Genomic DNA, 137,387 nt, shown 5'->3' on the forward strand with positions numbered 1-137,387 from the left:
ACTAAAAATAAATTATTTCTTTAGTTGCTTGAGCCGATTATATGCTTTTGAAAAAAACTAAAAATATGGCCATTGCACTAGCCATTGGTGCAAACTGGAACTTCAAGTTGTTGCTACGGCATTTTTTCTAATAGCTCTTACACCTGCTAGAATTTACTAATTATTTATGTCTTTTAATATTTTTCATTATTTACTAATACAAGTTGTGGATAAGCAGAAAGGGCATTTATGGAACACAAATATCATCTCACTCTTCAAAATACCTTTTTAATGCTCATGTTTCTGACATGGGCTGATCATGTTACTACAACTATAAGTTCAGGGGAGGTTTATGTCATTTTCAAAACCTTAGGAAAGATCAATGAAATTGTTAGAAACTTCAGGGGAGGTTTCTAAAATTATCCCTTTAACTATTGAAGAATTTATCAGTCACCTTTGTTGGAGAGCATGCGAGGCTTGCTAGGAAGAACAAATTGGATCAGTTATAAATTTATAAATCATAGTACCAACGAATAATTCTTTAGCTTGAGAATCAAGTTGTTTGTCCTCTCACTATAAAGATTTCACTTTTTCCAAAGCAATTAGCATTGTTAGGTCACTAGACGATCAAGCCAAAAAGAAAAAAAAAAAGAAGAAGAAGACAATTGATGATCACAAAAGTATTATTAGTTTTCCGTCTATATTTATTTTTAAGCACTTGTTGTTGGACAATCATAAACTTTTCACTATTTGAGAATATTTTAATTTTTCAAGTGTGCAGTTTAAGCACTTAGAATAGAACGGGTCAAAATTAGGGATTATCGTACATCTAAATTATCCGTACATCTAAATTATTAGCAAAATGGATCATAAAAATAAAAGTTGCGTAGCGTCCAAGTCCAACAATATCGTGCCAGCAGTGCAACAGAATCAACCACTTTGCTTTGTCCAGTTTGCTCTTTCTTTCTTCACGACATTACAGCGTGTTCGCTTCCGTGCCGCGAACCATGATGGATCTTTAAAGCACAAGATATTTGGATTGCAATCTTCTATTAAAAAAAAAATTCACATTTTTCGTAGACATATCTTTTAATTACTTTTTTTTATCTCATATATATATATATATATATCAAACTCTTACAATATATATATATTTTACAAAAACTTAAAAATTAACAATCCAAATTAAATCATTTTTCTAAAACAGCGAAATCTATTATTACACGCGTAAGAAATGTCTATGAAGATTCACACTGACTATTTAATGAAAGCGGTGCTTTGACCTTTAAGATAGTCTAATGTCAAATGGATCACTTGTGCAACTTGTGCAAGTTAAGTCAAATGGATCACTCTCAACTTGCGAATGTTCAAAGTTGAATTCAAGGATATCCATTATTGATTACTGTAATGTTTGGTCCAGCTTCACTGAATAATGCGACAAGAAGGAAAAATGTTTTAGACATCTTGTAACTAAAATCTTGGCTAATTTCTCAGAATATACGTATAAAAAAAAATTATCCACCGAATGAAGCTCTGACATAAGGGATTTCTCAAACTATACCGGCCGTGCTCACTGTGCACGGCCGCTACTGACATCTTCGCAGGCTCCGCAGAAGTTTGCACGGCTGAAATCTTCTCAAAAATTTGCAGCCGCTCCACCAATTCTTTCAATCATGATGGCATGAGCTGCAAGCCTGCAGCTGCACTATTACTAAGTCTACTGGCTTTCTCGGGCTCTTGGACCGTCTCAAAGCCACCAAAAATATTTGTTTAAAATTGATTGAAGTCTGGACATGGATGGAGGGAGGAAATGGAAGTCTGGAACCATGTCCTTTAAGCAGACAAAGTATATTGAACAAAATATATTTTAAACAAAATATTAATATTTATATATAAACATATATATTTATTTCAATTGATATAATATATATAATATACATACTAATATTAATATAATTTAAAAACGAGAATCGGATACAAACCAGTTATTAAGTTAGTTATACGCCTTAGTCAAGGTTGTTGGTGGAAAAAAATCCACTCAATTATATATTTATCTATATATATTTATATAAATTTATAAATATACTTATTTCAATTTTGTTTTATAATATGTATATTAATATATATTAATATGTATATTTTAATTATGTATATTATATTATATATATAAATTATAGTAATATTAATATGTATATTTCAATTATGTATATTATATATATTATATCAATTGAAATAAATATTATATATTTATATATAAATAATAATATTTTGTTCAAAATATATTTATATATATTTATATTTATATAAATATATTTATTTATAAATATCATACAAGTTTATATTAATTTAAATATATTTATATAAATATATAAATATATTTATTTTAATTTTGTTTTATAATATGTATATTAATATATATTAATATGTATATTTCAATTATGTATATTATATTATATATATCTAAATTATATTAATATTAATATGTATATTTAAATTATGTATATTATATATATTATATCAATTGAAATAAATATATATTTATATATAAATATAAATATTTTGTTTAAAATACTTTGTTTGCTTAAAGGACATCCAGACTTCCATTTCCTCCCTCCATCCATGTACAGACTTCAATCAATTTTAAACAAATGTTTTTGGTGGCTTTGAAACTGTCCAAGAGCCCGAGAAAGCTAGTAGACTCAGTAATAGTGCAGCTGCAGGCTTGTAGCTCATGGAAATCCTCAAAATGGTGGTTTATATATTACTGGTCGATAGCTCATAGAATGAGGCAAACAGAGTGATGGGATTTATTTTAGAAGGGTGGTTGCCCCTCTCTGTTTGAGCCTATGATTTCTTCATTAATTATCCAAAAATAAATCCTCCAGACACAACAGACCAGCACTGATTTTGTGTCTGTAGGGCAGCACTGATTTTCTGAGCACGTCCCTGTCTGACACATGCGCAGACTTGGAGTCAGTTTGAAGCAGCTTTTTCAGTCGCGGACGTGCCCAGTCAGCACGTCCGCGCTGACACCCTCTGCACCACTGAATTTTTTGTAGACAAGATTTCTGTGGAATATTTAATTATGCGGCCGTGCTGACTCAGCACGGCCGCTATAGAATGAGAAACACCCCATGTCAGAGGTGTATTTGGCGGTTGTTTTTTTTAAATACAAATATTCTAAGGAATTAGCCTAAAATCTTATGCCAGATAGCTGCCCTACCCTCTTCATCAGTGCTATTAGTCGAGCCGAATATTTGACTGTCGAACTCGTTTCGTGCTTAACTTGAGTCAGACTCGAGCTCACTCGACTAATCGGACGAGTCTTGAAATGTGCTTGAATTCGGCTCGTTAATAGGATATGTGACTCGAGCTCATGCAAATTGATCATAGTAAAAACCTGTAATTTTCAGTTTCTATTTTTTTGACTTGTTAAATGACATATATAACCTTTCTTATCGAACCCAAAACGAGCTACTTGAATAACAAATAATTCAAGTTTATTCGACTCGTTAATTAATCAGAAGGGTAGTTTAAAATTTTTAAAAATTTTGTTACACAAATAACAAAAATAAGGGAGGTAATTGATATTTTTAAAACCTCATAGAGCCAAGTGATATTAACTCAGAGGTTTCTGATATTATCCCTAATTTATATGCATTCTTTTATCTCTAAAAAGATCCTAGTACTAGTTGACTTGATTTATCATGGATTTTGATTTGAGGTGGGAGGCGGTCCGATGAGCTGCGCCCAACAAATTAGATATAAAACTCTCGCTCATAAATACGATAAATGGTCGCTGTCGATCACTTTGTCGTTCAAAGTTCAAACACCAATCACCATCACCCCCCCCCCCCCCGGCCCCCAAAACGATTTCCCAAATAGCAGGAGGAGGAGCCGCCCTGGACTGGGAGGAAGAAAAAGAGATTTTGTGGTAGGGCAAAGTGGGGGGACTTTCGTTTTCTAGTATCCTGTTCCCAAAGGCTAAGGGGAGAACCAGAGAAGAGGTCATGATCCGTCATCACAATGATCTTTCAATAATTAATAATGTTAGCTATTAGTACTATTCTGGAAGAACCGTGCTTTCTCATTCACCACCCTTTCTCTTCCCTGCCCTTCCGTTAAGACTCCAATGAATTCTGACAATTAATTAAATTAAACTATGATCATCAACAATACCATATCGGTTCATTGTCACAATAATTTATTCGAATGACCAGAGTTCGTTACAGCTGTCTCCCCATGCCTTTTGCTTCCTGCCTTCAAATCTCCTCCTCGCTTTAGGGTTTCTTCTGCTCCTTCTGGTAATCTATTGCTCTCCCTCTCCCCCCGACTCAGCTGAATTCGAGCGTACGTGGTTTTATCTGTCTGTGGAGTGGATTTTGTATTGTCGGACTTGTTTTTAGCTTTTATTCTGTTTTCTGTAGCTTTCACTAGCTGACAAACGGTATATTTTCCAAATGGACGTTTGAATTATTTACTTGGTCCGGTTCGCTGATTATCCGACCTTGTTTTACTCCTTTTCTTTGTCTTTTTTTGATATAGCAGCTCTACTTTTGATTAGCATGTGTTCTATTATTAGACACGGTGTTCAGTTATGCCAGTTTGCATGATTAAACATTAAGCAATCCTTGGGGTTCAGAGGGGTTAGTTAACGATGAAAGTCCATTTTTTCCTCTTAAAATCGATTGGTTTGGTTATGTCTTATTGGAATTTGGAAGAAGGCATGTCTATGCAGATTAGGCGTTTTTGAGTTTAGTTTAATGTGGGATTTTTTTTATTCTCAGCCTTTTCACCTGAATTGCTGCTCGTGAATTATCGCTTGAGGTTTTATGGTGATTGAGGGAATATTTACTACTGGTTGGGCAGGTTGTTGATGTTGTATAATCATGCCCGCGTTTACAGCTATAGCTTTGGATAGATTAATAGAAACAGGGGCTCCAGAAACTATGGCAGGAGGGAAGAATGGTCCTGATGTGAAAGTGGAAGGGAGGAACAGTACCTCGATTTCCACTTTTGATAAGGGAGTTACTGCTCCCAGAAGTAAGCTCGAAAAGGCAGTAAGTATTCCCACTGGGAAGTTGGACACGAGAAATGATACATCAAACGTGACCATAGATGGGAAACGTCACTGGGCTCAGATATCTCCAGCACTTTATGCTACTCCCGAACCAACCCCGCTTCCTGATTCTCCTTCTTCATTCCCACCATCACCTTATATCATCAATCACAAGCGGCGTGGTCCACGACTTCTAAAGAGCTTCTCTCAGGATGATGTTGGCACACGCCATCAAGCTTTAGATGAGAAAAAGTTGGATGACGAGGTAAAACATGCAGAGAGGGAGGTTGCTAGTTCTACACATGACAATAATACTCTTCCAGACAAGGTCATTGAATCTCCGGAGGTATATGATGGTGCATCAACTGTCCATAGCCCTGTGGAGGAAAAGAGTGTCAATGGTATTTCTAACAGGGAACTTGGAATTAATGATTTGGCTAATCATTCAGTGGTGGAAAATAGTATATCTAACTCTGCCATATTCAGTTTCCAACGAGATGGTGAGGGTGATGATTTCTTCGATCCCCAAGAATCAATGAGTGTCAAGAGCAACGCTGAAAGTGAGACTAATAGTGTGGTAGAGCGATCTCTGAATGTTGCAACTCCATTGGCAGAATTTTATGATGCTTGGGAAGGTATTGGATGTTTTCCCTCCGAATTTCTTTGCACTCTGCTATACTGACTTCTTTTATATGTAATTGAGCTTGGATTTCACGTGGTTCTTGTTATTACAACAGTGTATGAAGCTCTTTTCTTTTCTTTTTTTTTTTTGGTTTTGTTTTGGGGAAAAAAATGTTCAAGTGTCTTTGAGGATCAAATTTCAGATCTGAAAATTCTATGGAAACGAAAAGAACATGGACAGTTATGAACTGCTGCTTAGCTGATTGATTTTCAGCTGTATAAATTCATTTGTGGAATTATTGTCGTGCTGTTAATTGGGTCCATTAGTGCCTTACATGCATCTCCTTCTTCAGAACTATCTTCTGAGACTGGCCCACAGCCTTCTGTACCTGACTTTGAAGCTGAATTGCGTGAATTACAATTGAGTGTGTTGACGGAGTTAGAGAGGCGCAAGCAAGCAGAAGAATCATTGAGAAACACCAGAGCCCAGTGGCAGAAGATTCGAGAAGAATTATCTGTCATAGGTTTGACTCTACCTGTAGATCTTGTTGCCGCTTCGGAGGATATAAATCCTATTCGAGAGCTGTCCCTACAGTTTGACCTTGCTCGATTTGTGTCAAATTCTATTGGGAGAGGAACTGCCAAGGCTGAGGTTGAGATGGAGATGGAGGCTCTAATGGAGTTGAAAAACTTTGAGATTGCTCGGTTGTTGGACAGGCTACACTATTATGAAGCTGTTAATAGGGAGATGTCTCACAGGAATCAGGAAACAATAGGTGAGATTTCCTTTTTGGTCGGTTTTTGTAACTATCAGTTGCCTAATCACCTTAACTATTGGGCTAGTTGTCTACTTTGTAGTATTCATTTCTTCATCTCTCCTTTGAGCTTTAGAGATTATGCTTGTGATAATATGCTTTCATATGTGACTTGTGTGATTTTCCAGTTTCGCTTACTTTTTTAGGTTCCTCCCGGTTGTAATGAACCAAGGCATCACCGGAAGAAGAGAAAAGACAAATGGGGTTTGAAAAAAAAAAAGATGAAAAAAGAAAATTAATGGAACATCTAACCATTGTCAAGTCGATTCCTAATTCCTCTCCCCACTGTTTAATTGCCTTCTAAATTTTGAATTAGACCTGGTTTCCAATGTGCATACCTGTTCCTTTTCTTAATTATGAAAAACATGTCATTGAGATATTTGTTTAAAGGTAGTCTTTCATCAAGTTTAATAAGGAATCATGTTTACAGGAATTTTGGATACTTGGAAGGATGAGGAGATAGGAATAGTTGTCTGTAATGAAGAAAATGTAGTATATCATATTCCCGTTTGTTTTGGTGATTAGCTCTGCTTTTGATTGTATGTCCATGCCTAGTATTTTGACCCAGGTTAGCATTTAGCACTGGGTTTATGATTGACATGGCTGGTGTTTTGTTGACTAAATGAGCACTGAGTTTCTTTAGGTCAGCAATAAATGTTCATGTTTGATTTACTGGACAAGGGATTGCAACCCTGGATAAGCTCCGGGTATATTTATTGTTTGATCATCGTTTGCTAAATTGTACTGCACATTTGCTAAATTGTACTGCACACGTTGGTTGTGGTGATAATTTGAGTTCCAATTGAAGAGTAAAATTTTTACACCATAAACAGCAAAGAACAAGATACTAGCTACTTTGTTATGTTCAACTGTGCTGCATCCTAGATTAATACAATCCAAATTAATACTATCTACGTTGTTTGTTCTTCCTTTTGTATTTTCCCCTCTAGAGCTGCAAAACCACTAGGCAGAGAAAGAGCTCAAATTCTTAGACTTGGTTTAAGGAGCTTCTGGGTATCAAAACTGGTTCCCAAGGAGGCCAGCTTTTTGGGTTTTTCCATTTGATTATAATCACCATACCCCTTGCTTTACTCCTGTCAAGATTGCCGATGATGGATACTTTGACAACTTCCTCTGATTCTCTTTTCAGACACATAGTTATAAACTCTCTCTGTTGTTTGCCTTTGTTTAGAGATATCAAGGCGTCTTAGGCAAAGAAGGAAGAAAAGGCAGAGGTGGATTTGGGGATCAGTTGCTGCTGCTATAACAGTTGGTGCTGCTGTTTTAGCATGGTCTTGCTTCCCAACTGGAAAAGGGTCTTCTACAAATCTCTTGCCTTCTCCTGAGGGTGATCATACATCAGAGAAATGAGTTTCAATCCCTATGTTTATGCATGACATGTTGAGCAAGAGAGGTCACATATGTCATTTTGTGAATAGCAACATCTTTGTCCTTTAGTTTCACATATCATTCTCTTTAGCAGGAGATGTATAGGTCCTCCAAAATAATCTTTATGCTCAGCTATGGTTTTAGCTTGCAATATGAAATGGTTGAATATGAAAAAAATAATACAAGTCATTACAAATTTTGAAGTCTGCAATACAGCAGGGCAAGATAATCTCTTTTTCGTTCATTTGCATTGCACTTAAAATGCTTTGATGTGATATTTATTCCTCTGTCTTGCTATTATAACTATGAGAATATGTTCAAGAATTATACATTTTGTACAGCAGGGGGCCATCAGGTTGGATGGAAATACTTGCGTACTCATTGATCCGAGTCTTAAATGTTTCCTTCTGTTTTCCCTGCTACACTTGTTCTTTGGCAGTTGGAATCAATGCTTTTGAGGCGGGTGTTCGCCTTATGAAAGGTTTTCCGTGAGTGCCTGTGTAACTACATAACGTTGTTATGGATCTTAATGCAAACAACTTAGTAGTTGCTTTTGATAAAGATTTTCCAACATATTTGTTATTCACCTGCCAGGATTACAGAATGGGTGTAGCTATTTCAGGGTGTGTGTTTCAGCTTTATAGGAAATTGAATGTGGTTTTAGAATATGGTGAAAATTATGCTTTGTGATTACTTGGAAGAACAGCCAGCCTGAAGGTCAATTTTCCCCCTTTTCCTGCAACTATCTTCCTTTTTGGAATTCTTCCGTTGTATATTTGCTGTGAAAGAGGGATAAACACATTGATTGGTAGTACTAAAGATGGAAATTTGTTGTTCCATCCTAATTGCTAAACATAAAACATGGCATCATCCTCTGGTGGCTTCCGGGCTAAACAGTGCATCACTAGAGCAGGGGCTTCGGTCAAGAACGGTAACAAACAGAAACACTGGCGTGAGAAGCAGGTTTTACTTGGAATCAACCCGTCCTGAGATATATGGCAGTAGTCTGTGTTTTTGTGACAAAGTCTACATTGATATGGTGCTTGGCTAAATTGATTTTTGGATTTGGAATATTTTAAAAGAAATTATGCATTTTAGACTTGGAAAGCCTACATTTAAATGGTGCTTGGCCAAATTAATTTTTGGATTTGGAATATTTTAAAAGAAATTATGCATTTTAGACTTGGAAAAACAAACTGAAAAACCTAACTCTGTTTGAATAGAAAGAAAGTTGTATGGGAAAGTGAAATAAAAGAAAGTAACATAGAGGAAAATAAAAATAAGTTTTCCTGCACGTTTGGTTATTAAGAAAAATATTAGGAGAATATAAGAAGTTAATGACATTTAATTGCAGTTATTGAAATTTTTGTGAGTGATCAACTTCAACTATTTTGCTTTAAAATCTTGCAAATTTTGTACGACACTAGAACAGTCAAAAACGTACTTTTGAGCGCTACGGATAAAGGAAAGGAAAACGGATACAGAGAAGCACGGGCGACGGTGACGAATATAGCGTCAGCAAGGCAACGGCCCAGCTTCCTCCTCTGGTCCTCCCTCTTCTTCTTCCCTGTAGTAGGCGAAATTGAAAATGGTGGAGCTTTCTCTTACTCTGATAAAGCCCATTGCCTCGTTACAACAAAACAATTATCCTTCTCTTTCGAACAAAACCCAGTACAATCTTCTCTCCCTCCATCATCCTAGAGGAAGTTCAATCCCAAAATCTTTTAAGCCAGCCAAACCAAGAAAACCCAGTAACAAAATTGGAAATAGAGATGGACCCATGTTACAGAAGGACCAGCTTTCATATCGGGACATAGTAACTGAAAGTGAAGAAGCACAAGAGGAAGAAGAACAAGACGAAGTTGAGGAAGAAGATGACTATAGTCATGAAGCAGCAAGGACGAGGTCGGTTTCTTTATTAGGCGACGAAGAAGGAGAGGAAGAAGACAATGAGTCATCAACTTTCCTATCCTTGAGTGAAAAGCCTGACCGGAATACGGCTTGGCTCGACGATTATGAGACGGAGGAGCTTGATTTTGCTAGCGATACCACTGGCCATCGTAGTGGTAAGCTCACATTTCAACTGGCATAGCTTCATGACTGTTGCTTTATACTTATACATCACCCCCAAAAAAGATGTAGAAAATTAGGAACATGGAGGGGAAAGTTTAATGACAATGTCATAATCTATTCTAGGACAAGGACAAAGGCCCTTAGTGAATGGTTGTATCTGATTCTCGCATATTAGTAGCGTATTCCTTCGGTGATTTGAACATGTAAAAAGTTTTCTGCTTGAGCTGATGATTGAAATGACGGATTACATGCTTATACAGGATATGTGGCAGTGGTGGGGAAGCCAAATGTAGGAAAAAGTACTCTTTCGAATCAAATGGTTGGGCAGAAGCTGTCCATTGTTACGGATAAGCCTCAAACCACGCGTCATCGAATTCTTGGTATATGTTCTGGCGAAGACTATCAGGTTTCAAAAGCTTGTAATGTTTAGGATGATCGTTGTTCGCTTTTGGTTTCCTATTTGGTGTATTATCTTAGATTTCTGCATTTTAACTAGGCCTGTTGGAGTGATAATCTGCATTGCTGGCCTGTTTTCAAACTTTGAACTTTATGGGCTGAAAATTGGGGGAAATCGATATAGCTGAATAATGCCTGTGGTTCTGTTTGATGAATTTCATTACGTATGTGGATGAATTTCTGCTTTAGTCAAACTTCATACCATGTGGTGGAGCTTTGCAGATGTAAATCTCATTGAATGAATGCCACGATGATATTGTTGTTTTAGGATGATTTCTTCCAATATGAACTTCCCAATTTCACTATAAACTTTCTGTTCTTTTGGTAGTATGGTTCTATCCTGGTATTTATACCATATCCATCATATCTTACCTGGACAGACAAGGTTTTGGGATGTACTTTGAATATCTCTCTTGGGTATAAACCCGAACAGAGGATATTCTTCTGTATATCTGGCCAATTTTCATGCTCTAGTCAACATGGACCATCTGATAAATATATATGTTTTAGAATGTTGTTATAATTTTTTGTTTCCTGTGCATGTGCTAGGGGAAAAATTATATGTTGCTAATCAAGATTATACCTCCACTAACAGATGATACTTTATGACACGCCTGGTGTGATTGAAAAAAAAATGCATAAGTTAGACTCAATGATGATGAACAATGTGCGCAGTGCTGCCATAAACGCAGACTGTGTGCTGGTGGTTGTTGATGCATGTAAGGCGCCCCAAAAGGTACTCTTTATATTTCAAATTACTTGATAAGTTGTTTTTCCGTTTTTGACAATTTCCTTCTCTGCTTGCAGATTGATGAAATTTTAGACGAGGGTGTGGGAGAGCTGAAAGATAAAATACCCACTTTGTTAGTTATGAACAAGAAGGATCTGATCAAACCTGGTGAAATAGCAAAGAAACTTGAGGTCAGAATTTCTTATCATCTGCATTGTAATCCTTTTGGTGATTTTCATGCTTTGGCTTACTTAACAAGGTGAGGAAGAGTGAGCAATATATCAATCAGCATTTGCTTTAAAAGACAAGTATTTTGTTTCACATGTGTTGGATTCCATGAGCTGCATCGCATCCATCTTTGGTATAACTTTTGATAATTATGTGCCAAGGTTTTTTCGGATGATTGATAGTTGATACTAGAGTTGTAGTCCATACTGAAGTCAAATGACCCTTATCTTAAAATTGTGGCAAACAAATTTAAATGATCTTTTTGACTGCTTTTTCTTGTCAAACAAAGCAATATTATGATCTTGGAATGCTATTGCAAGTCTTTATAGTGGCCGGGAACCTTTAAAGGAAAACCTTTTGTCTTACCATTATATCTCTGAAATGTATGTTGGCTAACTTGCAGTGGTATGAGAAATTTACTGATGTTGATGAGGTCATTCCAGTTAGTGCCAAGTATGGTCATGGAGTGGATGATGTCAAGGATTGGATTTTATCAAAACTTCCTCTCGGTCCAGCTTTTTACCCTAAGGTTTGCATGATCTGTTCTCTTACTCTCTTTAGGGCATTAGTTAGATGCTTTCTTCTATCTTTTTTATCTCTTTAAAGTCTACTTTTTTTTAAGTTTTTGAAATTTGATCTTCCAATTCATGTAAGTGCAAAATCTGTTGTCATAAGCTGCTAGTATTATGGAAGGAAATTGGGAACACTTTTGATCCTTTAATCCGTTTTTCTTGTTCAAGATAATTAGAAAATTAAAAGTGGATATAAAAGCAAAAATGGGAGAAGAACTATTGGTTGAATTAGATCATACCTTTTGATATCAACACCATATTTTTGCGTTAAATGACCTTAATTACTGCCTATATTGGTAGTGCTTCATAAGAGTGACTTGAGCATCTGTGTCTAGGAGAGCTTGTGTGGATGGTGATGTTCTTCTCCTACCCTTGCTGTCAAATCTCCTGCTCTAGCTGTTATATGCGAAAAAAACTATTGATGGTGTGATTGGACTTTGAATTTGATTTTATGAATCTGTCACTGAGGCAAATCTTGAAGATGAGATGAACTTCAACTTGATTTCGACTTCTGTTGAATAATTCAACTTTTACATCTCTCAGCTTTTATGTAAATAAAGTTCTCAAGAGAGCATATAAGTGTCTTTCAAGGCATAAAGAAAAGCTTCTCTTAGAAGAGAATGCTCATAAACAGTTGTCAAGTTTCTTCATGTCCTTTCACAAGTTAAATTAGCACATTATTTTAGATGCGTAATGCTACAATTTGGAGGGTATGAATGTTTTATTGATATTCCGGGGCTTTGTCAAGGATCTTATTTGATAATATTAGTTGGAAGAATTGGCACTGCATATGCAAAACTTCAAAATTACTGTTTTTGTAATAGCTATCTCTGGAGAGTGAGCTGTATACATCTCCTATCTCTTTAGGATTTGTTCTCAAAACGACAAAATTTTGCGCCGTTCAATAACTTTCCTCCCATGGTTTTCAGGACATTGCTAGTGAGCACCCTGAAAGATTTTTTCTAGCTGAAATTGTTAGAGAAAAGATCTTTCTTCAATACCGAAATGAAGTCCCTTATGCATGCCAGGTGATGAAATACTGTTGAAAACCAGATTAATTTACTAGAAAACCTCTTTACCTATCTTGGTTTCTTTTTATGGTCTCTTCCTTTGGTTTTAGGAAACGCTTGGTTTCCAAAAAATATTTATGGCCAATGCTTTGCTAAATTCTACAGGTTAATGTTATTAGTTACAAAACAAGACCAAATGCAAAAGATTTCATTCAAGTTGAAGTTGTTGTGGAAAAAAACTCACAGAAAATTATCCTCATTGGAAAGGTAAAATATGCTTTTGTATTTCAGCTAGAATTTAGAGAATTTCACACGATTTGTCATAGGATGGAACAGATTGAAAAGATTTTGATGTTTTATCTCATCCGTTCTCAACCATTCTAGGAAGGGAAAGCTTTGAAGCTGCTTGCAACAGCTGCTCGGCTAGACATAGAAGATTTCTTGCAGAAGAAAGTTTTTCTAGAGGTAACAACATAACAGCATCCTTCTTGATAGTACTCAGCAGTGCTAGAATGTCAGTGATGAAGAAGAAAGTCCCATATCTTTTAGCTTTCATACAAGTAAGTTGAAACGAAAAGAAAGCCTACAGCACTGTTTCAAAATGGTCATGTAGGTGTAACATGGTACTGAGTTACAGAGGAACATATGATCAGCCATTATTATTATTATGAGTAGTATTATTATTATTTTGTTTAGTTTGAAAAATTGCTCAAGACGAATTCCAAATGAAACAGGTTCAAGTGAAGGTTAAAGAGGATTGGAGGCAAAATGAAGGGCTTTTGAAGTACTATGGCTATGGCGGGCAAATTAGAGCATTATGACATGTCAGACTCAAGTGCTTTTTTTATTCGCCATTGATGAATATCTCATGGTGCTGTTGAGGACGAAATCCTTGTGTGCATAGTCTCTCGGCAGCAGATCGTTTTTTTTTTTTTTTGAAGTAATCTGATGGTAGAGGAGCATGGCTGACGCCTTTGTATTTTACTACTACTGTTTTAATTTGCGACGATGCTGTCAGTCAGAGCAAGAATCCTCAGCCGGGGAGTGTAGAACCCAAAAGTGCCCCCATCGGTAAATGGTCAATGCTTTGTGGGTCCGACCAATACACTTTTTTCTGTTTTTGCATGCGTCTAATTGCGCCTTGGATTAATCATCTCGTCGCCTCTAACCTCTTCTGCTTTCTCCGCCCTGATTATAAAATTCTCATCTTAAATTGGATTGAATAGACGAATTTCTCATCTTTTGGTTGCGTAAGAATCAAAATTGGTAGTATAAAGAACACTTTTCCCTTTTTCTTTTTTTTTTTTTCTTTCTTTACATATCAATGTATGATGCAGGATGAGGAGGATGCAAGTTTTGATTTTGAAAGAGGATTTGACACACACACACACACACTAGTTTTCCTTTTCCTGCCTTGATAGATAAAATGCGGAGGGAACGGCGATGATGAAGCGCCAAATTTCAAGGGCTGCACTGCCGCAGGAGTCTCTCTTCGGATCCATTTGACCATTTTGGGAGTGAGTAGGCATCAATTGCGGAGGGTCTTCCAAGCTTTTTGCAATCACATATCCATATGATTAGGCGGAGTTTAGGCTGTTACTTTTGGCTCATATATTTTAGAACGGAAACTAGACCTAGTTTAAGAAGCCAAGCCCCATAAATCACGCATACGACTGTACAAGAAGTCGCACCAAGAGTAATCAGTAATGTGACCGTGGCAACCAAATCTATTGTGGTGACGCATCAGTGGTGATTTATCGGATTTCTTTCCATCTCTTTAAGTCCACTCTCCCCTGGTGTAAAGTAGGAGCAATCTATGTACAAAAAAAGAAAAAATAATCTTGTCAATAAAATAAAAAGAAAAGCAGCGTGACCATGCCCAAACGATTCACGCTTCTCCAGACACGATACGAAAGTCATTCATGCGCGAAAAGTAAAGTGAAAACGTATGTAGAGGACTTTGGTCCGGGCCTTGGAAGTATGACATAAAATTAGGACAAGTCCTCTGGAGATGAGCCACGATGCAGTATAACATAGTCTGCGGAAAATTCAACATGTGTTGAAAAATTGGATCGAATTGATCGGTTCGATTGATCGAATCACGAATCGATCATGCTTTCAATTCGGTTTAATGAGTGATAAAAAATTTATTGAATCATTCAAATTCGATCAAGAGTCAATAAAAATCAATAAAAATCGGAAGGTTCAGTCGATTATTATTAAGTTTTTATTCAAAATTTTTAATATTAAAATAAATAAAAAATTATTAATCTTTGAACTGGAGTTAAATCGGCCGAATCGATTAAATTGCAAACCAAAAAGTTTTCCGATTCGCTCTCTAATCCGAATTTAAAAACAACTGCAAAAAATCTTGCGTTTGTGCATAGGTGAGACAGCATGGGTCCATGTTTCATCACCGCGGTCAAATTTACCTTGGAATTCGTTGTTAGGTATCGAAAGAGACCCCTGAGATGGGACCCATTTGTAATTCAGGCAAGCTTTAATTGGCCCCGATTTGGGTGGGCCAGACACACCGGGCCACATGTCTTAAAAATGGTGGTTCCGCTCGTTGCGCCCATTTAAAACCGGGATTATGTCCTACACCTTACATTAAATAAGGGAGGCAAGGATACTTGCTTGCAGGTAGCAACCGTTTAAGAATAGTTGTGTTTAAAAAACGGGATTGTGTTTCTTTTTTCACACAGTTTAAGAAAAAGTAGTTAATTTTATTAGGAAAGTAAATTTAAATTGTTATTTTCTTAAAATACCCTTACATTAAATATGGTACAATTTTATAGAAATTTGAATTGATAGTAAAAAAAGAATTAACTCTCATTAAATGGAATATGTTTATAGTAACAACAACTTACATTGAATAAGGGTATTTTAGAAAAATTAAAATACAACTACATTCTTCAATTGAAAAGTGAATTATAATTTGGGACAAATGAAAAAGGAATACAGAATTATCAAAGTGGGAGGAGGGAGTAATATTCATAATTTGGACCCCCCCAAAAAAAAAACAAAGGCTAAAGTCTAGATTTATTTTACGTTTATATTGGGTTGAAAGTGATATGTATTATATGAATATACGAACTTTATATTTTGTCGAATGAAACAAAACTATGGGGTTCTGTGTTATCTGCCCATCACCATGATTGATCTTCACAAGTCAGAGCTGCAGATTTTGGGATTGGTCCATTGCAGAACCCGTAGTATTAGTTAAGCTTTTCGATAGTAGTATTAGGTTGTGTTTGGATTGCATTATATGAGGAAAAAAAGTAATAGAAAAATGTAATCACGGAAAACGATGTAATTTTCCGATGAAAAATCGCAATCCAAACAAGGCCAATTAATAGTTTTCATTGGCTCCTTTCTCTGGATTAAAATAGAGTAGATTATATAAATATTATCGTTATAATAATAATAAAAAAGAAGATAACATTAGTTATGTCAAGCCTGTGATCATTAATTGAAAGCTTTTTTTTTTCTCATCTCATTAGCCTGCGACACTCAAGCCAGTCGTCGATTTGGTCGCGTAGAACTTTTACCTACCAGAAACATACCAACTCGTAAGTTTTGTGCATCCATCACAATTCACAAATTACTAATTATTATGATAGAAAAACCCCGTTGCGTTAATTCCTCTATACATTTGTATTGTCAATGGTACGAAAAAATGCCAACCAATTGAGGATCACGAAAATGATGCCTATATATATATGGTAGCTAGAACAATAGCATATATTCATTCTTACTTACTGTGGAGGCCAATTGTGTATTTGTCATCTCGGCACCGTATGGGGGTTAAGACCCTAATGGTGTATCTTGGAGGGTCTCCCCAAGATTCGAACCCTTAACCCTTAGGGTCTTTAAGTTCGAATGCCTGGTACCACTTGAACTAAAACAATAGCATATATCCATTCTTGCTTACTGTGAAGGCCAATTGTGTATTTGTCAACTCAACACCGTCTTCGAGTTAAGACCCTGATGGTGTATCTTGGAGGGCCTCTCAGGATCCGAAACCTTGACCTTTAGGATCTTTAAGTTCGAATGCCTGGTATCACTTGAGCCCACACTTACCAAACAAACATTGCATGATCTCTGTCTCACATGCGGCTAATCCATTTCCAACCCCACAGCCCTTAGCCCTTTGCCATGTGCAGTTCTCGCTTGGCTTGTGGCAAAGCTCTCTCGACCGCCGATGGCAACTCCAAGAAACCTCTAACCATTTTGGCCTCATGATGGGGCTGAGCAGCCCGCGGCATTCAAGTTAAATATCCCGATTCAATTAACTTGGAGGATTTTACAGGACCCCCGTCCATCAATCACCATGGCCACCACAAGGCCCCACAACCATTACTTTAATTGCATTTGTCATTCATCCAGGCCGATTTACTGCTTTTTGTAACAAATGTCACCCGATGGTCACTGGAATCTCACTTTTCTCAACTTTTAAGCGGGGCGATTTGATTCCTAGTCCCCTACTCTACGGACCATTTTACCTTCCTGCCGCTCTCATCTAAAATCACGGTGCCGTGTTTGGTTAAATAGTACAGTTCTAGCATCATGATTCATGAATGTGGACGGCAGCCTATTAGTACTTCTTGGTACAAAATAGGATTTCAGGGATCCCGTGCTTAGGGAACTTATAAGCCTGTCGGTGTCTTAAAAAGACTGTAATGCTCATAGGATCCAGGCCACTTAGTGGAGCTCAAGCCAAAGAGATTCTCTTTACTTCATAGAGGAGTTTTGGGAGGGAAGGGGAACTTCCTTTAGATGCGCAACAATTTGCACCAGAAGCAAGCAAGTCAAGTATTATTCCCTTTGAATCAGTGTGAAATGTCCATCTAAGAATTTCTAGTTGACGGGTTAAGATATTGGATCGTTGAAACAATAAGAACGTCATTTTAAGGGAGAATTCTCTTTTCGGGCCTCTATGGATGAATATTAAACTACTGCGATCAAGACTCAATTGTTAATACACCTTATATCATTATGGATCAAATTTTCGGAGCAAATATTGGACCACAGTTTTAATAGTTAAAGAGTCATGAATTTGGCAAAAGTTGTTGTCTAATTTTAGTTTCTCTGTAATACAATTTATGCGAGAAGTTTATGCACAAGTAACGCAACCACGGTTAATCAGGTCCATCCAGCATAGTAATCTACAGCGTAAGGCGAGGTTAATTAAAAGATAGAAGTTCCACCTACAACATTCACTCACTTTCCCTCACAGTTATGATGGTCACTGCCTTTTCAGTTATATTTGTGCAAAAATCTCTTGTTCATCCAGAAAGACAAAACTCAGACACCCCACATTCTTTGGTTCTGCCTCTTCTAGATATCTGCTTCTTAAATATTCTCATTTCTCCTTGCATTTATCCATAGGAGGGAAAAAGAAAATTATTCCTGATCCTGCGTTGGGAGTTGTTAGCAAAAGATAGGGAGATGAAGCATTTTCTAGTGGTTCTACTTCTTTTTCTCTTGATGCAAGAAAAGGGCTTTCTTCTTCAAGTTAAGGCAGGGGATGGATTTGTCAGGACCAGAGGAATACATTTCATGTTGAATAATGGTCCTTACTATGCTAATGGCTTCAATGCCTACTGGTTAATGTACGTGGCTTCTGACCCTTCTCAGAGGTCCAAAGTTTCAGCTGCATTTAGGGAAGCTTCTAGTCATGGCCTTACAGTTGCAAGGACTTGGGCTTTCAACGATGGTGGTTATAGGGCCTTGCAGTATGCTCCTGGTGCCTACAACGAGCAAACGTTCAAGGTCTGTCTTCTCTTCGTCTTTGCTCAAGATTTCACTTTTTGGTGAACTTTTGTTGTAACTATTGTTATCTTCATGACCTTTTTTCTTGAAGGGGTTGGATTTTGTTGTAGCAGAGGCCAGAAGATATGGGATTAAGCTTATATTAAGCTTGGCAAATAACTATGAAAGCTTTGGAGGAAAGAAACAGTACGTGGACTGGGCTAGAAGTCGAGGGCAATACCTTAGTTCTGATGATGATTTCTTTAGAAATTCAGTTGTCAAGGGATACTACAAAAATCACATAAGAGTAAGTGCAAGGACACTACACTACTTCCATCTGATTGTTCTGTTATATGTTTTCTCTTCGTCCAATCTTGTCCCTTTATCTTTTCTAGCATGATGTATTTTTTCTTGGCTAAGGAGGTTGTTTATCTGTTCAAGATTAAGCTATTTGAAAGGCCTAGTTTTTTATTTTAGTATGAGATGTAACTTGGAACGATAGCAACTTGAACAACCTTGGTTCTTTGTGCAGACTGTTCTCAACAGATACAACACATTCACTGGGATTCTTTACATGAATGATCCCACTATCATGGCATGGGAGCTGATGAACGAGCCCCGTTGCACCTCAGATCCTTCGGGAAGGACCATTCAGGTTGTCATTCTTTAGTTGGCTCACAGCAGGACAAATTCCTCTAAACTTCTTGCATCAGCATTTCAACAGACACCCTTCACAGATTAAAACGTATTCTCCATGTTAAGTAACTTACTGAAATCAAATTGGGCCCTCTGACATGGACATGATTAGAAACTAAAGGGTGCAAAATCTGGATAGCTAGTACATGGGGACCTTAATGAATCCTGGCCCCTCCTAAAAATCAGTGCTTAAAACTCACCTGTTAACAAATGTTGGCTGACCTTTGCTTAGCTATGTATTTTGATACCACTCATCTGTTCATGTCCATGTAGTTTTGGATCTTTGCTTAGCTATGTATTTTGATACCACTCACTTGTTCATCTTCATCAAAAAATGTTGGCTGACCTTTATGGTTCTTACCGAATTTTGTTGCTGGTTCATGTCTGATAGGCCTGGATTATGGAAATGGCTTCTTATGTTAAGTCAATAGACAGAAATCATTTGTTGGAAGCTGGTCTGGAAGGATTTTATGGACAATCCACACCTCAGAGGACTCACCTCAATCCTGGATTGAATATAGGAACTGATTTCGTTGCAAACAACCGTGTACCTGGCATTGATTTTGCTACCGTACATTCCTATCCAGATATCTGGTAAATCTCATTACAATCCTCGGATAAATAATCATGGATATTAATTTGGTTTTCAAGCTAAATTGCAGCAAAGTCTGATGAATATCTTGACTGGAGTGTTCTTGCCATGTTGTTGTATGATTAGGCTATCCAGCTCAAATGATCAATCCCAAGTCTCTTTTATGAACCAATGGCTTGACGCCCACTTTCAAGATGCTCAGTATATGCTTGGAAAACCCGTAATGGTTGCAGAATTCGGAAAATCCTGGAAAGACAGTGGCTTCAGCAACTATGAAAGAGATGCTTTGTTCAACGACGTATATTTCAAGGTTTATTCCTCAGCAAAACATGGTGGTCCAGCAGCTGGAGCCTTGTTCTGGCAACTTCTAACTGAAGGCCTGGATTCCTTCCGGGACGGATATGAGATTGTGTTAAGCCAGAGCCCGTCTACGGCGAATGTGATTGCCCAACAGTCCTATAAGCTTCGCCTGATCCAGAAGATCTTCACCCGGATGCTAAACATTAAGAGGTGGAAGAGAGCAAGGGCTGCTAGGGGACAATGGATCGACAGAAACAAGGGGAGGCACATTGGAAACTGATGAATAGCAGCTTCCATACGATATAATAGTTGTGCAAGCCGCAAGGCAGACCGTGCATTGGTCAAGTGATAAATAACTATCTACGTTTCCATAAGGTCCAGAGTTCTGCAGCAAGCCTGTGTTTGAATCAAATGTTTGTCTTAATGGAAATATATGGTACGTTGAAAAATGTAGTGTGTGACGTTTTGCATAGAGTCTGAATCTCTCTTAGAGATGAATGAAAAGTTGTTCATCCAGGAGCAAGACTTGTTTAGGGTCATCGGAAGGAGGAATTATTACCCTTGATGAAGTGCTTTAATCTTACTATAGTATTGTCCTTGCATGCAGGCTTTGTTCTATTGGGTTCCTATTCTTTCTTTTTACTTTCTGTAAGAACTTGCAGCTACAATCCCAAAGAACGAATTCGCTGAATATCTCAAAATCTTCGAACAGAAAATAAAAGAAAAGTAGTTGGTTGGCTAGGATTTTTCTCAAGAAAGGGTCCATGACATGACACTCGTTTATTTGAGTTGAGTACTTTCCTGAATTAACTTTAGAAAGGGACTCATCAACTATATATTTAGGATTTGAGTCTTACCAATTCAAGGGGTGGTGTGGATTTCGAATCTCTTTATTTAATTCAGTCTCTACTTGGTGCTTATTATTTCTCTCCTCCTAAAAAAGCTTGCAGAAAATAAAAGGCGTAAATAAATTACTCTAATTCTTAAATTAGTCAACGTACCTTGTTATCTTATTTTTGGTAGAAGATTGAAAGGGATTAATTGGATGGTTTAGGAAACAGAGTACAAGTGAAAGACTCAAAAGTCTCGGTTCGAATCTTCTCGCTTACATTGAAAAAAAAAAAAGACAAAAAAAAAAAGTACAAAAGATTGAAAAATAAGTAGTTGTTTAATTAGAATTAAAAATACTACTAATTCATTAATTATTAAAATAAGAATAAAATGTCTAACTACAAGTTGATTTTTTGAATTGTAAATTCTAAAATAGTCTAACTTATGTAGAAATTTAGAATGGAGGAAATAGGTTAAAAAGAAATGAGTTATAAAAGAAATTTAATTAACTGAAACTTTCTTCTAACCCACTTTCCTATCAATTTCAATGGGAAAAATTTTACAAGAAAATGAGCGATTACGAAAAATTTTCCATTAAGTTTCATAACAAGCAAACGTTCAAAACTTGTAAGAAAGTTATTTTACTTCTCTTTTCCTTTGTAAACACTAAACAAACACTTTTACTATCTTTGTCTAACTTGGACCGAGAACCACGCCTGTCTATGCACTCATCAAAGTCGTTAAGTCTTAACGCCTCATGTGTAGCGCCTTCTTCCCTCGTTTGTCCCGCTACATGGTCTCGTGTACAGGCATGGAAAGCGTTACCGCGTTAAAAATTATAGTGAGATTATAGAATAACGACTTCAGTTGATTATCGTCTAAACAATTTCGAAGCAGGCAGCACAACGGAGCCCCAAAAGCACTGACCCCACTTGAATGATTGTGTCTTTGAGAAAAGAATTCTCCTTTCTGGATCTCTTTGATTCGTCATGCCAGCCTATACATCTAAACTTGAACTTTATGGATCCTGCGTTCGCAGATAATGCTCTCCCCATAAGTGTCATTATGTTTTTGGGTAGAGGGTTCTGCAATACGCCGAGCCAAAAAAGAATATTGTCATCATGAAGGAGGCGGGATTGTTGGATCACAGAACTATCAACTTCTGTGAGTAAGTCAAAACTATGGTCTCACCATTGAGGCCCTGTATCAGAAGATTATATGCAACCTCAAGTATTGCCTACGGTGCTGAACCCAGAAGTTGTTTGGCTTCTGGGACGAGCACAGATTACTTGACAAGAAAAGCCCACGAAGGTTCTCAAGTTGACATCTTGTTAATTAACTCAAGGCTGAAAGAGCTTGTGAAAATGGGGCATCTTTGTGACGCGCGGAGGATGTTTGATGAATTGCCGCAAAGGGATGAAATTTCGTGGACCAATATGATAGCAGGATATGTCAACGGATCTGATCCGTCAGAAGCATTGTCTTTGTTTTCTAGGATGTGGGTTGACCCTAATCTTCAAATGGACCCTTTTGTACTTAGTCTAGCATTGAAGGCTTCTGGGATTAGTATGAACAAGAAATTTGGAGATTCACTACATGGATACTCGGTGAAAACTGGCTTTGTGAATTCTGTTTTCGTCGGAAGTGCACTAGTTGATATGTATATGAAAATTGGGAAGGTTTGGGATGCTCGTATAGTTTTTAATGAGATGCCTTTGAGGAATGTAGTTTCTTGGACTGCCGTTATTACAGGACTTGTTCATGCTGGTTCTGATATGGACGGCTTAATGTCTTTTGCTGAAATGTGGAGAGAAGGCATTAATTACGATTCATATAGTTTGGCCATTGCATTGAAGGCATGTGCCAATTTGGGTGAATTGAATTATGGCAGAGAAATCCATACCCACACGATAAAAAAAGGGTTGGATGCAAGTTCATATGTTGCTAATAGTCTTGCAACAATGTACAATAAGTGCAATAAATTGAATTATGGCTTACAGTTGTTTAAGAAGATGCATGCCAAAGATGTGGTTTCATGGACAACCATGATTGCGACATATGTTCAGATGGGTCAAGAGCATCTTGGGATACAAACTTTCTTGCAAATGAGAGAATCTGATGTCAGTCCTAATGGGTTTACATTTTCAACTCTGATCTCGGGCTGTGCAAATATTTTGAAACTTGACTGGGGTGAACAGTTGCATGCACATGTTCTTCGTTTAGGTCTTGCTCATTATCTATCTGTGACAAATTCCCTTGTGACTTTATACTCAAAGTGTGGACAACTCGATTCAGCTACTAAAATGTTTCAGGAAATGAGCACGAGGGATATTGTTTCCTGGAGCACAATTATTGCTGGATATGCTCAAGGAGGTTATGGCGAGGAAGCCTTTGATTTTCTATCACAGATGAGAAGGTCAGGACCAAAGCCCACTGAATTTGCTCTTGCTAGTCTGTTAAGTCTTTGTGGAAGTATGGCAATTCTTGACCAAGGAAAGCAACTTCATGCCCATGTTTTCATTATTGGATTAGATCACACAGCTATGATTAGGAGTGCTTTAATAAATATGTATTCAAAATGTGGAAGTATAGGAGAAGCCTCGACTGTATTCTATAAGATGGAGAATGATGATGTCATATCATGGACTGCCATGATTAATGGATATGCTGAACACGGATACAGCCATGAAGCCATAAAGTTATTTGAAGAAATGGCAAAGGTTGGCCTGAGACCAGATCCTGTGACCTTCATTGGTGTTCTTAGTGCTTGCAGCCATGTTGGGCTCGTTGACCTTGGCTTTCACTACCTCAACTTGATGAGCAAGATGTATAAGATAACCCCTTCTAAAGAACATTATGGTTGCATGATTGATCTCCTATGCCGAGCTGGACGATTGCATGATGCAGAGAACATGATCAAGACTATGCCACTTGATCAGGATGATGTTGTGTGGTCGACTCTGCTCAGAGCGTCGAGGCTACATGGTGATGTTGAATGCGGAAGACGAGCTGCAGAACAGATTCTTAAGATGGATCCAAGTTGTGCAGGGACCCACATTACCCTAGCTAATATTTACTCTTCGGCTGGAAAGTGGAGAGAAGCAGCAAAAGTTAGGAAGCTCTTGAAATCAAAAGGTGTCATCAAGGAGCCAGGATGGTCTTGGATCAAAGTCAAGGATCAAATTTCTGCATTTGTCGCTGGTGATCGATCCCATTCTCAGTCTGAAGAGATATACTATATTCTGGATTTAGTCGCTTCCAAAACAGAAGTTGCAGTCTTCGAGCTAGATTGCCTGCTTCATGACCTAGAAGATTAGCAGAAGTTTAAGCAGATGCTTCAAATCTTTAACGAATGCTGAGAAACATCTTTGAGATTTTGATTCCCTTCAGAAATGACCTAGCAACATGTTCTGACAGGTCTATCTAAATTTTCACCATATATTGCTCTGTCAGAAGGTTGAAGGTGGTGTCTACTTGGAGACAACTACGGCTGAAATCAAGAAATAGCTACTCCTGTCCTCTAGTCCTGGAGTGAGCTTGTCTGAGTTTATTTAAGGAGCTATTTGCATGTTACATGGAGATGCTGACTGTGAAATTCATTTATCTTGTGGCTTCAGCGAAACGTCTGAAGGAGGAACGTAGGATGAGCCAGCTAACCTTAAGGCAGTCAGGCCAGACACGATATCTTCACACCTTTTAGCTAAACCTCTGCAATTAAATTGACCTAAGGACTGGGCTGAGAGGCGTGTGAAAGAAAGAAAACACACAATTGGACTCCTTTAATTGCATCAAAGGGAGGACGAAACTCATGTCCTAGTTTCTGGTGCAAACCACCGTGTATCCATTGGGAAGCCAAATTCTTTACGTGGATATCCTATTTGTGATCATTGCGGGTCAGGAGAAACTATAAACAGATTCTTGGTTAGAGTTTCTGGATAATTTCTTGTGAATGAAGGGTTCAGTAATAAGTGAGCTAATTTAAGTAGATTATGAAAGCTTTTGGTTCCACAGAAGTGCGGTCAGGATTTCCAGTTTAATGTACGATCAGAACGAAACTGTCTGTGGTTGGAAGCTTGGATGCAAATTTGCATGACCGTGAATAGTTGGTCTTAATTCATTATCGTATGCATCAAATTTGAGACAGATAAGTGCTTCATTGGTGGATACAAGGAAAAACAGCCGCCAGCAAAAGTGATTTGGCTTGGCTGCTTTTGTTTTGTTTTGGAAGATTTTGTAAAGCCATGAATATTTTTTCTTCTTTTGGGCATAAAGCCATGAAATTTGTTAATGGATGTTTATACTCTCAACAACCTACCTATTGTGGATGCAAGCTAAGATGGGGTTGCTTACTCTATCTATTTGGTTTATTTTTGTTTCTCGGTCCTGAACGCTAAGAGGAAATTATTTGCTTGAAATCTGGACTTTTGATATTTGGTTGGGGATATATGCCAGCAGAGACAACAGGTCAGCCGAGGATTCCCTGTGAGAAAGAAAACAAATGTTTGTGACTGAACTTGCCGAGTCACAAGTAATTCTCCAGAATGGCTACAAGCATCTCACCCAAACGGCTTGAACAGTCACATATTTTCTGTTCCAATAACAATTGGTGAACTGTATGTTGAATTTGGCAAAGATATAACCCATAGCGTGAAGGGCAGTAGACACGCACCCTCACAGCAGCATGTTTACCTCTTTCTTGTAGATTACTGAATGACCTTTTTTATTCTTGTGAGCTTAATACTCTCCCCAGCTCCAAAAAAAAAAAAAAAAAAAAAAAAAAAAAAAAATCTACGATGCAACATTTCAATTTAAAAAAGACCATTTGTTGAATAATCATAAACGAGAAAAAAAATTGTCATCATTAAAAGGTTTTTCAATTTAGTAGCATATAACCAACAATCTTACCTATATGTCATACAACACCGACATCTATTTTCCTTCCATGATAATAAAAGTAACAATCAGGATTAAAAAAAAAGAAAAGAAAGAAGAAAACACTATAATTGAATGCTGATCATCAAATGGAGCAGATCATATAGAACATGATACAAACTACATGATGTCATATTTTTCGTTTTTTTGTTTGATCCAATATATTCTTTTTCACTTGCAGGGTCACTATTAAGTATGATCATCAATAACTACCTTACCATTTGCAATCAAATAATGAAAATTTTCAAAATTTAAGAGCAGAAAACTTTTTTGAGATTTTCATAATCACCAAAATTTTGTAAAAAATTTGAAAGCAAATTTCCTCTTCAAGTCTCCTAAATCCTTAGATATATATATGCCTAAAAAACTCTATTTCTCTTATTTCACAAAAATCACTAAAGTCTGAATCATTACTTCTACTCATGCATGTCAATTATCAATCACAAAAAAATGCCCATATTTGGCCCCATTTTGTAATGGCATATTAGAATTTTTTTTAAAAACTTATAAATTGGCATTGTTTCCGTTAAACCTCTAGTTAATAACAATTTAACTAATCATGTGAACATAATTGCGAAATATCATTTCTCCATGATTGATGTAACAATTGGATCCCAATGCCCTGACAGGGGAGGTTTCGATTATTATCAATGAGACTATCAGAAAGTGCATGTTAGCTTGAGAATTTCCTAGACATGTACAAAGTCAATGGTTCCATAACCCAGTACCTAATAACATGTAAAATAAATACAGTGCAAAATGCAGCAGCACCCAGGGTGACGACAATCTGAACCCACAAGTTGGATACATATGCCTTTAGTACAATAGAACTCCAGGCCCAAAACCACAACGTTGAGAAGACAGTTCCCAACAAAGCACCCACAACGACTTGGCTGATTGTATGAAGCTGTTGTGAAACACGAAGCCAGCTCTGCAAACACAGCAAAACATTGGCAAGCACATTTACCTGAAGTCAGCAACTCAATACATCTGAGTTTATTCCATATTCAGTAATACTCTCTATGAAGAAGCACCCCTCCGAGGAGGCTTCACAAGAAAACTACAGCCTCGTGTATCTGAGATTTACGAGGTCAAATATGTGGACCCCTGTACGTGAAATATGGAGAAAGTTAAGGAAGGGAAGGAGGGGGGCGGGGGAACAACGAGAGGAGAACGAGGAAGTTCTTATTCTATAGCTGATCAGAAAGAAAGAAAGAAGGCAATCAATCATGATGCATGCTTGTTTCAGTCAGCAGGGATCGCTATAGTTATAGTCAGAAGCTACCAAATACAACGTCCTTATCTTGGACCGTTATGGGTTCAGGAGAGTAGCTTTATGCTGTGTTTACAATTTTGGTTCACAATCAAAAGCAATGCATCATTGTAAAATTTTTTCCAAGGTGGGAAGAAAGGCAAATTGATCATGAGCAGTGAAGATAAAAATAAACGTAGTTATTCACTACAGTTATTATGTAAGGTTGTTCTTCTACTATTGTCTAGCCGAAAATTATATTTTTACCAGAAAGACCCCATATGTCATAAACAAAAGATTAAATACAGAGTCACTGGATTCAATTGAGCTAAAGAGGTCGTGTTGGATGCTTACAAAGTAAGACCCAATTGAAAGAAAAATCCCACTGATGGCGGCTGTAATTCCATTCAACCCCCAATATTGAATCACTGCAATGAGGAGCGTAAGGAACCAGAATTCAGACAAATAGGTTGTATAACATACTGCAAGAAGGGAAGTGATGGTTAAACATCATCACTTAATATAAAAAGAACCTAGGTAAACATTTTTTTTTTCCACATTCACTGGAATATGAACAATATGATTCTTCAAAAGTGAAATCCACTGATTGAGAAGAGTAAATTTCTCAGAATAATAAAGAAGGGAAGATTCAAGAAACAATTTGTTGGTAAATTGACAACAACACAACAAAATTACTCAACAAACAGACAATGCAAATTCACGAAATAAACTCATACTACTACTACCTAGAGGAAAACGATACCATCTCTGTCAAAAATCTGAAAGGTGCCATCATGAAAAACATCTTAGCAGTTAGTCTCTTATACTTTGGATTATGAAAAACATCTAGCAAATCTCAGCCTTTCATTCTCAAATGCAACTGTCTTTTTACCCTCAACCTTTCACCACATCAAAGCTATTCCAAATTGTTCCACTGAGCTCCATCTAGAACAAATTCCTTCACAAGGCAACATGTTTATCATAAAATTATATCATGTAAAATAATTTAGCAAAGTTTAGGCTCTTCATTATCTTGATTTCTAGCAAAAATATAATTCTGTTGGTTCCCTTTACAGGTGCACTCAGTGATCTAGTAAAATAAGTCCAATCCGTCTTTATCTTGAATAGTTGGAAAAACCACCTGATAGAATGATATATGTAGTTATATAGGAGATGGACAGAGCGTGCGAAGATGGCATGCCCGGGTCTGATCTTAAATTAGAAACAGGTCGTTCTTGGTTTAATAATCTCTTCAATATAATTCCCATTGCCATATTCATAACAGAACCCCAAGCAGCCCACAGTGCAGCCGCATCATGCCTTACAAGGAGAAATATGCCAAAGAGTACCGCAGTCAGCCACTTACTCTGCATCAAACGCATTTCAACTGAGATTATAATACTACAAGAGTTTCACCTCAAAATGCTGAAACAAGAGCAGAAACCTTTCTACAAATGGCAACATACAAGTCACTACCAGATATAGTTGACCAAATTTAAGCGAGTAAAAATTACAAAAATCCAGAACGTCTCCTAGCAGGTTAATAGTGCCTAAGAATATGGTTTTTACATAATTTTAAATGGAAAGACACAATAATTTAAGAGCACCATGGGGGGAATCACATATAGGTCAGCGGTTAAGTGTCATTGCTCCTCAGATTTAGAATAAAGTTGGATTCACAACCTCCCAACCCCTCCCTTTTTCAAAAATAAATAAATAAATAAATAAATAATACCCATTGAGCGTGCAGTGCAGTTTTAAGTAAGCAACCGTATTTGATTAGCTTCAATAAAGTTCAAATTTTGATGCCAGCACTGACTCGCCTGCATAACGCCCCACACGTATTTGCAAGACTACACAAGATTACTCAAATCTGATACAGTACGAAATAGACAGAGATAAGCTGAATAAAGCTAGTAGAATCAACCGAATGCTAAATGCAAACGTAAACAGAACAATCAAATGCAGGCCCTTGCACATAATAGAAAACTGGACAACAATCCATGGCAGAATCAGAAATAGTCAGAGGCCTCGTATTGGAAAAAGAATTCGAGTCCCCCCTTTCGAAACTAAAACCCAAAAAAAAGAAATAAAAAAATACTGGAGATTAATATGTTGGTACCAAGTTATTAACAATAGCTTCGAGTCCACTAGCTGCAGGACCGGAGGACCCATCAACGAAAGCTTCCTCTTCCAAAGCTCCGAGGGTTCCTCCATCGCCAGGGTCATCACCGGGTCGGAATCTGCTGGGCTCGGTCATCAGGCTGCTTTGTTTTAGGAATTTCTTCTTACAAACCTGCAATCTTGATGTCAGTGGAAAAATATTTTGGTGAGGAGGAGGAGGAGGTCTCACCAAGCGCGTTGGACTTGGAATAAAAGTGGGTCTTCCAAAAACAGCAGCGACAGATGACATTTTCCCAACCCCCTGACTTGGATCACAGTCAGACCATCTTATATGGTGGATTACCAACCAGAAGCGATGTCGGCCTCCTCTCCCTCGTTCTTTTACTTTTGGTGGGAGCACCCTTTACCTCTTCGGCCGTAGCCTATAAGCCTATAACTAACCGAGTGGCAGTTAAGCCCACAACGTGTTATTCCGAGGTTGTTAGTGCTGCTTTGTCAAAATCAGTCTGAACGTTTCACTTCCTAGTACACGGTACTAAAATACTAGTAGTCTAGTACTACTACTATTATGTAGACCAGAGGATCAGATGCGAACGTGATTAGCATATCAAGTATGCATATGTGTCTCCCACTGTGATTAAATCGAACGATTTCTATAATGTTTGGATTCGTTGACGTACCTGTTATTTTTACTTTCCTTAAAAAAATATAATTAGGTTGAATACAATTTCGCTGTTAATTATAAGTTTTTATGTAAAAATATAAGTCAACTTTAGAATAAAATTTAGGTATTTTAATTAAAATATAAGTCAACTTTAGAATTCACCCGTCCGCCATTAACCTCTCATTTTTACCAGATTGTCCTGCTGGATGCTCAATCTATAGACCATTATATTTCACATGTTGGTCATATATGTAATTTTGCATTTCTTTGACTTTTGAGACACAAAATAGCCTCCACGCAAATTCTACTGCATGCTGAAGCTATCAAAGTGCATGCAAATTTTTCTCTCAATTGACTGACAGCTACATACATACAACCTCGATGTTATTTCCTTAGCCTCATTTCATTTCTTCCATATGTAACAGGCTGCTGCAGTCTTAAACCTACACCAACCAGGCTATGGCATTAGTACCCTTGCACCAGACAGCCCAAGCTCCTTGCTTCTCGACTTCGATTTACGATTTAAAACACCCAATATTTAAAGGTACAAGAATAGCACAAATGGCCCTCCAACGCCACATTACCAGAAGAAGAGCGACAACAAACATTTTGGCAGCTTCAGTTGGGGTGCTGGCAATGGAAGCAATATCCTGTCAACAAACTGGCACTGCTAGTGGCTTTGATTTTGGAATGACCGCACCTGAACAGACGCTAGAAGAGGCTGAGAGCGGGATTAAAGGGCACGCCCAAAGTTTGATACAAGTGAAAGAATTGTTGGAGGCAGAGTCATGGAACGCGGCGCAAAGGGCACTGCGGAAGTGCTCAGCATACCTAAAACAAGATATATACACCATTATTCAAGCTAAGCCTGGAAGTGAGAGGCCTGAGCTGAGGAAGTTGTATTCCGATCTATTCAATAGCGTCACGAGACTGGATTATGCAGCAAGGGATGAGAATGTGCCACGTATTTGGGATTGCTATGGCAATGTTGTTTCAGCCCTTAGCAATATCTTGTCAAGATTATAATTGTTGTATTGCTTATTTTGCCCCTGATTAGTTGTGATTGATTGGGAAGTCTTGCTGCTGCTGCTGCTGTCAACTTTTATCCCGCGAATTCATGAACGGTTTGGAATCTCAAAATTTGATATTTTCTTTTCCAAATGACATAAATAAGAAAATACAAATTGATACCTCCCAATCGGTTTAAGATGATGAACAGGGAGTGTTGAAATGATACAATTATGGACGGCACTCAATTATGATCTCTGTGACTGCTTCATTTTTTTTTTTTTTCAATTTAAAAAAAAAAAAACTTTCACCTAATCAATCACCTTAAAACAATAACCATTGACGAAACTGCGAGGTCGTATAACTATTTTCCCTACATATTCGTTTAGAATCGAGTACATAAATAAAAGAAACTAAGAAAAATCTCTGGCTGCCTAATTTGTTTGCACTTCTAGAAAAATAGTAGTAACCATGTACATATGAACATGCTAAATTATAGTGAGTGAACAAGGGAATCTGCAGAAGTTTTGAACTCGATCCTAATTCCTTTTAAAGGAAAAAAAAAAAAAAAAAAAAAAAGGGGGTTTTTTAGATATGGTGCATCTCCTCTGATCATCGAGCCTCAAAAACAAAGAAAATTAATATTAATGGTAGGATCAATTTACATTTTATGCTTTAAACAACCCGACATGCAAATTCCCAGCACAGCTACATGATTGGCCAATACTATTTCTACTACGGGCCAATCTCCTCTCGCCACATTGGCAGACGACCAGAGCTGACATGGAGAGAGGGCCATTCCCTTTTTCTTTTTTTTTTGGTCAAATTTCAACTTCTACAGATCATTCCCTCTTATACTATATGGTTAATAATAATAAGAACTACAAGTTAGAGTGGTCGGCAGGCAGACCAACTTGAATTTTGAACCCGTAATTTATTAATTCACAAATTATTAAGTTGCTGACGATTATAGACGGCAAACAAAAGCTATCAAGTTTCTGCATCATTTCTGGACACGGCAAGAGCCAAGAAGGACCAAAAAACACAGAATACTGACGTACGTAAACTCACAAGTGTAATAAACTAGTTATTTATCGCATGCTTCACATGGAACAAAAAAAAGAAAAAAGAATTGTTCATGGTTGGTAAGAATAGTCATACCAACCAAGAGCAATTCTTTTTTTTTTTTTAATTTTTTGGGGAGGGGGCACATGAATCAAGACAGTCAACGTATTCTCGATCAGTGCTAACAGCAGAAGTAGTAAAATCCTTAACCACCCGTCCAAAGACCAGTGGCCATCACCAATGCATTAAGGCTTGATGGGGTGGGAGTCAAGGTGGCCTTGCTTAATTTGCTACAATTAAATGTGGCCTTACTTAAAAAATTCAGACGGGTGTATAGTGCACCCGTCTGGTTCGGTGGTGGTTCAGTCCCCTCCGAGTTATTCCAAGATCTCTTCAGGCCCTCTCCTCCCCATAGCGTAGGAAGTTAAAAAAAAAAAAAAAAAAAAAAAACAGTAGTAGTAAAATCCCTCCCAAATTTTAGAATCATGTAAAGAAATGGGCTGCAGTTGTTTCTGGATTTGGATATTAGGAGTCCAATGACTTCAACAACTCGATTGAAGATGCCTTTCCGAAATAGCTCGAAATTTTGGGCTTACAATTCATTAGCCCATCATTGAGAATTGGATTCGCGCCTGTTTTTCACGCTAGGTTAGAGATCCACCAAATGATACTCCTCACAAAAGCAACTAAAAAAATGGCGTAGTACCAAAAAATTCCCTCAAATTGATACAAGTCATATTCCAAGCAAAGAAAATTAACAAAAAAAAAATAAGGCAAAACCAAGGATTTAAAACATGTCAATGTGTTTTAGCTTTAATTGTCTGGTTTGGATTCCAATACTGAAAGTTTTCAAGCTGAGTAGGATCTGATAAGTGCAGGAGTCATTCCAGACTAATGATAATGGGTAGAGCCTCCTCAGACCACAAAATTTCTCGAGAAAAAAGCAAGAATAAGTTCTGGCATTGCAGTTTAACTCACATATATGTGATATAACATAGCTCTGATTTCCTTTCCAAAGATTCTCTGGAGTACTTTACACGCAAGCGGGTTGAAATTAGAGATTTTTAAAAGCTTCCGTTTGGAATCTATCTAAATCACCTTTCAGGAAATCGAACGTTGAAGATCAGCTTCCTTATCTCACCAGTACAGATAAAAGCCATAAGCATGATACTACTTTCACTGCTTGCAGATTCTCCCCTTTTCACTAGTAGTAGTAGCATCCGTGGTGCTTTTCATCGCCTTCTTCTTCCTGCTTTTTAAGATAATCTAATTAATATGAAGCCTTTTGTAAATTTATGCCTATAATATTCCAGGTTGTAAAACTTGGACAACCAATATGGTCAGATCAGTGTCCGGGAATCATGGAATGGGGATGGAGCGCCCCTTTTGTTTTTACCCATCTCAGCCAGGCTTCTGCATTGTTCGTCAAAAGATTGTCAAATGAGATTATTGAATAGTTACTTTTAGAGAATTATGATGGGGAAGAAGAAACAAAAAGGGCTAAGACTAACCAACCTTTTCTTAATTTTAACATAAGATTTAGATTTGAGCATAGTATTATTATTGATACGAGTTGTTGATTAAACTTATGCGTCTTGGACAAAAGGGCCTTTTTCTATTGAATAGCCTCGAGATTGGGATGTAGCACATCCTTTCCTTCCTTAATTATAGTCCACAGTAATATTATAAACCGATCAAGCAGATACGAAGTCTCTAACTGTTGCATGTTCTATAAGCATCATTAATAGTTTTTCCGCTTGTAGAAGGAAAGCTTTTTATACATGTGTCTCCAGTTTTTTAGGGTTACCAAAACTGAAATCTCGCAGCTAGCTTGAAAGAAACTTCAAAAGTTGCTGAATGTCAACTGCCCCAACTGATCTCCACGATACTCGTTCTCGAATTGAAGCAAAACCAAGAAATGATAATGGATCTTTAAGCTTTGCAGTTGCAAGCATCGGTTACTGGTTGCTTCATTCAATTTATGCAGCTACACATGGCAAGCCAAATGCAACCACTTATTTTAAAACCTTTATAAAGAACCAAGTATTTGCATTATATTGACAGTTCAAGTGCAGCATACATCAAAATTAATCAGCAACTTATTATTTGGAAGATACGGTGACAAATCTATTTCATTGGACATCTTAAATTAGCTTGCCTATCAGCGAAAAGCACGGTGCGACGACTGTCAAAATATGCCAACTTTTCCTACCGATTTTACTAGATTATATTTGGTATCAGAATAATTTAATTAGTAGAAGAATAAGTCTTGTTAGGATATTTGTTAACAAAACAAATATATATTGGTTTGTTAACAAATATTTTACCTATGATTTGTTAGGTAGTATGTTATTAAGTAATTTTTTATTGAGATTTTTTGGAGAATTATTAGTTGAATTGTGTTGATTTATTTCCTCGTAAACACTATAAATATGGTGTTTATGAGTGAAGAAGCAAGCTTATTTTCACCTTTAATACAAGCCTCTTATGATTTTTTATTTTTTATTTTTACAATGCTAATGTGTTATTTCTTAATTTATGCTTTAAAAAATCAACAATGAAATTACTCGCATACATGCTAAGTGGGAAAGTGTCGGTCAAAATTGCCTCACCATTGCATGAACACCTGCAACAGGACTTGAACGATAAATTGACGACGGTCAGACCAAAAATAAGCGTAGGCAGTAGGCCAACTGCAAAGTCTAAGCAACATTTCATGACCTACTGAAATCAGCCATTTGAGCAGTCAGCAGAAGTGTAGGTGTAAGCTGTGGTGGGGGTCGCAAGGCTGAGCCCTGGTGGCTCCACGTGCAGGATTCAGGTACGATGGTTGGAGGAGATGGCTGTCTGGCCTTCAATGTCAGGACTCAGGAGAGGGGAAAAAAAACAAAAAACTATAAAACGGGTCATGAATAGAGGAGGAGATGCTCCAATATATCGTCTTCAATTTGAGCGACGAGCTCCTAATCCTCTCCCTACGGCAATAGGGCTGGATGAAAGAGTCTCTGTCAGGGTTAGATCAACCAATTATAGAGCTACAAGTCTGACGCCAATTTGTTTTACGGTAATAGTAGTAATTAACTTTTCTTGCACATTTCAGAAATAATTAAGTAAATGACTTATTAATAATTCAAAGATTACACAGTGTAATATCTTCAACACTCAACAGCAATTAATCGATGACGCTCCCAACATGCGGTATCTCATTGTCAATTTTTAGTTGAATCATTACCTCTCAATCTCTGAGGACAAACAGCCAATTATGGATGGCCATTTTTTAAGCACCCCTTTCATCTTTTTCTTTTCTTTTTGGGTCTTGTGATGGAGAAATGATATTTGAAAAATGCGTCGAAGATAACGAGGGACGAGACTTTTGTCAAGTATGCAAAATAGGAATCAGCAGCCTGTACTCTAATCAACCTGTTGTGCTCGTCTTTTAAGTCTTACATTACATACGCTGGCAAATGAATAAGACGTCATTAACCACTGGAACAAAGGCTGGCGGCAAGGGTTTAAACCTTGCCTTTGAGCCCTTGCCTCCTACCAATTTACCACAATTAAATGTGATTTTACTTAAAAAATCCAGGCGGGTACGTAGGGCACCCGTCTGATCCGGTGGTGGTTCAGTTCCCTCCGAGTTACCCCAGGACCTCTTCAGGCCCTCCCCCTCCCCCGTAATGTAGGAAGCTATTGTATCGACAAAAAAAAAGAAAAAGAAAAAAGAATAAGACATCATCACGCTGAAAAGGGCATCTGATGGAGTTTTTATTATTATTATTATTATTATTATTATTCTTTGTAGAATTTGACGCCATAGATGAGAAGAGGCGTTAATGCATGATGAATTAAAGTTTCCATTGGAGAACTGGTCGTGTGATAGACTCTTAATAGAAATGGTGCCTCAGGAGCCAAATGCTTTTCACCTAAGGATTGCTTTTGCAGAATGTACACTGAATCTGATTCTCAAAAAATATAGGCTTAAAAAAATAAATGGTGATCAGGTTCTTAAAACAGTGTGGATATTAGAATTGTTTAAAGTATGAAAATATTGCCAAAACAACTCCACTAAACCACATTTAGTTTAGTTAATATTAAACTTTGAAATTCTAGATTCTAGAGAAATAAAATATCTATTTCATCCATCCATTCGGTAATAAAGGAGATCCTTTAACTCGGATCACTAAACGCTAAAAATGGAAAAGACGAAGTTCCTTAATTAGCAGTTAGTCTACTCCAATCCGGTTTTGCCTTTTTTCATCTCTCCCCTCTTTATCACATAGAAAAATTCTTCTTCAGCAGCTTAAGCGCATGGCCGAAGTTAGATAATGTATTACTTTTGTTATTCTTAAACAATCTTCTTTCTCGAGACTAGCGTTAGAAATAGATAATTTTTAGTTGTACATCAAGAAAGAAGGCTTAAGACGTCGTTTCATGGTTGGATATTTATCGTTATGACTTACCTGCTAAGAGTCTAAGACCAACAAAGCAATCATAGAATTAATCAGCCAATAGTTTTCCTTTCTTGAAACTGACAATCATTAACTTGTCACAGAAAAGAAACTGATAATCACCCTACCAAAGGAAAATACTTCAAATCCCAATGTTCTAATCAATTGCAATGTCCAAGCGAATAGAACCCCTCTCTGATCATGCATGTATATTAGGGTCTCGAAGCAATGAAGGAGATGAGGAGACCAACGTCGGTCTCCTGCGCTGCCTGCCGGATTGTCCGCATAAATTAGGTTGTTTAAGAAGTGCTGAAATAGTTGGCTTTAAACGATGCAAAAAAAAAAAAACCAATAAAACATGGAGTATTACACTTGCCCAACTCTCCAACTTCTAAACTACGCGGTGGCATTCTTTTTGTTTGCCAATGGGTTTGTTTATGTCATTATTTGGAAAAAAAAATTACTTACATTATAAATATATTTTTAATTATTTTTTATCCCAACATTACAAAAAAACATTACACTATTGTTCTCAAAAAATATTTCAAGCTCTACATTTGGATTCTGATTTTTTGCGGAAAATTTTTTTAGTTTTTTTGAAATATACTTTTCAATCACCTTTTTATTTAACATGTATCAAGTTATTACATTATATTTTTTTTATAAAAAACTTCTAAAAATTACAATCCAAATAAGCCTACGAAGAGTCCAGCTAATTCCATATTTAAGTTGAGCTAGAAAATGACGTGAGAACCCTAACATTAAAAAAATAAAAAAAGGAGAATACGCTACTACTAGTAACCGGTCAAATAGTGGTAAAACCATGAGTCTAATAATTTCTGGTCACGGAGGAGTCCGCTCCTCAGCGATTGTAGCATGGTTTTCAGGGCCTCTGATGGGAAAATCTATGACAACACGCGAATGCTGCTGCTGCTGCTGCGATCAGCGCTATGGCGTACGGGACCCGAGTTGCAATTGTAAGAGCTGCAACAGTGAAATCTGTGTCCCCCTTTTCTTGCTCCAGTGTCTCTTAGACTACCAAACGAGAATGTTCTAAAGATTATGAAATTGGGATAATTTCAGAAACCTCCTCTGAGGATAAGATTTTGACAATAAAATTAGTTTAATTAGAAAAAAGTAACATTAAAAGAGTGCTTAAAGGAGAGAGATGAAACTTTGGTTCCGTTTGATAAGTGAGTTTTTTGGGTGTTTATTTAAAAATTTACTGTAACTTACCGTAGAAATCGTAGAAAAAATTTTTGAAATGTATAAATTTTTAAATATTTTGAAGTGTATAATTTAAATTTTTGAAATTTTTTTTGAGATTACTGTAGTTAAAATTGTTAAAAAACTTGTAGCAAACAAACTTGGTTAAAAACTTGCTTGCCAAACAAGGCCTTTAATTTCATAAATACCCCTTATGCATGCATATAAGTTGTTTTAGTAAAAGAATAAAAATAATTAAAAATTAGAAACAATTAATACATATATTTCATCACTCAAAAAATTCATATTTAATAAATTAGACACACAGATAAACAAAAAAGTACGCCAATGATCACAAGATTAAGCAAAACAGACTAGTCATCTATTTTTACATGATGTTTGCTATAATTCTTGTGATTTTGAATAGAAATTTTTTCAAAATTTACCTTTCTTTTTCCTCCTTCGTCTATTAGGTATATCAATTGATGTTATTTTGTAAATACAAGTCATCATTCATTATTCAAGAAATATTCAACAATTTTTTCGTTAATTAGTTACTAATAGTTAATTAGTGCTCTAATTACTTGATCATTAGATATTAGTAAAGGAGAATTAATGGGAAAAAAGGGCAAAATTTGAAAATTTTTTCTATTCAAAATCACAATAACTATAGCAAACATCTTGTCAAAAGAGATGACTAGTCTGTTTTGTTGAATTTTGTGGTCATTAGTAGAGCTTTATTACTTATTTGTGATGTATAATTTATTAAATGTGAACTTTTTGAGTGATGATACGTGTGTATTAATTGTTTCTAAATTTTAGTTATTTGTATTCTTTTACTAATACAACTTATATACATGCATAAGGGGTATTTATGGAATCAAAGTTTCATCTCTTTCCTTAAAGTACATTTTTAATGTTACTTTTTTCTAATTGGACTAATTTTGTTATCAAAACCATAACATCACGGGGGGTTTGCGTAATTTTGTGAACTTTAGAGGTGGCTAGTGAAATTGTCAGAAGCCTCAGGGAAGGTTTCTGAAATTATTCCTGTGAAATTTATTAATTTCACATTAACTACAGTTTTAAATAAAATTTTGTACTAGTATTTATAATCTGTCCAATTGACCAGCTGGCTAAGATAAAGTTTCTTCTTATCTTAATGGTCCCAGAACCAAATCCCACTTCTCCAATCCTTTCTTGAATGTTTCTCCAATCCTGCCTCAGGTTCAAGGGCGCTGCTGATCACTGTTGAGTGTTTTCATGGGATGATGCACTAGTGGCGAAATCACACACAAAAATGGTGTGAAATCATTTAGTGACATTTTCCCAGGATTCAAGTTCAAGACAGTTATGATAAGACTCCTGGGCACCCGCCCACTGCATATATTACAATTGTCATTTATGCGTATTGATGAAAAATGCAACACAAAGGAGTAAGGCCAATCCAGAATCAGATGTTGTCTCCAAATACCAGAATAAAATATTGAAATACTATAGCATAGCATTCACGTTGAACCCTGCACGCTGAGTTATTGTACCATGATATCTCCTGTCTTACTTCTCAGACAATGTGATGTCTTCTTAGGTGGCCAAATATTAACTTGAAAACATCCAGATGTACAAGCTTACCAGGAGGAGCAGGTGTACTCAGACTAGAATTCACGTGAAACTTCCCCATTCATCAGAAAGAGGAATGTACGCTGCAGACCCGGCCAGTTTGACATTGTACGTGTATATTATCCTGCTGATAATCTACCTCCAAATGCTTTGACAAGGCCTGATTGAGCTTGGTTATCAATTTATCAACCATTAGAAGAAACTTAAAATTTTTTCGAGGTAATGAAATCACTGTATGTAAATGAAGAGTGAAGACTTCTTAAATTCTCATGGTGCAGTGTAAAGTTGGATTTGGAAACATCTTGAATCCTCCTGTTAACTTTAGCAAAGAAAATTTAAATTTTTACGCACAATTAACTATTTTTTCAGGTACACGGTAGAAGAACCTATTGTCAAATGACTATTTTTTTTCCTACTCCTTTAACATAAAGATTTTTCGCTAGGTTCAACTTTGGTTACAAATTATACAACCATCATTCAAATTTTGAATTCTTAATTTGTGCACCTGGTGTGCATCTATGTCTTTCATGTAAAAATAAAAAAATCTTTGCATTAACAACTTAGGAAAAATTAGGTATAATTTCAGAAACCTCCCTTAAAGCTTGTGACAATTTCACTTAGTACCCCTCAACTTTAAAAAATATCACTTGCATCCCTTATTTTTAACTTATTGTAACATTACCAACCTATTTCAAATATATATTATAAAAAACTCATTTTTGGATAGAGAATATATTTTCATTCCAATGCTGCCCTTTTTTTGTAAACCATTTTGTTTGCATAAACAATTTTAGTCAATCTCTTAACTTTTGAACACTTGGTCAAGGTGATTTTCTTAAAAAAATTTGGAATTGCAAAGTGTTAACAAGGTTGAAAGACGTATTAATAATTTTTGTGTTATTAGTCTGGAAAAGGAATAGAATGAAACTTTGAAATTTTAAATAATTTAGAAAATTCATAGAAATTACCCAAGAATTTTACAATGAAGATAATAGCATTTTGCACCTTGAAGATAGATCAAATAAGTTTCCAAATTTATATTTAAGAAATTTATTTTATTCAAGTTTTCAAGCCAATAATCTGGTCAAAGAATTAGAAAACTTTAAAAATTTGCGTACAATTCATAAACCCTTAATTTCATCCATAAACATTTTTGAATTACAAAATAATTTTTGGTCTTTGAGAGAACCTCAAATGAATTTGTGAACATAAAAATTTTGTCTTTTTTTTACGATTCACAAGCCATCCACCTGCACAAGAAATTTAGAAAATTTTGAGAAAGTCCTCAAATTAACCAAAAACACTTTACAATAAAGGAATAATCTTTTTTTTGTTCTTGAAAATGATTTGAATATATTATTAAAATAATTTTTACATTAAAATATCTACAGTTATATTGTGTCCATCAAAATTACACATTTATACAATTGATCTTTATTTTAACCTTTTATTACATGCTTTCAATTTTGGGAAAAAAAGTAGAACAACAAAGGGCACTTCTCCTCAATTTTGGAAACAAGTAGAACAACAAATGAGTTTTTAACTACTATTATGTTTTGAAATGGGTTGACACTGTTACAAAAAGTTAAAGGTAAGGAAAGCGAGTGATATTTTTTAAAGTTAAGTTAAGGGGTGCTAAGTGAAATTTATAGAAACCTCAAGGAAGGTCTGTGAAATTATCCCGAATATTTAATCTTAAAGACAAGGATTATTAACCAACATCTTTGCTGTCATGGGTAAAACTTGACATTCTTGTAGTAGCATTGTTGAAGACCATGGTCCCCTCTCCCGTAACAAACAATTTTTTCGTAATAGCACTTCTCATTTTAAAATCTCCGCGCACTGGGTCCAACCAATTAAAAATTTATTAGAGGGCCGTTATCGTTGTATTCTTTTAATCTCTCCCTCTCTTTTCTTTTTCCTTTTTTTTTAAAAAAAAAAATTTTTTTTTGAAAAGAACTTTGTGTTTATCACTCTGGCCCCTTCCAATTCCCACTTCCACTCGTTGTAGTCTATAAAAAGCTCAACACCTTCCCTCTCAAACGCTCTATTTCTCCAATATTGAACAAAGCATCTCTCTTTTTCCCCCTCCAAAAGATTTTCCTTTTTATTGCCTCTTTCTTTGCTCAAAATTCAAATTTAATGGAGGCCTTTGATTTTGATAACGTCACGCCGGAGAAATCAAGCGTCATTTTAAGCTGTACTCACCTTAGAAGTATTGCCAAATTGTTCCGAATTGTTGAGGTTTTCTTCGTACTAATCTTACTCTCATGGACATCTACTCGCTTGCCGTTCGCCGTCAAAATCTCCGGCGAGTATTGCCGGCATCTAGTGACTATCGTCATTAGTCCTCTTTTCATTTTTCTTCTCGGCAACCTAATCGTCTTGACTCTGCTCTTCAAAGCCGGCCGCATCCTCTCGGGCGGCCAATCTCCGGCTGACATTAACTCCGAAATGGAAACTGAAACTGATCTGTACGAAGCATTCGTCAAAACTAGCGATAGCTGCATGAACGTTACGAATCTAACTTCCTCTCCCGATGAGATTGAATACCAAGATAAACAGACTATATTTGAAGTGAGCAGAGCCGCCAAAATTGGAAAAGCCGATGGGTCGGAAGTTTCAGAAGTGTTTTCCGATAAACCTTCGGAAATGAAGGCGTATTCTAGAAGCCAATCGGAGAACTTCGACTCGAAGAGAGAGCTTCTGGAAGAGGAAGAGGATAATTGCGTAAAGCTCAGGCGTTCGGAGACTGAGAAGTGCAGGAAGGTTGCGAATCCCGGCGAGATTCCCGGAGAAACAGTGTATGTATTTGATGAATTGAGCAATGAGGAGTTTCAACAGACGATTGAGGCCTTTATTGCTAAGCAAATTAACTTCCATCGCGAAGAAAAGCTGGCTATTGTACTCCCTAACCATAGTTGAGTTTCTTACTCAAAAAATAAGTCAAAGAAAAAGGAATGTGAAAAATAAAACGGATAGAGTATTTGTTACTACTAATATGTATAGTAGTGATTAAATCGGAAATATTTTGAGGAGGGGGAAAAATGAGATGCTAATGTGGGCCGTTGCGTTAATATGGTATTTTAGGCAAGCAATTCTTAATCTGGCCCGTTAATTGTTCTGACGTGCATGGTTGCATTGCATGTAAAAATTTTAAATGAAACTTCCTTATAATTACTGTATCTTTTGTGGGTTTATTACTCTGGGAATTAGAAACTGAAGTTTCAAACTTTCTACCAAAGAAATTTTGATATACATTGAAATTGTCATTTACCAATTTAGGATTTTTCTCACGCTAATTTATCATTACTTGATGTAGAGTTGAAGGATAGTCTAGCGTTTGGCTTAGTTTGCTATCTGAGAATTCTTAATGCTGATATTCGCAGGCATTGCTCAACCAGATGTGCTCGGAAGTTTTCTATTATCCGACTTTATTTCTTCTGTATAGTTAGGATCAATTGACATCTTAGTTTTTCCAATGTCACTGATAATGACTGCCAAAACCTTGAAATTGCGCATCTTAGCGTTCCCTCTGGCTGTCGACAAACTATGAATCCGTCATCTATGACAACAGTGCGTAAATTTACTATTCCAAATTGCATTTCAAGTATAGTTTATATATTGCGAATTGCCAAGCAGGCCAACAGATTCTCCTTCGCTTTTTTTTTTCATCTCAATGAGATCTTTTAATGGGGTCTTAACTGTGAGTGTTCAGCGGAAACAATTACTATCTATTAATGAGACTGTTTGATGTAAAATCCAAGGTTACATAATCTCTCTCTCTCTCTCTCTTTTTAAGTAATCGAGTAAAATTGGAAAATAATGAAATTGACAATTACTCGTTGTGGGTTAGTTATGAAATTTGAAGAGAGTAATTATGAAACTCCAAAACTAAGCATAGGTAGTTAGCCATCATATCTGCTTCAGTGGTGACTCCACCATTTTAGTTATTCAACTCGATTTTTCTGACCTTGAAAGACTCGCATAACTTCTAACCTACTGTCATAACCGGAAAAAGCAAGGCGGAATTGATTTGGGTAGTTCAGCCAAATGAACTGAGCTGCATCATGTTTGAATTAATGCATGCAGAGGAGGCTAGATGAACTGATCTTCTCATCAGCTCTTGAATAGAAATGAGTTGTTAAAGGACCAGGGTCCTGGAATTTCCGGAGTTACTCGACGATCGAGTGTTGTTGATATTTTTAAGAAAAGAGAAGCAGGGAGTTGAATCAGTATCAAATGATCTACCTTCTATTATCAAGTGACTATTCCATCATGAGTTTCTGATAAGAATAATAGTTTGGTGATTATCTCATATTAAGTTAGTGAAAACAAGTTTGGTAGTAGTTTATTACTATTTATTCATTAATAACAAATCTCATAATAAATTTGGTACTAACTTTATTCATTAATAACAAATCTCATAATTCTGAGATAAACCTTCTTATCTACGACCCTAGACACACAATTTTAGTTCGACATAATTGGGCCATGTATGAGTCAGACACTAATTTTCCCCGCCTCTACACCTACAAACCTCGAATAGTTATGCACTTTGGCGAAGCCAAGTCCACATATAAAACAATCGACATGGTAGGATTCTATCTTGATCCTGAGATCATGTATCATCGAGACTTCGTTAGCAGTCTTTTCCTCTTTATCCTCACCGGACCAATAATTGACTGCCATAAAATTGTACTTTATACCGACACGTTACCTACTAGAAGAAATAAAGTAGAAGAAACCCCTCAATTGTGTTGTTACAGTTACAGAACAAAATTTTCCATGGCCATCCTCCTCACTATAGAGGAGAAAGCACGGGAGTTGTCCAGGTAAACAACGTACGAGCACATAAAGTAACCGGAGGTGGGAAAAGTTCTAATAGTGAGTGCTCCACTCCCATTTTACTTTCACTACCTCCGCAATCCCTCAAAGCACACTTTTTCACTTTAGTAGTAATAGTACTAGTATTAGTAAAGGGTTATTTATTTCTGCTCTTTAAATCTTCCTCGCTTTTTTCTTGATCTTCTTCCTTTCCTTTACCTCCAAAACTTGGCGGGCACAATGATTACAATTTCCACAGTGAATGATTTGGGGGATATATATATATATATTTTTTTAACGTAACGATTAAACTACCTTATGGAATACAAAAAGAAGCTCAGGGAGACACAACCTTTTTCTTTGGCACGCAATAATGTTCTTATCAAGGCCGTGTACTTTCTTTTCCTCTGTTTATCTTTTTGTTTCTCTATGGGGTGAGAGGACAGGGAAAAGGGTGTCTGAAGGGGGAAATGGTGGGTGCCAAAAGAAGAAGGCAAGGCCTCCATCCGTCCATTGCGTATATTTGTTGGCGTTTTCCTTTTTAATGAGGCACCGGCCTGCATTATCGGGAAAGTCAGAGAATTTAATTCGAAAAGGGAACTTTTGATAGATAAGCAACTCAATTATTCATAGTTAAATTAACTCCAAAATGGCACGTATCCCTATGTCTATCTAATATCATCCTGAGATATTAACACCAACGATTTTGTACTATACAATGGTTAACAGAATGTATATCTAGATAATTACTATAGTGTAAGAATTGCTTTCACCCTCTTTTTTTTTTTTTTTGGGATCCTTAATTATTAGTTTACGGGGCAGGGGAAGTAAAGCAGCACATCGAAAAAGAACATATTCTGGTGCCCGAATATGTTCGGTATATTTCACACCCCTCGTCAGTCGTCAAGCATTTATCAGAACTAAGAGTGATTTGTCAAACTTTCTTCAGATCAATTCTGGTACCTAATTCTTGTTAACATGCAGTAACCAGCCATTATGGTATCTACTTGCCATGTCCCTTGAACTAGACATGATAGGTGATCAGTACTAGGGAAGCAAGAGAAAAAAAAAAATCCAACTAAATTCGCCATCACCGGTATCCAATTCCGTATGGTGATTGTTGTGGTTGTAAGTCTCAACGTAAAGCATATATTCCAATGGTTGATTCAGCGCCAAATCTTCAAGTACTTTTTGTCGTCAATTTAAGCTGGAAAATGAGTCCTGATATTCATTGATAAAGGCTTGCTCCTCTTGAACCTCTATCAATTACCATACTTCTCTGGATGTTTGTTAGTTTGTCGCTGCCGCCTTTGTTAAATTCTGAGCTCATTCTTATGTCCAGATAAAAGGGTATCAGGATCACATAATCAAAAGTTTTAGTACAATTTATTCTTTATTTAAACTATAATACGTAAAGATTACTGGCTTGCATTGGCTACCACTAACCAAACGAAATTGTGGTCAGTTATGTTGATCATCTGCTAAGTTTATGTTTAATCTTTAGGATGAATGGGCTGAGGATATTAATGTTAAGCTGCAGCACCGCATGCTGATCATTACTTGGTTATAAAACCATGTACAAGGTGACGAGTAACGGTGTTTCAACTTTTCTCATGATGAAGAATCTCAGGCATGCAAACAACTGCAATTCTTCATGATTTGGCTGCATGTAAAACAAGACACAGCCAGGCAGTTGAATTCCTGTACATGCAGCAATAAACAGCTGTAGAGATCTGGTCATCCACTCCTGTGCATAAGGATTAATCAGGGAGTCAAGCGTAAGTAAAATTCTTGTAAAAACTTGGAGCATAAGACTGCTTTTACATGAAAAAGAAAGAGAACGCTGGGATCCACCACCTATCCAGTCTTGCTCAACTGGATATCAACAACCAAACATTTTGTACCACTAGTTACAGTTTCGTGCGTGTCTTCTCAAGGGACCATGACAGTTTGTAGAAACAAGGCTAGCACTATGTAGAGGGACCCTGTAATTCAGCTTCCACAGTAGATTCCAAATTTTTTCCCCACCAATATGCATATATCACCCCCTTTCTTTCTTTCTGTTTTTTTTTCCCCCTCAATCAACATTGCGAGACGCGAATGAAGTGGTGACTGATGAGAATCCATTTAATTGCCAAATTTGATTAATTAAGGATATTGTGAAGTAGGGTAAAGCAGATCTGATAGGATTTGGCAGGAAGCCCTTAAAATCATAAAACCGGACGGTTAAACTCATTTTGCTTTGGCTTTGAGTGGTTATTTAAAGCGAGGTATAGATGGATATATTCAGCTTTTGCTTGCGTGTATTTTAGGCACCCATAATAATTAGTACTGCTTCTTCATACATCTTCATCTGGAAATGACATTAGAAAACTAGGATTATGTATAAGGGAAAATGACCCGTTTCATCCCTCATATTTCGCAAAAATATTCTTTTCATCCATCACTTTTAAAATGAAGCAAATTTATCCCTGACATTTAAAAATTAAAGCTATTACATCCCTGAACTTAATTTTCAATCTGAATCAAACCATTCAATAACCCAGTAATAAATTTCAGAAATAAAATTCATAGATCATTCGGTCAACTTCATCATATTCACATGACATTTATGAAACCAAAAAAATAAAAATTATAACATAAAAAGCCATTCTTTATCTTGGAATAGCAGAGTTTTTTTGGGTAAATTTTTTCATGCACCGTTAGTATATCCGCTTGCGAATCTAGCTAGATGCGTATCATAAATATAAAATTTGGTGTTTAAATTTAAATAAAAATGATATGGCAATACATAAAACCGTTAGTATATACAATGATAATGTAGGAAAGATTAATCTTTCTTTTTTATGTTATAATTTTTTTATTAGGTTCATTAAATTTCACATGAATATCAAGTTGAGTTAACCAAGTGATCTACCAATTACACCTCCAAAATTTGTAATCAGGTTGATTGGTGGTTTGATTCAGATTGAAATTTGGGTTCAGGGATGTAATAATTTCAGTTTTTAAATGTCAAGGACGAAATTGCTTTATTTTAAAAGTAAGGGACGAAAAAAATATTTTTGTGAAACGTGAAGGATGAAGCCGATCATTTTCCCTATGTATAAATATGTACTCTTTTTCCCTTCATTTTGGTGTACATTATTGAATTGAGGCTGGATGTGCTGTGACTATTTTCTACGTTGAAACTTGTGGATCAAGTTGGATTTTGCACCTAGTCATCATATCTGAAGCCAAGCCAAGAAATGTAATTGTCACCCTCAATATCTTGTGTTTGCCATCGCATTTTGAGGGGTGTTGCCCAATCTTGAGCACGAATTTTTAATTACAAAATCAAATGCTCTGTAGTTTTTGACACTTTCCATGTGTTATTGAAATCATTATTGTAAACCGTTCCGACAAAATTTTATTTGAACCAATTTATAAGCTATTTAACGTGCAATACAATAAATTGATTACTTTGCTTTGCTACCAAAAAAAAAAAGGTACATTGTTTATTTGTCTTGGGAGTTATTTCTCATAAGCCAATGTTGGATCGTATTTGTTTCACGCGTAAAAGTATCCAGAAAGTTATTGGGCCATTGTCGAATTTATGGGGCCCAAAGTCTGGTCTAACTGTGGAGGCATGAGGTTGTTCTGGGCTTTCACTTCTCATGCGAACTTGTGCATCTTTCTTCCACGCCATTGTAGTCAGACGGAGAATCTTGCATGGCTGATAGCAATAATTTATTTTGAATTCAAAATCGTCCTGAAATAATTCAGAATTTATTGGAAATGGTTGGTATTTAAGCACTCTTTTTTTTTTTTCCATTATTGTTGTTAGAGCAATTGAAAAAAAAAAAATTCCTACAAGGCTCAGTCAAAGTTTTGTAGTAGTAGTCGTATGTTTGTTATGCGAAATTCACATTAACAAAATCTCCATGCAAACAACTTTGGTATCAAATATTTTTAAGTGGAACTTATAGGCTTTATAATAAATTACATACACACTAGTTTGATCAATCATATGCTTGAGAAACCATGTCCCTGTGCTAAGTAAACGATCCATATTCATTCTCCAAAAACGAAGGGTAGGGTTCTACTTTACAGTTGAGCCAAGAAAGCTTGGTTGTATCCTTTGTCAAAACTAAGCTGAACTTGGAAGGCGTGGTTGGAATTGCAATTGGGAAGTCCAATGGAGATATCCTAGACTTGAGTTTTAAACCCTTCTTTTCCTTTTTTCCAATCAAGGAAAAAAATGAAGAAAAACGTTTTCAACTATTTTGATGGAGGTTGGACCAGGATAAACGAGCATTTCCTTTTAATCGGAAAAGTTTGATCCATAGATAGTTTTTACTATTATCAAATTTAAGATTTGAATCTTGGTCCTGACAATTGGGGACAGTAAAGGGATAGTCGTGACAATTGGGTACAGCAAAGGGGTAGGGAGGGGTGGGAGGTAATTTAAAAAAAAAAAATTGCTGAGAGATTACTCCATCTTGAACTTTGGTGGGAGGTTTTTTTTTTATTAAAAAAAAAATGCTGAGCGACCACTCCATTTTTCACTGTTTTTTAGACACTGTTACATCTGAGGCGATTGGCAATCAGAATAGGACCGCAGAACCATGACCTATTTAAACCAAAGGCGTGCTTTCTTTGTATCCGATAAACAACGCTTTTGTTCTACACTTTGAAAATTGAAAGCCTTTTTGCGTTTGGAAGAGAAAGTACGGGTCCATAATATTGAGATTAAAGAGCAAACTAGAACATATTAACATTATTCATATACAATTTCCAAAACTTAAACTACACAAACATTACACTACTTTTTAACATTACTTATATCAGGCCTGACTGGATTCATTAATTTCGGCACAAACTTCCTGTCATAGTTTTCGAAGGACAACAACTGAAGTCATAGGCCTAATATCTTCTTTGGCCATTTCTTCATCAACCATTCTTCCATATATATCAAACAAATCATCAACGATTGCATCACCAAAATGGTGGGCGATCATTGATTCCTGAATAGCCCTAACAGTCATAGCAACCCTTGTTCCATAGCTTGTAGCGCCACCATCACAAACATCTTTCTCAATTTCAAACATTTCAACCCCTTCCAATTTCAGGGACCCCTCCTTTTTAATCAAATCTTCCAATTCCTCCTTGGATGGCGCATAAAAATGAACATCATATGAATCCAGTTTTTCCTCCTCAACATCTCCCTGTGCATCAAGCAACGCTTTTGATAAATAATTCCACGTTAAAAAGTTCCTAGATTGTGAATGAAAATGCTTAATTGCTCACGAAGTGTCATTACCTTGCGAACCAAAGAGGCTAAAGATCTGTAGAGAATTTCCCAGAAGAATGAATTTCCTCTATCAATATGATTAGGACCTTTCCTTGCCAACAAAATCAGCACCATCCCACCTCCACTAACAAGCTCCTTTGACCTTGAATGCAAGAACAGTGAGAAATCTTCCTGGAACTGTTTGGAGTATGCTTTGGGCACCTCTGGAGGACTGTTATCAGAAATATATATGCTGCCTTTGTTGATTGATCTGCATGTCTCATCATAAAGACCCTGAGGAACCTAAGGAATGTTATACATGACAACTTTGATTAGAAAGTACATGCATGTTAGAGGTACCTAATTTTCTTAACTTTTCACTTTATGCTATTTCAAGAAAATTGACGTGTGTGCTGTTCTCAGGGGAAAATAGGTTTGTATCGGAACTCAACTAATATGACAAGGAGGAAAGGGGACGAGAATCTTGAATCCGTCTAAATTTAACGGACAAAATGCAACCATATTAAGGTAAATCGACCAGATCCAAAATGTTAAGGGAGAAGAAAAAAGTAATTGACTGATGATGTCCCATTAGTGTGTGGAGCGTAGACTGTAATTTAACTATATGTTAGTTGGTATATTTTTTCTCAAATGCAGATTCAACTATTGGTTATCAGAAAATAAAGCAAAAGGTCAACGTGGGAAGAATTAACAAACCTTGGATAGCCAGTGCAAACTGTAGGAGGAATATATGAAGTGCAAGCAGTTATCAGGGAAAAGTCTTCCATAAAATGTTCCAGGATAACCAGCTATGTATATAGACGGAGGCGCCCCCTGATTGCTTCTTCCATTCTTGAGGCCACCATAGAAATCTGGTAAGGCCTGGAATATAGCATTAAAGTCATTGGTGGGAAGATCATTTAGGTACACTCGAAATTCAGGTGCTGGTTGCAAGGTTCTGCGACTGATCTCTTCAATTGCATCCACTATTTCTCTAATGTTTGACAATGTGTTGGGTCCTGAGGAGCAACCCAAGTCAGCTATGCCTAAGCTCTTTGGTTTTGCGGTCAGATAAACTTGTTCGATGGTCTCCAGGGTTATGTATTTCACCTTATCAGAAGCCTTCTTCTGCCATTGAACAAAAAATAAAGGGAATTTCAGCTTTTGTGAAGATAGTAAAATTCCAGAGATTGAAAGAAAAGAAAATTATGACCGGAAAACACGAACCTGTAGAGAAGAATTTTTGGAATAGCTAGTCTTCCCCACCCCACCTTTCATGCGGAAAATTTTTTCAACGTCCATTTTCATTATGGGAAAATTTGTAAGCTTTATGCTTTACTATTGCCTGGTGGTAAACATCATCTTATCTCCTTTTAAAGATACGATATGTGATAAGGGCACGCTGTTTTTTTTTCTTTCTTTCTTTTTTCTCTCTTCCCACTCTTCCAACATGTCCCGAGACTGATCAATAGTCGAAGTGTTCATAGTTTGACTACTAAACAAAAAGATGCTACCGTTAATTATTTAAATAAAAGTAAGCTAGTTTGACCACTGTGCTGCTTGTCAATTTTGCGCCTGGAATTGATCACTCCGTTTAAAAAAATATAAACGAAGTCAATAATGTTCATTTTTGATTGCTTGAGACTGTTCCTCGGCAATTTTGGTGCGAAATGACCAGCTAAATTACCACCGCATCTCCACTACTTCTTGGTCGTGCAATACTTTTTTCTCTCACGCCCGCCAAGAGATTCGTTGAATTGAGACACAATTATATCAAGATCTTTTGCTCAAGAATGAAGTTAATTTGTTTATTCATGGCCTTAATGTGTCTCTGCAAATTGTTTATATGTTATGTTTTTCCATGGCTTCAGTGGTATATATGATTTTGGAAGAATGATAGCATGCGGTTGGAACTCCAATTTCCGAATATGAAGTAAAGTAAACACGAATCCTAGAAGTTATGCAGAGTTCAAGTACATTTAACATCCTACCGTAAACATAAGTTCTACGTACAATATTAGGTTCATATCTGGAGCTTAAACTCATCTTTACCTAGATTTTTACAAGATAGCAGTTAAAAGTTGCACGATAAAACTTCTGCTCGGAGTTTTGGATTGAATATCACTGCTCAAAGAGAAAAGTCAAAACTGTAAGTGGCAATATAACAAATGGCAATGGAGTGCTTGCTCGTATATATCGACAATCTGACATCCAAGGGGGACTGGATAGCAAACAAAGATCAGAAAATGGAGGAGAGGGCTTTTTGGTTTCTTGACTTTTAAGGAGGAATTGATGCGTGATGTAGATAAAGTGCGTTTGGGATCAGACAGTTCCAGTACTAGATTGCACGCCCAAGTCACTCGTCTAACTTTGTACAGCTTCTCAATCAATCAAATCAGTTTAACTTTGTCAGAAATTGGAGAATATAATTGTTAGCTTCCCCGTCTTCTCGAAAGCACCAGCCTCCGACAAGTGTCAGCAGAGGGACACCAAAGGCCAAACAGAATAAGTCCAGATTAACTGAGAGGGGCATTCTCATTTCCGAACGTAGGCATTGTGCTGGGGGGGGGGGGGGACCGTACCGCTAGTTTCTTCGAAACATCAATTCTCCCTTGGTTGTCAAGATTCAAGTTCAACAATAATGGAGTAGGGCGCAAGGGGATCCAATCCCCATTTGGCTCACTAGAGTAGTAGTAATTCATTAGCTCGCCTCACTACTTTTGGCTGATCCTACCGGCCTAAACCGCGCATAGATTGGTGCAGCTCATACCACAATGTCACACTCAAGCCTAGAGTTTAAAAAAAAAAAAAAAAAACTACTCACGCCTAGAGTCGGAGTGAAATTTTAGTCACACATTGAAAATTTAACCTTTTATCAACAAATATTTGATTGTAATGTTTGATAATCAAAATTATAACATCTGAATTCATTAAGCGGCGCTGAATTTTCTAAACAAATTTTACTCCAAAAAATAAGTGAAATAAGTGATGAGTTATTCACTTATTATCACCTAATGTGAATACTATTTAATAATTCACAAATTTAGTAAAATCATATTTCAAATTTCAGTTTTCAAATTTCAGTTTTATCAAATCCACCCTCAATTACATTTCTGCGCGATGAATCATCTAAGTTGGTCCTACACGTCATCCGTATTTAATTGCAAGTGCAAAAGTTAGGACTCGTGACATGCAATTAGGACCGCATCTTATACTTTTGCCGGATAACTCAACAGAGTCGCCAATTGACTTGTGCTGTTCATCTTTTTGAGTGCTTGAAATGTGCATTACGTCCATTACATCAATGATCATTTCAGACCGCACAAGGAGGAGCACAAGACAAGCTAGTGAGAGTGACCCACAACTGCGGAAATTTTGCTCGGCTTTCTTTCTTTCTTTCTTTTCCAGACTTTTGCATCTCCCCATGGTAATGCGGTTGGCAATTATTATGTTGCTCTTGTCTACTTAGATGTCGGGGCCTCGACACAGTACCTTTTCTTTACACCACTGTCCATCAAACTTCATGCCTTGGAAATAAGGCCTAGGGCATTGTCACTTTGTCAGTCGCATTCCTTTCTAATAACTGTTCTCGATGGACTCAAATTTATTAACAAGGTAAAAATTTAAATTATACAAGATCGGAACGCTTCGAGTAACTCTAATATAACCATCTTAAGTCTACACAAACAGTAATAAATATTACTTTTCTATAGTATAAAAATGTCAAATTATTTACTCTGAATTACTACTTATTAAAATACTCTTACACTATTTATTATTCAAAAATGGATACACTATGTCTATAATCTTTTCTGCCTCGTTATCTCGAACGCCTTTGACCTTCACTCCATTTCCATTAATTGCTCGCAACCATTTTCGTCTTGAATTTTTCCACTTCGACTTGTACTTTATTAGTACTATTCTTTTTAAATGGCGTGAACCAATTGAAGTATACAAGCATGGAGGATGGCGTAATCAATAATGCCAAACTTCTGATGGCTTTGGTTAGAGCTAGGGCTGACTGTAGGTTTCACTCTCGTAATGATGATTTGCTCAATATGGGAAAGTTAGGTCTCGATGCGAAACGGGACGAGGGGTAGAAACCGTTCCTGAAGGTTCATAACTAAGATTTAGTCAAAAAATATATAAGATCCAAATTTTTTCTTATATATTATTTTTCACACCATGTGTGAAGTCTACAAAAATTTGTTCTACAATTACACGTTATTGAAAATGAATTACATCGCATACATACAAAATTACATATTGTGCATTTGTACAAAACAGTTTTCTGATGACTGTTCGGGCCTCTTGTCCATGCAAAACTGTGCAATCAAAGCAAGACCTAATTCATTGTCACAAGTACACTGATGCTATAATTGCATCCCACTAAAACAACAAATCCGTGTGTTTTTTATTTACTGGACTAGCTTCTTTGTGTTGCTAGGAGCCAAAAGCTCAGTTGATTTTCTAGTTGAAATTCAGCAACACTAAATGTCTAAAGCATTGGCCGTTTTAGGCACAGTCCCCACAACAATTATACGCAAAGTTTGCATATGTTTAACATGTATATGCTACTGCGTGGACTTCTTATGCTAAGCCAATTTCAGAGCCAATAATTTTGTGGTATGGTGACAAGTTATAGTTTGTTCTCCCGCTTTCTCTTTCCTTTTTTTTAAAAAATTTTTTCTGACAGAAAAAGGGTGGAATTTTTCCATAGATCAACCACACTTCTTTTGATGCCTTAGGGCTTCTTTCAATTTAAAAATTATTGTTCTGGCGTTAGATAAAGCTGTAGAGATCATGCATCAAAAACTGTACTTTTCTCAGTTAATTATTTTAGTTAATTGTAAATTCTGATTTTAGATAATCATTTTTTTTATATTATCATTTGTTTTTGAGTAATAATTAACAAAAACTAAAATTTAAAATCAGTAATTTTTGTTACTATTCTCAGTTCTTATAATTTGGGCTGATTTGGATCATTGATCTGAAATTTATTTGATCCTAGCCGTTAAATGTTCTTCAATCCAACAAATTTAACTTTTGGGTATGTGGAAGATGATGGGCCTCATTGGACACGCAATTACGGGCTGATGCCCTAAAATAGAAGGTGAAAGGTCAAGCGTAAGGTCCAAAAGTCTCCCCAATTCTGAGGGATTGGAAGTTGTTCGGAGCCACAGCGCTCCCTTTGTGTGAAATGGGCGTTCGAAAACAACAAACGGCTAGAATATCGTTCATGAGCTGTTCAATTCAAATTATTTGTAGCTTTCAATCGAATTTCTAGAAACATTTATGGTTAAATTTAGAAAATATCTCATTTATGGTGTTTTATTTTGAATTATTTTTTAGTGTCAGGATGACCAAAGATTTTTATTTCTTTTTTTTTTGTTTATGCATCTTCCAGTCATTGACCATTTGCCACATCCAAGAGTGGATGCTGCAACCCCAAGGAATTTTTTTCGTGTTAAACCAATGTGAATCGATACAAACGAGAAAATGAACTTAGCCGTTGATCAAACGTTGATATAGCATCTTGATCTTTTCAGACCATCAGCCCGATATTGTTCAATTTTTAAAGGTGGGGTTATTCTGTTTGTGTGTAATTGTTACGATGTTATTTGCATTTTGAAGTGTCTTCCATGTACTTCTTGTTTCCAGATGTTTATGTCTTGCTCAATGTATTTCTATTGTTTTACGATTTGGAGATGATATATAATTTCACAGTCGCCTGTGGAATTGTATGAAAAGAAATTATTTTTTTTCCTCTCCTTTTAGAACAAAAATTTTTTTGCAATCCAAATAATTTGAATAGCATCTAAGCATCTATATTAAAAGAATAGCTTTGGAAATTTTGAACACCAAATCAACAATGCTTCTCTTTTTTTAATATCACTAACAAAAAAAATGTATATTTTCATATAAAAAAATCTAGCTACTGAAAGAAAAACTTAGCCGTATAAACATTTTCAAAGAGAAACTGACAATATCCAGTCATTTTTAGACTTTTAAAAATATTTTCACATTTTAATTTTTTAATAACAAATTTTGTTTGTTTTTCCCCATTATTAAGTCAAATTAGCAAGATATCTTTCTCAATCTAAAAAAAAGTGTAATTATAGAATGAAATTATCTAGGACCATATATATGAAAATATTTTTTTATTATTATGTTAGGAATAATAATTTTGAAATATTAATTATCCTGGGTGTTATCAAATATTGGAGTTCACTAATGATTTTAGTAATAAACTGTTGGTTTTTTGGGGCATAAACTAAAAAACAACATCTTAGTGTTGCAAAAAAAGTTTATAAGAGACTCGTATTGAAGTTGGAAAATGAGCTCAATTTCTTCATTCATCAACACCCTATTTATAGTGTTTACAAAGAAACAAACTAAAACAATTTCAGCTAACAATTCTCTAGAAAATCTCAACAAAAACTACTTGATAACATGATCTTATACCTAGCAAATCTTAGCTAAAATATTTGTTAACAAACCAATATGATTTTGGTTAACAAATATCCTAACAATAAGACTTATTGTTCTACCAACTAAATTATTCTGATATCAAACTTAATCTGATAAAATCTATAGGAAAAGTTGACATATCTCAACACAAACAAATAAGTTGATAAAAAATAATGTTAGGGGATAAAGCGCAAAACATGCTATAGTCTAAGGTGATTTGTTGTAATTAACTCTTAGGGGTATTAATATCTTTTTAACATCATCCTTATACAATTTTAAAGATGACTAACTATTTAGGGGACAAAATGAGAAAAAAATAATAATTATAGGGCAGAAAGTGCAAAAGTGACTATACTTTAGGGGGAGTTTTTGTGATTAACCCTTAGCACCATCACTAGCTGCCAAAAGCACCTATATGGGCGTACCACCGCAATCTTTTTGTGTTTATTTGTCTTCCCTGCGAATGTATATGGACTACTAATTATGACAAAAAACCAAAGTATATGAATATGCTTATATCATACTACTAATTATGACAAAAAACCAGAGATTAGATAATCAAAAACAAGAGAACTTAGATAACTTGAACACAAGCCACTTTTGGACAAGCCGGACAAAAGTGGATGCGGAAACTTTGGAAATGCATTAAATTTTTTTTTTCTTTTCGGTCCTTTTTAGTACTTCTAACGCGGCAAAAAGAAATTGAAAGTAAAATACAGTTTCACGGTCGCCGCATTTTGAAAATGCAGCAATCGTAAGTGAGAAAAACGATTCCGAAGGACACCATAATTGAGATATTTATGTGAATTTAACAATATTCGTAGAAATTGCCCTAGCTTTTGTCATCAAAAATAGAAAAAAAAAAAGAAGATACGTTGGTTGCTTTCAATTGAAATATCAAAATTCTACAGTAATGTTGGTGGTTAGGGGTGGGCTTTTAGAATTTTGCTCACTGTCAATTAAATTCTGATAATTGGAAATGAAAAGGACGTAGAGAGGTGGACACATAATGCACGAATCCTATGTTTCGCATTTGAAAGTGGAAAGGATGTGGAGAGGTGGATACCGAAGAGTCACAAATTTTAAAGTTAATGTGAAAGTGATAAATTTTATTATACCACTTCTAGAGCTAGACACATATCGTACAAATGGCGTATATTTTTTTTAGGGTTACCTCTTAACGCAAAAGTGATAACTTTTATTATACCACTTCTAAGGGTGAACGCGCATGCACAATAGCATTTTTTTAGGGTTGCCTCTTAATGCAAAAGTGATAAATTTTATTATACCACTTCTCTTTCATAAGAGCCATGTTTAGATATTTTTTTTTTTACCTATTTTCTCTGGGAACAATTGACAACATCATGTAGCTCATGCTAATTTCTACATCGCAGAAAAATGATATTTCGAAAAATCATTCATCTTATGCAACTTAATCTTATGTGGCACTACTGCATTTAGAATCCTTGCTCTAACCAATTTCTCAAAAAAAAAAAAAAAACACGCACACACACACACAGAGCGACATAATGAATACTTCGTAATAGTCCAAAATACTTGTCGATTTTTTTAACCGATATGCTCTCAGAGCAGCAGCAGATCGCTATCCTCAGTACGGACAAGGGGCCGGAGCGGTTGTCTGACAACCGCTCCCAAACTTTTCATGGCTAAGATGTAATGGGCCATCATCAACGGACAAAACGAAGCCACGCCGTCAAATTATATCAGCTGAATAAGACGGCGTCGTTTTATTGAGTGGCAAATAAAAAAATAAAAATTTTGGAAAGGGATGGAGCATCATCATCAAACGGCGTCAAATTTATCCCGCCCAAATTATTAATGAAAAGTTCCTTTTTATCAAAAATTCCCATTTCACTTTCCTCATTTCCAAAACCCTTTCCCCGTTGTCTGGTAATGCAAAAAATCACTCCACGAAAGAACTGCCATTTCACTCCACAAAATCACTCCCATTTCACTCCCCGTTGTCTGCTAATTTCTAAAACAACTGCCTGAATTTCTCCTAAAAAAGACCCACGTTGTTTTTTGGAGAAGGAAAAATTGCATAATCCAAGGCAAGATGGGATCTTTTACACTCTCTGCTCCTATGTTGCCCTTGTAATGTTTATCCGCAACATTGATACTCTTCATTTTTTGCCATTTTTTTTAATTCATTGGGGTCAAAATTTTCTAGGATTTTCTAGTTAATTTCTTATTTTAGTGAGTCTTGAAGTTTCACATCAGTTTTCGTGGGATGGATTGAAGAAATTTTGGAGCTTTGTTTATTTCGAGCTGGGTAGCTCAGTTGGGCAGGACAAAATTGTTGAAATTATGCTTGTAAAAAAGTTATCTTTTTTATTTTTCTTCTTTAGGTTGCAAGCTTAGTTAGTTTAGTACTTATTTTTTGGGTCTTCTTCCTGCTTACAAACCTTTTGAGGAGGTTCGTAATGTCTCTGTAATTTCATTGTTACTAGATTATGAACTAGTAATTTCGTTGTTACTAGTTCGTAATCAGTAATAATTTCGTTGTTAACTAGAAATTACAGGTTCGTAATGTCTTCTTCCTGCTTTTTTATTTTTATCTTGTAACAAACTAATAATTTCTCTATAATGTCTCCTGTAATGTCTCCGTTTTCTCTAGGGTTTTTCTTTACCCCTCTCAATTATGTTGATTGAATTTTTCAATTTTTAATGTCAATTCTTTTCTGCCTAAGTTGTTGTGGTTTAATTTTGATTTTAATTAATTTATTTAATTGCAAAATTATTGAAAATCTAGTAATCAGTCAAAAGATTCCTCAATATTAGAAAAACAAAAGGAAAAGATGAGAAATTGTCAAAAAAAAAATCTGTTCAAGTTTTGCATTATATTCTATTCAAGCTAATTGTAAGTTTTTTTTTTCTTTTGGCAATCATGATATGCTAAAATATTTGGCTTTTTCGCCTATTGATGGGCAAGCTGAATTTAAGGCTTCCAGAAGCTCGAAAAGTTTCTTTTGCCTTTGCCGTTGTTGTCTTGTTCATTAAATTTTAAATTTTTCGAGTAGTAGATTAAATCAACTTAAACTCTATCTAAAACCATCGTGACCTGAGCCCAAAATTATAAGTGAAGATGCCGAAAGAGAATGAAAATGAGAACTTAAGCTGCATTGCTATCATTTTCAGGATGGTGATGCTGTGCTAGGTTTTCAAAGCCAAATAAGTATTGGGTTGAAAGCTTGCAGAAAAGTAACCATGCAACGGATTTGCAAAGGTCTTTTTGTAGTGTGTACAAGATAAAATACACCGTATACCAGAATAATAACATGATGTCAATACAAAATAACCAGTGGAACATGATATGTATAAATGTGTACAACATATATATCAGTTTGTACATATAAAACAACCACATGTAAATGCTATTAAATCAAGAGATTGCCGTAATGTGTATCAACTAAAATACACCGTGTACCAGAATAATAACACAATGTCAAAACTAAACAATGGGTGATAAATAATTGTAATTTGTATGATTTAAAAAATGAATGTGAGCAAATAAATCAATAATCTGTAAAAAATTTTATCAAAAAATGTAATCATGTGTTCAAATGCAATAACGATGTTTCAAAACAAAGTAACCAGTGGTACATGGTATGTATAAATGCGTACAACATATATATCAGTTTGTACACATAAAACAACAACATGTAAATGCTATTAAATCAAGAGATCGCCGTAATGTGTACCAACTAAAATATACCGTGTACCAGAATAATAACACGATGTCAAAACTAAACAACGGGTGATAAATAATTGTAACTTGTACGATTTAAAAAATGAATGTGAGCAAATAAATCAATAATCTGTAAAAAAAATGTACAAAATGTGATATTACTATGTCAAAAATAAATAACATGTGATGAACATTCTATCACTAACATGTACACCTTAATAACCAATGTGTACAAGTAAAACATTAATTTGTAACAACTAAATAACGAATCGTGAACTATAATGCACCAGTTCTTCAAAGTATCGTAGCATTGTACTAGTTTGACCATACTTTAATCCCCTCTCTCTTTTTGTTCGTAGATAGCGATCTAAGTCATCACGAGTGTAGCCAATATTGCCTAATTCACCTGCCTCTTTTCCCATGAGTTCATGGAATTGTTTCAAGAATATTCCTGCATCATTTGCAATCTCAACTTGGGCTCCTTGAGAAATACTTATTTTTCTTTGCGAACGCATCATATGAACACATTCTGAAATGTGTAGTGTGTGATTATGCTCGATTACTAGATCTCGAACCTGATACTTCATTGTTTCTCTGTTCAAAATTATCCCAATTTTAGCTTCACATCCAGTTTTTGCTTCAGCCCGAGTTCTCTTTGGTTTTACATCTCCTTCTTACCGTAGTTTGAAACCTTCTTTGCAACATGTGTACCTTCTTAATGTAACTACACCGTCTTTATCCTTGTTCAAGTAGTCTTTCCGAACACTAAACCCAACAACTAATCCGTACCTATTGTAGAAGTTGTATGCCTCATCTTCTGATTGAAACTCCATACCGATCTTAGGACACAATGCTTCATCCACTGTGCTGTATTCGACAAAAGCATTTTTTGTTATTATTTTTCAGGACAAACTATTATATTTATTTTTTATTTCCTTATTCACATCATAAGCACTTAATTAATTGTATTCACATATGTACATACTTTATAACAAAGTGTACACGCTTTACAACATTTTGTAAAATAATTTATATGAATATGTATCTTCTCTGTAATAGGTAATCACATAACTCTAATAATTTGCAAAGCATATTTCACTATATAATATATACATTTCAAACAAATAATATAATCAATTTGTGTATAATATCAGTATTTACATACTTTACAATCATATGTACACACTTTATAACAATGTGTACACCCTTTATATCAACTTGTAACATAACAAATTCATGTATGTAAAATACACTTTTACATAGCATAAGATTTGACAGAATTTTCAAAATCTATACATTGTCATTTATACCGTTTGTGTAGTTATTTAAGTTGGTCACATTGTTAAGTTATTTTTACGCTTATGTTATTTTATTTGTACACATCCTCATTTATATTTTGAAATTCTGTACGACATCTTTATTGTACAAGTTAACCATTCTCTCTAGAAGGATAATGACATACTTCTTATAATTTTTAAATCATGCTTCACTAAATAACACATTTATTACAATCAAATTACATATAATATTAGCATTTACCTTGGACAGAGTTCACCAAGCAGTGAATTTCAGATGGGCCGCTCACAAGTTTAGGTTATGCATTTGTTACTTGATGAATATCTATCTCAGTCATCCACAAGTCAAATCGACGTGTATTGTTGCTGCAGCGGATTTTCACAATTATCTTGTGCACACCTCAGACAAGATGTCCATTTTGATAGGGTTTATTTAAGAGTTGGAAGAGCAGAAGACAAAAATTTATGCCTATGTTATGCGAAATAATTTGTTGAGAGGAGAAGAACAGAAGGATCTTGTTGAGAGGAGAAGAACAAAATGAGCTACAGCGACAATGTATTGTATTCAGACAAAAGCCACTACCGCCATTTTCTTCCCACATCTTTTAAGTTGAAAGAGTTTTAAAGCCCGCCGATCGTACCAAAAGTTGATTTTCAAATTTTGATTTTGAATTTTTCATACCCTTGACGACCAGACCAAACGGAATTAAAAGTCAAGTTTGTATTAAAGCAACAATCCTCTACACTCATCTCCATTTTGTTCGATTTCGTTTTGGCCGTTGATGATGGGCCCACCACATCTTGACCATGAAAAGTTTGGGAGCGGTTGTCTGACAACCGCTCCAACCCCTTGTGCCCTCAGTACTCCATTTTTTTTATTTTTTTTTTTTTAAACGGCATTAAGGTGGTGCTGAGGTAGTATAGTTGAGCACTGTGGTTGGCACTTCAGCTATCATCACTTGCTAAACTCATAAGCAACGATCTTCGTCTTACCAAAATAATAATAATAATAATAATAAGCAACGATCTTCGCTGATTGATTCAATCCTAAAACCATAAAATTAACTTAATTATTGAGATCAATAACAAAAGGAAAAGCAGATACCAAAATGGCAAAAAATGAGATGAATGAGGCGGTGCAAGTTTTCTGCGTCGGAACTGCTGATACGAAGCTTGAAGAGCTCCGATTTCTATCCCAATCCGTTCAATCAAATCTCAACAACTTCTCCACTAATTCTTCCACTAAGGTACTGCATTATATTCTTCAATTTTCTAATAGAAAATGTTTCAATTTTGTTCTTTTCTATTTTTTAGCCTAATAGTTTTTGCTGCTGATCACTGAGTCGAAAAGAATCTTGAACGCTAATCTGAAACGGGATTTTGCATGGTTGGTTTGATTAAACGCTGTTATGGAGTAGCTTTTATGGTTTCTGTTCACTCCTCTGCTTGTAATGGTGAAGCTTTAGTTCTATCGTTGCTAGTTCTTGCTAAGGCAGGGGCGGAAGTTTTACATTTATGTTATTCACAATCAATTTCTTGTGTCAAAATAGTATCCGGTAGGTGCTATGCGCTTCCCATGTTCTGCATTGCTGCTTTTTGGACCATTTTGAAATGGCAAATGATGGTACCAAAAGTGCTGATGAGGAAATGTAGGTCTGTAGCATAAGCTTTTATAGTTCTGTTTGTATATCCCTTCTATGATCAGACTCTGCTGAGATTCAGAAAGGGAATTTAGAGAGTGGAAATTGTCAGGATAGGCACACAGCACAAGTGGAGATTAAGTTAATTAAGTGCAACTCGTTGTTGGGTATTTATAGTAGAATCCAAGATCAAATGCACACTTAACCTTAAGATCTTAGTATAATTGCAAGGTCCACCACTGTCCTTATGGGTAATATAGGCTAGATGCCCTTTCTTTTACAAACTCGTCCTAATGTTATTAACACATAATCCTGACAAATAAAATTTATAGCTTTTCTGGATTTATGTCTTGTCTTTGTGGCCATTACGTGTTCTTAGTTACTTCAAGAACCCATAAGTTTCTAAGATGCTAAAACAATTTAACTTTGATCGTCATATTTCCTTAAGTCGAGGAAAAAACCGAGGCAAGAAAGATATTGGGATTTTTGGTGGTTTCAGTACAGTTAAATGCATGACAACTTTCAATGCTGTTTATTTTTCTGCATTGCTTCACCCTATAAAAAGTTATGAAGATGTGCAGGTACAAGTTACAGTTGTAGATGTTTCTGCGGGTGAGAAGGAGGTACAGAGCTGTGGTGACTTCAAGTTTGTATCAAGGGAGGATGTCTTTTCTGCTTCAGGGGAACCAAGCCCAGTCCAGCTTCCTGATGATAGAGGCAAAGCTGTTGCAGTGATTAGTAAAGCACTTGAAAATTTTCTCAGAAAAGCTCATAGGGGTCGAGTCCTTGCTGGAGTTGTAGGGCTGGGAGGTAGTGGAGGGACATCTCTGCTATCATCTGCCTTTCGATCTCTTCCCATTGGGATCCCCAAGTTACTTGTATCTACTGTTGCCAGTGGTCAAACGGAACCTTATATTGGAACATCAGATTTATTGTTGTTTCCTTCAGTGGTGGATATTTGTGGCATTAACAATGTGAGTAGGGTTGTGCTATCAAATGCTGGTGCAGCTTTTGCTGGGATGGTCGCTGGAAGGCTTGAAAAGTCTAAAGAAACCCGCAATGGCAGTGAAAAATTTACAGTGGGTTTGACAATGTTTGGAGTCACCACACCATGTGTTAATGCTGTCAAGGAAAGACTGCTTAAAGAAGGTTATGAGACCTTGGTTTTTCACGCCACAGGTGTAGGTGGCAGGGCTATGGAGGATCTTGTTAGACAAGGACTTATACAGGTAGCTATGCGTGTTATCTGTACAAGCATTAAAACTCTTACAGATTAACTTGTACAATTTTCTATTTGGAGTATTGGAACTTGGATCTATGAAATGGGCAGAAGTGGTAGAGGGAAAGTGTTATTATTTAAAGAGATGAAAATATAAGGTTGAAGGTCGAATATGGGAATTTAAAGAGACTACTTAGCTTGAATTATAATGAAATTAAGTCCTTCAAGAATTAGTTCCTACTAACACTCAGCCTCTTTGTCTAGGATGGGGTGCTTTGACATCAAAACAACTGCAAGACGGTGGAATGATAATAAGTTTAAGATGAAAGATAAAAACTTGAACAGATTAATTGATGATTAGCAACAAATTGTCATTTGTCATTTTTATTTGCTGGATGATTTATCGACACTCAACATTTGTATTGTTGTTGTACATAGGGTGTTTTAGACATCACAACCACTGAAGTTGCAGATTATGTTGTTGGAGGTGTTATGGCATGTGATAGTTCCCGGTTTGATGCCTTAATAGAGAAAAATATACCTTTGGTGCTGAGTGTGGGAGCCTTGGATATGATTAATTTTGGAGGCCGAGATACCATACCTTCTCAATTTCATCATCGGAAGATTCATGAACACAATCAGCAGGTAAAAAATTTAATTAACTTTGTCTACTTACATTTTACCTGGAGTCAGTTACGTTTTAGTACTCAAGTATACATGGTAATGACTACTGTGTCAAATATCTATTTGATCAGATGAAAAGTTCAATGCTCTGAATTCTATGCTTTAGCCTACCACAGGAGTAAATTGATGGAAAAGAAAGAAAAAAAAAGCACTTCTGTAGTTGTTCTACTGAGATATTGCTGTAACAGTTATATAGTTCTTTGGTAAGAATGAAACATATTCTTGGCTGGTGTAGAGTAAAAGAAGAGAAAAATTTGATCATTCTGATTATTAACCTTCAGGATATTGGACATGTGTTGATAATATTTATGAATTTTCAAGGTTTCTTTGATGCGGACTACAGTGGATGAGAATAAAAAGTTTGCTGAATTTATAGCAGAGAAGTTAAACAAGTCAAACTCAAAACTCTGTATCTGCTTGCCAGAGAAAGGGATATCTGCTTTGGATGCACCTGGTAAGGCCTTTTATGATTCTGAGGTTACTGAAACTCTGATAAAGGAAGTACAGAAGCTGATTCAGACAAATGAAGACCGTCAGGTAACCGCATTGCTTACAAGATAGATTTATGAGTTTTTTTACATTATTCATTTGCCCCATGGAGTTTCCTACTAAAAGATTCTGTTCATCTCTGGAAGATAATATATTTGTCTATTGATAGGTCAAGGTTTTCCCTCATCACATTAATGATATTGAGTTTGCAAACGCCTTGGCTGACTTGTTCATAGAGATCTGTCATAATTCTAAAGATGGTGGTGAGAGTGTTTATGAATCTATGAAAGATATCCAAGAAGATCATCCTGTTTCTGAAGTAAAACCCACAAAAGGAACTATTTCTTACTGCCTGAGCAACTTCCCAAATGCAAAACCAGGTTTTTTTCCCTCTCGATGTTATTTTTCTGAGCTTCTTCTGTAAATGTCTTAGGTTGTGTTGTATCGTGAAACTGGTTAGGCTGATTTTCATTTAAGAATGTCTCGTAACTCATCTAAACAGACATAGTAGTCTTCATGGTCATTTCATGGAAAAACCTGTTTAGAGGAAGCACAAATTTACTTTCTTTTCTTCATTACTGTCATGTTTACTAGGTTCCTGATTCGCATGCTATTAGCTATTAAGAGCTTGTTGAAGATGTTTGGTGACTGCTAGTTTCCAGTCCTTGCGTCAACCTGTCAATTACCTCCGTGCATCTGTCAATCTTACTTTGTCACAAGTCTAGTTGAATACTGCTTGTTATTTGAAAGAAGTGTTTGACACAGATTTGCCTCGATGCTTAAGGCAGCATGTGGTTTATGAGACAACCATAAGTTTCTGAATTTGTGCTTTGCAGAATTCTGCTTGAATGAATAGTCCATGGGAGGTTTTTTTCATTTCTATTTTATCTTCTTACATGGGGAGGGGGCTGGGGGAAATGGTGGAAGTAATCAATTCATTGCTGTAACTGCCTTTATTGTTGTGCATTGAGGCTTACTGTTGCAGATGTAATATGCTCTAGGAGCTTAGTAGTTTCTTCAAATTCACCAATATATGCAGGAGGAGGGATTATGTTTATTTCTAATATCTAGCTGAAGTCCTAATGAAAATTTTATTCCTTTCAACAGAAACTTTGCAGAGAACGCATGCCGTGCTGCAGAATTTGAAAGATCAAATAAGGATGTGTAAACCCATTATTGGGGCTGGTGCAGGGACAGGGATATCAGCAAAATTTGAAGAAGCAGGTGGCGTGGATCTAATAGTTTTATACAACTCAGGGCGCTTTCGGATGGCAGGAAGGGGCTCCTTGGCAGGATTGTTGCCTTTTGCTGATGCAAATGCAGTAGTAGTTGAGATGGCCAATGAAGTGTTGCCTGTAAGAATTTTTTTCTTCCAGACGGAAAAGAGTTTATGGGGTGAAAGAAGAGTATATGTACATGTTAAATCTGGCAAATACTCTAGTAATATGCTTGAATTTTTTCAGTACTGCGCCTTCATGGTTTAATTCCTTTTGTAACTATAGTAGGATGCCTCCATTGTATACGGGGTAAGCATTACCATTGATCACCTTGTGCTGCTCGATTTATACTCATGTTGAACGTCCAGGTAGTTAAGAAGGTTCCTGTTCTGGCTGGTGTCTGTGCAACTGATCCATTTCGCCGCATTGACTATTTCCTGAAGCAGTTGGAGTCCATAGGTTTCTGTGGAGTGCAAAATTTTCCTACTGTTGGGCTTTTTGATGGTAATTTTAGACAAAATCTAGAAGAGACTGGAATGGGATATGGGTATGTCTTAATTTAGTGACATTCATTTGGGCTTTTTTCTAACATTCTTTGCAATCATAAATGGAATGAACAATCACCATAGTCGTTATACAGATTGGAGGTTGAAATGGTTGCGAAAGCTCATGAAATGGGCCTCTTAACAACCCCTTATGCCTTCAACATAGAAGAAGCAGTGGCAATGGCAAAAGCTGGTGCTGACGTTGTAGTGGCTCATATGGGGCTCACAACCGCAGGATCAATTGGTGCAAAAACGGCTCTCTCATTGGATGAAAGTGCTGTTCGTGTTCAAGCTATTGCTGTGGCTGTTCATTCTGTCAATAGTGATGTTATTGTGCTCTGCCATGGAGGTACCATCTGAGAAACCTTTGCTTGCTACAAATGTTTTCAACCAATAATGTACTGAACCCAAAAGTTCAAACAATGGTGGGATATTTTCTATAACAACATTTTACCAATTCAGAATGAGATATGTTGCTTGAACTGGAGAGCAACAACAATAACTACTAACTCTAACAGCTTGTATAGCTAATTGGTCATTTGGGTCATTGGATCAAACTGGTTAGTCCACCTGTATTGGGTTTCTGTGTTTGGTCAGGAGGTCATTCTAGAATATGACGCGTTGCTAGACGGATGACTGCCACCATAAAAGGACCAAATAGAGACATCATCACTTGAAGGCAGAATCTATTATTATTTTGAAGCTTGAATTTTTAACGTGTTTGCTAGGTACATTTGGTATATTTTTCTGGAATCTGCTTAGCCGTCTGTTCAGATTGCTGTGTTTAGTTGGACTTGGCTTCCACCAACTATTGTCATGTCTCATAGATGTCACTTCTTTAAAACTAAATTTCAAGAAGGTACTTATTAGATATGTTTCATGGTATCAGCATAGGAAAGAAAAAACAGTACATTATTCTTAAGTGTTGAATGAATTCACTTCGTTTTCACATTTATTGACTGCTGTGCAACTTTCAGGTCCTATATCCAGCCCTGAAGAAGCCAAATATGTACTAAAGAATACAAAAGGCGTTCATGGATTCTATGGGGCATCAAGTTTGGAAAGGCTACCAGTAGAGCAAGCTATAACAGCCACCGTACAGGAGTACAAATCAATTTCTATGAAGTAAACGTGACATTCTTGGATGCCTTTGGGAGCTAGATCCTTTTTGTGTGTTTGTTAACTTTTCGATTCATTATCATCTTTTTCTGACATGTACTTTGTTAAAAAAAAAAGATATATAAATATTCAAAGATTTCAGATCAACATTATGCACTTATGGATGAGAATAAAATTTGAAATGACATTATTGTCATACAGAAGATTTAGCTCTTTCTCTTATAATGGCCAAATATGGTTAGTATTCCTTTTGTGTATGACTGGAATACTTGAAATTCATGGTTTATGTATTACGATGGATCACATAAATGATGACTGGATGACATCATTTCTTTTTGTTGCCTCTACTAATTTCCTGTGAAATTTAGAATCTTCTTTTTCAGGGAATTTGAAACATAAGAACTGGATTACAACAAGAAATTGATGATACTTGGTACACAGTCTTAAACCATGCATCTACATTAATCACCGTAGTGCACAAGTCATCTGCTTCAGGGTATTTAGTTGTGTTCATTCTTCAGGGCCGTTAAGGTTATTGGACATCCACTTCTCAATCTTGGTATGTGTGCTTTTCCTTCTAGATGAGGGTCTAGGTCATCAACAGTCCACCTGTGCAATGAAAGATGGAAACTCATTCAAAGTAGGAAACTGTATCCCGTTAAAAAGAGGAACAGAAGTCAGAGAAGCTAAAGGCTAGTAGCTCACATGTATCCAGTAGTTAGTCGGTGTAAAAAAACCAACATTGTAAGTTTTGCCATATTGATTCCCAAGCATGTCCTTGGTCCTGACCCGAATGGTATGTAACTGTATGGCTTTTGCATTTCCTAATGATATGAAATACATGATGAATTTATAATGTTCCTTTTTGGAAAGTGAGGATGATTAGATGAAGAATGAGCAGGAAACTTGTTACATCAAATCTTGAAGGGTTGAAGAGCATAGGATCCTTGTATATTTCTGGGTCTTGATGTATACAGGTTGCATCAACATTGACATGCCATCCTTTCTTTATCTCGAAACCTGCATCATGACATGGATAAGTATGCTTGTTGATTTATTTAATAAATACAATCAGGTTTTTTTTTGTTAATCTGGAGATTGAATATGCTAGGCTTATAATATTAGAATTTTGGGTTTGAACCTTTTTAGAAGAAAAGGTTTTTATGCATAGGTAACTAGTAAAGCATGAGGCAAGTTTTCTTTTGCCCTTGTTCCTTTTATTTAAGGCTTAACTTACCTTCAATTGTGCAGTTATCTAGTGCCACTCGAGGAAACCATAGGAGGACGTTTGACATTCTCAATGTCTCTTTGACAACCTAGAAACATAAAAATCAACCTTGATAAGCATAGAAATATATATAATTGGGGGTGGACAAGGGACTGTAGTTTCAATAAGGAAATTCATTGAACTTCTTTCTCCGAGTTCCTCTAACCTTTGAGGCATATGACATGTTGTTCAGATCTTCAAGGGTCAGGAGGGCTCCATTTGGCTTGTTTCTGAGTATGGACAATTGTTCTTCCTGTAAATCCATCAAAAGGGAAAGAATCATAGTATGTCTGCAATGATCTTCAATGAAAGGATGTGACATATATATATATATATATAAAACAAAAGCACACACAAGCACAGAGATATTGATTTTGTTTGGATAGGAGGTTATTTGAAATATTTATTTGAGATAATTACTGTAGCACTTTTTGTGATGTGATGTATGTGAGATAAAAAGGTGGTTGGAAATTGTGTTTATGATGTAAGTAGAAAAAAATTTGAAATTTTGTTTGCAAATCTTCCTATCCAAACAAGCTCATTGTTTTCTGCTAGTTTTCCTCTTCCTCGAGGTTTTTGGATTCTTTTCTGTTTCCTTTCCCGGAGTGTTTCAGGTGCTTCCCAGGGGGAGGGGGAAGAAATGGTTAACAGGAATTTAGTAGCAGAATGGTGGGAGGGGAGTTTAGAGAGAGAGAGAGAGAGGGAGTTTGCATTTTAAAATGCAGGCATTATTTCTCACCCTGAGCCTATCCTGAACTCCTTGATGTTCATCTAAGAACTTGACACTCCACATCATTGCAGCAGCTGTAGTGGTTTGTCCAGCAATTATCAATGTCAATAGGTTATCCATGATCTCTTCATCGCTGAGTTTTTCATTATCTGGATATTGATCTCTTTGCAGCATGGACTGTAGGAAGTCTTCAGGATGTCGACTTCCTGTCCTTCGACAGGCAATCATTCCTTTGAACGTTTCCATGAGTCGACAGCGTGCCTGTGTATATTGCTTGTTCAGTTTTAATGACTTAAAAAGTTTGAAATGAACGAGCATACTTCTTTCATGTTTCAAGATATCTTTTCCCGCACTTTTGCTTTTGTTTCTGGAAAGGATTTTACTACAATTTGCTCTGTCTTGTAGCTGTCTTAATAAGCGAAATTTCTTAGGTGACATTGCTCCTAAAACATCACCAAGCAGATTTTTCTTGTTGGTCATTTGGTGATTATTGGTATGACCTATAGATTCTATATTGCAGAATAGAAGCTTACTTTGATGCCTTTGTAGTATCGAGTGCCAGGGGTCATGACAGGGAAGGATAACATGGCATCAGAAACTGCAGTGCAGTCTCTTTCAATTTGTTCGAGTAAGGAAGCATCTGTGACGCTCATGAACATGTCACACATTGCATCAAATGTCATCTGCATCAAATCTATTGAGGTTAGCCTTTGACATTGAAAACCAATACTTCTTCATTTCTTGAATTTCTAAAAAAGTTTCTTGGGCTGCCTTTTGGCTTGGGTTGTTAACATATTGAGTTGGCTTGGTCAAATGTATCGTGTATATAAGTCCTTAAACCAAAGTTTCCTCATAATAAGAAAAAAGATTTCTAAAAGAAAGTTGGTCGAGCCTGCCATTTGTTTTAAACATTTGTTTTAATACCAATTAGAACAGTGTCTATGCAACAGATAATGGAAATGGAATTCAGTAGTACCTTCATATTGAAGTCAAGCACCACAAAACTTTGTCCATCCCTTTCTAATTTCTCCAATCTTTTACTCAGCATGCAGTCAATTTTCTGAACAAACTTGGATAAAGAATTCATAGAGAAAGGTTCAGACAGAAGACGCCTGATTCTTCTGTGACTTTCATGAGGAACACATAGCAAGCTATTCTTTCCTACTGCATCTGCCATTGATTTCACATATCCCTTGTTGAACAGTGCAAAATCATTGGCAAAGATTGTCTTGGCACCGTCAACACTTGGAACATACACATGGATCTTGCCAAATATCCTTGTTTTGAACCATTTCCCATACCTAATTTTATCAGTCAGTCAATCAGTACATATTTCATGAAGCTACTTAGCTTCTGCAATAATTTTACCTTAATCAGAGAGTTGGTGGTAATAGATATCTCTACTGTTTTCTTTTTTTTCATTTTTATTTTTACTGTCTCTAATCTTTTCTTCTTCTTCTCCTCCTCCTATTCTTTTTTCTTCTGGTTGGCATTATACTACAATTTTCAACTGCCTTTTTACATGATTATGACATGGAAATTGCTCTTACTGCAAATGAGAGGACTATATAGGTTTGAGAAGAAAGGCAAAACATATGTACTTCATCTTAGTCCGAAATTGAAAAAGTTCAGGTATTTTGTGACTTGACACTGTATAAGATCTTGGATAAAACAGTAAACTAACTCTAGCTTTGCATCTGTTGGAAACTACACTGCACATAAAGGAGTTAAATTGAAGAGTCACAAGGATGGCTTTCCCTATATCCATCAAAGATGTATATTCTATTCTCAAAAGGAGGAGGATAACTTACCACGATCGTCGGAGTCTAACAAACTCATAGCAGCCTTTGTTGCTATTGTTAGCTGAGAGGAATGAAAGAGTCTCCCCGAGGAAGGGGATTCCCAGGCTGCCAGGGATGCCACTCTTTCCACGTTTAGTTCCCTTAGAAAGGATAACTGTCACTCCTAAGGCGAGCACTGATGCTAGGAGAATATAATGGTAGTTGCCAAGTAGAAGGACGAGATACTCAACAGACATCTTGAGTTAATTTTGAGGAAACTGATGACAGTCGGAGTATGATTATGAACTGTTGGAACATAAATTATCACCTAGCATCAAAGGTCTAGTAGTCTGAGATGAACGAGAAATGTGAATTAAATAGGGATGTTTGGAAGCATCTTTAGCGTATGCCGGCTATAGCACTACTCCAAGATTCATGCTAGTAAAAGACAATATTCAACGTGCCTCCGTCTTTGTCCGTACTTCCTGAGACATTGTAATTTGACCCTCAACTTTGTCATATCCTTGTTAAATAACTGGATTGCCGAACCAGGGTAGTGTTTGCCAGGACGAGAAGTTTATCTGAACATTTTTAATCACACAAATGGTGACTAGCATGTTCGCTAACTCTTTTCTTTGATGATTCTTGGTACCACAACTAATACATCATGCTGCTTTTCTATTGATACTAAACAATTGCGAAATCATTTTATCTCTAGTCACGTTATAAACTCTTGCGGCTTATTGTTTACCAGCACTGAGAGGAATGAAAAATACATGATACATAGTTATATATAACGTAAATGTCACAAACTGCAATTCCGGACACTGGTGTGGATTGTGGACAAGAAATCAGGCCAAATTTTTGGTTCATTATGAGGTGTCTGCCGCTGAAGGTGTTCATTGAACGCACTTTATTGCTTGTTCGGCTAGTATTTCTCGTTAACTGATATGCTACGATCCCCGGGATTGGTTTATCGATCTCATGTCTGGTGAGAAGTGACAATTAGCCATTGGAAGCAATTGGTCAAATCAAGACGAGATTTCAGCATGTCCCTCAGGCCTAGGAAGACATGCATGGCATGCAGTAGCATGTGCTTTAATCTGCATTCTCCTGTTCCCTCCTTATCCCAACCTGTTTGCGAGGATTTGAGCCATAGTCTGCGAGGCGGAGGCCGGAGTTCAACTTCCTGACCACTAGTCCCCACGGCGACATGATTCTGTAGTCAATGTAGAGAGAGTTCATCTCTAGGTATGATGGTGGTTACTCCCATCTGTCAAATAATAAGGGATGGTAGTTATTGTCCCGAGGCGTTCCATAAAAAGATTCGATTCAGGCCTAGTGCCGACTTGCCAAGGATTATAAGATGGTATCGTTGAATTAACAATGACTACTACATTTGTGAAATGATGACTTAGAGAAGAGCTCTGATATGATGTACAAGTGGAAGACGACTGTGTATCGAGCATGTCGCTATTAATTTTTGTCCCATAGCCACTCCTCAGATTCGATCTACACCAAAACCCAAAAATAAGTTTTTGACAAAAAAAAAATCCAAAAATAAGTGAAGTCTTTCCTTTTCGAAGTAGATAAACTGCTACAAATATAAGATTTCCTTTGTTTGTGCAGTATAGACTGCAGGGCCTCTCTGCCAGGGGAAAAAAGAAATATTGGTTTTGCTAATCTGGATGCATTACATTCCATGCACCTTATATTGATATTAGATGAATGATTCAAAAGTTTAAGTGTAATAGAAGTTCATCTAGCTTAATGTTACCAGATATATAGTCTAGTCGGACAATGTTACAGTGACTATAGTTATGGTAATGATATTAGGGTTACCTATTATTATAGGTTTCTATTAACTTTAACGACACATCAAGCTTTTTAGCGTCTTTTTAAATATTGTTTTAAAATAATTAATATTAATATTAGTAAGTTTTTAATTAAAATTAGTAAGTATATGTCTGAAATAGTCAATTTTAGTCAGAAATGAAAATTTACACTTTGAGTAATGTAATTTACTTATAATTCGACAAAAGTTATTTTTGTTTAAATTAAACTTACTAATACTAAAAGTAAAAAATTTGCATCTTTAAGTAAAAGATCACCTATTTCCTGAAACGTTTTCGGGTATCACCTGTCTCTTTAAAGTCACCTGCCTTCTTCTTATTTACTTCTCAGTTCTCACAATACGATTGAATTCCCGAGCAAAAGTTTCCACTTTGGTCCACACTTTCTCTTGGTTACGATTGAATAAATTTTCTCCCTCCAAAATTTTCATCTTTAGTCCACACTTTTCCTCTCGTCTTTCTCATCGATCGGTTGGTTTTGGGTGCTGCTATATGCAGACATAACAAAAGGGTTAGCAACGGTGGTAGCTAGCCAAAGAGCATATGAAAAATAGCAGTGACGATTAGACCATCATGTTCTCTTGAAATTGTTTGATTATATTGCTGTAATTTATTTATTTTTCATTTGTTTTGTTTGTCAAGATTTTCTTGCAAAATCAAGTTTGAGATTTTGAAGATTTTATTGTAATATTGGGGCTAGAAATGTTCGTTGAAACATGTAGGAAATGGTTGTAGCTTTGATTGGCTCTGGGTAAAGTAAGCTTAATAGCCATATGAAACATCTAGGAAATGACTTGAGACCCTTTATGTGAAAGTGTGTAGGCATTTAAGTTAAATGTGATTAATTTAGGAATGCATATAAGATGTTTGGTGAAATGTCAAAGAGAAATTTGTGTGTAATGATTGATGCTCTGTGCGGGTGAGAAAATGAAATGTTCTAATTGCCAAATGGTCTTGAGACCCTTTCTTTCCATTTGCTTTTTAGTAGTGAAAATTTCTTTTGATTATATTGGTAAAAAAATAACATATTTTACAAATTATTCCAATTTATTTAGAAACTGTTACTAATTTCATCAGAAATTATATAATGTAAAAATGGTTTAATAATTTTTTACTAAATATAAATACTGCATATAAAAGGAAAAGATATTTGATTTTATTTTACTTTGATTAGAAAAACTTATGGTAGTAATAACAAAAATAGTCACAGTGGTGCAAATTTTGAATCAATAATTAACGTACACTTGATTACGGTAATTTTTTAACCGATTAGACTAATATATGCCATAAAGTAGTAAGATTTAATCATTTATGAATTGACAATTTAGAAGTTTATATACCATTCACCTATAAAAAATTATAATTATTATAAAATGACATTTTATAATAATTTACATACTATTTGCCAATTAAAAATAAGTTTGATAAAAAAAAATATGCATACAAATCTATAATGTAAATGATACAAAATATATTTGAAAGTTATGAAACTTAATATATGGGTAAATTTAGGGTTTGTTTGGATAGGAGTTTATTTGGATGATTTATTTGAGATAATTACTATAGTACTTTTTGTGATGTGATGTATGTGAGATGAAAAGGTGATTAGGAAGATATAAAGGTGATTAAAATTTATGAAGTAAATTATTTTATTTGAAATCATTTCAATCCAAACAAACCGTATAATTTTCAAAGATTATACTACATTAATAGAACATTAACTTTTATACTTATGACCCAGAAAATAAATTTATTAAACTGTTACCATTTTATTAAATTCATAAGTATTAATCTATGGAAATTGTGATGTATAGATAAGTGCTATTCTATATATAACTTGAAATATTTGTTGTTATTGTCATCCAAACTTTCTAAGCTTTAACAAATTCAAAAATAATTTAGAATTTGTAATATGGCAAATTATTCATACATATTTTATAAGGTCATATGAAAGAAATGGTTTTCATAGTATATTTAAAGGATTAATTTTGTCTACACTGACAATGTATACACTATCAGCGTTGGATGAATGACAACTATGCAAAATTTAAATTTAAAATTCAACTTTTGCACACATGTCATAAATCAAACGGTGATAGTATATACACTATCAGTGTATATAAGATTTACTCTTATTTAAAATACTTAAAACACATAACATTTATAAATGATACATACAATCGTGTATTATACATTTACGTTACAAGCAATTACTAACTACTCCTTCCGTCTCATATATTTGGTTGTGTTTGGGGATATGTGCTTTTTATGCACAGTACACTTCACCAAATTTTTTTTTCTTTTGTTTCACTTTTGCCCTTATGCACAGTACACTCCACTTTTGCCCATCACTGCTACTCTTATCTGCTACAAACACTTCTTCCGGAGATATCGACGTGATAAGTGACAACTGACAACTCTTTAAATCACAAGCTACTAACTTTCATTCGGCAAGAAAATTTCATCGTCTTTTACTTCTCAAATTTCTTCCATCTTTTGCTAATAAATCCTTAAAATTTTGCTCTACCTAACTTTCGACAGCAAGTTGACGCTGATGCTCAAGAAAGAGATGAAAACTCTATGGGATTCAAGTCTTCAATAAAAGTTCGTCTAATCTGCACTGCCTATATTTGGATTATGCATCTAATCAAAACATATCAAGATTGATTTTTTTTATTCCCTTGTTATGATTTGTTTTTATTCTTTCTTTTTTTGGGTTCATGTCAAGAGGGCGTTAATTCTTGTCTTGCTTAATTATAATTTCTGGTTTTTTTTTGTTTTTAAGATTTGCCACCAAATTGGTCTAAAACTTTTGTAAGTTGGTGGATTTCTAAAACTTGAATTGCCTATTTTAAAATTTTGTTAACTAAGGATTACGACTACTCACTCCTAGTTCTACTCTGTATATAAATATGAGCATTATGCTCTGTTTCGTTGGTGACTTTTTAAAGAAAAATGGATATGCTTGATGACATTGAAACTTCCTGCAATTGTATAAAGAGATTAACTAATGAAGAAAGGCAATCCATTTTTGAAACTCTCTTGCAATATAGTGATTGTGGAAAATTGAGAAGAGGGACAATTAAGAATGTTGCAGACTTATTCCAGATAAATGTCATAACTGTTCGCAGGATTTGGAAACGAGCGGCAGCCTCTTTTGCAAATGAAAGAGTAGTTGATGTATCTCGGAGATTTCCAAAAAGACCTGGATGGAAACAAGTGGAAATAGATTTCACCTCTATTATGACAATTCCTCTTCGCCGCCGAACAAACATTCGCTCTCCAGTGAAATGAAAGTTGCTAAGTCAACTCTTCATCGACGAATTAAAGAATGTGCTATTAGGCAGCATTCAAATGCGTTGAAACCATAGTTGACGGATGAAAGTAAGCAAGTAAGGCTTCGATTTTGCTTGTCAATGCTTGAATTTGAAAGTCTCAATACTAAACCAGTTTTTAGAAGTATGTTTAATGTTGTTCATATTGATGAAAAATAGTTTTATATGACTAAAGAATCCGAAAGGTACTATCTTCATCCTGAGGAAAAGCAACCTCTTCGAACATATAAGAGCAAAAAATTCATTGCGAAAGTTATGTTTCTACCTGCTGTAGCTCGACCTCGGTTTGATTGCTCTTACTACCAAGAATTTGATGACAAAATTGGTATTTTTTTCTTTTGTACTAAAGGAGCCGGCAAAAAGAAACAGTAAAAATCGGATTGCTGGTACATTAGAAACGAAGCCAATATTGTCAATGACTAAAGAGGTGTATAGAAGATGCCTAATTAAAAAGGTTTTGCCTGCAATACGCAGTAAATGGCCACGTGAGAATGGTACTGAAATTTTCATCCAACAAGATAATGTCAAGCCACATATTAATCCCATGGATTTTGAATTTATTGAGGGTGCTTCAATGGATGGACTTGATATTCACTTGTTATTTCAACCTTGTAATAGTCCGGACATGAATGTTCTTAATTTAGGATATTTTAGGGCCATCCAATCACTTCAACATCAAGAAGCACCCAAAACAATTGATGAGCTAATCCTTGTTGTTGAAAAATCGTTTGATCAACTATCAACTAAAAGCCTCAACAATGTTTTCTTAACACTGCAATCATGTATGGTAGAGGTAATGAAGAACTTAAGGGGAAACAATTACAAAGTGCCGCACATCAGAAAGCATCATTTAATGAAAGATGGTTCTCTTCCTCTGCAAATTAAATGTGAAAAAGAACTTGTTAGCCAAGTTCGAAGTCATATACAAGCATAAATATGGTTTTGTTGGACAGGTTCACTTATATGCAAAACTAGTTTGTGCTTTATAGTTTACGGTCCCTATTTCTTTGTTTATAGTTGTTTACACTAGCTTTTTTTTTCTTCTTTATATAGGTACTGTCTAACACCTCTGACCAATATTGTCCCACAGTTAGCCACCCAGAAGGTCGTGGGTTTTGTTCTTGGAGGTGGGGTTATAGTTCACAACAAGTGAAGAGCCCAAACTCGCAGGTCAAGAAGTCCAACACCGCTCCAAAAGACCTCGGTCAGATGAGGGAACACCTACAACAGGTTATAAAGCGGTCAGGACTCTTCTCTCTAGTCGATGTGGGATCGTTACAATCCACCCCTTTTTAAGAGACCCAGCGTCCTCGCTAGCACACCAGGGTCGGGAGTCGGATCTGATATCAACTCTAACACCCCTGACCAATATTATTCCACAGTTAGTCACCCAGAAAGTCGTGCGTTTTGTTTCTGGAGGTGGAGTTATAGCCCACAACAAGTGAAGAGCCCAAACTCACAGGTCAAGAAGCCCAACATCCCTCCAAAAGACCTCGGTCAGGTAGAGGGACACCCATAACAGGTTATAAAGCAGTCAGGACTCTCCTCCCTAACCGATGTGGGATCATTACATACTGAAGTATACTAATCAAGTTTTTACAAGTGAATGGCAGCACAAGTGGTTGGATTTTGCATCTTATATTTATGGTAATTTATACTTACCTATATTCTTCATCTTCTTATTTATTGATACTCGACAGAACAAGTGCTTGGATTTTGCAAAATGTAAAAAATGACTCAATCTTTCTTTTGATCAGTTATTCTTGTTTACTTAATAAGTATCTATGGAATATTGATAAATCATAATTTGAAATGCTATTTTTGCCATTTTTTATGTGACAAACTAAATCGTTTGCATTACTGATACAACTTTTATACATGTACTAGTATAGTGATTCAGTTGGATGTTATTGAAAGTATAAGTTGAGTTATTGGATATGGCAATTCATATTTTATTGTTATTTAGATTGATTCTTTTGATATTCTCAATTGTCTGCATCTTTCTTTGTTGTCTTGACTAACTCAAGTCCTTTCTCATCTTACTTGCAGGGACTTAAGTCTAAAAATTCAAGCTTTTTGAACTTGATGGTGCAAGTATTTTAATTGTGCAAAAATTGAAGTAGTAAAAGTGCTTACCAATTTGTAGATTAAATGTTTTTGCTCATTTTAGGATGGTACTACATCCTTGTAAAATTTGTTTAAAGTTAGTGGTATGACTTTTGTGAAGCATGTACTCCGTATATAGGCCTGGATATCATTTTGGTTGACTGTATATTGGAATTAACTAGCCTTATTGTGAAAATCTTGTGTGTTGATGCCTTTTTTTCCTCTTTGGCTGGATCATTTTAATTGAGTAATAGATGTGGGCTACTTCTCTTACTCCGTTTGTGCCAATGTGAATTTTTATTTTTTTTATAAAAAAAGATGTGAATTTTAATTTGTAGATCTCTAATTAAAATTATAGAAAGAAGATACACACTTTGTCCTGAAAATTGAGAAAAGAGATGCACTTTGTCTTGAAACCAATGATTGTGGGACCCATAGCATTTTGTGGGCCAAGCTATAGTATTCTTTATGCATAATTAATGAAGGGTATGAAGGAAATTTCAGAGTATAAAGTAGTTAGAAATGGAAAACATGACAAACATTTTGGAACAGTCGAAAAGGAAAAAATGATACTTTCAATGGGACGGAGGGAGTATAATACTAAATTTCAATCATGAATAAAAAATCTTAACATTATTTTAAATAAACTTCCTAATACTTGTTTCATATAAGTTTCTTTAAGTAAAATAGTAAATTTATGTCACAAACTAGTAAGTTTTGACAATTAACCAAATTTACTATTCTATGAACAAGATTTACTATTAATTTATAAAAATTTACTATTATTTGAACTAAACTTACTTTCTAAAAAGTAAGTTTCGAATATAGAGAAGTAATATATTTAAAAAAATAAGTAACTTTCATAATTATTTCGATTTGCTTTTTGAGACATAAAAGTTATTAATTTATCGGATTAACTTACTATTTTTAATGCGAAAGTTATTAATCAAATTTTTTAGGTATTATCTTATTTAGGTGACCGGTCCAACAGATAATCAAATGGTCACTAAAAATGTTTTTACCTGTCATATAAAGTAAAAACAGTTTCGTTACCATAACCTTCGTTTTTAAACTCGGATCGGACTGGCTGGTTCAATTGATTGGATCGAGAACCGGATAGATATCCCGTCCGAGTTGATTTAAAGAATCGGATGGAAAAGACTCAGTGAAACCCGACCAAAATTCGGGTCTAACCGGGAAAAACCGAAAATCGAGATTAAAAAACCCGATTTTGGCTTTCCAAAAATTCTGCATCGTTTCCCCAAAAAAAATTACAAACTTTCTTCACTTAGATTTTCAACCCACCCTCCAGATCTGGTAGGGAAGAAGGGATGATGGTGAAGTTGTTACCATTTAGAGAATCCATTAGCACCAAAAACAAAATTAAAATAAAGAAGGAAACTCATAGATCTAAAAATCTAAAACGAAATTGAGAGAAAAAATCAAAACAAGAGCAAAGGGATGGAAGAAAAATCAAGAAAGGTTAAAAAAATTTTCATGGTTTTGTTGGATTAAACAATGAAAAGAAAGTCAAAGATTAGGAAAATAAATTGCAAGTTAGAAATATAGAGATCTGAGTGGGTAGCGGTGGTGTTGTCACATGTGGTGGAGATGGAGGTCGGGGCAAAAGTTTAGGAAGAAGAAAGTATCAATACAAAGAATATGACGGTTGAAGATGAAGTTCACAAATAGGATTTAGGAACAAATACCTAAAGTTTCCTGTATTTCATATTTTCGCTAGAATGTTTTAAATAATTATAATCGTTACCCTAATATTGTCAAATATTTGTTTAAAGCCTTAAATTTTGATATATATTCTCAAATAAGTCCTAAGGATTTAGTTATGGAGTCATTAACTTGCATTTAAATTTTAGAAATGTTAAATTGGAGTTAAATTTCAGTCTGTTGAATTTTAAGAAATAGGAGAAATGAAAAAATGAACAAGCAAAAAGGATAATTTTTTTTCTAGTAACATGTATATTAGATAACCTATTTATTTATATGTATAATTAATATATTTATGATATCATGATGATGTCATCTGAGTTTTTAAACTGGTCCAACCGATTCGACCCTTTGATCCCTGACTTCTGAGTTCGACCGATTCACCTTTCGGTCCGAGTTTAAAAACACAAATCATAATGATCGTTACTTTAGACTTTTCCTAGTCACATTACCACCAAAGTTATGAAAACGCCACCAAAGTTACTCAAAATTACTAGATAACCGGTCCATGGACATTGTAGCAACTCCAACTCGCACTTTTAGTATAGTAAGGAGATATATATATTTTTTTAAAAGAAGAAGTGCCTGTAGTTGTGGTATTATGACAACAAGCCTGGCTAAAACCGTGAAAGTCTGAGGATTCCGCTAGTTAGTTCAGTCATCGGCACTGGGAAAATATGAACATTCGTTTATTAAGGGGAATGGTTACTCCCCGGAATGATTTTGCAGCTCCTACTATAACAACTGACCTTCTGCAAGAAATTAACATGGTATGTAAATAGTATTGCCTTCTATTAGAGCGTTTCAAAATATGGAACCCGCTTTGCCGATAGAAGAATTGAAAGAAAAAGACCATAAAAGACGTGGAAAATTAACAAACAGTAGAATTTGAAGAGAAAAATTTTCACGTTTTCTGAAATCTTTGTAGTATTTGTTGAGATAGTAAAAGTTGTAGTATGAACTATGAACAAGTGAGTGCTCCAAAAAATTTCCTTAACTCCATATCTGGTTGTTCTTTTGCTGTTCGTTCACTATAAGATAACAATCAATATTTTGGATAGTAAATTATTTGAGATAATTTTTTTTAAAAAAAACTATAACATCGTTTTAATATAATGTATGTAAAATAAAAATATGATTGAAAAATGCGTTAATGATACAAATAAACTACAATCCAAGCAAACTTATATGTCTTCAAAAGTAGGCATGTGCATATTATATATACCACTCCTTTAGTCTCGATAGGAAAAATATATGAAAAGAATATCCACAAAAAATGTTTAAAAAAAAATTTCTTCAGAAGATGGCAATCCAACAACGTATTTTGATGGAGTACTTTATTTTTTATTCTCCAACGAGTACGGACGTACAACTCTAATGAGCTAAACCTTTTTGTGTCAAGACTAACCTCGGACGGTAGGATACGATAATTTAGTGAACAATTGACCAGCTGCAAATTCTCCTATTTCTATATACTGTACAAGATTTTTAAAGCCTGAACTACAACAAGTCTACAATACTCGATTCTCCTATTTCTGGGTTTCTTCGTTTTAGTCATGTTGGAGCCGTGGGTCGCAAGGGTTACGAACTTTGCATTTTTCAAAACTGGAAGAAGAAAGTTGACGATTTGTAGCAGTTCCTGAGTTTGATGTCAAGGAGAGCACAGGGTAGGCTGCGTGCGTTACTGGCCGAGTAAAACATTAGGGTAAAATACAAGGAACCCCCTTGTGATTTCGCGAAAAGACACCTTACCCCCCTATTGTTTAAAAACCTCCACATAAACATCATAAATTTCATAACTAAAGTGGAAATTACCTTTTAAACCGGCTGAGTTACCGGTAGCAAGTCGAATACCCTCGTCTAACCCTCGTCTAACTTTATATTCTAGATATCAACTTTCAACCACTTTCATGGATCAGCAAGGTGATCAGCTAGGTTCTCCAAAGGTCCTTTTCCAGTTACAATAGCTTGAACAAAGAAACCAAACATGGAAAACATAGCCAACCTACCATTCTTGATTTCCTTGACTTTAAGCTCAGCAAAAGCCTTAGGATCATCTGCCAATCCAAGAGGACCAAAGCTCCCTTCAGGATAAATAGGATCAGTCACCTCCCAAGTGGTCCTCCGGCAATTATGTAGCCCTCCTCAGCCCCCATTAAGCCGACTTGTGAAACCCAGATGGCTAAAATACTCTGTGCATGAATTAAGCTTGGGTAACCTAAATAATCAAGCCCACCTTCACTGAAGTTTGGAGAAGCAAGTGCTCCAAGTAAAAACACAACTGGTTGTGTTTCTCCTCAGGAAAAACACAACCAAGTGCTCCAAGTATAGCCCATCCTGAATGAATAACTTCTAGCTCACGGTTCTTGGCAAATGTCTCGGGATCAGCTGAGAGGCTGGCTGTATCCCACCCGTAATCACCAGGAATTCTCCGGTGAGGTAAGATGGCGGTGAGCCGGAAAAGGGGCCTAAGTATAGAACTCTGTCTGGACCATACCACGGACTCCCTGATAATGGTTTTGGTTTTGCTACAGTTTTTTCATGGTAACTCTTCCTTTAGCGGGGTTTTTTCCGACAATGCCATGGTAGAGCAGAAAATCTCTTTGTCCAGTTTAGACAATCAACACAGTAAAAGTAAAAGCGCGTTCCCTATATCCTTCGTCATTTGGGTTCGTTTCTTTTGGACTTCGGCTTGTATGGTTGATTTGCGCACTTCCATGGAAAACAACACCGCAGAAAGAGATTGAAGATCAATTTCGCAAAAGTTGGATCTTCTCAGATGCTGGTTGCACTTGAAGAAGGATTAAAGTCAGAGAGACAATGACTTGATCCGCTCCTGGTGTGATTAACAAGTAGTAGTAGTATATAACAAAGCAGCCAACGTGTGCTGCTGCTTTCTTTATTGACTACTAATCTAAATATACCTTACCTCAACATCTTGTGTCACGATTTTAGCAGTGACAACTAATATTTCAGCAACCAAGAACCATATATCTCAACTCAATATATGGCATTTGTTCTCCACGCTTGGAGGTGGAGTCCCGTAGCTACAGCTACTCTTCTTCTACTACTGCCGAATCCTCTCACAAGGTGAACTACCGGACTCAGAAGTAGAGGCTCGAAGGCAACCTTTAGGGAGAAGATTGAATCAGGATCAGAACCAAGATAAGGTTTGGCAGGAACTAAACTAGCTCTATTAAAGCTGCTGCACGTATTGAGTTGAAAATTTCAAGGATATCAGTTGCATTTATTCCAGCCAATAAAACTAGTCCACGCATTGAGTTGAGATGAAAGTATGACTTTTTTTTTTTGTTTTTTCCTCTTTTGAAGGATATTGTGAATACCGATCGTCACTAGGTTAGATGTCCGGTTACAAGTCAATTTTCACTTTAGTTATGAAGTTTAGGGTGTTTATGTGAAGATTACTAAATGATAGGGGGTAAGGTGTCTTCTCGCGAGGGGTTTCTTCTTTGTAAAAATTTTTAGTTGACGACGCCGTGACCAGAACTTTTCTTTTTTTCTTGGGCCTTACATTAAGATTCTACAGTTTGGATCCTTTCCTCTTTTTTTTTTTTTCAGGCATATTAAAATTTGGACAGTAAAAACAACATCCGTGCCAATTAGTTTGTCAACTGGTGCCTAATATTCCAGGTCGCTCCTCAATTTAATTGCAAATTGACGCACCAACGTACAAAATGGTTGATGCTCTCTGAGACATAAGTCAACTTAGCAAAAACATATTTAATCAAATCCAAGCACAACTCCGTTTGAATTAGCTATTTTTGGGAGTATTTTTGAACAATTTTACTGTAGCAGAATTTTTAGACTATATTTTGGGATATTTTTAGAAAATATTTTGAAATATTTAAGAGCAGTAGAATTTTTAAAATATTTTTTGAGATATTTTTTAAACATAAAAAAAAATTAGATTATTTTTTAACAATTTTTATAATTTTTGAAAAACTGAAGGATCCAAACAGAGCTGTAGCATAATTAAAAAAAAAAATTAAACAAAGATATAATATAATACTTCAACTTGGTGTTCAGGATTAAAATCAATTCCACCATAGTCAAGCTGCCAGGTCCATCCATTGCATTGCGAGGAAACCCTCTCTGTTTGAATGATCATTTCAAAGTCAACGCTGGTTTCCACAGGCCAAACGAGACTTACATGACACCTTTCCTAGCTCTAGATGTTCAAACTTACCTGCTACAAATACCCCTTCCCTCGACACTTTTTTTTGCATACCTACTACCACTACCAATTTTCAACCGACTTTCTTCAATCCCAATTTCTCTGAAACATAAGAAATCTCCAATTTCAAAAACCCATTTTCAGATCCTAAGTTACTTCCCATTCCATTCCAAGAAAATGTCAGAATCATCCAGCTCCAATTTGGCCATGGCCAAGACCATTTTGTCCACAGTTGGCTCAGTTGCAGCTACAGCAATGGTGGTCCGTTCAGTAGTCCGAGAATTTGTCCCAGCTGAGATGGAAGACTACCTCTTTTCTGGCCTTAGGAGGCTCTTTGACCGATTCTCAAGTCAACTGACAATGGTGATTGATGAATTTGATGGGCTGGTCAACAATGAAATCTACGAGGCAGCTGAGGTCTACCTAGGCCCGAAAGTAACCCCAACAACCCGAAGACTCAAAATCAGCAAGCCCGAAAAGCAGAAGAACTTCAACATTGCCATGGAGAAAGGTGAGGAGCTCACAGATATCTTTCACGGGATCAAATTTAAATGGGTTTGGATCGTTAACAAAGTTGAAACAAGAAATTTTTATAATCCCAGAGACATGAATTCCACTCTGAGGTCAGAGGTAAGGTCCTTTGAGCTGACATTTCACAAGAAAAATCAAGACTTTGTGATCAATACATACTTGCCTTATATAGTAAGTGAAGCAGAGTCGAGGAAACACGAGAAGAAAACTATCAAGCTTTTTACGGTGGATCCTGAACAGATGTATGACATGAACAATGCATGGCTGTCTGTGACTCTTGATCATCCTTCTACTTTCGATACATTGGCTATGGATTCAGAGATGAAAGATATGGTCTTGAAGGATCTCGAGAGGTTTGCGAAGAGAAGGGAATTTTATAGGAAAGTTGGCAAGGCTTGGAAAAGAGGGTACTTGTTGTATGGTCCTCCAGGGACTGGAAAATCTAGCTTGATTGCTGCCATTGCCAATTTCTTGAATTTTGATATTTATGATTTGGAGTTGACTGAGATCAGGAGGAATACTGATTTGAGGAAATTGTTGGTGGCCACTGCTAATAAGTCTATATTGGTGGTGGAGGACATTGATTGCACTATTGAGTTTAAGGACAGGTTGAGCAATAAAGCTGCTGCTGCATCTTCAGAACCTGAATTTCACGAGGAAGAAAAAAAGGTACAGTCTCCTTATGCTTCCTTATAATTTTTCAGTTCACTTTCAGAAAAATTTTTTTTTTTTCTGTTTTCCTGGTGATGTGCAAATTATGTTCTTGTTAACTTTGGATTAAAACGGTTTCCGGATTCAATATTAGATTTTTATCATCAGCTTTGCCATCGTGTAGACTACATGGCACTCTATCTCCACGACCAATACAGACTGGTCCGGAAAAACAAACAGTGTGGTAAATTGTGATAACTGCCTTTTTCCACTGGTCCACATAATCTGCTTCAGAAAAAGAGATGACAAATACATTTTGGTGACTCGATGGCTTGAGGCAATAACTTTTTATATTATAAAGTCTACTGGCTTAGTGAGTTGGCAAAAAATGGGCATCAAGAAAATGATATGGAAGAGATTTTGCTAGTAAATTTTTGCTTTTTATTAGCGTATCTGCTGTCAGTTCGTGGATGGCTGATAGATACCCCTTTCCAAAAGTTCGATTTGAATTTGCTGCATTGTTTTGTTTTATAGGTGACGCTGTCTGGTTTCCTCAATTTTATTGATGGTTTATGGTCAAGTTGTGGTGACGAGAGGATCATAATTTTCACCACAAATCACAAAGAAAAGTTGGACCCTGCTTTATTGCGGCCTGGTAGAATGGATGTTCACATTCACATGTCCTATTGCACCCCTTCTGGATTCAGAATTCTGGCTGCAAATTACCTTGAAATTAAAGACCACTGCCTATTTAAAGAAATTGAGGAATTGATTGCAGCCACAGAGGTTACACCCGCAGAAGTTGCAGAGCAGTTGTTGAAGAATGATGAAGCTGATGCTATACTTGAAGGGTTGATTGATTTTCTCCATGTGAAGAGAAAAGAAAAAGAAGAAGCCGAGACTAAGAAAGTTGAAGTAGAGCCAAAAGAGGAGGAGAGAAATGTACAGGAGGGAGGTGAGAAAGAACAGAGAGATGGTACAAAACAAGAAAGCTGAAGTTAACATGTTTTGGCCGGCTTGCATGATTCAAAAACTTGCCAAGCATAGAGCCCTAGACTGTTCAGATACAGATTTCCATAATCAGTACATTTTGTCAAAAGATCTTAAATTATTCGGATTAATTTTATTAACTACCGATGGAAAATCTTGTTCGTCCAATATGTAAAATTTAACTAGTCAGGTTTTAAAGGAATGCAAACTTAGGACTGGTCTTGCTTTTGCAGATTTGGTCAACTATGAGTGTAAAGGGAAATGTAAAACTAAGGCAATTGAAGGAGCAAATGATGAGGTTGGGTGTGATTTAGGTGCACTAATTAGTGTTGGGCACTTGTTATAAAAATGCAATAATTTATTAAGTCGATCATTATATAGTGGATCTATCTTCATTAAGATATAATAGCTTAGGTGTTAAAGTTTTAGAAAGTTAATTAAGAAAAATATATAAATGTAAGCATGGGAGAACAAAGTTGTGCTTTTCAGTTGGGCCGATGTCTGGCTTGGCAAAGCCCAGATACTGAGGTCCAATTAACCCTACGGAAAGTCTGAAAAGGGTAAAGTTGCAATTTCATGTCATTTACGAGAGCAAAATAGTCAGCTTGCTACAAGCTGACTTAAATGGGATACTGATTTGATCTTCGATTAGTCGACGTGGAAGAATTCGCAATTTATTATTATTTTTTCAAAAATTGTGACACTTTTTTCCCGTCTTCTTCAATTCGGGAAATCTTCTCCAAAGCCCTAGCTTGAGCTCTCCTTCTCTACTCCCTAATTAAATCAAGATGACGAAAGAACAAGCTAATTGGTCTCCTTACGACAACAATGGAGGGTAAATTTTTTTAATTTGATCCATCCTTTTTTTTTTTCCGTTATCCACTCTTGTCTCTCTTTTCTGTGATGTAACTTTTGCTTATATATGTACTTGTCTGCAGCACTTGTGTCGCAATTGCCGGTGCAGATTACTGTGTTGTTGCGGCCGACACGAGAATGGCTTCGGGATACAATATATTAACCCGGGATTACTCCAAAATCGCTAAATTGTAAGTTGTCATTATTTGCGAGGTGAGCTAGGACTGTTATTAGAATTGCTCTTCTCGACGTAGAAATTTTACTTTAAAACTTGCCTTGTATTTGGGACAGCATATTAATTCTGTTTCTTTTAACCAAAGATTTCTTCCACATGTAGTGTTCTTAACGCATGTCTATATAAGTTTTTTTACTTTGATTTGAATCTGAAGCATACTAGGGAATGGGAGATTCGGGGATGAATAAAAGGATGGTGGATGAATGAAAGGAAAGATTGAAAACTTTGAGCTAAATGAGTCGCTAATGGACTTGGGTATTTATGGAAGAATTGGAGGTTGGACGTTGGCTAGCGTTGAATTTGGTGTAGTTTTTTTTTTTTTCAGTCAAAATGAAGTTTATTTTTGTTTGAAATGTAGTAAAAATTTAGTCCATGTGAACCTGATTCAGGGCAATTTAAGGGCAAAGGACATTGGATGTGCATCACTTTTATGAAATCTTGTTTTCGCACGGGAACTTTTGCTGAGAGCATTGGTTAATCATTCCATGGTGAAGATTTTTCTATTTTTAGTAAATGGGTTACTTACGCATGTAGAGATAGGATACCGCATTTAGCTTTTCGCTTTTGATCTTATCAATGAGATGTCAGAGTTCTTCTCTTATTCAATTTCACATGGTTTTTCAACTTTGTCACTCATTCTGATTTATCCAGGGCGGACAAATGTGCCATGGCATCTTCTGGATTTCAGGCTGATGTAAGAGCTTTGCAAAAGCACTTAGAAGCAAGGCATCTGGTAAGGTTTCAGAAATCTAGACATCCTGATTTTAGTTGCTTTTTCTTTCATCAATCATTTGATTGCAAAGTGCATAACTAGTTTGCTGTGTTGTGTACTGTGACTGCCTTCAGTGCCTATTAAATTGGGGTCTATTTTTTGAAAGTTGAAGCCTTCAGCAGTACATTACATTTCTACTTGTTTCTTGATGATTTTAATTACGGCACATGTAGATATGGAGTCGGTCATGGTGGCAGAGAGGACAATAGAATGTCCTTCATTGGATAACAAATTTCAGGCATTGCCAGTTAACCTTTTTTTTTTTTGGGGGGGGGGGGGGAGGGGACTACTTATGGAGTTGACATGAAATAAGTTTGCAGAGTTTCTTTTATCCTGAGGTGTCTGCTGTTCATGAATGACTTGCTCTTATCTGGTATAATAGAAGTCCTGTGAGCAAACCTTCAATAATTAGCTTTTAGTATTTGTTCCTCAACGTGCTATTTAAGTTCCACATGCTCTAATATGAACAAATGATGATTTCCTGTGGGAAGCTACTGTCATTTTTTTGGATGCAATATATAGGAAATGAGTTTTCCTTGAGGAGATAGAAAAAACACTGGAGTAGTATTCTTTGTAAGCATTCTATTTATGCAGCATTTTCTTCCTTACTGTGTAGCATTCTACTTATGCAGCATTTTCTTCCTTACTGTGTCTTTGTCGAAGAGGTTCTGGACAGATTGTGTTTTCCCTTAGTTGATTACTTTTGTTGTTGTTGTTGTTTTTTTTTTAAGAATTTCTTAGGATTAAAAAAAAATTTTGAAAAGAGGGTTCTGTTTAAATCTTTGGAAAATCTGTAAATATTATCACAACATACTGTGCTTTGATGACTCATTATAACCAAAATTTTCCTTCTGCAAGTGAGAGTGAACTATTGTGCTATAATAACTGATGTTTTCATGCTTTCTTCCTCAAATGTAGATCTATCAGCATCAGCACAATAAACAAATGAGCACTCCTGCCATGGCTCAGTTGCTGTCGAACACCCTTTACTACAAGCGCTTCTTTCCTTACTATGCTTTTAATGTTCTGGGGGGGCTTGATAGTCAGGGTATGCTTTCATTGACAGATGTATTTTTTATCCACTTTATTCATCTCCAATTTTCATCGAGCCTTTTTGCATTGTTAAACAACACTAGGGAAGGGGTGTGTCTTCACATATGACGCTGTTGGATCCTATGAGAGGGTTGGATATAGTTCACAAGGTTCTGGTTCTACATTGATCATGCCTTTCTTGGACAACCAGCTAAAGTCTCCTAGCCCTCTCTTATTACCTGCAAAGGTCTAGCTTCTCTCTAAATTTTAACAATATAGTTTGGTAATTTTTTTGTTTATTCTGACAAAGTTGAGAATCATGAGTTATCAGGATGCTGTTACACCACTTTCTGAATCTGAAGCCATTGACCTGGTAAAGACATGTTTTGCTTCTGCAACAGAAAGAGATATCTACACCGTAAGTTGATTCTGCCTGTTTCCTTTCTGATGTTATTCTTAATTGGGAACATTCAAGAAACCTCAGAACAATTTCTATAAGTTTCCATTGTAAATCCCATGTCCACAGGGCAAAAAGAGTGTGAAACTTCTAATTTGATTTAGCCCAATGAAGTTAATTGCAAACTCTGTAAGGTGGTTCTTTAACTAAGATAAATGATACCTTGTGGTGGGATCTGCTTATTGGTGTTTACTTAATGAATTTTGTAAGTAAACCATGTCTATTGGATATGTGTGAAAAGCTCATGTTTTGTCATCTAGAAGTATGTCTTAGTCATGCACAGGAAAATGGCTATTCCCTGCTTGCTCCCTTTTTCTTTTCCCCGTTTGTTTGGTCGTGAACTGGGGTTTGTGTTGGGTTGGTAGCCAGATAAACATTTTTGGTCTTAAGGTGCATTTCCAGACTTCACCTGGGGGATGTCTCAGTTGTAAGTGATGTTGTGTTGAAATTTTTCTGTTGCAACATCAACTCTTAGATGGCCTGGTTTACTTGAAAGTTGTTCTTGAATGGTGGTGTAGAGTTCCTTATAAACTGTCAGACCACCTGATCAATGCATTTGTGTGGACTGTGGTTAGCTTGTGTCTCCCCTTTCATGTTGTACAGTCTTGCCTATTATTTTTGTTTTACCATATTTATGGTGCTTGTAGGGCGACAAGCTGGAAATTGTCGTCTTGAATGCTGAGGGAACTAGACGTGAATATATGGAACTGAGGAAGGATTGACGGGTTGTGGTAGTATTATGGATCTGTGGGTTGCGACAAAGTGTGGAATGCTCCGATTCGAGAGCTTTAATTTGGACATTGACTTGAGCTGTGTTCTATGGTTCTCAGTTATCAACCCTGAGATTTGGATTCTAGACTGAAGATAGACGCTGGGCATGAAGCTGACTCTTTGTTACCCATTTCCAAGTTTTATTTTCTTTGTTAAATTTTTATACATCCACGTTTGTCTTTTTACCATGGCATGCCCACTTTGTTTTCTAAAGAAAATTGATTTGACTTCCATCTGTTTATCTGTGGAAGAGGTTAACTAAATCAGACCAAATTAAGCAAGTTTATGTGCTTTAATTAAGGTTGTGACAAATGATACTTATATGTTAACTAATTCATTTTTTTGAATTTTTTTTGGCTCTTCGTGAGCAACGACACCACATTTTCTTCTCACAAAAGCAACTGATCCCCCACCCCCAATAAAAGGGGGCAACTGAACCGCTTGTACATTTTGACCAAAAAAAAAAAAAGAACCGCTTGTACGGACCTAGCAATTGAACCAGCATCGTTAACCACCAGTCGTAGCAACTAAACTACTTGTACAGACCTAGCAACCGAACCACCATCGTTAGCCGCCAAAGGGGTGCTCTTCAAAGGAAGAGGTGTCAGAGCATTTTTTGATTTAATCAGATTCTTATATTGGCTTCCCCTTCCTGTAAAAAATGTTATAAAAATATTATCATTGTTGTTAAAAAAAAAAAAAGAGCAAACAGCATCCAAAAGAAAATTCAATTAATTACCTTTGATCTATTCTGCTTCCTTTCTTGAGCATCAAAGACAGTATATATTTTGCTATCCCAACTAATCCATTTGTTGGAATAGTTCATTATTTGGAAAATTTATTTTAATTGCACATAAATATGTTTTTTAATTATTTTTTATCACTTCAACTATTATATTTTCTTCTTACGTCGTAATTATTTTAAAAACACTTTCCAAATGATTGGATGGAGTTACATTGCACTCACTCACACAGTTTCTCCGGAGGCAAGATTAAGTATTGGGTCCCAATACCGAATGTGCTGCACACCTGACTGTCGTCTTTAAGGTCTGCTTTAAACTCCTTTACAAACTCGTGCCTGAATACGAGAGACTAGTGGCAAGACTTGTCGAGTTTTTTCTTTTTTCTTTTTTTTTTTTAAACAAAAAAAAAAAAAAAAAAACGAAAGACTTGTTGAGTTATTTCCATATTGGCGGCTGCCTTTTTCGCTTTTTTTTAACTCTCTTTCCTCTTTTTCGTCACTGAGCATGTTTCCTGGTAATTAGTAGTACTATAATAATGATAGAAACATCAAAACACAGACGCGGAACCTCAAAGGCCTCTACGATTATAGACAATCTCAAATTCATAAAAACTAAGAAAATGTGTTGGTAGTATAAGATTATCACACCTAAACAATTTTATTATACAACATTCTTGTATTCATAAGAAATAAGCCTAGCCTTAATTTAATTCCGCAAGAATTTACCCAAAAGCTTAGCTATTTTGGGTTGAACGTAAACGATTAGCGACAAAATGAACTTTAATAAGATCAGCTTCTGTACCCATCTCGGTCAAGAGAATCATTGAAGTATAAAAAACCAGTAACGGCATAAACTTTAAACTCTTTCAAGAGAATTGAATAATACAAACCAATCAGAGGACGGTAACTTTTGCCATCTAACTCAAATTAAATAATTTAAATTCGTGAAGTTCGGTAATAGTAGGAGTTGATAGCTGACAAGCTTATTATGAGTGATGGAATCTACACAATTCAATGACCTTGGTTTATACCTTTACAACTGCTTTCCACAAAACTTTGTGCTTTTTGGGGTTAAATGTTGAAGAACTTTTGTGATATCAGCTTTCACCTCCTTCCCCCATGCAGGAGAATCGTTCTAACAGTAGTGGCATGAGAACTGTGAAGGTGAATACAGACGATTCAGTTTCCACATGTCTGATCCATGGGGAATTGAGCAAAATATGGGCCAATGAGTGAATGACATTTTTTTGTATCTTTGTCAGTAAAAAGATTAAATAGGATGAGCGGCATCAGTAAGCACGACTGCTTAACTTTTTCTTTCCTAGCTACGTGTACCTACCATACATCTTTTTGTTTTGGCATGTATTGCTGCTGCTATCACGCTGCATTTAGGCCAGGCTTTCCTCCAATCACACAAAGAATTCGTGGGCTCAACAGTGAGTTGCTTTATCTCTTTTCTCCTCCTTTTTCCTTTCTTGATTTTGATTTGCACCGAGAAAAGAAGAAAAGGGCACAGCTTTTTTACTAGCAGAACTTTTTACAAACTTCTCATTCCAAGTATAAGAAGCAATAATCTTGGTTCTCTTGTGTGAGAAGGTTTTGAGCAGTGGTTCAAGATCAGATTTTGTTAAAAAGAAAATGGTGACTTTCACAGCAATACCTTCGCCATCATCAGTTTTCTCAGCATATGCCTCATTATCAGCTTCTATTATGCTGTTTCAGACAGTGCTAAATCAATTTGTACCCCGTCCGGTACAAAACTGTATTTCCTCTGCCATCAGGTACTATTTCAAGCCTAGGTCCTCTAAGTTGGTTGTAGTTATTGAGGAGAATGATGGGATATCAAACAATGAAATATACAATGCTGCTGAAATATATCTCTACAGCAAGATTGATTCCAGCATTGAATGTCTCAAGATCACCAAACGTCCCAAAGAGGCAAGCATAAACATCAAATTTGCTCACTGTGAAAAAATGGTTGATTACTATGATGGGGTTGAAGTTGGTTGGAGGTTCTGTTGTGAAGAGAGGAAAAAGGGTCCTTCAAAGCTTGTGGATGATGATTCTGGTCATTTTTTCTCAGACTTCGAGAAAAGATACTTTGAGCTTAGTTTTAACAGAAAGCACAAGGAAAAGATTTTGGGCTCCTATGTTCCTTACGTCCTACAAAGATCCAAGGACATCAAAGCTGAAAAGAAGGTTGTAAAGTTGCATACTTTGTCTTCCATCTCTTATTCACCATCAATAGCGTGGGAATCCATCAACCTCGAACATCCCTCCACCTTTGACACGATCGCATTGGATGCAAAGCTGAAGAAAGCAATTACTGAAGATTTGGATAGATTTGTAAGGAGGAAAGATTTTTACAGGAAGGTCGGGAAAGCATGGAAAAGAGGCTACTTGTTGCATGGCCCTCCAGGGACAGGAAAGTCGAGTTTGATAGCTGCAATAGCTAACTATCTGAGGTTTGATATATATGATCTTGAGCTTGCAAATATAAAACGTGACTCTGATTTGAGGAGATTGTTGCTCAAGACTGCAAATCGTTCCATACTCGTTATAGAAGATATTGATTGCGGTGTGGAGTTGCCTGATAGAAAGGGGCCATCTGCACATGCAGAGGGACGTCCAAGGGAACCCCAGGTAATTTTTCTGTCTCCAATTATTCCTTCTTCTTTTTTTGTTCTTTTTTGGAGGGGAAGAGTGGGATCCAGCGTCTTTTTGGCCATTAAGAAAAAGCAAGCATTCATTTAGGTACAATGATGCAATATTTAGTTTGGCAGTTCAATTTTTTGCCCTTGGCCGTGTTGCAACTTGCAATTACTCTCTATTTCTTTCCATGTACCGCATTGTTGTCATGGCCTGGATTTTTGGTGCTTTACACTGCAATGAATTTAAGCTCCTAGGATCCAGAAACTTACGAAGACAAAAACTGACATCAATCTCTCGAAAAGTAGAAATGGACCATTTATAATTAGTTGATGTGTTGCAAAATGCCAAATGACAGTAGTAAATTCACTTGAGAAGAGAAGGGGGGGGGGGGGGACATTTTTTATCTTGGTTGGTGACATATTACTTTCACTCTATGTTCATGAACAGGTTCGATCATGCCGGGTAATGCAAGAGTGTGATCATGTTGCCAATTTTAAGTGCTAGTAACTTTATGCGAATTTGAAGGGGAATGATAGATCTACAGAGTTTCCTATTTCCTTCTTTTATTTCCTCTCTTAAGTCTTAATACGTTCTTGAAGACTCGATCGTTTGAACGATTTAAACCCTGATCGAATATTTTACGTTGTGTGGTTATGCAGTTTACGCTGTCAGGGCTGTTGAACTTCATAGATGGTCTGTGGTCTAGCTGCGGGGATGAGCGAATCATCATATTCACAACCAACAACAGGGACAGGCTTGATCCAGCATTGCTGCGTGCAGGGCGAATGGACATGCACATTTCGATGTCATATCTAACAGCTGAAGGGTTCAAGATCTTGGCCACCAATTACCTGGATATCAAAGATCACCATTGGCAGTTTGAGGAGATAGGAGAATTGATCGAGAGCATGAATGTCACTCCAGCAGAAGTTGCGGAAGAACTGATGAAGAGTGATGATGCTGATGTTTCCCTGGGAGGACTGCTTAACTTTCTCAATGTCAAGAGGAAGAAGATGAATGATGATGATGATGATGGTGATGGAACGAAAGATAAAGGGAGTGATGAAATTGATCAGGTCCAGAAAGGGAAAAAGCTTAAGCTTGACATCAACACAGATGAACTTCCTCGTTGAAGAATCAAATATTCATCAGGCATGACTTCTTTTCAGATGCGGGATCTTGCTAGATGAAGAAGCTTTTACAGTCGGGAATTCCAAGTGCTAGTAACGCTCAGTCATCAACCTTAATCTTCTAAATAATTGTCCCTAGCATTTGATTTTGGAATTAGGGAAAACATCCTAGTTTGCTAACCTTTTCGTGGTTAAAAGACTGTGTTTTGTTTTACCTAATTGTCAGCCAACTGGGCTGAATTCAACCTACTGTTTTCTGCAATTACACTTGTTAAATGTTGTCGAAACTGCAAAACAGCTTAAAGATCAGTCTTTTTTTTGCTTAAAGATGGATGTAAACTTTGGCGCAAGCAGAAAGTAAGAAAACCAACGAAATTTTAACTCAATGGAGCTGTAACCAGACAGCATCAATAATAGCAATATTGGATGCATTTGGAATTGCGTAATTCATAGGTTCAGCCAAAAGCAGGAGTCAATTCAATTGCCACATAAGGTGGTCTTGGAGCAAACTTTCCAGGGAAATGAAAAGAGGTAAAGGACCAAAATGCTTTTCAAAAACTCATCACTCTCATTGCCCAAATTCAATTCACGGACCGGAAATTTGGAACCCTATGGACACGCACACGCCGGTTTTAACTTTTGAAGCCAAAATGTCAATTGACATTATATACAAAAAATGCAAACGGCTGACAAGAGGGAGTCGAGGAGGAAAGGACTTTTAACTCCAAAAAGGCAAAAGATCTTGAGTTTGGCAGGGAAAAGATTTTGCTTCTGATCTAGGGAGAATCATGTCATGGGACTTTTAATGAACGTTTAACCAAGCACGTTTCATGGTCTAGGGAGAATCATGTCACGACGCAGGCCAGACTCATTTGAGTTGTACACGCCTTATTGCATCTTCGGCTAAGTAGGTTTCCGAATGAGTTCAATCATGCCCTTGCAATGGGACTAGCGTAGACTTTCTTGTTGTTTGGATTGTGATTTTCCGCAAAAAAAAAAAAAAAAAAATCACATCTTTCGTGGACATGTTTTCTAAATTATTTTTTTATCTGATATCTATTATATCTTCATAGTACATTTTTGAATAAAAATTTCAAAAAATAACAATCCAAACCGACAGTTACTAATAGAACAACTTAGAGCATTGATTCCTTTGTTTTTTAAAAAAAAAAAAAAAAAATTATTTGATGAGAGTAAGTTCTAACCGTGACATTTGTTGGATTTTATTAAAGAGATGGTAGATTGCTGGATTTGGAACTCGTAGTCCGATCCCTCTCCAGTTTGAAGTTAGGATAATTGCTTTAGTTTACTGGTGAAAGAATTACAAGCAAATGGCACAGGCCATGAAATAGATCGTTCAAAAGCGTGATTCTTAATAATATTGTGAGAGACCAAATTCATCCTTAGCCTGAATGAAGGCGTTAACTTGACGCGTGCAAATGTCGCGCCACCCTATTCTTCGCTGAACAAGCGTAAAGATGTATGTGGGGCAGAAGTTATAGAAGAACATATGGCAGAGAGCAAGTCCTCCAAATAATCCTTCAATTTTATTTTTTTTTACTAATCCATGTTTGATCCTCCATCTTAAAAATGGGACACAATGGTCCTCTAACAAAATTTTTTGGGCTAAATTGAACCTTGTGTGGTGGAAATACTAAGAAAACTCAAATCTCACCACCACTTTGGTCCAACCATTTCTTGGTTGCTCTGCCATGTAGGGACCAACTTGATCCAAAAATTTTTATGAAAAACTATATAGTATTATGTTCCATTTTTAAGATGGAGGACCAAGCATGAATTCGTAAAAAAGTTGAAGGACTATTTGAAGAAGTTGCTCTATTTGCACAAGTTTAGAAGAACACATGGTGCAGTTTATAAGGCCATGATAAAATGAAGAGAGACATATAATTAATTGGATTAGTTAATTTGGAGAAGCAGTCCAGTGGCTGGTGGAAAAAGTAGCATATTGATTTCCCATCGATCATCCGTACTTTTACTTGCATGATACCATCCGTTATTCGGTTTCTAACTTTCGAGTTGAGAATTTAGACAATAATATAAAGCTCCTTTACGTTCGGGGATGCGATGCATTTTTTTTTAAAAAAAAAAAAAAATTTCTCTTAGATACTAAAAATACTTCTAATAAGATGTTATATAACTAATTCTCGTAACTTAAGATATCTAATTTTTGATTATTTAAAAGCACTTCTTGTGTGAGAACTGAGAAGTGCTTTAGTCTATAGGTCACCGTCATTAATATCCACTGCAGATTAATGAATTCTATAATCAGAGACATAAGTACTGAGCAGTAATAATAATGAAGAATAAAAGTCACCCTCGGAGAAGAGAAGCCGTAGAAGAATACTGCTACGAGTTTGTATTTTTCAAGTCTTTTTTCAACGAGTTTGTATTTTTCAAGTTTTTTTCAACTGTCAATATAATTTTCTTCCCAACTAAATGAGATAGTAAATAGTTATATAGGTATTATAGAGTTGACGGTTTCCTAAGGGATAGGTTCCAAAATTATTACACATCAACCTAAGCTATAATTGTTGGAGGCATTATAGAGTACACTTGACAGTTTAGATCGACCTAAGCTAATCACATTCAAATTTGTGCTATCAACTCTTGAAAAATAAAAAGGAAACATATAAATTTAAATTAAACAGCCCAAATCACATTATTGTACTCTATTTTGATAAGTTGACTTAGCACAATTGTGCATTTTTTTTGCTATTGTTATTGCCAAATTACTGGATTCCACCAATTTTTAAGTTGTTCAATTATAATCTGTATATATTAATCCCTCGATAATGTGGGTTAATTGTAATCATATCAAACAAATTATTGGTTTCCCTATGAAGAAAATTCATATATCTGATGTTATATTCTATTAAGGAGTTATCATAACTAATCTTAACTTGTTTAATTTCTGATTTCTCATTTGTAAATTTTTTTTTTGTCAAGGTCCTACATGCATTATTGATGGCACAATATCTACTATCTAAGATCAATCCAACTAGAAATTATTTGATTTCCCATTTTGTTCGGACTGAAATTTTTAAAAAAAATTAAAACATTTTTTTGTAATTATATTTTTTAAATCATGTTTAATTTCATATATGTCAAATCATTATAGTAGTATATTTTTCTACGAAAACTCCAGAACACAACAATTTATATGTGACCTAATTCGACTAAACATAAAAAAGAAAAAAAAAAACATTGGATGGAAGATCAATTGAAAATTTTGTTTAAAATAACCAAATATTAGATGTGATATATATGAAATAAAACTGTAATCAAAATAAGGGAAAAAATAATACAAATAGTTTGAAGGTCAGTGTGTACATATGTGTGTGTGTGTGTATATATATTTTAAAGCGTGCGTACAATTCGTGTTCCCGCGTGATGCTGTCCAGATTGAAGCCTAAGCTTGGCGACCAAGCACAAGTAGAGCGTGGTGAGCAAGCAGAGACTCACTCTCCTACGACACCTTCTCCAACTACTATGTCGAATCCACCATTCACAACTAAACACGTAACTAAATCGGCAGCACCTTCTGTGACGCCGCATCCTTCTTTCCACCTGTACTGCTTGCCGAGGAAGGATCATCGTACACCGTATATTTTGCTTCATGCTGTGGTATACATTATAGTAATTCGTGTGAACACAACACTCGAAAACTGTCTTGTTTTATCGTAGGACTCACCTCAGACCGCAGTCGGCTTCGAACATCCCAACCTCCTCCTTTCCTATAAAATAGTACGAAACCAACGTCCATAACTCGTATGTTTCACAATTTCTGCTTCGGGTTCCGGGCTCGAACCTCACTCACTGAGTTCCCCAACAACTCAGTTTGAGTTGCTGAGTTCCGAACCTTCAGCAGATTCCAAAAATGCAGACATTCTCGGAGATGCAATCTACGGCAACGAGCCTTTTCTCGGCCTACGCATCTTTGGCCGGGACCATTATGCTCTTTCGGTCACTGGTCAATGACATTATTCCACCTTCCCTCCGATCCTATATCCAATCATTTTTAGCTTACCTTTTCAACTTTCCGTCGACTCAAATCACCATCATCATAGACGAGCAAAACGGCATGACTCGGAACCAGGTTTATGACTCGGCCGAGATATATCTCAGCACCAAAATCTCCCCAACCACGGAGCGATTCAAAGTCAACAAGTCCCCTAAGCAGAGGACCATCAATGTCACCATCGAGAAGGACCAACAGATCACGGACACATTTGGTCAAATCCAATTGCAGTGGCGGTTCGTGCTGGTTGAACCTCGAAATGACCATGGTTACTCCCCGGAAAAACGGTTCTTCGAGCTCAGTTTCAACAAAAAACACAAGGATGCTGTTATGAAAGATTATTTGCCTTTCATACTGGAGAAGGCGCGGGAGATTAGGGACAACGATCGGGTGGTGAAGCTGTATACTAGAGATTGTCCATATAATGACGATGATTATAATTCTTATAACGGTGGTGGCGGAGCTGGGATCTGGGGAGCGATTAATTTGGATCATCCAGCGACGTTTGACAAGCTGGCCATGGAACCGGAGATGAAGAGGGCTGTGATTGAGGATTTGGATAGGTTCGTGAGGAGGAGGGATTATTATAGGAAGGTCGGGAAGGCATGGAAAAGAGGATATTTGTTGTACGGACCGCCCGGGACGGGAAAGTCTAGTTTGATAGCGGCCATGGCTAATTACTTGAAGTTTGATATCTATGATCTGGAGCTTACGAGTTTGTATTCAAACTCTGAACTGAGGAGGATCTTGATTTCCACCTCCAACAGGTCCATCATTGTTATTGAGGATATCGATTGTAGCGTGGAGATGCATGATCGCCAGCAGGAGCAGAATGTTGGCCATGAACCATCAACTAAGGTCAGTCCATCTTCCAAACTCATACGACGATAATCAATTAAGATAATTTTGAAGGTGGTTTATTAATCTAATCTATTTTTTTTTTTCGTTTCAGTTGACGCTGTCGGGACTGTTAAATTTCATTGATGGGCTGTGGTCGAGCTGTGGAGACGAGAGAATTATTGTTTTCACTACCAATTATAAAGAGAAGCTCGACCCTGCTCTGTTGCGCCCGGGTAGGATGGACATGCATATTCATATGTCCTATTGTACACCTCAAGGATTTAGGATATTGGCCTCTAATTACCACGGCATTAATGGTTACCATCGGCTTTTTGGTGAGATTGATAGGTTAATCGAGAATTCTCAAGTTACCCCAGCTGAACTTGCAGAAGAACTCATGAGAAGTGAGGACGCTGATCTTGCAGTTGAGGGAGTTATTAACTTGCTCAAGAGAAAGGAAATGGATCAAAGTGTTGAGGTGAACGGTAGTTCGCGTCCAACAACTCCTGAAGAGAATAACGAAATCATGGAAGAATCGAGTCCTCTTCTAGAAGAATTTCAGGAGCCAAAAAGGAAAATGAGACCCGAGTTCGTTATGAGGAGAGGCCTAAGAACTACTTGCAGGAGAAGAGTGAACAGAGGAGGGAATAGCAGATTTATGGTGGGTGGATTTAGAGGAAAATGGTCATAGGCCAAAAAAGAGGTATCTAGCGCCTTCCTGTGCATTAATTAATACTCTTGCGAGACCCAAGAAATTGATGTATCCAGAAATCCGAGATGCTCTATGGCAGTTTTTTTTTTTTTTTTTTGTCAAAAGAGATGCTCTATGGCAGTTTGATCGAGCTTTTGTGCAAATTTCCATGGGAATAGAGTGTCTGTCGTCTTATGAGCTATAATTAATCAGATCGATCTGATCTCACTTGCCATAAAGAACAAAAAGTAAAAGAAAAAAGGAGAGCCGGTGGTTATTTGCTGAGAAAGGCATATAACTTTGTTGAATTCTCAGTCCACCCACCACTTTTTGCTTAGCATGAGATTTTTGTATCGTAAATTTGAAAGAGAAAAGAAACAAAAAAGGTTTACTTTGATTTTTTTTCCGCGAGCTAAAGTAATCAGATAGATAGTCGGCCTTTGTAATTTTTGTAGGAAATCATTGGATCAAAAACCTCACCCCTCAGAAAAGAGCACCGTATTAGTAGTACGATAGGTACCTCGTCAAATTTCCAAGCCCATTCATCGTTACCTTACCTTGGCATTGTAGTGACATTTTATACTTTTCGGAAAAGAAAAGGATAGAGCTTATCAATGAGTGAGTGATCATGGAAGCAGCCAATTGGCATCCTAAAAAATGACGGCACCAGACTCTGCGTGTGCAGCGACGGAGCCGGGGATTTTTTTTTTGGGGTCAAAATTTTTTCCTAATAAAATTATCTTAATATATTACGTTTAGAATAATTTTCTTCTATTTAAATATATAATATCTAAAAATATTAAATATTAAATTTAATTATAAATGTATGTCTATTCATAAATATACGGTATAGTTATAACAAAAATTAACAAAAAAGATAACATTTGATTAAATATCTTATAACATCACGAACCATCCAATTTGCACATTATGAGAAGATGCTCTCCAATATGTCACCTATGCAATATATATATATATAACCATGTAATATAAATGTAACTATTTTCAATTGAAAAAAGATAAAAGTTATGTTAACATAATTTGAAATTTCAACATCTTTTCTTAGAAGTAAATTGAGCTCTACGCTCTTTCATAGAACTAAATTCATCTACGATTGAATCACTGCTAAATTTTTCAGCAACTTCCTTTTCTATATACACAGTTAGACAATCATTCAAGAAATTATCTTCCATATTGTTTCGGAGCTTTGTCTTGATTATTTTCATAATTGAAAATGCCTACTCTGTAGTTGCAGTTGATATAGGAAGAGTAAGAACAAGTCTAATCAATCTGTCAATAAGTGGATATATCACTGATTTTCTTGTCTTCACCAAGTCTTGACATAACTCATGAATACCAGATAATTCTTGCAATTCAGGATGATTTGGATTTGGAATGTCGAGCTCAAAATGTTGAAGTTCTATTCTTAGACGTATTAGTTCTTGCTTTTAACAATTATGAATTGGGTCTTTTTATTCTAATGCATCACATTGGGTCAATTTACTATGGAACATCAAATTATATGTTTAATTTTTGAAAGTTAAATAATCAGTATAATAAAAAATAAATAACTTTTTTTGAAGAAAAAAAATTAATTCAAAGATGACTAATTCATATATATATATATATATATATCAACTCTTATAATATAAACTAAAATTGTAAAAATTTAGGGGGGGCCAATTTTATTTTACACACATATTTACATATTATGAATTAAAATTTTTAAAACTCATGGCCCCCCTCTGCCCCCCTTGGCTCCATCATTGTGTGTGTGACACTGTTTCACTCTTTTTTGCCTGCTTTCTCTCCTTTGCAACCGTGCTTACTCCCTCACCCCACAAATAATGCAAATTTACCCCTTTTTTACATTCTTTGTCCAAAGCACGTGTAGAAAGTTATTCGGTGCATATTTGTATTCATTGTTTTTTTGGTGTAACCCACTGATATTTCAGTCTGTTTTACAATTTGTGACTAATTATGTTCGAATCAGATCAGATCCCTTGTAGGAAAACTTTCCCAACACTGTTCTTTCCATTTTCATGGATTTCGAACGTGAAACCTTATGATTAAGAGATCCAAGTCCCTTTCACTTGCATCAATATGCGTTGATGTATTTGTATTCATTGTTGTATAGCAGTAATGGTCCCTTGAAAGGCTGGAAAATTATGCATTGTAGTCTGCCGTAGTCAATACATAATAGCAAAACCGTGTTTTCGGCCTTTTAATTTGCTTCAAAACATCATGCACACATCACATTTGTAATAAAATGTGCTTTTAACAAAGGGAAATTTGCCAAATTAGTCCCTAACATTTACCAAAAACACTTTTTTAGTCCTTTACATATAAAATCAGCCAAAATGGTCCTTCACATTTAAATTGTGAGCCAATGTGGTCCTATTGCTCGTTTTTGCTCATTTCTCCGGCTAAAAATAGCACGCCTCTCTCACGTGGTCATATTTTTAGGGGCAAAACCGGAAACACATTTCATTACCTGTTAAAAGTAAAAGGTGTGGACAACCACCAAAATACACATTTCACCTTTGGCCCTCAAAGTTTCAAGAAACCCTAAATTGCATCCCACCGCCACGCCCTCAACTGACTCAGCCGCCTTCTCCCTCGCTATCCCTTCTCCTCTCTCCACTGTCCGTCCTCCCCCTCCCCCTCCTCATCGCCAGCATTTCTCCAACCTCCGGCAAGCTCTCTCCTTCGACGATGATATTGATGCGAGGGACTCGCAAGACGAGGGAGAGGATGAGGAAGAGCACCAGGAGGACGAGGAGGAGCTTCTCGAGCTGGAGCCCCGAATCGGATCTTGCCGGGTCCGGGAAGCTGCTGATGAGTTGTCTGTGGGAGGTGTTGAGGAGGCTCCCGCCTCCAACACTGTTGTCGGCGGCCAGGGTTTGCAAAGGATGGAGGGACACGAGTAAGCGGCTTTGGCGGGCGGCGGAGGAGCTGAGGCTTAGGGTTCCAGCTAAGGCCCAAATTGGATTCGTGGGATCGATGTTGCACAAATGTCCTGGACTTGTTAGACTCTCACTTAGAATGGAAAGGTTAGGACTTTCGGATATAAGTAAACAAGAACCAGATCTATGGATTCATCAAGCACATCACTTATACAGGAGAATTACAAAATAATTTTCGCCACCATTCGGGGATGCAATTCAGGTTTCTTGAAACTTTGAGCGCCAAAGGTGAAATGTGTATTTTGGTGGTTGTCCACACCTTTTACTTTTAACAGGTAATGAAATGTGTTTCCGGTTTTGCCCCTAAAAATATGACCACGTGAGAGAGGCGTGCTATTTTTAGCCGGAGAAATGAGCAAAAACGAGCAATAGGACCACATTGGCTCACAATTTAAATGTGAATGACCATTTTGGCTGATTTTATATGTAAAGGACTAAAAAAGTGTTTTTGGTAATTGTTAGGGACCAATTTGGCAAATTTCCCTTTAACAAAAGTAGAGGTGTACAACTTTTCGTAGTAGGAAAAAACAGCAATGAAAGAAATAAAGGCAAGTTGACAGCTTACAACATGGTTTATCAATTCCGTCTGGTAAAGAGCATGTCCATATGTGGATTTTCTAATTTGGTACTTTGTTCTTCAATGTACGAGTACATGGCTCTCTCTCTCTCTCTCTCCCTCGCTCTCTCTCTCTCTCATTATTATTTTTTTTGAAAGGAATACATGGCTTAAATTTGATGTATTTTTTTAAAAAAAGTTGATAGTTTTCTAATAGAATAGTGGACTGAACGATTACGTTTGACAACTTTGTCTATCTCTCATTCATTCTTTGAGAATTAGAAAGATTCTTTATATGATAGATTAAATATTAAAAAAATTGTTATTGACACTCTCTTAAATATTTTCTTGATCATTTAAAAAGACATGGATACACCTTCTTATAATTGCAATTACAATTACCATATTTTTTTTCTTGTACAATAATTCAACTATTCAAATGAAACACATAGGCGTGGTTGTCTTTTCTTTCAACAAAGAGATAAAAAAAAAAAGGGTGTGGTTGTTCTTTCATATGTTGCAATTTGCCAAAAAATAAAGGAGTGTGGATGACAAATTTGGAAGTGATATATCAGCTCGACAGTTCCCAATAGGAAATTACAATTTTGCAATCGTGCCATTGTGGTATGTGCTATTTCCGGAAATACCCGTATTGTTTTTGCCACTTACTTATTAGTTCGAGTAAAGCCAACCGGTCCGAGTTTTTAATTCTCAACCGCCACCAATCGTCGTGTTTTCTGATCCACCCGCCCTAACCTTGCAACCAGTCGATTGAAGGACGCTGGCCGGTTTACCTTAACGAGTCTGCAAACGCATTTACACGGGGACTCACTGAGTTAGGGTTATCGAGAAGTTTCTTACCTAGATCTTTACTTTCAGGTAAGGAGGACCTCGCAATTCTTTTAAATTTTGTGCTGAATTGGTTAATTGTTTGAAGAATATCCCGTGGTTTTATTTCTTTTGGCTCTGATTTTAGAATCTGCTAGATTCCAAGGGAAAAGAGATGGATCCTAACGCAGTCAAATCAACTTTATCTAATTTGGCATTTGGAAATGTAATGGCAGCAGCAGCTCGTGATTATCACAAGGTTATCTAATATTCCTTCCCCGTTTATTTCCTTCTTAAAAATTCTGTCTTTTGCTTGTTTATCACTGTAGAGTTTCAAATTTTGGTAGTCCTGCAAAATGAGGAAGTGTGCAATATTGCATATTTGGAGTAGCTTTAGACCAATTGCTACCATGCTGGGTGAGAAACGCGTTTATGAAAGCTTTAGTCCATGCAAAACTTTTGGTACGAGCAATTTACACCATGCAAAACTTCTTTTGCCCTCCTTAGATCTCTGAATGTTGTGGTTTTTGGCAATGTGTTTACCCGTTTTATTGCCAAAATATGATAATTCTGTCCTCTTTTGAGGCCATCTTTGGCTGCCACTTGTAGTAGATGTTGGATTGGGAGCTGTGTTTAGAGCAATCACCGTGCTTTTGGTGAGACTTCTGTACATTCAGCACTGCATAGATGTCAGCTGAATGATCTTAGACACCACATGAATTTGAAGCATACTGCATTCAGACAAAGCTTAAGCTTTCCTTATTTTTTGCTGACATCAAACGTTATTCCAAAGACAAAAAGACTACATTACATGCATGTATGTGGTCGGGTGCTTTTATATTGAAGATACTGGTATCTGGTTAGTTACCATGGTGCCATTCCAAGAATTTAGCACGTCGAACTTTAAGGTTATCAGGCTACATGATGAAACAATTTTCATAGCATATTGCTGAGTACCTTCCTGCGTAACTTTCGTAAGGTCAAGTTAAATAAAGCATCATCACCTTGTGGTTAGTGCACTTTTTCAGGCATAATTGTTCTCTCTGGTATATGTCTAAACTACTTCATTCAACAATGCTATTGAAAGTAGCAGTTGTGGCTGTTTGTGTTTATGAAGATATGAATTTGAATTGTTTGAGTTGTCTTTTATGTATTATACAGGAATTGATGGCTCAAGAGAAAGCCCAGGCCTCGGCTACTGCTAATGAGGAGGTTGATCTAGATGAATTGATGGATGTAAGTAGAATATGCATCTTCCATTTTTCTTCCTGTACTAATGTGTTTTGATCTGCCAGTATTTGACATTTTTCCTATAATAGGATCCCGAGCTGGAAAGGTTGCATGCTGATCGGATAGCTGCTCTCAAGGTCTGATATTTGGTGTGACTAAATGCATAGTGAGGTTCTGCTTGTATTGCAGTTTGTTATAGCTAAAATATTTCAAATTCCTTGTTTTGGCTTCTGAAGAAAGAAGCTGAGAAACGACAAGAATTGAAGCGACAAGGGCATGGAGAGTATAGGGAGATAACTGAAGGGGATTTTCTGGCTGAAGTTACTGGCACCGAAAAAGTTATTTGTCATTTTTACCACCGGGAGTTCTACCGTTGCAAGTAAGAATGATTTCTTCGGAGAGTCACTAACAAACACTCTGTATAGTAAAGAGATAGATAACTAATACATGAGCTTCAATACCATCTTACCATAGTTTTTTTTTTTTTTTTTTTCTTAAAACCAAAGTTGACATCCAGAAGACTACTGTGGTTTAAGCAATCATGTGGTGGAAGACATGTCGCATTGGTTGTTTTTGTATACATGCTCTGGCTCAAACGCCCTTGCATGCGCTCAAGACAAGATCAGACGGGTTCTTATTAATTTTTTTTTAATACTTTTAGGATCATGGATAAGCATTTGAAGTCTCTTGCGCCAAGGCATTTGGAAACAAAGTTCGTCAAATTAGATGCAGAGGTAAGTTTTTTCATCTAGTCTTTAAGTGCTTATGCATTTGGTGCGGTATTTGACGTGACTGACCATGGGTCATGACGGACTTTTGCAGAATGCACCTTTCTTTGTTGCTAAATTAGCTATCAAAACTCTGCCTTGTGTAATATTCTTCAGGTTTGTTCCACATTGCTTTTTCTATTTTGATTTCATTTATGTGGTCCTTTTCTCCTTTTGTTTAAAGTTTTTTTGTAGGTAGTGATCCTCCATTTGGTTTCTTGGAAATTGGTTCCAGAAGTATGTAGTAGCATCCTTAATTTAGGATAACTCATATTACCATATGAAAATATATGGGTCTCTAAGAAAGCAATGTATCAAACAATCCAAGGACCTCTTATGGTTCGGATGTTTATTTTAAGGGTCTAGCTCATTGAAGTTTCTGCTGCGTGTAATGGTTTCAACATATTTTTAGGGAACTTCCTGACACTGTTTGTTTTTCTGAGACAGTAATGATTTGTCCAACCCAACAAATTTGGTAATTCTTAAGTTTGGGAGTCAAAGTAGAGCCTTCTATTCTTTTGATTATTTCTGGGTTACCGACTTTTGCTCTGCTAAATCAAGGTTCTGGATGTTGACTTGGATTTCATGTTCCACCCTATTTTAGGTCCCCTGTTAAGCTTGTGCTCTTGAAAATCACATTCAATACATCCCTGAATATCAACTCTTCTTAACTATCTTCGAGAGTCTCATTTCATCATTTTTTATTAGCAAACCAAGAACCAAGGAAAATGTTCATGTTTTTCTTTGAATTAATCTTTTTTTCAGGAATGGAATTGCAATAGACAGGTTGGTAGGGTTTCAAGACTTGGGAGGAAAAGATGATTTTACTACAAAGGCACTTGAAATTCTTCTTTTAAGGAAAGGTAATACTTTTACTCATTGTTGGCTGCACTTAGTGATATGGTAGTTTCTAATCCACTTTTTGCAGAAATGATCAAGGAGAACAAATTAGAAGAAGAAGAGGATGATGATTATCACGAAAATAGACAGAGGACAGTGAGATCATCTGTGAACGCTGATTCAGATTCAGACTGAATGAATTGTGATTGCTTGATTTCAATGTAATGCATATACTTTCGGATGCTTGATTTCTTCAAATTGTTGCTATTTATTCATTCCATTATCAATTACTTCATCTGAGATTAACTTCTTCCCATGGGATTGCAATAATGATGCTGCATTTTTCAGATTACTTCTGGCTGAATCAGGAAGGTAGCCAAGATAGCTACAAGAGTACTCAAGTCAGTTGATCTGAATTGGTGTTATACATAAGAGCTGTGTGATGCAATGAAGCCACTTCTTTAGCTGACTGAGGCAATGGAGTTTGTTCTTGATTTGTGCTAGGCTTTCATAGTGGTCGTCTTCTAGTCCGTTGGAGTCGTGTAGTAGAGAATATGTATTTCTTCAAATAGGTTATCCTATCTGCAACGAGCAGCACCAATCTGATTCCCACTTCTAGAAAAATGTTTTTGTTACCTGAGGTTGCTACAAATTTGCTGCCTGCAGGACTGAAACTTGCCTCTTTTCTAGATTGCAGGAATTACCAACTTTGTCATAAGTGGGTGCTTTTGTTATCATATTGATTTCTATCTTTAAGTCTTGTTATTTTTAAACTTCGCAGGGGTCAATTTTCACTAGAAATGGGCATTTTACGGGATTGGCTTTGTAGTTTAGCAGCAAGGTGCCATATCAGTGAATGAAAATCAAAATTAAAGTTGCAAGCAGAGGAAAGGACTATGGTTATTGATGATGCTTTTAGCCTCTGCTGTCTTTCACAGCTTCTCTTTCTTCATTGGTAAAAATTTGTCTAACAAGCAAATGTAAGTGAAGAACATGTACTTGGCCTCTCGCTATATCAGGGAAACAATTTAAGGCTGGAAGGAGGAGGAATTTGCAGAACGATGATAGCAGAATTCTAATATATCAAGCTTATTGGTTTTCATGCTTTTCCAACTGAAAGAAATTGCCCTTTTATTTTTTTAGGGTGAAAAATCTGCCCATCCTTCACTTTTCACATTTCATCCCCAAGCGGAAAAGGTTACAAGAGGCCTGAAAGAGAAGAATACAGCAGAATTGATCGATTTCAGCAGATACCTTTGGTCCTTTGGGAACCATGATTGTCTAATTAGCTCCATCTCCAGTAGGATAGGAGGCACAATGACATTACTTGATGCGGGTTTAAGCAATTTCTTGGAGGTGATATATTATTGTAAAAGAAAGGATATCTGCTTCTTCGAAGAAATGAGATGATTATAAAAAAAGAAGCCACCGGGTTGACTTGGATGACACCTCGGTCTTTTGATTTTCGGTAATTCTTGGAAGCCGTGTTCCTGTTGGTCCTACCTTCCGTGTGTGAACTACCATACTCGAAACGAAACAATCGTTGCATTTCTTCCGAGTCTTCCTTTGCTCGTCCACTCCGCTTTCTTGCTATATTTTCTCCACTATACTGACTATATCTTTTCTGGCAATAATCACGATCAAAGTGCAGGATTCTCAAAGATTGAAATATATATATATATATATTTATTGAAGCCGTCTAGGGGAGGATTTGACCTGAAGAAGGCAAAATTTTTCTTGTATTTTGAAGAAATATCTTTTACTGCTCAACGGTAAGCGCATTTTCCATTACGTTCACGTTCTTCCTGCATTATATTCGTCAAATGAAGTTTTATGTAATTTGATCATTCTTTTGTTTTCTGTTTCTCATTTCTGTCCCGTATTTACCTATATCCTTTCCGGTAATACTAATTGTTTCTAAAATCAGATGCAAAAATTTTGGCCGCAAACAGCAAAATCTTGGTAGTTTACTTATCCTTATGATATTGTCAGTACATAAATTTGGGGGAAAAAAGGTGTGAAGCTGATACTTCTGATGTCAAAGTTTAAAGATTCTTCAGTTCATTCTAGCTTAATCTGCTTAAAATCAGATTATCGTTTAAGCTTTATAGGCGAGGGCTACGTTAGGTGCTCCAGATATGTTTCGTACCGGTCGAGATAAACTAACAAACAACTGAGGAACTTGTACTTTCTTCACACCCTAATTACACGACGAGATGTACTTTTCAAGTGATAAGCTATCTTTTAAAATTGACTTAAAAAACGATTGAAGAATCTTTCTTGGTCTTGGAGGTTATTTTGACAGGATAAGAAATCAAAGATAGCATCGCATGCTAACTTGTGACTAGTTTGACTTCTCCGAATTTTGGAAATTAGGATCAAAATTTCCTTTTTTTGACCATGAGCGATTGATGTAAAGTAGATATTCTTGTGCAGAAGCACAATAAAAGATGGTGGATGCTGTGGTTTCAGTGTTCTTGGAGAAGCTTCTTAATGCTTTCCAGGAGGAGAGCCAATATCTGAGCAAGTTTAGAGAGCAATTTGGAAGATTGAAGAATGAGCTGCTACTCATGGAAAGCTTCCTAAAAGATGCGGATAGGCTCAAGAGGAAAAACCAGATTCTTCGAAGGATAATGATGTGTTTACGTGATCTTATATATGAAGCTGAAGATATACTGATAGATTGCCAGGCTATACCAGTTCGCGCAAATGGGGCTTCAAAGTTCGCTAGTCGTTTCTGTCCCTCAAAACTTCCACTTCAATACCGAACGGGGAAGCGTCTATGTGAGATTAATGAGAAAATCAGAGACATAAAACAAAATATTTCATCCTATCTGGGGGTGCCGCTTTTGAGTGAAACCCGTAGCATGGAGACTCATGACCATCTCATGTCCAGATGGAGCTCACCAGTGTATGATCACTCCCAGGTTGTTGGTTTAAAGGATGATACTGAGAAGATGAAGAATTGGATATTGCAGTCAAATGATGGCATCGTTTCCATTGGAATTGTTGGAATGGGAGGAGTGGGGAAGACTACCATTGCTCAAGAAGTCTTCAATGACAGAGAGATAGAGGACAGGTTTGAAAGAAGAATCTGGGTCTCTGTTTCTCAAACTTTTACTGAGGAGCAGATCATGAGAAGCATATTGAGGAGCTTAGGGGATGCATGTGTGGGCGACAATGAAAGTGAATTATTGACGAAGATAAAGCAGTATCTCTCAGGAAAGAGATATTTGATTGTGATGGATGACGTCTGGAGTTTGGATAATACTTGGTGGCTTAGAATATATGGCGGGTTGCCTCAAGGAAATGGAAACTGTGTAATTATTACTACAAGAATTGAGATAGTTGCTCGGAAGATGGGAGTGAGGGAATCAAGGACTCATTGGCCCAAATGCCTCAATGAGGACTATAGTTGGTTACTGTTTCGTAAGATAGCATTTGCCGCAACTGGGGGTGAGTGTCGTCACTCTGAGTTAGAGGATGTTGGGAAGGAGATTGTTGAGAAGTGCAAAGGGCTTCCATTAGCTATTAAAGCAGTGGGAGGAGTGATGCTGTGCAAACCACCTCATTATCATGAATGGAGACGAATCTCAGATCATTTTCGTGAAGAATTAGCTGAAAATGATAACTCTGTGATGGCATCACTGCAATTGAGCTATGATGAACTCCCACCCTACTTGAAGTCATGTTTCCTCTGCTTCTCAATCTTTCCAGAGGATTGTGTCATCGATAAAGATCAATTGGTTCATTGGTGGATTGGTGAGAGTTTCATGCCTGTGAGAAACCATAGATTATCAACTGAAGTTGGAGAAGACTGTTTCTCGGAGTTGACAAATCGATGTTTGATAGAGGTGGTTGACAAGGCTTATAATGGTCGGATCCAGACTTGCAAAATACATGACATGGTTCGTGACTTGGTGATTAGAATTGCTGAAGATGATGCATTTTCCATTCCATCTGATGCTAACTGCCGCCATCTTGGTATTAGCAGTGACATGAGTGCACGTAACCTGGCAGCTGATCAAAGGTTGCGAGCACTGCTCACTACAACCAAGATTGGTGAGGTAAACAAGATTGGTTCAAAATTGGCAAAGAGTTTCTGCAGATGTTGCCATCTGCAGATACTCGATCTTTCCAAATCGATTTTTGCAGCATCGCTTTCAAGTTTGTTGGATGAAGTAGGAACTCTCCAGCATTTGACCTGTCTGAGCCTAAGCAATACTCATCCTTTAACCCAACTCCCAATTTCACTATCGAAGCTCCAAAAGCTGAAGATTTTGGATGTCAGTTATTGCCAGAATTTGAACATGCTTCCAAGTTGTATAGTAGCATTTGAAAAGCTCGTGGTGTTGGATGTCAGCAATTGCGGTTCTCTTGAGTACCTGCCCAAAGGATTAGGGAGGCTTTCCAACCTTGAAGTGTTATTGGGCTTCAAGCCTGCTATGCCAGTCGAATGTGGAGGTTGTCGCATTGCTGAACTGAAAAGCCTGTCAAGACTGAGAAGAGTAGATTTAAGGCTTACTCATGGTGATGAGATTGGAAATGACGAGGTTGATGCATTAGTAAATCTCCAGGAACTGCAATTCTTAACACTGAACTTCTTTGATAGTCATGATGATGATCTTTTTTTGAAAATCAACAAACTTCTCCCTCCTCGACAACTGCATGAGCTGAGTTTTAAATTTTATCCTGGGAAAATAAGTCCAGAGTGGCTGAACCCCAGGTCGCTTCCTATGTTGAGGTACCTGTCCATTGTTTCTGGAAGCCTCGCAAAATTGAATGATAGCTTCTGGGGCCTTGGAAATATGGTATGGAGAATTGAGGGCTTAAAATTTGAAGCTTTATCAGACTTGAATGAGGAATGGTCAATGATGCATCAAGCCATGCCATCCCTGAAAATACTGAATGTGAGCTGGTGTCCTGAGCTAGAGTCTTTCCCAATTGAAGATGCTGGATTTAGAGGAGGGGTTTGGAAGAAGGAAGAGCAAAGGAGCTAGCAAGACTTAAAAGGTGCAATACAAGTAACAACAGTTCTTATACAGTCCCAGCACTGATTGAATAAGCTCTTGCATGTCATCATGGTCCTTGCCATTGAAGTGTTGCATTTCATCACTTTGCTTCGGGATTGGTTCATAACCCATTCCTCCAATGTTACAAAACTCCGTGCTTCTTGGAAGGGGTGGTCGAAATAAGCCGCGGCTGCGCCTTCCTTCGGTGGGAAATTCTTCTCTTTTTGAGTTGGGCTCCTAAAACCGGGCTTTAACAACTCTCGCCAGTTCCCTGAGGCCCTGATTTTGATTTAAGGGAGTTTCTTTATTTTTCGGCCTAGAGCTATTCAGCCTCGTTACCTTTTTTATCCGCAAACTATTATATATGGATTGGGGTGTTTCAGTCCCCCCATCTATGCCCCAATCTCCACCGTGAAAATGTCCAACTAATAGGAGATTATGTTTTGTTGTAGGCCCTTATTTTTTCACAAGATAGTCTGCTAATTGCTTGATATATTTAAATTCCTACCACATGATTTATCTAATACTTTCTAAAATAGGGTGGTCAACTTTCCTTGTAGTAATTTTTTTCCCTCCCTAGGCAACACTTATATATTACTTTAGTTGGAAAATTATGGTTGTACAAGGAATTAAATGGAAAGATCAATATAAAATCAATAGTACACATTAGATCTTTTAATTGCAATCTACAATCGGTGGTGATTAACAAGCGGGTAGTCAACTGAGGATTTTTTTTTTTTTTTTCCATTATGAATCTGCAGTCCGACTTTATGAACCTTACAGTTGGAGTCAATTTTCTTTTCATTAATCATCAATTGTTTAAAAAAAAAAAAAAAAGGGGTTCAAGTCTTTAAGAACCTATTCTTGAATCTTAAGCAATGTAATTCAAAGCTATCATAAAGCTTCAATTTATGCTTCGTTCGGTAATAGTAGTGTATCCGAGAAAAATCTGAATGATTAAAAGAAGAAATTGTTTGAACAGCGTAGTATCCAAAACATGATGCTGAGTTCACTGATTCAACTTCTTTGCCTCTTTTTTCTAACTTGTCTTCGGATATTGCTTGAAAGAGTTGTCGTGAATCATCCCAATAATCAACATCACTATGATGAGCAAAAGAGAAAACAGCAAATGGAAAAACTAAAGCGGCCAGGACGTCCCTTCCGCAGAAAATGATCATAATAGTTATCCGTAAAATACAACAAAACTTAAAAGACAAGGGAAGGTGCCTAAAAGAGAATACAACAAAACTGTACCTTGTTGTCTTATAACAAACAAATCACCCAGCAAAAAAACAGACGAGGGAAGGTGCCTTTCCATTTCAGGACGCGACATCAATCTATACCCGACCGACAAGAGCTTCATTCCTTTCAACCAAATAATGAGAAACGGATGCATGCCACCTTTCAGAAATCCCCATCCTTGTGAAAAAAGCATATGAGTTGCCCCCATGTTCTTGTAATTAAAATCACTTTTACAATCAGATATATATATATATATAATGAGGACTAATTTTCAGCAGTATATCAGCGGACAGCAGTGTTATTGTTGTTTATCTTTTTTGGCGGAGTTAAAACATGGTAGCAGCCCTTTGGGGATCAGATACTCCCATTGTAAGAGCAACATACGTATGACGTGAAAGCAAGGGGTACCAGACACAGCCCTCTACTTCTCAGATCATGCATTGCCCGCTCTTCTTCATCCTCGTCTTCTTTCATGCTCAAAACCTCCTGCTGTTCTCATCACCGGTAAACCAAGACAAAGTTAATTACAATCTCAAATCTCGTTTTTATGTTTCATGATTATTCTGTTCTGAAGCTGCAATAAAGATGATAAGCAGGAAAAGCATTTTTCAAAGCAAGTTTTAACCACTTTTCTCTTAGGTCGAATTACTGCGTAAATGGAAGCTCATTTTATTTGTTTATTTATTTATTTATTTATTTTTAGGTGTAGACAAAATTGCAACTCAAGTCAAAATCTTGATGATAATCGATACTGCAAGCCGAAGACTTACTCCACGAGTTGCTCGACAGGACTTGCTGCTGCGAGATGATTTCAAATACGCCATACTCAATGTCTGCAAAGAATCATCATATAAGTATTTAGTGGATGGACCAATTTCACGATCATGCCAACCAAGAATTTATGTCTCCATCAAGTCTGACAAAACATTTCCAAAAGAAAGTAGTAAACTTTTTCTTTTCCTTCTTAGGAAATCAAATTTTGGGATTTTTCTTTAATTTTATTTCCTGCGGATTATTAACAATAATATGTATTTCTCAGAAAACCAAAATTAACAAACTTTTTAAGGGTTGGTGGGTTAATTACCTGGATTTGGTCTCGGAGGAACTGAATGTACCCAATGGCTTCCGTCAAAACTGAGGCTGTATCCGTCTGCATGTTCCCCATTACCAGAAAGAATTTCATCAGGGCATGGACAAAAATTTAAAATAATACGCCATTCTCTTCTCTCTCTCTCAGTCTTTTTGCACGATAATGGATTCCGATGAATAAATGACCAGACCACATACTACCTTGCCGAAAGGCGAGACCAATCTGTGAAGAGCTGCAATTCTGTCTCCCAATTTTTCCTTTCGGACCTAGGTGCGTAAGTTGAACCACGATTACTTAATAATATTGAATCCTCCCACCACCCACCACCCAAAAAAAAAAAAAAGAAAAAGAAAAACCTTGTTCTGTTAAAGAGTGAGTACGAGGATAGAAACATTTTTTGTTTGGCACCTTAAGGGTTGCACATGAAGATTGCGGTGCCAGTACTCGAGGTTTCTTGGCCATTGCAAGGGATGGCGTTGGTTTTTGGGTTTTCGGTCTTGAAACTTCTTTCCTGAAGGTTGATGTCTTTGAAACCAAAGGGTAATTATTAAAGTTTAGCCTACTATTGCCAAAATTAAATTGATCAGGGAGCTGTGGAAAGTTAATAATAAGAAGCGTAAATTAGTAACTGAGACTAATATTTCAAGTATCAACTAGCTGCGCTTTGCACACATGTACTTATTATACTTGAATCAAAATGACTATGCACCGGAAATTGATAATTACAAAAGTTGACAAGGCATTTTCATTATTTTTCGTGAATTCTATGATGAATATGAGTCAATATTCCAGGTGAAGATATCTAAGCACTAAAACTCTCGAGGAGCATTTAACATACACATTCAACGTAAAGTGCATTTCTCTAGAAATCAATCAATCACTCACGTAATCACGTAAAGAAATGCGTATATACACTAAAACTCGACTAACCAAAATACTCCAATACAGAAAGTTGATGATGCATTGCACTGGTACTGAAAAAATTAATTCGTCTAAAACAGTAATTCGATCTAACCAATAATAATTAACACTAACGCATTAACACAACCTATTCTCATTCCAGTTGGTTAATTTTTAGTACAGAATTGCTTCTTGCGAATATTGAAAAATATACTAAATGGTCACCCACAGTAAATGATTGGTTTACTTCATCATCGATTTAAAAAAAAAAAAAGAAGAAGAATAAACAAGAAAATCACTGGTGGAAGAATATTAAACCGAAACCATATGCATTGATCCATGATGAAGATTGCACTAATTAGAGACGTCCGTGTATGGTGAATGAACAGTTGTAGACTTAGGAGCAGATGAGGAGGGATCTATTTGAAGACAATAAACTTCCGGAAAGGCTGTAAAATTGTATGTTTTGACAGAAGAAAGAGGAAAATACCCACTTTGTTGGAGCTGTTTGATGGACTATCACTTGATTGTCGGAGGTGACAATAATCCGAAGACATTCTTTCTTCGAAGGATTCATGAGTACGACGACCCTCATCAAAGTTTCTGCAATTCAGGATCTCCGTGGCCAAAGGCAAGCTTTGTGAAGTGGGAAGTAAAGAAGTAGAGGCATAAAGTTGATGCTGATCTGTGCTTTCTGAAGTACCGCTGGACATAAAATTTGGAGGAGATGGTGGTAGACCTACAAAACTAGCAAAATCATCCCCATTTGAGTAGGATTCATTAGTTGAAAGCTTCTGGTTGATGTGGCTGTGGGAGAAGGAACCAATCCAAAGATTCTCGTTTAGGTCTATTGACACATCTTGCTGCCCATTTTTTATGTAGCTGTTCTTTAATATGCTCCCATTCATGTCATCCGATTTGAGGAAAAGTCCTGGATTAATGCCACCCTTACTGGGCAATGGATGATGCAGATAGCTTCTAAAATCACGACAATTAGAATCTTCATGATCAACTTCGAGTAGCGATTTTTTGACAGAAGGGACTGAGTTGATACTCTTTGGCCAAAAGTAGTCCCTCGAATTTGGAAGGATTTCATTCATGTATCTGCTGAAGTCATCTCCTTCCCTACATCATCAAAACCAATAGTGGGTAAATCTTCCCGAATGAGTTTAAAATGTTAAAATTAAACTTCTTCTACGTATCTTCCATGCCCTTTCATCTGTTTAACCAAAATTTTAGCATGATGACCTAACTCGGAAGATGAATGTTTTTCTAGGTGATAAGTCAAATAAAGAATTTTTCTCTTTTTTTTTTTATTTTGACCCCTCTAAAAACGGCAAAAATGAAAAAAGAAGTGAATTATTTATCCGAATCACAGTTGAATCATAATCCTTCAGAAGTTTTCGCGAAATCAACCGAGCTACTTGAGAAAGTTCGTTATGTAGGACAAATATTCTTCTCCGCTGTAACAGTGAAGATAAAACAAAAGCAAGAATATTGCCCCCAGAAAGAAAGAAAAAAATATAGCAAGAATAATAGAAGTAGGGGAATCCTCTAAGCTTGTATACTTACAAGACCATGCTGGGGTTCCACTGACCATTCACGGTTGAGACTAGTGTAGCTGAGGAAGAGGTCGACGATGAAAAAGCAGGATAGATAAGCTGTTGCTGCTGCTGCTGATGCTCCTGTTGCTGTAACGGCTGATCATGATGCTGATTAAAATTCGCTGATTCCATGATGATTTTGTTCAAGAATTGAGAATCCCTAGAAGAATGATCTGGATACATATTTATGGTTCAAACGGCCCCCAAAAAAAAAAAAAAAAATTCACCTGAAAAGTTCAAGTCACGAATATTGATACAAAACCCTTTTACCCCTTAGCTTTATACTCCACTTGAAACCGGCATCAAGTAATTAATAAGAGCAGACAATTTATGATTTTACTAGTATATATACAATTCATTCATCTTCTCTAATTGAACTTTGCTTGACCTAGAAAGTGCATTTGTAGCCATGTCGTTTCCCTACTGCCCATTGTCACATAATTGATGAATTACCCACGAGGTGAAAATCATTACCAAAAAGCGGCAATTTTTCTGGCCACATGTCTATACTTTTCTATCATTGAGCATATTATTATAGGTTTCAGGTTTAAGATTGAGGAAAATGAGATAAACAAGAAAAAAAAAAGTTAGCTTATTAGTTAGTATTTCCATGGACTGCATCGATCATGTTAAGTGCTATTGCATGTGCTCTGTGTTTGTGTGCCACCCCATGTCTCTAATCCCTATCTTGTAATCAGGCCCATGTACGCTGTACTTCTAAGCAGGAATCATTGATGAACAGAGAAAATTGGGATTTACTGGACTTTGTATGGCTGAGATGGCAACCACCCACTCGTATCTCTTATGTTATGGTTGGTTGATGCAAATATGATGTCATCCTGCAAATGCAACATATAATTAATTAAGGCAAATTTGAGAAAATTAGAATACCAGTTGATGCAAATATATATCATCATTACCGAAAAGTAGGGATTTCTCTGGTTGATGCACACCAATGTTCATTTTAACTACTACGATAAAATCGAATTACGCTTTGAGGATTGCACTATTTTGTGCAAGTTTGGATGCGAATTACGCTTACAATGTTTTTCTAAAATGTAACATTGTTTTCTAGAACATGATTACTGATTGATTTTTTTTGGTTTGGGGGGGGGGGGGGGAGAAGGTAGGTAATTCATATTACAGTTTCTCTACTCGAGCAATAACAATTTAAAAAAAATAACAGTGACTATCGAGCTAATCTATCAACTTATCACATAATTAAGTCCAAGCACATACAAGTGATGAAAGAAGCACTATATATTCTTATACTATATAAGATTCAGTTTTGGTCAAAAAAGGGAGTTAAATTTCAACCGCATGGGCGAGGGCATTTTGAAAATTTGGAAAATGTGTTGCTTTTTTCAATCTTTTGGTACAACTGATTGCAGCATGTGTTTGGGTGTTTTTATATTAAAACCCCCATATTTGTGCATTTAAAATTTACATTTATCGACACATCTAAGTATTTGTGAAATGTGGGTTTATTTGACGATTATTTGTGCATTTGATCCAATTCATATAAGCGTATATTTTTTTTGCAATTACTGAAATGGGATTATTATGTAATTAAAATAGAGCCACGTTGCTGCTAACCTCAGTAATTGCAATATAACTCCATTTTAATTGTCTGAAACACTCATAATTATATTAACACTTGCTTTCCTATGTCTGAAGTTCAGCTGTTTGAAACAGCTTCTCTACCAGTAATAAAATACTATTTACATCCCAATTAAACATCCAATAAATGTGGGTGTGCTGCTAAGTTATTATATGAGTATCAGTTATAACTCTTTCAATTCTTCCTCCTTCACATTCTTCGATTTTTCCCCTTTCGACTTTCAGAATTGCGTTATTTTTTTAACCTTTTCGCTGAGCATTTCATAATGGTTTTCAACAGAAGTTATATTTCCTTAGTATTACTTAATATGTACTGTTATTTTATATTTATCTTCATTTACTTGCTCATCACAGACACCTAAAAAATTCTCTTTAATAACACGCGCCAAACACCCGCACGATGCACAGGCATTCCCCTCTAGTTTTGACATAAGTTTAACGACCCTCACCTACTCATGTTAGATAATTAAATATTCGATACTCTTTATCTGTTTTCCCCTAGCCGACTAAAGTCATTATTACCATCTTCTCTTTGACTCTTGGTTGATTGGGGACCAGAATGCAGGAATAATCAACTTCAAACAAATTTTATTTTAGTACGCACAAGGGTCGCAAGGAAAACCACAATACTATCTTATGCATTCCCTTTTGTCAGACAAGAGTCCATAGAAATATCAAATCTGAGAACTTGAACTGGGAAATCATAAGCAATGCCATCTACTACAATTCATTTGTTTTCTTGAAATCACGTTGACAAATGAATTGCACTGCAGCGTTACTTCTTCCATCCCACTAGTTCATTCCTTCTTCCTCCCCTTCCCGTTCTACTGGAGCTTAGTTCATTATTTGCAATTAATGGGTAAGGGTGGCTTATGTGCCTGGTATTTTGTCAAACTGTCATGCATGCAGATTTCAGATTATGTGCTAACTTCTTAGTAATGTGTTCCTTGTCCAACTCTAATCGCCAGCAAGAGATTCTTTTCCTTTCTCTCTCTTTTTTTTTTTTTTTGGGGCATCACCATTTCCCAGCTGAGATCTTCCAGTGATATCCTAAACTTGATTATTTTATGCTGAGGAGAGAGGAATGTGTTCTCACCATCCCTCATTCTCTCTCCATTCCAGCTTCTTCTTTCCCACTTCTCCCATGCTAAAGTAAAAAGGTACATGTTGAAGTACTATTTCACTATTTTTTAGAGAAAAGTAAGATCGGGGGAGGTAACTGATAATAGCAACCCAACAAGAAGGCAAAATGATATATCAGGCGAAAAAGTGATCATGGATTAATGGATTTCCAGGTTATGGACAGGTTTGTCTTGATCTCTTACTTTTTCAGCCGTACTCAAAATTCAACTAGCCTTGCCAATGCCATCCACGGCCTCCTGCAACAAGCTCTCAATCTCATTTTCTAAATTTTTTTCACTCTCATTATATCTTAGCTTTTGCATAGTCAATTTTAGCAAATTTTACCTGAACTATTGGACACGATTGCAACGAGTTCATTTTCTTACGTGATAGGGTCGTTAATTCAATATCTTGTACATGCAACACTACATTTGTTTTTTTTTTTTTCCATTTTAATTGACTATACGAGTAATCACTCTAGAATCTATATGCATAATGTCTTTATGATTTATTTTTTATACACAAATAATATATACACGATCACCATTGAATGCATGATAACTGATTTGAATTTGAACTTGAAATTCAAATTTTACATATATATAATACATCCAATCGTGATAATATATACACCACCAATATGGATAAAATTAATTCATATTTTTAACATCCATGTTTTATATGTTTCAAAAAGAAATTAACACCTTATTTCATATATTTGATTGAATATTAGAAACCTCCCTGCTGAAAGTAAATTGTAAGAGTGTCAAATTTGATGTTTGCCGTTTTTTAAAGATATGAACATTAATAAAGATACATCAATCAGAAGCTACCCCAAAAAAAAAAAAAAGCATATAAAGGACAAAGGATTTTATGTCACAGACTTGCTAATACATAAATTCCTTGATTGAGTTCAAAACTTAATGCACTTTCACCGACAATATGCCAAAAATACCCTTACTCGAAGACTTTGGAAGTTCAAGTGTTTGAGACTAATGAGATGCATAAACTATTATGAATTAATCTTTTCTACACAACACAACAGTGTATCCATTGTCTGCTAGGTTTTGATGAATGACAGTAATTCAATTTGAAATTCAAATTCAAATTTGAATTGTCTGTAAAATTTGAACTTGAAATTCAATTTTTTTGCACGTATCATTAATCCAATGGTGATAGTGTACATATTATCAGTGCATATAAGGTTTACTCAAATATTTAAGCATTAATTTTTGAATTTGACCTAAAAGATCTTTGTCACTAATAGCACGAAGATGGAACTTAAACCTAAGAACATGATTAAATAACCATTCCAAATTTTCATGGATTTAAAGGACGACTTGATTTCCCCTTCTAAATAATTAAGTTGGTCATGCATGTTACGAGGGTGGCGTGATTTTGAGGGCCGACATATAGAATAACAATGCAATTATTGGTACTTTGGGATTAATCCCAGATGCCTTTTTCTGAATTAGTCTTTTTATTATTGTAATTACTTGGAGTTATGTTAAAATTCCCTATAGCACTTTATAGTCCACTTGATGCTATGGGTACCAAATGGAATCCTAGTTGGATTCATTATGTTCCTTCGACCGTCTTCCCATTTGAATATGTTTTGCGTGCACGAAACACGTCCTTGCCAAAACGCAATTGGCGTTGCAATCATTTGTCTATTGGTGACATTTATCTTGAGACCATCAACCATTGTATGTATCAATTATCATGTCTAGACCTGAGATTTGTGTCCATAAGGTAGACTTATCAGAATGAGTCCAAGCGAAAGTGGTGCTAATCTAAATTAATACTATGCTCTTTTCGTGTTTTGTATTTCATGGTAGCTTAAATATTTTGTTCTGCTCTATATGGGTAATCTTGAGAGTAAATTAAAACTCTGAATATTCTCTACATAGTTGACCCGTAATTTCATGCACAAAGCTAGCTCCATGGCCTTATTTTTGGCCTCTAACGTCATATGGTCATTCTAGCATACGGTAACACTACGAACTTATGCTGTGTACTATTTTACTTTGTAACAAATGATGATAGTTCCTTCAATAAAAATGTAAGTGGCTGTAGTTTAGTGGTAAGAATTCCACGTTGTGGCCGTGGAGACCTGGGCTCGAATCCCAGCAGCCACATTTTCTGTTTTATATGATTGCACTTAAAATGTAATAATTGTTTTTGAAACCTTTCTCCTTTTTTTTCTCCTGAATTTAGCTTGTTGCCGTATAATGGATTAGAAATTTACTCAAGATAGAATGGCGTCTCTAACACGGCCATTGGCCAACCTATTACAAACTTTAATACTTGCACATGTTTAGGTAAATGGGTAGCAATAAAGCCTTTAGGGGATTGCCTTTAAAAAAAAAAAAACTTTAATACAAACTTTAATACTTGCACATGCTTAGGTAAATGGGTAGCATTGAAGCCTTTAGGGGATTGCCTTTATTAAAAAAAAAAAAAAGCCTTAAGGGGATTAAATGTTTTTAACTGTGTTATTCAAAAATCACACTGTAAAAAATTTGTTAGGTGCACAGTGCACCTACCATAACCACCAACCACCTCGATCACCACTATTCATCTCCACTACTACCATTGCCCTTCCTCCCTCTTTCTCTCTCCTCTTCATCCTCCCTTCTCTTTGGTCTTGGGAAGAGGTATCGATAGAGGAGGGGAGGAAAGAAAGAGAGAGGGGGGAAGAGTGAGGGAGAGAAAGGAGAAAGGAAAGAAAGAGCTAAACCCAACTTCAAAAACACTTTTATCCTAATATATTAAATAAGAACAAAGTGTCTATTTAATAAGTTTAGACCTTCTAAAGGATAAAAAATAGGTAAAGTTTAGGAAAATTTAACGTTTTTTGTGAACACATTTTTCAGTTTTTTTTTAATTATAAACATCAAATTATTATGGTACATTTTTCTATAAAAATTAAAAAAAAATTCAAACAACACCTTACGAGTCAATCATATTTGACCTGTAACATTTAACCATGTCTTGTGTATACTTGTATTATGTAGATAGTTAGTAAGGTTGGGCTGTATTGGGTACTCATCCTATGCATCATTTTGTTGAATCAACCAACACCTTATGGGTCAGTCATTTTCTGACTCAGTAAGCCCGTATATTAGCGAGTACTTGGTTAACGAGTAACCATTGAGGTACGATCAAATCAATAGGTACCTGTTCTACCTCGTTTATCATTTATTTTTTTTTAAAATAATTTATATTAAAATAATTTTATATTTTACATATTCATCTAAGATTTAATAAATGTTTTCTCAAAAAAGTTCCCTACCATGATTATTTGTTTCATCGTTTATCATTATTTTACTTATTTAGCTTTAAAAATATTACTTTGTAGTATGTGTATACAAATAAAAATAAAAAATATATATACCAAACGGATTGGATATCTATTGGTTCTTAATCACGTAGCACTAACTCGACCCTGTATATAAGCTCGGATTTTTTTTTTATTTTGGCTCAACCCTAGTCTTTTTTCTTTTTTTTTTTGTCGATACGATAGATTCCTACACTAAGGGGAGGAGGAGGACTTGAAAAGGTCTAAAAATAATCCGAAAGGGATTGAACCATCACCGGACTAGATAAATGCACTATACACTCGTTTGAAGTTTTTAAACAAAGCCACTGTCACGGCCCCACCTCCCCCTAAGGCGAACCAGAGGGTTCGGCGGGCCGCCTGCCCAACTCTCGCCGGGACTCAGTCGTTCACTACAATCCTCAATTGCATGTCAAGATATATATATCAAATATACATCAAAGGTTCCCAAACTTTACATATCAAAAGCGAAGCGTCCACGCTTCCGCAACGCCACTCTGATCCTTGAACACAATTACTATACAGGAGTAAGTCCAAAACTAGACTATTACACATCCAATCAACTCTAAACGTTCTAAACGTTCAATACAATCCCAATATGAATGATTACACAAAAGGAAATCCAAGTTCAATCCATACATGAGATAATCCATGAATAAACGCTACAAGCCCTTCCTTCGCCTTGAGCCCTGTGAAGGGGAATAAAACATTTTTGGGGTGAGCTAGAAGCTCAGCGAGTAACCAGTAAAATCAGTAATCAAATCGGTTTAACCATAGTTCTTTTCAATGATGTTCAATTCAAATCAAATGATAAGTCCAGAAACAATTTCAACATTTACAAAACATTAAATATGGAGTATCAATAATTCAAGAAACATGTACAATGGAAAGCGATAGTAACATTCGTGCAAAGGATACATTCGTTCTCCTGTCCTTCATTTGACATTTCATTATTTTTCACCAACCTCCACCAACCTACAAAGGTAATACTCGAGTATACCAAACGTTCACCCAGGTCCCTAATCGCCCGACCGAGTCCGCTTCTGGCTCGAGACGACCGGTAACAAGGGGTAATGGCCAGTTCAGCCCAAAAGGCTTACATTCATGCGCAAGTAGCATTTAATCATTAATCATTGAAAATTTCATATTTATTTAGGTCGAGTGCGATAACGTACACACTCGCCTAGAAAACTCGCTTTAACAATCATTGAAAGGAAAATCAATAATAACAAGACACTGATATGCAAGCACGCATGATATGTAAGAAAACAGTTCCAACATTAAATTTGGAAACAGTTCAAAAGTAAATAATGCAAGAAACGGTTCATAAATACTTTTAGAAATAGTTTGAGGTCACTCACCTCCACGACTCAGAAACCATCCATCATATATCATTGCCTTACTCAAATCCAAGTCTTAGATCACAAACTCAATGCAAACGAGTTCCTTCAAAATTCGGACAACATTTCCCCTGAATTTGTTAACTTTTCCAGCCATCATGGCTTCATTACTTCCTCAAATCAGTCCCAAAGGAACACACACAACAACAAGTTCATCCAATAGCCATTCAGCAAGCTCCAAGTAGTACTAGTACAAGTCAAGTTAGGGAAAAGTCCGGAAATGAAAGTTAAGCTCAAAATCAGAAAAACAGTTTTGACGTCCTTTTGCGGTAATGGCACAAATTGCACTAAGATTATCGGATTAGGGGGTAAGACCCACCATTTCGAAGCTAAGAACCAGGGCTACAACAATGTAGAAGGTCACTCAGTCCAAATCCTAGCACAACTAAGTCAAATATGCAAAATACCAAACCAGAACCTTAATTGCAGGTTTACAAATCACACTATGCTGTAATCAGTACAACTCAGTCTATACAGGTCCAAATGCAGAAATTCCAACTGCATATGGTAGCTAGGACATCAAGCTACATTTCATCAGAAGACCTCAACAATCAAATCCAAAGCAATTCCAGTCAAAACAGCCGATTACAGGCGCAGTTCGGCCATCCTGATGAACCCAGAACAGCAACAGTAAAATCGACATTTCTCACTCTACACTACTCCAAATGACCTGAAATTTTACAAGCACCTCAAACACATCAATACCTACAACTTTCATGTTTTAAGCAAAGGCCAATTCGGCCTCTAACCATATGATCCAAAACCGGACAGAAAAAGGGGGTTATGAAACCCTAACTTTCACATTTCCTTCCAAACCCAAAATTGGTTGCAATTTCCTATCATTTACACCTACTAGAGTTATTAACCATCAATTCCCATCATCAAAGATATCCACAACATCACATTCATATTAAACCAGAAAATTCCTCAATAAATTGAAAACTTCACCAATTCATCTCAAACCAAGAAATAAATCACAAATTTCAACACTTTAGCCACCACTAGGCACAAATTAAACATCATTAAGTGTAGGAGGATATTCAATCACCACTTACCAAATAAACAAGAGAGAGGGAGTAGTAGAACACCTTAGCTTCCTTAAAAACTTCACCAAACAACTTACTAGCACCTAATGGAGGGATTTTATGGAGTAGAAACTAGTTTAGGCAATTGTTTTTGGAAGATTGAGCTAAATGGAAGCTAAAATGGTGAAGAGTTTCTTTCTTCTTTGCTCAAGAGAGAGCCGGCCATGGAGGAGAAGAAAAGAGTAAATTTTATTGATTTTTTTGAGATATTTAACTCAATGGTAAAAAAGTCAAAAGGTGAATAGTATCCAACAAAGTCCAACCAATGATGTAGTGACACTTGTCACTCCATTCAATGCATTCATATCCCTTTCTTTTCCTCTCACATCAATCACTTCACCTCCTCTACTTATCACTTAACACCCGATAAATTTCACTCAGTATCCGGAACTTAACCTTATTGGCCGAATTTTTCCGAACTTTTCGCACTAGTGGGGTCCACGTCCATAATATATCCGTAATTTTTCAAAAACTACCCAATGCTAGAAAAATCATTTAAAAACTATAATTACTCATAAAATCCACCAAGAAAATTTTCCTAAGCCAGAAAATGCAGAAAACAAGCCATTAAATAAATAAAATCCTAGAAAATGGGAAAAGTACGGGTTCTCACACTCATACTTTCGGGGCGTCACAGCCACTTTTTAATGTAGCGAATTGATGGGAGACAAGATTTAATGAACCCTTGTCTTCCACCCTACCAAGATTTAATGCAATGCTGGTGACCACCAGTCCAAAGGCAGGTGGTTTTGGCCCAACGCTAGTCGTAACGCTGGAGCCATGGTTGATTTTAATCTAGAATTCCACTGGCATCCGCGACGCTGGCTGCACTTTTCACTAGCCAGCCAATTCCCCGATACTTTCCACGTGGACAGCGGGTCGCCGCTTGCTTAAGGAGCCGTCAACTGAAAATGTCCCTTCCACTTCCAGACGATGAGACGACCAAAGACTTCTGAGTTTCAAACATGCACGTTGTCGAGTATTATAGTGTAGTATGGTATAATTCTACTCAAAAGTTAGTTAAACAAACTAAAGGAAACCCAACAGGCCACCAGCCCACCACCAATCCCCCACTCTATCCGTCTATCATCATCGAATCTCATCAAAGACATATCCCTTAAGAAACCAAACTCTTTATTGAACATCCAACTTCCAACTTAGCCGCACGGCTCGGCTCGGCTCCTCGCTCTTATAATACCTAAGCACTATAAGCAATATAGAAATTGAACCCTAACTACTTTGACCAAAAAAGAAAATAAGCAATCATATTCCTACCTTTTTTCTAGACACAATTTGGATAATTTCAAGTTCCACGACGGAGTTATAAATATTTTCTAGGTGAAGGCAAAAATTAGCAATAAAAGTTCGTGTAATACTTCAAAAGAAATAAACCTTAGTAAGGGTACTCGAATAATAAGTAGAAATGTGGTGGGTCAATTTATAACTTAAGATATATATGTAATTGCAACGACTTATCAAAAAATACTTAATTAGTAGAGCTCTCATCGAAGTATTTATTAAATGCTTAATCATATTATTTGGATACATACTTGTATAAGTATTTTCTCTACTTGATAATATGCAATTTTAATCTCTATTCCTAAATTAAAAGAATGATGCTCGCTAAACGCGTTAAAAATTGCTCTTGTTAGCAAAAAAACCACAACTCTAAATGAGCCCTTAAAACTTTAAGTTTAAGTAGTTCTATTTATTTATTTATTATTCATCAAATTATTATAACAACCATGATCTTAATTATTTCACAATTCAGTGGGGGCACAAATTTCTGAAGAAATTCTAAACCTATTATAAGCCTTTTTTTTCCTCCTTGCCAACACGTACATTTCCTCACTAATGAAGGCAAATATACATAGTAAACAAAGTACATAATAAAATCCTGCAAAATGATATACAGGGCTTGATTATTTTAATTTTAAAAATACAATCTTGATATTTTGACACTAAATTATAAGGCGGAGCAACAAAAATTTTTAGTGAGGAAATTAAATGTGATTTTCACAAGCTTTTGACATGCATCAATGTCTTGAAAACAATAATCTCAACTGATTCCAGCTGACATAACTGGACATCGTGAGGTGCTCAATTAAATTAGGCCTTCTACTTCTACTGCCGGCATTCCCCTCGCGGAGGCCAAAAAAAAAAAAAAAAAAAAAAAACTACGAAGCTCCGAGTCATATTTTATACTTCAAGCTTGGCTTAACTGGCTTTTGAAGCCGAGAATAAACCATAATTGAGCGGTAACAACAACTAAAGGGCCGTCCCCATTTATTTATCAACTAAATTGATTTTGCCTGATTCAGTAATATAGTTGAAAAATTCATGCATCCGAACAAAATTACTCGTTCAATTTGGGATAAGATTTCACATCTTTGTGGGTATAATCCTAATCATTTTTACTTTTCCAATCTACTCTCCTCATCTTAGAAATGCCCATTTTTGTCCATTCCTCTTTGTATATATCTGTCTCTGACTCTGTATCCTTCTCATCAATTTCAAGCTGGTAAGGCACCGGATATTTTTACGAGCTGGAATTTACTGGTTTTGAATGTATATTTTTCACTTTGAGTTCTGCAGGAATTTGTATATAGATCAAAACTTTATCTAACTTCGGCTTTACTTCTTCTCATAAACAGGTTTTTGATGGCCAAAGTTGAAAAAGTTGCAGTGAATTTGTCGAAGATTGAAGGGAAAGAAAAGGGGAAATTCTCAAATTAAATTATTCATTTCTTGAAGATTAATAGAGGGCCCAAGAAGATTGAACCGCCGAAATGTAAGTATCAATCTTTTCATACTTCCATTTTTTAAGTTCCACTTCACGTTTGAGAATAGTAATTTGGCTGTTCAATTCCTGTTACGCATTGCTTCAACAGTGGGTTTTAGCTTTTTGGTAATCAGTAGCTTTCTATTCTGCAAACGGAATAATTTTTTCTTCGATCAATTGGTGAATTCTGAGTGATGATTTTTTTTTTTTCTAAAATTGTGGGATGAAAAATAACAGTGAAATGGGAACTGTAATGGAGCCAGCCAATGAGATTAGACAAAGAGGAAAGCATTACTACACAATGGGGCAAACTTTGTTTGAGATCGATACAAAATATGTTCCAATCAAACCCATAGGAAGAGGGGCATATGGGGTTGTTTGTTCTTCAATTGATATGGAGACTCGTGAGAAAGTGGCAATCAAAAAGATACAAAATGTGTTTGGGAATAGGATTGATGCATTGAGGACTCTCAGGGAGTTGAAGCTTCTGCGGCATCTTAAGCATGAGAATGTGATTGCCTTGAAGGATGTCATGATGCCTATGCACAGGAGTAGCTTCAAGGATGTGTACTTGGTGTACGAATTGATGGATACTGATCTTCATCATATTATAAAGTCATCTCAGCCGTTATCAAATGATCATTGCAAGTTTTTTATTTTCCAGGTGCTGATTCATTTTGAGCTTTAAGTACACTAGATTAAGTTTATCCTTTTTAGTTCCATGAGTTTTGTTATTTGAGAAAGTTATGGATTACAATTTGCTTGTATGAGTACTAACTGCTGTTCTCATCCTAATGGAAGAGGTCTTAGTCACAATTTTCTCTCTGTTTTTTTTTTTTCTTAGTCACAATTTTCTCTCTGTTAAAAGAAGGATAGAACCACATTAGCTACTATAGATGCGGTGATCAACAGCCTTTTTGTGTCTTAATTTTGATATGAACTTCTATTTGAAACTTTTCTGCTTTTTTTCTTGTTTATCTCTCCTACACTTACTTTCATTTCTGAAATTTGGGGGTCTCTCATTTCAAGTTCTGAATAAACTGAATGAATTCCATATCTAGCATAACATATTTTGATAGCTTTCCTGATGATTAACCTTAGAGTACTCGTATAGCTTGAAAGCTTTTGGGAAAGACCTATGTTTTAAAATTGGTATTTGACTTAGAAAATGTAATTAGTACATTAGAGCTAGTTCGTAGTTTTAAGGTTTCCCCTGATGGTGAACTTTGCTACTATGCCTGGTGTGCCAGTTGTGATATATAAAACTTCATTGTGTCTGAGGACATTGGAACTAATTTCAAGGCTTATGAGTTCACTGTATCCAGAGGACCATGTATTCGGGACTTTATGCTCATAATCATCTTCTCTTTTTCTAAAGCATCAAAGAGATAAGTAGATAAGTATAAATACAAGTAGCATACGTAGCAGTTATTTTGTAAATCCAGCAGAAAAGGTTGTAGAGGCATTGATCCTCTTCTGAGTGAAGAACTATGGTTTCAATTACACTTGAGAAAAGCTTCAATTTTATATCTTGTGCCTGCATTTCCTGTCAAGTTGCATGCTTTGTCTTTTCAAAATGTTTTCCCGTGGACTATATCTCAAATTTAGATTGGGTGAATGGTGCAAAGAAAAGGTTTATTTGTTGCTTTCTTACATCATGCTTATCATGATGGAATTCAAGACAAGGCATGAGCCTTTCTTTAGTTGGACTTTCAGGGTTTATGTTTTATTTTCAATCTAATTTTAATAACCTTTCTGAGCTTTCACGACATATGCAAACAGAAAATCTTTTCCTGTTGAAGATTATTATCAATTGTTTCATTTAACCTTCTTTTCTTTAAATGCTGATACGTTGCAAGATTACTGTTCTTGTGATTCTTGAACGGTCGCATTCATGGCTGTAGCCACGCTCTCACGTGATCTTCAATTCAAAATGTTAGGTATTAGAAAATATGATGCATCAAAAGCTCTTGAGTTATTCTCCTTAATTTTTTTGCTGGTCTGATTCTCTGCTCCTGTTTTTCCCTCATCACTGAATTGCAATGTGCAGCTTCTTTGTGGTTTACAATATCTTCACTCGGCAAATGTCCTTCATCGGGACTTGAAACCAGGAAATCTCCTCGTTAATGCTAATTGTGCACTCAAGATATGTGACTTTGGATTAGCAAGAACTGGCAATGACAGTGGACAATTCATGACTGAATATGTAGTCACAAGGTGGTATCGTGCGCCAGAGTTGCTTCTTTGCTGTGACAATTACGGGACCTCTATTGACGTCTGGTCTGTAGGGTGCATCTTTGCTGAAATCCTTGGCAGGAAACCAATATTCCCAGGAACAGAGTGCCTCAATCAGCTTAAACTTATCATTGATGTCCTTGGCAGCCAAACTGAAGCCAATCTTGCATTCATTGATAATCTGAGGGCTAAAAAATTCATAATGTCACTTCCTTATTCAAGAGGGGTTAACTTTGCTTCTCTCTACCCCCATGCTGATCCTTTGGCCATAGATTTGTTACAGCGGATGCTAGTTTTTGATCCATCGAGGAGAATCACAGTGACAGAAGCTCTTTATCATCCATATTTGTCAGGTCTCTATGATCCAAGTCGCAACCCTCCTGCTCAGTTTCCTCTCAGTCTTGATGTTGATGAGAACATGAGCGAAACAATGATCCGCGAGACGATGTTGAGAGAGATCCTTCTTTACCATCCGCCACAAGTTACTTACACGAACACGAACACGGTGATAAATTTTTAATTTGAGAAGCATTTCTTTGGCACTAGACCTTTGGAAAAAGCATAAAAGTTGTGGGGAAGGAAAGAAAGAACAAAAAGTACCAATACATTATTAGTACACAAGTATTGTTTTAGAATCATACTTGTTCTGTACCAAGCCTTGGATACTTCTTTTTGATTGCATCAATTTATTATTTAAGCCCGAAGGGGAAAAGGGACAGTGCAGTGGCGGTGATATAGCAGTTGAAACCTAGCAATTTGCCTGGAGAGTGGTGACTTCAATCGCTCGACTCTTGGGCCAACCCTTGCTCCTCTAAGCTCTGAATATTTTTGATTAGTCCAGAAATTTTTGTTCTATGCGTTCTTTTAGTTTGAGATCACTGCAGAAGTAGCAGCATATCAGAACCTATAAGAGCAGTAGCTTCACACATCATTCCTTTGATGGAGAAACGGTCTTATCTCAAAATTAGTCCATTAATAATCTTAAGAGTCGGCTTTTTTCCCCCTCCCTCCCCATTAATAATCACAAGTGGTGGGCATCTTTGAGGGAATATTATGATTATCGAAGCATAAAGCAGCAGCAGCTATAAAAGGAGGCAGAATACGTCAGTATTAACTCAAACTAGTGGATCTCCACTACAGTCTGACACAACGAAAGAGATGCATCAATCGAGTCTGACAGGGAAATCACAAATTTTAAAAAGATACAACAATTTGCAGGGAAGTATCTTATCATTATGCAAAGCTATAAATTGATCAAGCTCTTCTCTTATTTGCTCGGTGTGGAATAGTCAATGAACACAAGCTTGTATCTTTCTCCAAAAGCCCAATCAAGAAAATATACAACACACACACACACACATATATTACATATAGCTGAACTAAAAGTTGGCAAGCCATCCATCCATGAAGGTGAATGAAGTTTCTATCTTCTTTCCTCAAACGTACAAATCAGGGGCCCATAATGTACGGTTGTCCGGCACGCACGAGAAGAAATTAGAGAGTCTAGAAACACGTTTTGCCGGAAGCCTCCGCTAATTGTTTCCACGTTGTCATTTGGGACTCATAATGGGTCTGTTTAGATAAACTAGATTTTTTTCTTCCAAATATTATTCAACTTGTGTCGTATTTTTTTAAAGACACGCGTTAAAATATATTTCAGATAAATTTTTTTTATCTTATATATATATATATATTATATCATAAAAAATACTACGTTGTTAATCTAAATAATTTTTTTTTTCAAATTATCTTTTATCTAAACATACCCGTTGCTTTTGCCCCGCTCCTAGTGTTCAAGTGTCGCAGGATTGAATAAAGATGTTTTACCTAAAACCATGGATGCATGATACAGCCACTTCAACTTTGCCCATGTCAGCTCAATTTTCCACTAGTTGCTTTTTTTTTTTTTAAACAACTTTTTTGTTTTTCTTTTTCTTTAATCAAGAAGTGAAGATTGGTTTTCTTACTCTGTTGTCTCCTATGCGTAATGCGTGTTAGGAGAAAGCAAGAGAAAAAGTAAATTTAAAAAACGTTAAACAATAATATTAATATTGCTTAGCTTCTTAAACATGACTTTGATGAATAATATATATTTTATTTATCAGACGTAAAACATTTACGTACTACAACATTCTTAAATGCGGTCAAAAGTAATTAAACCTCGTGCATGGATAATGTATATCGCGTTCCACGGGATGGAGAATCCCTTTAGGCTTTAACCCCTGGAAGTTAAGTCAAAAGTCAAAAAAGATGAACGAGGAAAAATGGCCGAGCCAGCTTTGAAGTTGATTGACAGTTGCTAATAGAGGCCAAGTCAGAGCGAAGGTTCCCATTTTCTGCGATTTCCCTGTTCAAGCTGCACGGGATAGGCTCCAGCGCCGCCGCCCCTTATCCAAATATCCACCCATTTGATACAATTGAAGCTTTAGCCACCAAACAACGTGCGGAAAAAAAAAATAGCAAATTTTTCCTTCCAAACGGATCAGTCTACCTATCATGTGTCAACTATTCTCTCACTATTTCAACTGCTAAAAACCAAACAAAAGTTTCTTGATACATTTTCTATTGGCACCATCCCAAAAAAAGAAAAAAAAATAATTTTTGTTTTTTTCTGTATTGTGGAATTTAGATACTACTCCACGATAAAAGTATATTTGAAGAGAGGGAAGACTAGTAAGTGATTGCCAATTCTAATTAAGTCGGTATGAGTAGCGCAATTTGCTTTTGTCTTCACTTTTTCAGGTAAAAAGTAGTGATTGATGGCTGATTTCTCTAATTCAGAAGTAATAGTACTAAATTGGTAGTTTAAATCATAGTGAGGATGGCCAGCTGGCCTCTGAGCCGTCACTTTATGCTTCTCAATGGGCCTAAAAATGTGTATAAATTCCACAGCCAAATTCTCCTTCCTTCCTCCCTCCCTCCACCTCCCTTCCTTCCTCATTTCTTTTTGCATTTAGCTTTGTGAGGTTCGGCCTCTGCCTCTCCCTAATTTTCTGTTCCTCCAGGTTCTGAAACTCCCAGCTTCCACAAAGCCCGAATATTTCTTTTTCCCCTTGATCCTCTACCCGAACATTCATGCGGCAACAGGCGTTTATTCTCTAACCTTTGACATTCATGTCTCCTGTACTCAGCGAAGTCCTCCTCTCCGGTTTCACAATCAGCTCCACCCTCCGCCGTACCCACTTGATGCAATCTTTCTCTGTTGTATTCCTCTACTGGTTCTATGTTTTCTCATGAACTCATAAAACCATCATATTTACATTATTTTCATTGACCAAAAGACTTCTTTGTCGTAAGTTCATTATCCATATAATACTCCTACCCTTTATTATTTGCTTATCTAAAAGACTGCAGAGTAGTATTTTGCAAGAGATTTTGTACTTTTTGGCATATATTTTGCGCCATGTCTTGTACCAGCGGAAATTCATCAGGGCCAAGCCAGATTCAGAATTCGGGGTCCGATGAAGATCCCCAACAAATTATGGACCTAAGAAAACGCAAAAGAATGATATCCAACCGGGAATCTGCTAGGCGATCAAGGATGAAGAAACAGAAGCACTTGGATGATATGATGGCCCAGGTGAATCAAGTGAAGAACGAGAATAATCAAATTCTCACCAATATCAACCTTACAAATCAGCTTTATCTGAACATTGAATCTGAAAATTCTGTCCTAAGAGCTCAGCTGGCTGAACTCAGCCACAGGCTAGAGTCCCTCAATGATATCATTAACTGCTTGAATGCTACAACGAATTCACCAGTTCTTGAAACACAGGACTCTGCTTTTGATTATCAGATGATGAGTGCTTTTGATCATGATTTCTTCAACCCCTGGAATTTACTCAGTGTAAATCAGCCCATCATGGCTTCTCCAGATGTTCTCATGTACTGATTCCTTCGGAGAAGTGATCCATTGCTTCGGTGTTTGGCTTGCTGATGATCGGGGTTGTAGACTTCTGGGTGCTTAGTGAAATTGAACTAGAATGTTGTCCTTGGTTTGTAATTGAAACGATTATGTATATTATGGTTGATGTACTGCCATTGCGAATGCAAGTAATTTTCTAAATATTAGAACAAAATTCAAAGTCCATTATTGAGTGGATTAGTTCATTACCTAATTACGTTGTTTTCGGTGTACATCTTCAAGAATGATGCAAGGTTCGTACTCATAATATAATTTGTACTCCCATCTTTTAATCCTTTCATATATGGTTCACAGAAATTGTTCACTGAGTGCGATGTGGAGAATTTACAATTAGTACTTTAGCAGCAAAAAAAAGGTGTATATATATTGGAAGCTAAAATAAAAGGAGTATATGTCAAAGGCGATTTGTGTTGCTGAGGACGCCAATGAGAAAATTTTAATTATTTGATGATGACATATGTTTTATCTACACATTCAACTACCACTTTAGGTAAGGATTAAGATTAGTGGACAAACTGATGTACCAATAAACTACTGGCAGAATTAGTGGGCGGACCAACATATATTTCCATTCATGAACTATACATATATGGGCTGTTTGGCCGGGGCAGAAAAGATTTGTTTAAAAAAAATACTACCTCAAATGATGACATCATCTTGTATTGTTTGGTAATCACAAACCGACAGATGCATTTGACCTAACAAGTAGAATTATTAGTATTATACAATGTTGAAAGGAAGACATCATAATCGCATTATGCGTGGAAAGTTAATACAAGACTCGCATAATGCTCTGCCTCTAATTGTTAATATTTTAGTTAAGCCATGACCTCAAGGCTAAGGACAAAATCTATGAGTTTTCGTTAATGTTTTGAAAAATAACTAAAATATAAAAAGAGGTTAACAAATCAATAATAATGTCATCTCTTTTACACGAAATAACTTAAACAGAGATGAATACAAACCGCCTCGGTCGGATGCTTATTCATTCTTTAATCCGTTCTCCGTTCCACAGGACTCAAATCAATCTAAGATTCCTTGAGAAAATTATTGAGCGCCCCCCCCCCCCCCCCACAACACACAACACAAACAGAACTTAAAAAGAAATCGATCAGAAGTTTCTTGATTAAAGAACTTAAAGAGTAGAATTATTAGTAGTGAAAGAGAAGAAACACGTTGAGGTCGCAATCCGACGTCTCTGTTATTCTTATCAGTTCCATGTTGTTTTCACCTGTCTTTGAAAGAACAAATAAATGAACTGCAAGGCGCACCGAATCAGCAAAATCACTTTCTAGCCCAAATTAAAGAAACCCCCATTAGACTCAGACTCACTGTTGCATGCATGCCAGATCGAGCATATCCACCTATTGAATTGAACCCTTTTAAGAGTTGTTCTGATGTCACAATTTTATGTAGAAAGTAGGATTCCACTCTTCAAGATTCAATGAAAATCTCAATTTCACAATAGACGGACGAGATTCATAAATTTTCAAGTCTTAAAAGGTTGAACAGAGATGCTTCTGGTGCTTGTCTACTAACTAAAGAATGCTAGATC

At 36.3% G+C, this 137,387-nt stretch overlaps 19 protein-coding genes, 1 non-coding gene and 1 pseudogene across 30 annotated transcripts; 16 read left to right on the forward strand and 5 right to left on the reverse strand.

The window, feature by feature from the left end:
* Nucleotides 1-3,849: 3,849 nt before the first annotated feature.
* On the forward strand, nt 3,850-8,107 carry LOC113778609. Of its 4 annotated transcripts, none has more exons than XM_027324066.1 (4): nt 3,850-4,329; nt 4,849-5,673; nt 6,013-6,435; nt 7,667-8,107. In XM_027324066.1, the coding sequence occupies exons 2-4, from the start codon at nt 4,869-4,871 to the stop codon at nt 7,843-7,845; spliced, it is 1,407 nt and encodes a 468-aa protein (XP_027179867.1). In that variant the 5' UTR covers nt 3,850-4,329; nt 4,849-4,868; the 3' UTR covers nt 7,846-8,107. The 4 variants fall into 4 exon arrangements, with proteins under 4 accessions (XP_027179867.1, XP_027179864.1, XP_027179865.1 ...); XM_027324063.1 differs by having other exon boundaries at nt 3,850-4,283; nt 4,767-5,673; XM_027324064.1 differs by having other exon boundaries at nt 3,850-4,283.
* A 1,207-nt stretch (nt 8,108-9,314) lies between these two features.
* On the forward strand, nt 9,315-14,085 carry LOC113778610 (GTPase ERA-like, chloroplastic). Its single transcript, XM_027324068.1, has 9 exons — nt 9,315-9,929; nt 10,197-10,342; nt 10,988-11,128; nt 11,200-11,313; nt 11,754-11,879; nt 12,852-12,950; nt 13,098-13,199; nt 13,317-13,397; nt 13,667-14,085. Exons 1-9 carry the CDS (start codon nt 9,452-9,454, stop codon nt 13,751-13,753), a joined length of 1,374 nt encoding a protein of 457 aa, XP_027179869.1. The 5' UTR covers nt 9,315-9,451; the 3' UTR covers nt 13,754-14,085.
* A 4,077-nt stretch (nt 14,086-18,162) lies between these two features.
* LOC113778611 (mannan endo-1,4-beta-mannosidase 7) lies at nt 18,163-20,892 on the forward strand. Its single transcript, XM_027324069.1, has 5 exons — nt 18,163-18,707; nt 18,799-18,993; nt 19,219-19,341; nt 19,774-19,976; nt 20,101-20,892. The coding sequence occupies exons 1-5, from the start codon at nt 18,384-18,386 to the stop codon at nt 20,552-20,554; spliced, it is 1,299 nt and encodes a 432-aa protein (XP_027179870.1). The 5' UTR covers nt 18,163-18,383; the 3' UTR covers nt 20,555-20,892.
* Nucleotides 20,893-22,103: 1,211 nt separating this feature from the next.
* LOC113778606 (putative pentatricopeptide repeat-containing protein At3g47840) lies at nt 22,104-25,415 on the forward strand. The gene has a single exon (XM_027324061.1). The coding sequence runs from the start codon at nt 22,287-22,289 to the stop codon at nt 24,420-24,422; it is 2,136 nt and encodes a 711-aa protein (XP_027179862.1). The 5' UTR covers nt 22,104-22,286; the 3' UTR covers nt 24,423-25,415.
* Nucleotides 25,416-26,599: 1,184 nt separating this feature from the next.
* LOC113778612 (lipid phosphate phosphatase epsilon 1, chloroplastic) lies at nt 26,600-29,827 on the reverse strand. Its single transcript, XM_027324070.1, has 4 exons — nt 29,412-29,827; nt 28,431-28,656; nt 27,644-27,717; nt 26,600-26,968 (listed from the first exon to the last, which is right to left on the reverse strand). Exons 1-4 carry the CDS (start codon nt 29,700-29,702, stop codon nt 26,711-26,713), a joined length of 849 nt encoding a protein of 282 aa, XP_027179871.1. The 5' UTR covers nt 29,703-29,827; the 3' UTR covers nt 26,600-26,710.
* A 558-nt stretch (nt 29,828-30,385) lies between these two features.
* On the forward strand, nt 30,386-31,379 carry LOC113778119 (psbQ-like protein 3, chloroplastic). 2 transcript variants are annotated; one of them, XM_027323398.1, is made up of 2 exons: nt 30,386-31,131; nt 31,313-31,379. In XM_027323398.1, exon 1 carries the CDS (start codon nt 30,537-30,539, stop codon nt 31,101-31,103), a length of 567 nt encoding a protein of 188 aa, XP_027179199.1. In that variant the 5' UTR covers nt 30,386-30,536; the 3' UTR covers nt 31,104-31,131; nt 31,313-31,379. The 2 variants fall into 2 exon arrangements, with proteins under 2 accessions (XP_027179199.1, XP_027179198.1); XM_027323397.1 differs by having other exon boundaries at nt 30,386-31,127; nt 31,309-31,343.
* A 10,187-nt stretch (nt 31,380-41,566) lies between these two features.
* On the forward strand, nt 41,567-42,349 carry LOC113777960. Its single transcript, XM_027323196.1, has one exon. It carries the CDS (start codon nt 41,567-41,569, stop codon nt 42,347-42,349), a length of 783 nt encoding a protein of 260 aa, XP_027178997.1.
* Nucleotides 42,350-49,009: 6,660 nt separating this feature from the next.
* Nucleotides 49,010-50,837, reverse strand: LOC113778673 (salicylate carboxymethyltransferase). The gene is made up of 4 exons (XM_027324146.1): nt 50,748-50,837; nt 50,238-50,648; nt 49,551-49,823; nt 49,010-49,455 (listed from the first exon to the last, which is right to left on the reverse strand). The coding sequence occupies exons 1-4, from the start codon at nt 50,826-50,828 to the stop codon at nt 49,117-49,119; spliced, it is 1,104 nt and encodes a 367-aa protein (XP_027179947.1). The 5' UTR covers nt 50,829-50,837; the 3' UTR covers nt 49,010-49,116.
* Nucleotides 50,838-61,915: 11,078 nt separating this feature from the next.
* Nucleotides 61,916-68,111, forward strand: LOC113778704 (UPF0261 protein y4oU). The gene is made up of 9 exons (XM_027324184.1): nt 61,916-62,242; nt 63,217-63,864; nt 64,293-64,499; nt 64,860-65,075; nt 65,197-65,407; nt 66,135-66,382; nt 66,613-66,791; nt 66,885-67,138; nt 67,767-68,111. The coding sequence occupies exons 1-9, from the start codon at nt 62,105-62,107 to the stop codon at nt 67,916-67,918; spliced, it is 2,253 nt and encodes a 750-aa protein (XP_027179985.1). The 5' UTR covers nt 61,916-62,104; the 3' UTR covers nt 67,919-68,111.
* A 297-nt stretch (nt 68,112-68,408) lies between these two features.
* On the reverse strand, nt 68,409-77,724 carry LOC113777961 (abscisic acid 8'-hydroxylase 1-like). Its single transcript, XM_027323197.1, has 10 exons — nt 77,710-77,724; nt 71,717-71,943; nt 70,882-71,206; nt 70,439-70,588; nt 69,915-70,166; nt 69,342-69,428; nt 69,146-69,224; nt 68,822-68,928; nt 68,614-68,732; nt 68,409-68,517 (listed from the first exon to the last, which is right to left on the reverse strand). Exons 1-10 carry the CDS (start codon nt 77,722-77,724, stop codon nt 68,409-68,411), a joined length of 1,470 nt encoding a protein of 489 aa, XP_027178998.1.
* A 4,889-nt stretch (nt 77,725-82,613) lies between these two features.
* LOC113777963 lies at nt 82,614-83,642 on the reverse strand (annotated as a pseudogene).
* Nucleotides 83,643-84,963: 1,321 nt separating this feature from the next.
* Nucleotides 84,964-87,212, forward strand: LOC113777537 (protein HYPER-SENSITIVITY-RELATED 4-like). The gene is made up of 2 exons (XM_027322657.1): nt 84,964-86,100; nt 86,617-87,212. Exons 1-2 carry the CDS (start codon nt 85,078-85,080, stop codon nt 87,076-87,078), a joined length of 1,485 nt encoding a protein of 494 aa, XP_027178458.1. The 5' UTR covers nt 84,964-85,077; the 3' UTR covers nt 87,079-87,212.
* A 529-nt stretch (nt 87,213-87,741) lies between these two features.
* Nucleotides 87,742-91,475, forward strand: LOC113777780 (proteasome subunit beta type-1-like). Its single transcript, XM_027322979.1, has 7 exons — nt 87,742-87,907; nt 88,011-88,118; nt 88,814-88,895; nt 89,853-89,982; nt 90,071-90,213; nt 90,298-90,384; nt 91,071-91,475. The coding sequence occupies exons 1-7, from the start codon at nt 87,861-87,863 to the stop codon at nt 91,143-91,145; spliced, it is 672 nt and encodes a 223-aa protein (XP_027178780.1). The 5' UTR covers nt 87,742-87,860; the 3' UTR covers nt 91,146-91,475.
* Nucleotides 91,476-93,361: 1,886 nt separating this feature from the next.
* LOC113778769 (AAA-ATPase At3g50940-like) lies at nt 93,362-96,045 on the forward strand. 2 transcript variants are annotated; one of them, XM_027324259.1, is made up of 3 exons: nt 93,362-94,579; nt 95,036-95,050; nt 95,248-96,045. In XM_027324259.1, exons 1-3 carry the CDS (start codon nt 93,575-93,577, stop codon nt 95,719-95,721), a joined length of 1,494 nt encoding a protein of 497 aa, XP_027180060.1. In that variant the 5' UTR covers nt 93,362-93,574; the 3' UTR covers nt 95,722-96,045. The 2 variants fall into 2 exon arrangements, with proteins under 2 accessions (XP_027180060.1, XP_027180061.1); XM_027324260.1 differs by lacking the exon at nt 95,036-95,050.
* Nucleotides 96,046-99,556: 3,511 nt separating this feature from the next.
* Nucleotides 99,557-101,657, forward strand: LOC113778330 (AAA-ATPase At2g18193-like). The gene is made up of 2 exons (XM_027323700.1): nt 99,557-100,615; nt 100,710-101,657. The coding sequence occupies exons 1-2, from the start codon at nt 99,617-99,619 to the stop codon at nt 101,286-101,288; spliced, it is 1,578 nt and encodes a 525-aa protein (XP_027179501.1). The 5' UTR covers nt 99,557-99,616; the 3' UTR covers nt 101,289-101,657.
* A 3,836-nt stretch (nt 101,658-105,493) lies between these two features.
* On the forward strand, nt 105,494-109,248 carry LOC113777840 (thioredoxin domain-containing protein PLP3A-like). 2 transcript variants are annotated; one of them, XM_027323056.1, is made up of 10 exons: nt 105,494-105,689; nt 105,797-105,897; nt 106,800-106,874; nt 106,958-107,005; nt 107,105-107,247; nt 107,530-107,602; nt 107,691-107,752; nt 108,401-108,498; nt 108,564-108,696; nt 108,824-109,248. In XM_027323056.1, exons 2-9 carry the CDS (start codon nt 105,814-105,816, stop codon nt 108,668-108,670), a joined length of 690 nt encoding a protein of 229 aa, XP_027178857.1. In that variant the 5' UTR covers nt 105,494-105,689; nt 105,797-105,813; the 3' UTR covers nt 108,671-108,696; nt 108,824-109,248. The 2 variants fall into 2 exon arrangements, with proteins under 2 accessions (XP_027178857.1, XP_027178856.1); XM_027323055.1 differs by having other exon boundaries at nt 105,495-105,689; nt 105,787-105,897.
* Nucleotides 109,249-109,966: 718 nt separating this feature from the next.
* On the forward strand, nt 109,967-114,074 carry LOC113777451 (disease resistance RPP13-like protein 4). 2 transcript variants are annotated; one of them, XM_027322539.1, is made up of 2 exons: nt 109,967-110,247; nt 110,898-114,074. In XM_027322539.1, the coding sequence occupies exon 2, from the start codon at nt 110,926-110,928 to the stop codon at nt 113,473-113,475; it is 2,550 nt and encodes an 849-aa protein (XP_027178340.1). In that variant the 5' UTR covers nt 109,967-110,247; nt 110,898-110,925; the 3' UTR covers nt 113,476-114,074. The 2 variants fall into 2 exon arrangements, with proteins under 2 accessions (XP_027178340.1, XP_027178339.1); XM_027322538.1 differs by having other exon boundaries at nt 110,912-114,074.
* Nucleotides 114,075-114,658: 584 nt separating this feature from the next.
* Nucleotides 114,659-118,512, reverse strand: LOC113778472 (transcription factor bHLH110-like). 2 transcript variants are annotated; one of them, XM_027323889.1, is made up of 7 exons: nt 118,292-118,512; nt 117,214-117,844; nt 116,228-116,344; nt 116,020-116,085; nt 115,814-115,879; nt 115,500-115,562; nt 114,659-115,218 (listed from the first exon to the last, which is right to left on the reverse strand). In XM_027323889.1, exons 1-7 carry the CDS (start codon nt 118,504-118,506, stop codon nt 115,084-115,086), a joined length of 1,293 nt encoding a protein of 430 aa, XP_027179690.1. In that variant the 5' UTR covers nt 118,507-118,512; the 3' UTR covers nt 114,659-115,083. The 2 variants fall into 2 exon arrangements, with proteins under 2 accessions (XP_027179690.1, XP_027179691.1); XM_027323890.1 differs by lacking the exons at nt 116,020-116,085; nt 116,228-116,344.
* Nucleotides 118,513-123,131: 4,619 nt separating this feature from the next.
* TRNAH-GUG lies at nt 123,132-123,203 on the forward strand. Its single transcript has one exon. It is a non-coding gene; the product is annotated as a tRNA-His (tRNA).
* A 5,951-nt stretch (nt 123,204-129,154) lies between these two features.
* LOC113778749 (mitogen-activated protein kinase 7-like) lies at nt 129,155-132,861 on the forward strand. Of its 3 annotated transcripts, none has more exons than XM_027324242.1 (4): nt 129,155-129,458; nt 129,545-129,681; nt 129,910-130,336; nt 131,723-132,861. In XM_027324242.1, exons 3-4 carry the CDS (start codon nt 129,914-129,916, stop codon nt 132,425-132,427), a joined length of 1,128 nt encoding a protein of 375 aa, XP_027180043.1. In that variant the 5' UTR covers nt 129,155-129,458; nt 129,545-129,681; nt 129,910-129,913; the 3' UTR covers nt 132,428-132,861. The 3 variants fall into 3 exon arrangements, with proteins under 3 accessions (XP_027180043.1, XP_027180044.1, XP_027180045.1); XM_027324243.1 differs by having other exon boundaries at nt 129,155-129,411; XM_027324244.1 differs by having other exon boundaries at nt 129,155-129,286.
* Nucleotides 132,862-134,839: 1,978 nt separating this feature from the next.
* Nucleotides 134,840-136,009, forward strand: LOC113778351 (bZIP transcription factor 11-like). Its single transcript, XM_027323736.1, has one exon. The coding sequence runs from the start codon at nt 135,311-135,313 to the stop codon at nt 135,797-135,799; it is 489 nt and encodes a 162-aa protein (XP_027179537.1). The 5' UTR covers nt 134,840-135,310; the 3' UTR covers nt 135,800-136,009.
* Nucleotides 136,010-137,387: the final 1,378 nt, after the last annotated feature.

Source organism: Coffea eugenioides, chromosome 7 (assembly GCF_003713205.1).
Source record: "Coffea eugenioides isolate CCC68of chromosome 7, Ceug_1.0, whole genome shotgun sequence".
Classification (NCBI taxonomy): Eukaryota; Viridiplantae; Streptophyta; class Magnoliopsida; order Gentianales; family Rubiaceae; genus Coffea; species Coffea eugenioides.

Excerpts from the sequence above, each read along its gene's own strand:
- LOC113777780 (XM_027322979.1), top strand. The coding sequence starts at position 87,861 with ATGACGAAAGAACAAGCTAATTGGTCTCCTTACGACAACAATGGAGG. Across the intron at positions 88,896-89,852 it reads ACTTAGAAGCAAGGCATCTG|ATCTATCAGCATCAGCACAA; the intron begins GTAAGGTTTCAG and ends CCTCAAATGTAG. Across the intron at positions 89,983-90,070 it reads GGGGGGGCTTGATAGTCAGG|GGAAGGGGTGTGTCTTCACA; the intron begins GTATGCTTTCAT and ends AAACAACACTAG.
- LOC113778610 (XM_027324068.1), top strand. The coding sequence starts at position 9,452 with ATGGTGGAGCTTTCTCTTACTCTGATAAAGCCCATTGCCTCGTTACAA. Across the intron at positions 11,880-12,851 it reads GTCCAGCTTTTTACCCTAAG|GACATTGCTAGTGAGCACCC; the intron begins GTTTGCATGATC and ends CATGGTTTTCAG. Across the intron at positions 13,200-13,316 it reads AAATTATCCTCATTGGAAAG|GAAGGGAAAGCTTTGAAGCT; the intron begins GTAAAATATGCT and ends CAACCATTCTAG.
- LOC113778609 (XM_027324066.1), top strand. The coding sequence starts at position 4,869 with ATGCCCGCGTTTACAGCTATAGCTTTGGATAGATTAATAGAAACAGGG. Across the intron at positions 5,674-6,012 it reads ATTTTATGATGCTTGGGAAG|AACTATCTTCTGAGACTGGC; the intron begins GTATTGGATGTT and ends CTCCTTCTTCAG. Across the intron at positions 6,436-7,666 it reads CAGGAATCAGGAAACAATAG|AGATATCAAGGCGTCTTAGG; the intron begins GTGAGATTTCCT and ends GCCTTTGTTTAG.
- LOC113777960 (XM_027323196.1), top strand. The coding sequence starts at position 41,567 with ATGGAGGCCTTTGATTTTGATAACGTCACGCCGGAGAAATCAAGCGTC.
- LOC113777961 (XM_027323197.1), bottom strand. Across the intron at positions 70,167-70,438 it reads GATACTACAAAGGCATCAAA|GCACGCTGTCGACTCATGGA; the intron begins GTAAGCTTCTAT and ends CAATATACACAG. Across the intron at positions 68,518-68,613 it reads CGACTAACTACTGGATACAT|GTGGACTGTTGATGACCTAG; the intron begins GTGAGCTACTAG and ends TTCATTGCACAG.
- LOC113778612 (XM_027324070.1), bottom strand. The coding sequence starts at position 29,702 with ATGTCATCTGTCGCTGCTGTTTTTGGAAGACCCACTTTTATTCCAAGT. Across the intron at positions 28,657-29,411 it reads AAGCTATTGTTAATAACTTG|AGTAAGTGGCTGACTGCGGT; the intron begins GTACCAACATAT and ends CGTTTGATGCAG. Across the intron at positions 27,718-28,430 it reads TACATATATCATTCTATCAG|TGATTCAATATTGGGGGTTG; the intron begins GTGGTTTTTCCA and ends TCCTCATTGCAG.
- LOC113778769 (XM_027324259.1), top strand. The coding sequence starts at position 93,575 with ATGGTGACTTTCACAGCAATACCTTCGCCATCATCAGTTTTCTCAGCA.
- LOC113778472 (XM_027323889.1), bottom strand. The coding sequence starts at position 118,506 with ATGTATCCAGATCATTCTTCTAGGGATTCTCAATTCTTGAACAAAATC. Across the intron at positions 115,880-116,019 it reads TGGTCTCGCCTTTCGGCAAG|ACGGATACAGCCTCAGTTTT; the intron begins GTAGTATGTGGT and ends GGGAACATGCAG. Across the intron at positions 115,563-115,813 it reads TCCTCCGAGACCAAATCCAG|ACATTGAGTATGGCGTATTT; the intron begins GTAATTAACCCA and ends GATTCTTTGCAG.
- LOC113778351 (XM_027323736.1), top strand. The coding sequence starts at position 135,311 with ATGTCTTGTACCAGCGGAAATTCATCAGGGCCAAGCCAGATTCAGAAT.
- LOC113777840 (XM_027323056.1), top strand. The coding sequence starts at position 105,814 with ATGGATCCTAACGCAGTCAAATCAACTTTATCTAATTTGGCATTTGGA. Across the intron at positions 106,875-106,957 it reads ATCTAGATGAATTGATGGAT|GATCCCGAGCTGGAAAGGTT; the intron begins GTAAGTAGAATA and ends TTCCTATAATAG. Across the intron at positions 107,006-107,104 it reads ATCGGATAGCTGCTCTCAAG|AAAGAAGCTGAGAAACGACA; the intron begins GTCTGATATTTG and ends TGGCTTCTGAAG.
- LOC113778119 (XM_027323398.1), top strand. The coding sequence starts at position 30,537 with ATGGCATTAGTACCCTTGCACCAGACAGCCCAAGCTCCTTGCTTCTCG.
- LOC113778673 (XM_027324146.1), bottom strand. The coding sequence starts at position 50,828 with ATGAAAATGGACGTTGAAAAAATTTTCCGCATGAAAGGTGGGGTGGGG. Across the intron at positions 49,824-50,237 it reads GTTTGCACTGGCTATCCAAG|GTTCCTCAGGGTCTTTATGA; the intron begins GTTTGTTAATTC and ends AACATTCCTTAG. Across the intron at positions 49,456-49,550 it reads TAGCCTCTTTGGTTCGCAAG|GGAGATGTTGAGGAGGAAAA; the intron begins GTAATGACACTT and ends CTTGATGCACAG.
- LOC113778704 (XM_027324184.1), top strand. The coding sequence starts at position 62,105 with ATGGCAAAAAATGAGATGAATGAGGCGGTGCAAGTTTTCTGCGTCGGA. Across the intron at positions 63,865-64,292 it reads TTAGACAAGGACTTATACAG|GGTGTTTTAGACATCACAAC; the intron begins GTAGCTATGCGT and ends TGTTGTACATAG. Across the intron at positions 65,076-65,196 it reads AGACAAATGAAGACCGTCAG|GTCAAGGTTTTCCCTCATCA; the intron begins GTAACCGCATTG and ends GTCTATTGATAG.
- LOC113778611 (XM_027324069.1), top strand. The coding sequence starts at position 18,384 with ATGAAGCATTTTCTAGTGGTTCTACTTCTTTTTCTCTTGATGCAAGAA. Across the intron at positions 18,708-18,798 it reads ACAACGAGCAAACGTTCAAG|GGGTTGGATTTTGTTGTAGC; the intron begins GTCTGTCTTCTC and ends TTTTTCTTGAAG. Across the intron at positions 19,342-19,773 it reads CTTCGGGAAGGACCATTCAG|GCCTGGATTATGGAAATGGC; the intron begins GTTGTCATTCTT and ends CATGTCTGATAG.
- LOC113778330 (XM_027323700.1), top strand. The coding sequence starts at position 99,617 with ATGCAGACATTCTCGGAGATGCAATCTACGGCAACGAGCCTTTTCTCG. Across the intron at positions 100,616-100,709 it reads GCCATGAACCATCAACTAAG|TTGACGCTGTCGGGACTGTT; the intron begins GTCAGTCCATCT and ends TTTTCGTTTCAG.
- LOC113777537 (XM_027322657.1), top strand. The coding sequence starts at position 85,078 with ATGTCAGAATCATCCAGCTCCAATTTGGCCATGGCCAAGACCATTTTG. Across the intron at positions 86,101-86,616 it reads TTCACGAGGAAGAAAAAAAG|GTGACGCTGTCTGGTTTCCT; the intron begins GTACAGTCTCCT and ends TTTGTTTTATAG.
- LOC113777451 (XM_027322539.1), top strand. The coding sequence starts at position 110,926 with ATGGTGGATGCTGTGGTTTCAGTGTTCTTGGAGAAGCTTCTTAATGCT.
- LOC113778606 (XM_027324061.1), top strand. The coding sequence starts at position 22,287 with ATGGTCTCACCATTGAGGCCCTGTATCAGAAGATTATATGCAACCTCA.
- LOC113778749 (XM_027324242.1), top strand. The coding sequence starts at position 129,914 with ATGGGAACTGTAATGGAGCCAGCCAATGAGATTAGACAAAGAGGAAAG. Across the intron at positions 130,337-131,722 it reads GCAAGTTTTTTATTTTCCAG|CTTCTTTGTGGTTTACAATA; the intron begins GTGCTGATTCAT and ends TGCAATGTGCAG.